The sequence below is a fragment of the Megascapheus bottae genome, chromosome 8 (genome assembly GCF_031878675.1).
Source record: "Megascapheus bottae isolate mThoBot1 chromosome 8, mThoBot2.hap1, whole genome shotgun sequence".
NCBI classification, from domain to species: domain Eukaryota; kingdom Metazoa; phylum Chordata; class Mammalia; order Rodentia; family Geomyidae; genus Megascapheus; species Megascapheus bottae.
The window spans coordinates 11,333,697-11,477,875 of NC_143516.1; the positions used below are offsets into that span (position 1 = coordinate 11,333,697).

Consider the following 144,179-nt stretch of genomic DNA (forward strand, 5'->3'; position numbering starts at 1 on the left):
ACAGATAATAACAACAATAAGATGTTGGCTGGGTCCCTCTCCTGAGCAGCTTCCTGGGTCGTTCCTGCAAGTGTGTCTGTGTGCCCATCTCTTGTTCTTGTAAGGATTCCAGGTGCAGGACGCAGGCCCGTTCAAATGGCCTCATTTTAAAAGCCCTGTCTCCAAATGTAGTGGAGCTTCTGGCACTAAGGGTGTCAGCATAGGAATTGGGTAGACACCATTAGAGCCTTAGAAATGTCCTTGACACATCGTAGGCACCAAGAGGCCAGCTCAGCCTCTGCCACACTGGGCTCAGGCAGACACGGAGGGAGGGGCCTCAGAGAAGGCACTGGCACACGCAGCCTGATCGAACACTGAGCAGCGGAAAATCCCCAAGGGGAGCAGGGGTAGCATGATTTCCTGGTGAAGCTGGGAGGAAGGCATGCGCACACAGTTGTCCTGTGTCACGCGTGGCTGCCAGGCTGCCTAGAAGATATCTGATGAATGCTTTCTCCACCCCCCCCCTTTTAAAGCTCATGTCTGTGGGGCTTTGCCAAGAAGAAGCTGGGGACAGAACCCATACCAGACACTGGCTGGCATACTATGGAGCGCAAGATGGAGTTCTTCCAGAAGCTGGGCTACAGCCGCGAGGATGTGGTCAGGGTTCTGGGCAAGCTGGGGGACACAGCCCTGGTCAACGATGTGCTGCAGGAGTTGATCCACACAGGCAGCCGCCCCGGGGCCCAGGAGGGGCTGCCCAGCAGCACAGAGCCCCGGCTGGTTCCCAGGGGCTCCTGCGGGACCCTGGACTCTGCCCCGCGAGCCCTTGGGCCAGCTCTGGAAGAGGATGATGGCGACCTGGCTAGTTCCCTGAGGCCCATAGTGATCGACGGCAGCAATGTGGCAATGAGGTAGCCTTCCTGCGGAGGCCGGGAGTGCAGCCTTCCGTGCTCCAAAGAGCGTCCAGGCCGTGGACTGGGAATCCATCTGCTGATTATTTCATGCTGGTCCTGGGGGCTTGAAGTCAGGGCCTGAGTGCTGTCTCAGAGCTCTACTACTTGAGCCACAGCTCCATGTCCTGCTTTTTTAGTGGTTAATTGGTCTTGAGAGTCTCATGGACTTTGAAACTTGATCCTCAGATCGCAGGCTCCTGAGTAGCTGGATTACAGGTGTGACCCACTGGCACCTGTGTGGGCTCTGGACACGGATCCACCTCTTAGTGGCTGTGTGAATTCAGTCTCCCTGAGCTTTTCCTTGTCTGGAGCTACCTGGGGGAGTGAGGAGAGGGCGTGGGCCACGTCATGGAAAATGACTTGAAAGGGCTTGGGACGGCTTCTGTGCCGGTGGATCCATCCCTCCTGCCTCAGGATTTCAGCATCTGATGGGAACTAGTTGCACCGTCTCTCCAGCCCTCGGCTGTGGGGCTGGTGGGGATGTGAGGTTGCTTGTTAGAATTGGGAGTGTTTGTTCCCCCATCCCCCCAAGCCACTGATGTGGCTGTGTGACATTTGTGGTTTGGCTTTGTGTGTTTGGGGAGTTGAACATGGTGACATTACCATGCCTGGTGTGGCTGAGCTGGGCTGGGACAGAATCCCCACAACTCCCCCAGGCTGAGGGCAGGGCCGGGTGGGCAGTGCCCAGAGCTGCATCCTCCTAATCCTGGGCTGAACTACAGCCAGGCAAAGGGCAGAGTCATCGGAAATCGTCCACTCAGAGCTGAAAACACACAGGCTTTCCTGTTTTAAAAAAGCAAGTTACGGGCAGGAATTCAGAAAAGTGGTTCTCAGCAACTCTCACTGTGTCAGCAGGCAGGCTGGGGTTCTCCTGGGCCCGGGGCTCACTTTGCAGAGCACAAGTTTGAAACAGTTCATTCAGGTATGGGGGGCTGTCCCCACACCTTCTGCATGTTGTGTCGAAGAGCATTTGCTCCATTTTGTGTGTGTGTGTGTGCGTGTGTGCGTGCACGTGTGTGTTCTTGGTTAGCTTTTGGGCTCATAGTTGGCACTCTACCACTTGAGCTGCATCTCCCCTTCTACCATTTTGCTGTTTAACTGGACATAGGAGTCTCTTGGATTTTCTACCTGAGATGGCTTTGAAACTTTGATCTTCCGAACGGAGCGTCCCAGGTAGCTAAGATCACAGATGTGAGCCTCTGGCAGTGGGCTCACTCCATTCATAGCCAGCCAGTCCCCTTGACATGGAAGAGGTCAGCTACAGAAGCCTTCTCGTCTCGCACCTTTTCTGTGTCCCTTTGGACTTACGGGTTTGTTGCATTCTTCCCCTAAATGGTAATGAGATCCCGCTGAATTTAAGACCTCTGGTTTGTTTTAAGAATTGAGTATTCTCTGAAAGGGATGTGAGATGGGGGATCTTTTCTCTGAATGATTCTCTTTTACCGATCAGAAAAGGACTTTGAACAGAAGAAAAGGACTTTGAACAGAAGGTGATTCTCATGTAAATCAAAGCCCAGCCTGCAATGATTGGAGTTCCTTAGTTCCAAATCAGAACATCAAAATGGCCATAGAATAAAAAAAAAAAAAGCCTACTTCAGGGTCTATAGGAACACCAGCTTTCTCTCTTCGGGGCCAGAGAACATCTTTAGGACTTTTGCTATGACAGACAGGCGTCTACTAGAGGCTATCTTTTTGTGGACGTCTCTGCTGCAGCCTGGTGTCATTGCTTGCTGTGTCCCTGTCCTCTGGGCCTGTGGGGCCATGGTCTTGCTTTCAGAGCAGCAGTTTGGCTTTACAGCAACTTTTCTTTCCTCTTTGTCTTTAGGAAGTTGTATTTCAGTGGATATTATTATTTTTTACTTCTCTCCCTCCCTCTCTGTCTCTCTCTCTCTCCCTCCCTCCCTCCCTTCCTCCCCCCCACCCCTCTCTGTCTCTCTGTCTCTCTGTCTCTCTGTCTCTCTCTCTCTCTCTCTCTCTCTCTCTCTCTCTCTCTCTCTCTCTCTCTCTCTCCTCTCTCCTCTCTCCTCTCTCCTCTCTCTCTCTCTCTCTCTCTCTCTCTCTCTCTCTCTCTCTCTCTCTCTCTCTCTCTCTCTCTCTCTCTCTCTCTCTCTCTCTCTCTCTCTCTCTCTCTCTCTCTCGGCTGGTCCTGGGGCTGGAACTCTGGGCCTATGCGCTGTCCCTGCGCTCCTTTTGCTCAAGGCTAGCACTCTACTACTTGAGTCATGGTGCTACTTCCAGCCTTTTCTGTGATTAATTGGAGATAAGAGTCTCACGGGCTTTCCTTCACTGAGGCCCTGCTGGTGCCAGGCCTTGCTCCTACCACTGCTGGTGCTTGGACCCTGCAGGTGCCACGTGTGCATGTGGTGGCCCTGAGGGGCTCACAGACCTTTCTCTAAGGACCATCCCTATATCTGCCACTTTGCAAAGAGAAGGCAGCTCTTGCTGAGAACCTGCCAGGGGTTGCCTGGCGGTGTGTGGGAAGACTGCAGGTTCTCAGGCCCTGAGAGGCCACATGTCTTTGTCGGGAACTTGTGGGCTCATGAGCCCCCAGCCTATTTTGCATTCTGTAGGCAAGTCAAGAAACAGCAGCCCCTGATGAGTTTACATCCTCTTCCTGCTCCAGAGTCCGGCTTCATTCAGTGTGCTTGGAGAACACTGGACTTTTTGTGTAGGCTCAATGTTTTCATTTTAGAACTTGACAGACTACTCCTCCTCCTGGAAGGAAGTTCAGAGGCAGGCATCCAGGCTGAAACTGTTCTTCCATTACATCGGATTTCTCACGGAGGTGGGAAAGAGATTTTTTGAGACAAAAATTGAAACAAAAGTTTTGAGACAGAGCTAGTATTTTGAGAGAGGGTTTTCCTGCATAGCTTCAGATCACAATCCCCCTGCCTGTCTTCTGAGTGCTGGGATTGGAGGCGCCTCTCTGCTATACCCGGCTCAGATGGGGACAGTCTGGTCCCTGAGCCTCTAGATCTGTTCTGATTGACTTTATCCTTGGGCCTCTACCTAAGTCTGCATCCATTTCTGCTCTTATCATTAGTCAGGGTGCCCAGAGCAACCCCTACTCTGCTTTTCTGAGTTGGGCAGAGATATCAGGTGAAGACCCAGAATGGTGACAATTAGAATGGAGTAGTTTCATTCGGCACCACCACCACCACCAACAAAAACACAGCGGAGGCCTGGGAGTTTAGCCTAGTGGTACAGTGTTTGCTTGGCATGCACGAAGACCTGGGTTTGATTCCTCGGTTCCACATACATAGAAAAAAGCTGGAAGTGGTGCTGTGACTAGAGAAAAAGTCCAAGGGCAGTGCTCAGGCCCTGAGTTCAAGCCTCATGAATGACCAAAAAAAAAAAAAACCCACCCAAAAACCAGCAGAAACAGCAATCCCTCAACAGCTCAGACCCCTGAGTGCATATCCACCATTCCTCCCATCTGTGACCATCGCCTTGCTTCCCACTGGCTGTTGTGTAAGCCCCTCACCACTTCAGGGCCTTCTTGGGACCTGGTCGAGGTCACAGTGGTATACACCAGACCGTGTCATTTCCCTGAATGACAGCACCCCCATAGTGGCTGCCAGCCACCGGCCTACTTCCCCTTTCCTCCCTCCCAATGTTCAAAATCTCAAGACGCTTCTTTCCTTTTCCCGTGGACTTCTAAGTTGGTTCCAGTGCACGTCACGAACTCCACCAAGGGTCCTAATCTGAGCAGGACTATTTAGTCAAAGGAGCTGCCCTGGGGGTCCCAGGAAGGGGCTTAAGGAGAAGGAGAGAGACGCACTGGGTACACCTCTTTGCTTCAGTTTCCTCAGGAAGGGGGTGGGGGGTGGGAATGGAGGTGAAGGTCTCGTTCTCAAAAGTTTGTGGTGATGATGACATGAGACTAAAATGTGCCTCGTGGCCTGGTGGGGCAAAAGTCCCTGCACATGGAGAAGGAGAGCACTCTTCTCGGGAGCAGGAAGGATGCCTCTCACTATGGAGCCTTAGAAACCAGTGCGGGGGCACGGTGTGGGCAGCCTGTGGGCTGTGCATTTCCCAGTAGGTGCTGCCATGGGTCCTGGCATGGCTGGGGTTACACGAGAACTCAGCTCCCCTCTCCTTTCCATCATGCGCCCCTATCCCTAGCACTCTGAGGCCTGCTGGAGGCCTCTGGACTCTGCTCCAAGTGCTCTCTCAGCCATGCAGAGCTAGAATTACACCGAGGCTCTCACCTTGCAGGCTGTACTGAAACCAGGGCTCATCCTCCCCACCATGCCACGTTTCTGCAGGGCTGCAGACCTCCAAGTCCTTTCTTCTTTCCTCCAGAGCTGGCAAGACCTTGTGTCCCAGTCCTCTTTCTTTTCCATAGCCCCTGCATTAAGGTATTTGCCCTGTGGTTTGTCGGAGCCTCCTAACTCGGCCTGGATGTCTCCTCTCAACCAGGAGAACCCCAGCCCTGGCGGCCATGCCAGGCTTCCCGCATCTTACCCCACACAGCCTGACTCCCAGTTGGACTGCTCAGTGCTTCCAGAGATAGCTTTCCTTGGTTTGAAAAGCCTATGTCTGTCTCAGACCCCTGAGAAAATGGCCAGAGTGGGTCACGGTAGGCTGACTCAGTGCTGGCCTGCCGCCTCGGGTCCCGCTGCTCAGGACTCTGCTTGGAGCCTGACCTGCCTTTGGCTCTCCTTTGTCCTCTCCCAGGGTGGCGGCCCTGCTGTTCTCTTGGCCCCTGGACCACCCATCTCCGGCCTCACTTGGGTCTTTCCAGATGACTGTCCCTTTTGCCTATGCTGCCCATTTTCTCAGCACACTTTTGCTGAGCCCTAACCAACAACCAGAAAGACACCAGGAACTCAATGCTGAACAAAGCAGTGGAGGGGTACAGTGAGAATAGTGGAGAATCTGAAGGAATCTAGGAAGTCAGGGACACTGTTCTCGAGGGAATGAAGACACAGCTGAGATTTGCAGGTGATGTAGGAGTGAATGAGGCCCAGAGGGAAGGAAGAACTGACGCAAAGGCCCTGTGGTGAGGGTTGAGATTGATAAAGGGCAGAAAGAAGCAAAACTATCTCAGATCTACCATCTGTCTCCCTTCCCTGCAAAGCACTCTTCACTCCTCACCCCATTCTCACTTCCTCCCTGACAATCAGTTATTTCTGTCCACATTGTGGCTTCTGCTGTTGCTTAAACCCTAAGGCCTCCTCCGGAAGCCTTGCCATAAACTTTGCATCCCTACCAGGCAGTCACAAAGCTCCCTCAACTCAGTGTGCCTTCAAGACCAAACTTGGCAATGACATTTCTCCTTTTAAACCGATCCCGATTTAGAATTCCACATCAAGCCATGCTAGAGAGCTGGAACAGCCTTGGCGCCTTCCTTCCATTGAATCAGAAATGGAGCTCTGGAGATTTACCTTCTAAATAGCTCTCAAGTTCACCCACTTTTCTCCCGTATCCACCCCTGGCCAGCTCAGTTCCAGTCACCGCAGCTTTTAAGCTGGCACCCCATGCCTGCTGTGAATTCTTACAATTCACTGTCCTCTGTGTTGTCAGATTGAGCTACGTGAGGCACACACAGATTCCGTTCATTGTCACTGTGTCTCAGGGCCAGAAAGGTTTGGGTCTTGTTTGAGAAAGAATTCAAGAGCAGACCCAGGGGAGACCAAAGCGGAAGCCTATCTATTAAAGCAAAGCAAAGTAGAAGCAAAGCAAACAGGTGAGTGGGCAAGCTCAAGAAGGACTGCTGCCCTGGGGGTTCGGAGATGTCAAGCCTTTATTGGGGTCTGCAGATACAGGGGTGGTGAGCCCTGCACTCTTGAAAGTCTGAGCCATGGTTCTCAGCATCCGGGTGTCCAAACTTCCTGCCAGCTCCTGCATCGTCACCAGCACACTACCATCTCTGCCTGCTTCTGCCAGACTCCACTGTTTGCTCAGGAAGGACTCAGCCCTGCAGGCTCTGTTAACTGAGCCATGCCCTCAGTCCTTTTTAATTTTTTGCCTTTTTTGTTTTTCAGATAGTGTCTTATGCTTTTGACTCAGAGTGGCCTCAAACCATAATCTCTCTACCTATGATTTTTATAACTGAGATTATAGATTCACATCACGTTGCCATGCTTGTATGTTAAATGGGGTTCTTGCTAACATTTTTGCCAGGCAGACCTCTAATCTTGGTCATCTTGATCTCTTGAATAGCTGGATTTGCACGCATGTGTCACTGAGCTCAGCCGAGAATGCCTGGGTCAGTCGTCTTGATCATCTTCTAGGATGGTGGTTAGGAACCTTTGTGATGTGTCTGCAAAGTTTTCTGTCTTTCTGTTGCAGCCATGGAAATAAAGAAGCCTTTTCTTGCCGAGGAATCCAGCTGGCTGTAGACTGGTTTCGGGACAGAGGACACACCTACATTAAGGTTTTTGTCCCATCGTGGAGAAAGGAGCCAGCACGTTCTGAAACCCCCATCAGAGGTATGCTGGGGCAGGCAGATGTACTTGTTCTTGTGATGATCCCCATAGCAGTGGCTGATTAGTCTGGGCTTAGTGGTAACCCTTCTCACTGCATTAAAGTTTCATGGGGGTCTTGACTGTGGGTGCTGGGGACCTTGGCTTAGCCTCTGGCGTAGGGAATACTTAGTAAATACTCTTGACCCAGTGAATGAATAGATTATTTTACTGTTGGTAATTAAGTTCCCAAAATAATTCTTATATTTTTTAATATTCTGAAAAAAGAGTGGTCTATATTCATCCTGTAATAGCAAATCAGATCTAAAAGAGACATTAATTTGGCCAGGAAAGGGTTACTGAGGCCCAAGAAATTCTTTTTTTTTTATTGTAATTAATAGAAGGGTTACATGATATTTGCCAGATAGAAGGTGCATTAATTCACATACATTGATACCCTTTCACATGTCTTGGTCCCCATCACCCTCCCCCCCACCCCCCCAAGAAATTCTTTTATCTTCCCCCCAGTACTGGGGGCCTTGTACATGCTAGACAAGGGGTCTTAACACTGAACTAGATCCTCTGTTTTAATTCTTAAACCCGTTATAAATAATCAACTCTGTGATTTAAATAGGTAAGCTGTTCTTTTTCTTCTCCCGATTCTCTTATGGCAGAGGAGGCCATTGCTGGCCCCAATTCAGCAAAGTGAGTCATGAGAGGATTGAAGTGGCGCCACACTGTGCTTCACATGTATTTGTTTGTTTGTTGTGCCAGCCCCGGGGCTTAAACTCAGGACCTGAGGGCTGTGCCTGAGCCTCCTTAGCTCAGGTTAGAGCTCGACCACTTGAGCCATAGCTCCACTTCCAGATTTTTGGTAGTTTATTGGGGATAAGGGTTTCACAGACTGCCTGTCTGGGCTGGCTTCAAACTACAATCCTCAGATCCCAGCCCCTAGGCATGAGCCACTGGTGCCTGGCTCCATTAGTATTTACTTATTTGTTTATTTATTTATTTTGCCAGTCCTAGGACTTGAACTCAGGGCCTGGGCACTGTCCTTGGATACTTTTTGCTCAAGGCTAGCACTCTGCCTTTTGAGCCACAGCACTACTTCTGCCTTTTTCTATGAATGTGGTTCTGAGGAATCGAACCCAGGGCTTTATGCATGCTAGGCAAGCAGTTTACCACTAAGCCAAACTCCCAGCCCTAGTTTTTGTTTTTGTTTTAAAGATTTTATGATTTTTACATCATATTTCAAATGTCATGTTTAACAAACAAGTATTCAAGAAGGGATTCTCTATATACAGTCAATGTAGTTTTTATTTTTAAATAAAGTAATATTATTGCCTTATGGATGCAATGCAATGTCTTCTTGGACATTTAAAAATGTTCTTTGTTTTGTTGTTGTTGGTCATGAGGCTTGAACTCGGCCTGGGCGCTGTCCCTGAGCATTTCAGCTCAAGGCTACCACCCTACCCTTGAGCCAAGCCCCACTTCCCATTTTCTAGAGGTTAATTGGAGATAAGAGTCTCAGGTCCTTTTGTGCCCAGGTTGGCTTTGAACCTTGATCCTCAGATCTCAGCTCCTGAGTAGCTAGGATTACAGCCCTGAGCCATCGTGCCTGGCTTAAATGCTTTCTATTTTCTCTGGGATCAGGTCTCTGTTCATCTTAGTCTATCTCTGTATCTGTGTCTCTCTCAGGTTTTTCTCCGGTAGTATGGTGATCTGTATTTGTCAGTTTTTATTGTGAATAAAGAGCCAAATTGGTTCAATATAAACCCAGACATGTGCCAGGGAGCAGGCAGGCAGCGAGTACCTCTGCCTGCTTCACATTCCAGTGCCAGAATGAGGAGGGTTGTGTTGGAGATCGACACAGTGGCAGCCGACCTCCTGGCTGGCTGGGTCTTCTCTTTCTTCATAGTGATTGGATAGGCCACGAGTAGAGGGTTGGTTCTCTCGGTGCAGTGTTGGCCCTCTGCTAGCAGCTCCTCTGCGGGGCTTACCCCATGGAGGGCTGTGCAGCCTGCTGCGAGTTTGGCTCTTGCCCCCCACCCAGCCTCTCAAGCATCACTGCAGGGTCACGGTGTCTTCTCTGCTTCCCGTCTTTCTGACTTTATTTTGCCCCAAGTCTTGAGTTTGCTGCTGTCCCCAAACCCACTTTTGATATGATTATGGGGCTCCTTTGTGTTTCTTCGCTGTCATGGCTACATGATTGGGGTGAGAAGGGATCTCCACAGCCTTCCTAATTCTGCAAGAATTCCCGCACCTCTGGGCTTATGCGTTCTACTCACAGTATTGCGGGATAGGTAAAGACGGTGATATTCTTCTCAGTTTATGACTGTAAAGCCTGATGTACAACTGGGTAAACACTTGACAACTGGTGCTCAAACCAGAATCTAGAGCATGCATTCTTCATCCTGGACTCAATATACTCCTTTTTTCTGTACTAAGCATTGAACGCAGGGCCTTGCACTTGCACCTCGGTCCTTTTGCCTTTAGTTTGTCTTCCAGATAGGGTTTCATGCATTCGCCCATGCTGTCCTCAGCTGACATCCTCCTACCTCTCCTTCCTAAGAAGCTGGGATTTCAGGTTTGCGCCTGAAGTCTCCCCCTTATTACCGCTCTCCCTTACGGTGGGTATCATCCTCTGGATTGTGTCATGAAAGGCACAGAACGGTCACCTAGAATCTCTGTGCTCAGCCTGCTGCAAATTCAGTAACATTTAGTGAAAGAAGTGAATGTTCAGGAGACTGGGTGGGGGGGGAGGATGGTTTTTGTTCTCTTTCCTGGAATCCTGCCTCCATCTCACTGATGCAGCAGGGTGGGATCTCAGGAATGGCTAAGGAGCTCCCTAGGCTGAAGTGGGTCTCTGTGTGTGACCCCAGAGCAGCACGTGCTGGAGGAGCTGGAGCGGCAGGAGGTGCTCGTGTACACCCCATCCCGCAAGGTGAACGGCAAGCGGGTGGTGTGTTACGACGACCGCTATATCATCAAGCTGGCCTACGAGAAGGACGGCGTCATCGTCTCCAACGACAACTACCGGGACCTGCAGAGCGAGAACCCCGAGTGGAGGTGGTTCATCGAGCAGAGGCTGCTCATGTTCTCCTTTGTCAACGACAGGTACTGACGGGGGCCTGGCGCAGAGGGCTGGGGTGGCAGAGCTGCAGAGCCGGCCTGTGCTCACCCCCATCCCCAGGACTTGTGCTCAGACTCCCACTCAAGGCTGGTGCTCTACCCCTTGAACCACACCCCTACTTCTGCTTTTTCGTCTCAAGGACTTTTCTGCAGGGTTTGGCTTTGAACTTTGATCTTCAGCTCTCAGCTATCCCGATAGGGAAGATACTGGTCCACTCCCTTCTCTTTACTTTCTCTTAAAGGTTTTCTTGTTGTTTCTAATGGCATATGGGAAATGGGCTGTAAAGGCCTTAACTTGCTGGAACGGAGTGCGCTCATGGCTCTTGGTTGAACTGGATAGACATGGCTGTTGGTTTGGCCCCTCAGATCGGGCCCCTGGGTCAGGTCAGTCCTGATGATGGCCGCATTGAAATCGTGGTTACCAGGCAGCAGGCACTTGGTGGGACCTCTTTGCCCAGATGAATGGGGGCAGTACTGGGGAGAGGCGGTGGCCCCCCAGTCTAGTGCTGCGTCTCTAGCACGGTGGTCTGCAGACTCCTCTAGTAAAGCTCACTGCAAGCTGGGGGTGTCCCCCACCCCTACTTCAGACATGGCTCCAGGCTGTGAAAGCTCAGCTTTCTTCTGGGCTCTCCTACTGGTTTGAGACAAGCCCCCCAATGCTGCCAGGCAGGCAGGGCTCTGTCTGGTCACCCACCCATGTGCTCTGCACATAACAAATGAACAGGGCTGAGCCAGTGAAGGGAAGACGGGGGAGAGGAGGAGGCACAGGGCTCTGGGCTGGGTGGTGCAGTGGGAAGGGATGGACCCCCACAGGAGAGGCTGCCAACATGGCGGCTCCCAGGCCAGACCTGGGCGGGATCCTCCCTCCACTCCCAGCTCTGCAGTGGAGAAGGGGAAATGTCTTCCTGAACCTCAGGGCAGATGTTGGGCAACAGTCACTATCACTGTCATTTCCAGAGACTTAGGGCTGGTGGCTCTCAGTGCCCAGCTTTGGCTTAGAAGGATCTGGCCGGCTGTAACTGGTAAATGGATTCTAGAAATCCTCATGGCAGCCTTCTGGATCAGGGCTGCTTTTAGCCTGGGGACAGCCAGGGACGCAGGCCAAATTCTGCTGCACTGGCCTTGGCTAAGGGTGGCCAGAACAGGGTCTGCATGCTGCCTGTGAGCGAGGGTATCTGCCCTGTGTCCGAGGCATGTCCCCGGGGCCCTCTTGGCACCAATCCTGCTCGTGGGAGACCAGGAGCCAAAGCCACTGGGACTTTTAATAACTGAAGACGGTGGCTCCTTAGATTGTTGGTCAAGGCCCAATTCAGAAGCCAGTGAGTGCAGCAGGAGCTGAGCCCTCGAGGCTGCAGGAGACAGCACCCCATGGAAACAGGCTTCCCCATGTGTAGAGCTCACAGCCTACCTACAGAACCTTTGGACTGCTTCAAAAGGTCTCCTGGCAACAAACATTTTTATGTATTTGTTTATCCACATCTCAGCCTTCTGCGTAACTAAGATTACAGGCATGAGCCACCAGTGCCCAGCCAAATATATTTATTTAAAATGATAGAGTTTTCCTTTTGAGCTCTGAGTATACATTCCAAGCCTGGTGGACAGGGGTCTGTGCCAAGGAGAAAGAGTTGCAGGGAGGGGCAGGCAGCCCTGAGTCCCCAGGTTTGCAGAGAAGGGGCTCTGCAGAATACCAGCTGAGGTGCTGTGTGCTAACAGCTCAAGCCTCTGCTTCTTGAAGGTGTTGTCAGCACTGACTCTATCCATGTCATGCCAGAGCCAAGTGTGGCACGGGGGTGGCCCACAGAAGAGAATGCCAAAACTTTGAAACTCTCCAGGAGGCACTGATGGCAAGAGGGTTTCCAATATGTTGTGGGAACACAGTTAGCTTCCCTGGAAGAAAATGACCCAGGCAGCTGGTAAAATGCCGAATCCTGAATTAATTAATTATTAATGTTTCTGATGGCCCTGGTGCTTGAACTCAGGGTGCTATCCCTGAGCTTTTGGACTCAAGGCTCTACCACTTGAATCACAGCTCCACTTCTGGGGTTTTGTGTGTGTGTGCGTACGTGTGCGTGTGTGTGTGTGTATGTGTGTTTAATTGGAGATAAGAGTCTCAGAATTTCCAGCCTGGATTGGTTTTGAACTGTGATCCTCAGATCTCAGTCTCCTGAAAAGCTAGGATTATAGGTGTAAGCCACAAGTGTCTGGCTATGTGGGTAAACTTTCAGGAGCTGCTGGAGCTTGGTCCACAGAAGAAACTGTGGAGTGCGGGTGCATTGTTGAGGGGTTCTTGGGCCCAGTGGGAAGAGAAGCGTGCTGTTTAACATGCTGTGGCAGCTCCCAGGTGGATGGCCTGTGCCAGCTGGGGCTCGGTGGGTGGCTTGGACCATCATCAGATGCCCTTGACCCACCTCTGGTTATATTTTAGGTTTATGCCTCCTGACGACCCCTTAGGCCGCCGAGGACCCACCCTGAGCAACTTTCTGAGCAGGAAGCCAAGGCCCCCGGAGCCATCCTGGAAGCACTGTCCCTATGGTAGGTGGGACTCAGACCTCACAGGCCCTGAGTTCTAACCCAAATTGTGTCCTTAAACAGCTGTGTGGGGCAGGAGTGTGGCCTAGGAGTGCTTGCTTAGCAGGTATGAGGGCCTGTGTACCACATCTACAGAAAAGGTGCAGTGGCTCAAATGGTAGAGCCTTGTAAAAACTCAATGGTAGTGCCCAGGCCCTGAGTTCAAGCCTCAGGACTGTCAAAAAGGAAAAAACCAAAACCAAAACCAAAACCAAAATAGCTGTGTGGTTCTGGAGAGGAACCTGAGCTCTTCCTGATAATGTTACTGGAAGGGTGAACTGACATCTGAGACAGTGTTGTGTGGCCTGGATGCAGAATGGCACAGAGAGCCAGGCTGGGTCTGAGAAGCAAGGAAGCTGTGTGCCCCTAGTTTCAGAGCTCAGCCTCTTTGCCTGAACTCCTTACACTTCATGTCTTTATGTATGCTGCCTCTCAATCCCTCAGCCTCCAGACCTGACTTTGGCAGGGGCTCTCCCTTGAGGGTTGAGGATTGGCTAGCTATGCCTGTATTCCCAGCTATTTAGGAGATAAAGCAGAGATTCACAGTTTGATTACAGCTTTGACAAAGGCCTGAGGCATGGCTCAAGTGCTAGAGCATCTGCCATTCAAGGTCCTGAGTTCAAACCCCAGGAATGAAAAAGGAAGGGGAAATAAAGAGTTAAGGCTTATAGCACAGCCAACCTTCTAGCCAAACATTTATCTAATCTACTTTGTTTGGCCAAAGGTCTTGCTTTTCATGGGTATATCAATTCAATGTGACCATGAGTAACTTTCAAAGTCACTTTGTTGGCATGAGGTTATTTTCAGGTTGACCTGCGTTGATTCTTCTGAACTCAAGTGCCTGGGTTCAGTGGATCCCTCACAGATCATCTCTGTTAGAACATGGCACGGGAAGAGAGGGACAGTTCACACGAGGAATGTGGCCAGGGGTGGAAACAGGCAGAGCTAGAGGCACAGTCCATAGGAAGTCTAGATCGCTGGTCATCAGATACAGAGATTTGGTCTCAGACCCTGGCCAAGGGGGGAAGCCTGGACAGCTTGCTGCCCTGCTGCCCGGGCGTGGTCCCTCCTGCCTGTGCCCTGGTCACCTGCCAGGTCCTGAGGCTTCTGTGGTGACAGTGGTAGTGGGGTGGGTGTCTGTGGGAAGCTCTGGAGGGAGGGACCCCCACCGAGATAGGCCAGGGCCCTGGCTGCCATCTCAGCCTCTCACCCAGAGTTCTCCCCGCCCCACGGCTCTTAGGCAAGAAATGTACCTACGGCATCAAGTGCAAGTTCTCCCATCCCGAGAGGCCGCGCCGCGCCCAGCTGTCTGTGGCCGATGAGCTTCGGGCCAAGACGCGGGCTTGGCCGCCCAGTGCCCGCGGGGGCCCCGCAGCCGCCCTGCCATCTCTCCGGGAGCCCCGCGCGCCCAGCCTCCCCCCGGCGCCCCCAGAGCCCTGGCCGGAGGACCTGGCCACCCTGCAGGGAAGCTTCTCCCGGCTGGCCTTCAGCGAGGACCCCGCCGGCAGCCGTGAGTCCCCGCCTCACGGTCCCCGCTGGCTGCCCCCGCCGGCCCTGCCAGCCGGCCCCGTGGCCACCCCCAACCCAGGGCCGCAGGGATCAGGCCCGCGGAGCGCCCCCGGCCCCCGCCACCTCCCATCCCCGCTGTGCCTGCAGGTCCAGCTGCCCAGGGCGCAGAGCGCCGAGGACGCGCCCTGGGACTCGCGTGCCCTGTGCGCGCCAGGCGGTGGGCGCCCTGTGAGCGGCTCCATCTGGGTGGGGCCCGCTTGGGGTGCTGGCGACATGGACGCGCCCCGCGTCTTTCCTCCAGATCCGGCGCACCGCCCGATGCCCTTCGACCCGGCCAGGCTCAGCCTGGGTCTGCAGAGATCCCCGAGGTCAGGGCTGGAAAACCTCTGAGGAACCAGTTTGCGCTGCCAGGAGTGGCCCCGTCCTGCCTTGTATCTGGGTCAGGCTCGGTGGCCTGGGGTGGCGGCCTGGGGTGGTCTTTTCCTTCCTTCTAAAGTTGCTCAGGGGACACTTCTTCTTTCTCAGCGGGGGACACCCATGTGGCTCCTGGTGACACTGAGTCAGGCTAATCCTTGGGGACATACCTGGAAGTCTGCAGCCTCCACCGCATGTCCCAAGCAAAGGTGTTTGTGTCCAACTGCAAGTGTAGCCTGCAAGTGGCCACAAATATGTAGAAGTAGAAATGTCAGCGCATGCCCGGTGCTGTTAGGTAGTTGCTTGGGAAGACATGGGGAAATTAAGTCAGCCCCTGGTCACTGGTTAGAAAAAGGCTAGAAAATAATCTTTGGGCCAGATAATGTGTAGTGTATCTTTTGGGGAGGAATTGGGGTCTGGAAGGTTTCTTTTCCTTCTTCCGTAGTTTTTGGTGGTTTGGGGGTCAGATGTATTTATTACCAGCTGAGCCTCCATCCTTTTCTTGCTTTCGTTATTTTTCAGATAGGGTCTTGTGTTTCTGCCCAGGGCCAGCCTTGCACCTCAGCTATTGATTGAGAGTTTTCCGCCCAGGCTGTCCTTCTGATTTCTGGCTCCAGAGCAGCTAGGATTATTATAGACATGAGCCTACTGGCTTGGTCGCTTCATTCTCAGCCATCTAGCTTGGTAGTTTATACAACACATCCTTTGAAAGCACACCTTACAATAAGGTGGGAATTGGAATCTTTTGTGTTTTTTGCCTAGAAAACTCCAGGTAGAGGTTTATTACCACTGCCATTTGTGCTGTTCATTTCTTTCCAGAGAGCGATTGCTCCAGGTATAAGGGAGAAGAGATAAGAAATGAGCAGGTCTGTCCTAGACGCCTGCACCTCAGGGCCTGGCGTCTCTGGGCGGTGCCCACTACTCTGTTAGATGGCTGTCCCATAGAGTGTGGCTTATTTGTTCCTTCTGGAGTGGGGGAGCTCAGCAGTGCAGAGTGCAGAGACACCTGCTGCAGAAAGTTTGGGCATTCTCCAGTCTCAAGACTTCAGCTAAGGACTTGAGCTCTGTCCTTTAGCTTTTTGCTCAAAGCTGGCATTCTACTGCTTGAGCCACAGCTCTACTTCTGGATTTCTGGTGGTTGATTTGAGATAAGAGTCTCACATACTTTCTTGCCTGGGCTGGCATCAGATCTCAGCCTCCTGAGTAGCTACAGACATGAGCCACCAGTGCCCACTTCCCTTCCCCTCTTCCTTTTTTTTCTTTCTTTCTTTCTTTTTTTCTTTCTTTCTTCCTTCCTTCCTTCCTTCCTTCCTTCTTTCTTTCTTTCTTCCTCTCTTTCTCTTTCTCTTTCTGCCAGTCCTGGGGCTTAAGCTCAGGGTCTGAGCACTACTGTTCTTGGGCTACTACTTGAGCCACATCACTACTTCTGGCTTTTTCGATGTATATGGTAACGGAGGAATCGAACCTGGGTCTTTGTGCAGGCTAGGCAAACACTCTACCACTAGGCCAAACTCCTGGCCCTCCCCTTCCTATTTTTTTTTTTTTTTTGGCCAGTTCTGGGCTTTTAGCTCAGGGCCTAAGCACTGTCCTTGGACTTTCTCAAGGCTAGAGCTTTACCTCTTGAGCCACAGCACCCCTTCAGGCTTTTCTATGTATGTGGTTCCGAGGAATGGAACCTGGGTCTTCATGCATGCTAGGCAAACACTCTACCACTAGGCCAAACTCCTGGCCCCTGCCCTTCCTGTTTTTAAACCAGATTTTTAGCCTGGCAGCAACCAGATCTATTCCTCACTTGCAGGATGCTGTCTCGTCATCTTGGGACCTCTATCTTGAAGAAGGCCCCTTCTCCCTAACAATCCAATTTTCCTGCAGGAGATGTGTTTCAGCTTGACAAGACAAGCTTGCTGCCATTCACTGCCTTTTGTTTCTTTGTGTCCTGTAGTGGAATGGTCACATAGCTAATTCAAGCCAGAAATGTTTAAACTGCTCCCTCTAGGGACACGTCTGAGTTTTAGTAAGCTGTAGAGCTATTTTACTTGGTTCATTGGGTTCTGACCAATACTCTCCAAAGTTATGGAGTGGCACTTATCAAGAATAAGCCCCTTTGGAAATTTTCCAAAGTCTTAGTATGTCTTTGTGACACAGAAACCAGGATGGGATGTTCTTAGTGTGTAATTGTTATTGTGCTCTAGAAATAAACAACTTTACCACACCTGGATGGACTCTACTGACAAACTGTGAATCTGTTCCTCCCACTGGCCCTTCCTCCGGTACTGACTGTCACATTTAGTGCTCTGGGAGAAGGCTGGAGAAACAGCTGTTCCACAGCTGGCAGCTAGAAATTTTCTTTCTTGGGTAGGAATGAGGGGCTGGGAATCATCTTTTCCCAAAGTCACCAGGACCACAACAAGCACGTACCTTTCCTGGCCAAGGACGCCTGTTTGCTAGCCTAGTAAATCCTCATTGCCAGTGATGGAAGAATCTCATAAACACAGCTTTTCTTGTCAGAACCTGCAGCAGAGTCCTGGCTGTTCCCAGGAACCCAGGCTCTTGTTTGCCTCCTGCTGCTTTCCCAAAGGCTCCTTCAGGAATGAGCCTTGAGGCCAAATCTCAGAATGTCAGAGGCTAAGTGGTAGAAGCAAGAGGGGTCACTTGCCTTGGCATTGTTCTAAATAAAATGCATCCTGGGCCAGGAGCATGGCCTAGTGGTAGAGTGCTTGCCTAGCATGCACAAAGACTCAGGTTTGATTCCTGGGTACCACATATACAGAAAGAGTGGTAGAGCGCTAGCCTTGAAGCATGCCCCACGATAGTGCACAGGCCCGGAGTCCAAGCCCTAGGACTGGTAAAAAAAAAAAAAAAATGCAGCCTGGATGGAGAGCAGTAAGTTGGCTTCAGGCCAGCGTGGGAACAGTTTGGACTGGCCACACAGCTGTAGCTGAGAGTCCTCCAGTTCTGAATGAGACCATGCCTGGGACTGACAGCAGGCTTGCTGGCTGTATTAGGCAAGTTTCTTTGGCCATAGCTATGGTTCACAAAACCACAGGAGGTCAGAGGTGGAGGTGACTGTGGAGTTGATTGGAATTGGGGGCTGGAAACCAAGTTAAGGCATGTCTTGTTTGTTTCCTCCAGTTTATTGTCTCTTCCTAAGCTCTCTCCTAAACAATCAGGGACTGCAGCACCACTTATCCTTCAATAGACAGCCTGAAGACAGTCCAGGGAAGGGTTCTGATTGGCCGTGCTGGGTGACATGCCCATCCCCGGACCAGTCACAGTGAGATAAGGAAATACTCCAGGTGAGAACACCTGGGCATCTCTCACACCCTGGCCAGGGTAACAATGTACATCAGAATGGTGAGCTGTGCAAACCCACAAGGCAGGTGGAGCTGGAAGGAGGGGAGACAAACACATGTTCACCTCAAAATTCAGCCCCTAGGGACTAGGCCCTAGCTTCCTCCACCCTGACCTCTGGTCCTGTTTGAGGAAGGAGCATTACGTTAGGAAAAGCCTTGCTTCTGCCCATGCCCAGGAGCAAGGACTTCTGGGAGAGGAAGGAGGGGCCTGCTGCTAGTCCTGGGGCTGGGCCAAGGAGCACTTTGTGGCACAGTACCAAAGACCCCTGCCCAGGGAGCAAGTCAGACTTTTCCAAGTCAGAAGCTGACCTTCCTTTAAGTCACTTCTGAACAGATACCCTCGGAGGCTTGGAAATCATGGCCGAGCCGGCTGGCAGGAAGTGGCCCAGCTGGAAACGAGGGGTTAGGGGCCTCATCCAACTTGGTCATTAATTTGTCCTGAGTCCTCGGGGAGGAAAACAGATGGATCCTAAACCGGAAACGTGCTGCTAAATCAACAAATAGACTCATGTGCACACAGTAGGTGGAAGCCATGCGAGTGGTATACTTTACCAATGGCTGACTGACAGACACTCATGGATGCAGGCCGACTGACAGACAGTTACTGACATACAGCTACTGACAACGGCTATCATTGACAGACTAACAACTGATGATGACTGACAGGGACAAACAGACTGACTGACACTGAGTCCCATTCAGTAGCCCACCGATACTGATTGACAATGACTGACTGACATGGACTGTCTGATGCTGCCTGACAAGTTCAACACTGTGGCTGTTGGAACAAGTCATTCACAGAGCCAAGGTATTTCTGACTTTCTCTGCAGTCAAACTGGTTCACTCATTTTTTTTGCTGGCTACTTTGTCGATGGAGTCCTGAAGACAGTTCCATCTGGCTGTTAGGCCAGGATCCTCAAATTTCAGCCTCCTGATAAGCTAGGATTATAAGCATATGCCTCCAACTCTTGGCTACGGTAACTCGGATGTCTCGAGCTGCCATCTGATAACTCTGATGTAAAGAAGCTTTCAGAAGATTTTCAATCTGCGCATGCTTATGTAGTTGAAAGGAAAGGCTCCTAGGTCTGTTCTTGGTCCCCTGGGCTCCTATCAGTCCAGAACCTGTGTGCTCTAGGTGAGCAGCAGGCCTGGTTAACTCCTAGGAAAGCTTTGTTGGCCCTGGTCCCTGAGGGTGCTTGATGATCCCAGAGACCTGTTCAGTGGCATGTTGTGTCAGTAAAGTGACTGCTAGGAAAGACCCATTGCCCTGTAATTCTCTAGGCCACAAACACAAGGCTGTGTCTTTGGATATGATTCAGCAAGAGCTGGAGGCAGCCCTTGAGAGCTCTCAGTCCTGGGGCTTCTGGGGATCTTTGGGGATAGGAGACAGAAGGTGGCATTCCCCTGTTCTCTATTTGTGTTCCTGAGTTGATTCAGCTCCAGGGAATTTTTTTTTGGGGGGGGGTGGGGCTGGTCAAAGTAGCTTCACCATCTGGTGCAAATGCACTGATTTATGGCGCTGCTGACCTTTGAGGCCTTGGCAAGGTCCTATCTTATGTCCCTGGGGAGGTTTGCCTCTGCTTATTTACTCAGAGTGATTTAGGAGCAGCAGTGTTAACAGGGCTCCCTATTTCTCCTACCCTGAGACCCAGCAGGCCGCCGTTGGGTTCACACGGGGCAGGGCTGGTTTCATACTTTATATGAAGTGGCAGTTACCTTTGGATGAACTGGGCCATGTCCCTTCTACTCTTTGGCCTGTGACTCTCCCAAGGATCATGCAGAGAAATTCCCCAGAGCTGTCTGTCCAGGGTGCTGTGCTGTGGCCCCTCTGTCGAGCTGTTTATCCACATGGATCAGCCTTGTTACAGAGTCCTTGTGCAGACCCCGAGGCCACAGTGCCCTGGACCCCTTTTCTGGTGGCGAAGTAGAAGGAATCATGGGTTCTGGCAAACTGAGCTCCAGCATCCTCCTTCTTTGGGCCTGTGATTTTCCTGAGCAAGTGGGTAGCAGCCAGCTCATGTGTGAGTCAGCGTGTATGCCATGATCTTCAGAGTGCGGCCATTTGGGGGCCCCCTGGGGGTTGTGTCCCCCAGCAGTGTTGCTAATACATCAAGGGTTGCAAAAGCAGAGAACCAGGGTAGCTGTGGACCACGCCATATCACAGAGGTGACACCTGGGTCTCAAGTTGCTGCTGGCCCAGCTGCAGTCGTTGGGTCATGTGGCCACTGGACACTTGTTGGATCCAGGACTGACCCAGAATGAAAATCAAGGGAGACAAAGAACCCAGAACCACCGAAGACCCGCGAGCTGGCAAGGCAGAGATCCTTACTGGCCAGCCATACCAGTGTGCTCAGGAATGTCCACTTTTTGGAGGCCTAGAAGTGGGGGAGACCCAGTTAACTTCCCTTGTGTACAGCACAGGCCAGTGAGGAGTCAGCTTTGTTGTTTGCATTTTGTGCTTGGGGACGTTTCGAGATACCCAAGTGCTCCAACCCTGACCATCCGTGATCTCCCAAACCACACTATGTATGTCGGCAGCATCACAATGGAAAAGTATGTGGTCCTACCCAGTGCAGACTTTTCCTCCCATCTGCAGAAAGTGTCTTCTCCTTCCACTCTCAAGTCAAATCTGCCTCTTGGCAAGGAAATAGGGGGAAGTTTAGGCCTTCTGTGGGGAGTGCATTGGTTGAGGCGGGGCAGATGTCCTGCAAACCGGTCCTTTCTTCTCTTGCACACAGACCCACTATAACATATACAGGACCCATAGTGTTGAGCCCTTCAGATCCCAGGGCTCATGTGACTCCCCACACTGACCATTAGGTGGCGCTGTGGTAGCACAACATACATTGATTTGGGAGGCAGATTTTTCCCCCCCCCTTTATAATTTCAAAGCTTCAGTCCACAGCTATGGGGTTCCATTATTGTGGTTCTGTGGCACAGGAAGCCAGAACAAATCCACTCTGCATTTGTTTAAAAACAAACAAACAAGGTAACTTGAAGTCAGCTGAGTGGGGTTGGGAGAGATGGGGAAGAAGCATGGAAGCAGTGACATGGGTTAAGATGTTGGTACTCACTGGCCTGTTGAGTTGAAATCCCGTTGCACAACTAAAGATCAAGTGAATGAATGAATGAATGAATGAACTCAATAGGGTGGGGGTGGGGGTGGTACAGTCAACTCCTGAGGCATGTCCGAGGAGGAAGAAGCATCTGTCTACAAGGATTTGGTATGGAGCAAGATAGCGGCAAGGGAGTCAGGTGAGAAAAGCCAGACAGAGCCTTGCGGAAAAAGGAGCCTGGGGGCTACTGGGTATCAACACTGACAAGTATTCAAAGGTGAGTCAGAGGCAAATGAGCACAGTAAATAAGAACAGATGAGAGATGACTGCTTCACAGGGAGTGTTCTTCTAATACATAAGCTCCAAGCTTTTGACAAACAAAGAGGTAAATAGTTAAATGGAAAGAAACATGTTTAAAGAAGGAAAATGTTCACCAAAGAAACGGAGTTTGAATTTCTTACCTACTAATCTGCTGCTGTGGGAGTCAGCTGATGATAGCGCTTCCAACCTGGCTTCCAACCCGAGGCTTGAGTGAGCCTCCTGCCTCAGCTTCCCAAGTAGTCTGAGACCACAGAGAGCAGAAATCTCTATCTGCTCGTGCCTGGTACCTTGCTGTAACTATGTTCTTCCAGCCTGAGCCATGCCTTTCTCCCACCTGCCACTCTCCCTTGGTTGCCTGTCTCCCTAAACGGCATCACCATCCATCTGGCTGCCCAGAAAGTGAGCTCTGGACCATCAGCTCCTCACCTTTGTCCCATCCCCTCTGTCTCCCTGTACATTTTCCTTTGGTTATCTTCTAAACGGTCCTCATAAAAATCCCTAAGTATATAAAAGCGAACATACATGATAACAGATAATGGACAAGACACTAAATATATCATTCTGTTAAAAGAAAATGAAATGTTCTCTAAGATGCTTTAAATCCTGCCCTCCACCCTCTCTCCTTAGGCTTGACGGCTGCTGTGTATCCTCCCATCGAGTTTTATGCTTTTGATACATACACATGAACCCCAGAATACATAGTATTTTACATTAAATGGCACCAAATGGCCTATTTCCTTCTGCCTGCAATTTATTTTTATTTAATATCATATATTGATATTTAGCCCCTTGGCTCTAATTTATTTTCATTACTGAATAGTTCCATAGTGTGAACTTATACCAGTTCACACATCTATTCACTGTTGGTGGACATTTAGGGAATTTCCTTACTTGGTACTGCAAGCCTTTTCTTGGGGGGAGGAGGGGGAGTCTCTTTCTAGGTAACCCACACTGATCTTGAACTTGCAATTGTCCTGCCATCTCTTGGGACCTCAGGCTTGCCTTGCCACATCCAACATAAGCCACATTTTATTTTTAATTTATTTTTATGGTATTGGGTGGTTAGAGCCCAGGTCTTTGTGCTTGCCAGGCAGGCACTTTACAAAGCACTTCAGCTTTCCTGCACTTTAATGAAGGCTTTGCACTCATGTACTTCGATAGGTCTATGAGTTTCTCCAGGATTCATCCTCAGAAGTAAACCGACTGCGTGAACGCATCCTAAATGGCTGGCCTCTGACAGCAGCCTGAGGAGAAGTGGTCCATAACAGCAGGCATGACCCCTGTGTCGTGATCATCACACACATTACATCCCTCTGGACCCAGATTGCAGTCAGTTGCTTGTCTTGCTGCTGTCCAGCCACATGTGTGTGAATACATCCCGGCCTCTGTCTGCTTTTCTTCATTCTCATGGCACCGTGGGGCTGGTTCTCAGATTCAGGGACCAAGCTGTTTCAGACACTGGGGACTGCTGTTTGCTCCCAGGGAGGGCACAGACGGGGGAGCTGCTCTCTGGACCTGAGGAGAAGAAAGACAAGAGAAGGTGAGGCTGGGGCAAAGTCTAGATAAACAGCCATGAGAACACCAGGATTCCTGCTGCTGGGCTTCTGGGTAGATGTATTGTCTCATCATTGTTTTCCTGAAGTGTTATGGAGGACTTCAATGTCATTCAGTGAAACCACAGCTCCCTGTTGACTTTTCACAGCCACTATTTTCAGTCAATGTTTTGTTGTTGTAAAATAATGATGGTTTCATTGCCAGCAAGGAGGAATCACCTGACAGGTGCACGCTCACCCTGCCCGGGCAGAATTGGGCAGTGGGCTGCCTTCCTAGAAGGGAGACTGCTGATCTCCTGGGGCGGAGGGCTGGGGGGACCACCTGCTCCACAAGGCATCTAGAAATGGATCAAAACCCCAATCCGCTCTAAAATCAACCCAATAAGAAAGTATTTCAGAAAAGAAAACTGAACAGCTTAAACGTTTTCCTCTACAGGTTTTTTCTAAAGAATTTATTAACATTGATTTTGCATCATGTTTCAAATGACGTGTTTAACAAACAAGTTCCTGTACAGTTTTAAAGGTTTTTATTTAAAATTTTTATAGTGAGCAAGTATTCCCCTGGGACTAGGCCAGGGCCATAGTTGTGCCCTTCCTCGCTTCCCCTCGGTTCTGTGTCCTGCCACACTGCTTAGACAGCAGGAACAAGGAGGCAGGGATGTGTGCCTCCCCCACCCAACACTTAATGTGGATAGGGACTGACATTCTGAGAGGCCTCATCATTCCCTCCTGTGGTAAAGGGGAGGAAGAGAAAGGAGAGGGGAAGGAAAGAACGGGGGGAGGGAGAAAATGAGTTCTGACTTAGGACTCCATCTGTTTTTAAAAGAAAATGAAATCTGGTGTAAGACTTTGTCTGGAGGGTCTGGAGCAGCCTTTCCCAGCCTCGGGGTGAAGCGGCAGGGACACCAGGGACCTGCCCTGGCCCTTCTCACCCCACCTTCACCTAGTAGCAAAGACCTGGAGGCAGATTTCATGGGACTGTAGCATCTTCTCTTGATGAGAATGTGTGTGTGTGTGTGTGTGTGTGTGTGTGTGTGTGGCCAGAAATGCTATGTTTTGTTTGTTTTGTTTTGTTTTTTGTTTTCTTTTGGTTAAAAGTAATGTTTGCTCCCATTTAGAATTATATTCTTTGGAATCTGAGTATTTGCCATTAAAGAGAGAACCTAGGGGCCAGGAGTTTGGCGGAGTGGCAGAGTGCTTACCTAGCATATACAAAGAGCCAGGTTCGAGTCCTTGGTACCACATACATAGAAAAAAAGCTGGAAGTGGTGCTGTGGCTCAAGTGGTAGAGGTCCAGCCTTGAGAAAGTCCAAGGACAGCCCTCTCACCCTGAGTTCAAGCCCCACAACTGGCAAAAAAAAAAAAAAAAGGAGAGAAAACCTAAATGAACATAACATGTGGCTTCTCTCACACCACGGGACAACACACACAGGGCCCAAGTGGCAGGTGGCCCAGGGCTCCCCAGAGGACCCAGACTGTGGACAAGTACAGGGTGTCTGTCTTGCTAGCATCTTAGCTCTGCAACCCAGATGAAATTTGGCCACATTTTGAGTGAATAAATAAGCAATGAAATTTCTAAATCAGGCTGTAGCTCTAGAAAGCAGAAACATCTGGTAGCTGTTTGGGACTTGTCAGGCACTATGAGATGCTACCTAGTGAGGGTAACCAGAGGCTTTTCCTCGGAAAGACAATTACTGCATACATATGCTCACAGGATGCTGTAGCATGGGTTGGGGGAGGGCTAGCCAACTCCTTGGAGAATGGGCCCAAGGCCCACCCACAGGAAGTCATGCCCCACACTGGTGACCCTTTAAGGACCATCTGATAGTGGCTAAGTGGGCCTCCTCGAGTGAGTTTGTGTCATGTGGACAGGTTCTATGCCATACTGGACTCCCTACAAAAACGATGGTTCCCATAGCCAGGCACAGTGGCTCACGCCTGTAATCCTACCCACTCAGGAGGCTGAGAGCTGAGGATTCCAGTTCAAAGCCAGCCCAGGCACTAAAGAATGTGAGACTCTTATCTCCAGTTTACTAGAAAACTGGAAGTGGCACTGTGGAAGGTAGGGCAGTAGCCTTGAGCTGAAGAGCTCAGGGACAATGCGCAGGCCCAGAGTTCAAGCCCCATGACAAAGGAAAAAAAAAAGAAAAAAGATCGTTCGGAATACAGGAAGACCCGTAGAAATCCTTTCTTAGCATCACCTAATTCAACAGTTCTTAGCTACAACACAAAGACAGAACTGGGAGATCCTCAAGCTGGGGGAGTCTGTTCTCTTCAACTTCTGACAGGCCACTATCTGCTAATTCCCATGAGGCCTCTCATTGGTCACTTGTCCTGTGCCTTTTTTTGGCTGGGGACACAGTGTTGAAACACAGTAAATACTTCTTGCTCTAAGCAACTTTACAATTTTAATTTATATATGGTAGGGTCTCAAAGTTTTGAGTCCTCACCGAAAGTTATATATTAAAACCTTGTCACCAAGGTAATAGCACTTGAAGCCATTGGAGGCTGATTAGGTCACAAGAACAGAGTCCTTTAAAAAGGAAGTCAAGTCTGTGCATGGTGAAGGATTGAGTTTGAAGTCAGCCTGGCTTGCATGTGAGACCTTATTTCAAAACAACAAGGCCCCAGATGAGCCCTGCTTCATCATAAGGTACCATTTAGAAATCTCACCAGACCTCCACGAAGCTGGCACCTAGATTCTGAGCTTCCCAGCTTCTAAACCTGTAGCAAATACATTTCTGTTGTGAGGAAGACATGCAGTCTATAGTATTTTGTGAGAGCAAATGGAATATACATCATCAGGGAGAGCCTACATGCAAGGAACCATGTAAAGCATTTTGACAAATGTGTAAGCCTATGTAAACACGTAGAACACTTTTATCACCCCTAAAGTCTCATGTGCTCTTTCTCATGGATTTCTAGCCCACTGCTCTCAGCCTTTGTCACTGCAGATTAGTTTGCCCTCTTCCGTAATTTTCTGCCAATGAGATCATACAGGACATTTCCGTTTCTGTATAGTGTGTGGGCACTCAACTAAGGTTTGTTATCAGCATCTGTTCCTATTACTGCTCAGTAATATTCCAGAGCGTGAATAACTCACCCTTTGTGCCACCTGTTGATGGGCGCTTGTGTTGCTTCTACTTTTTGGCTATTGTCAGTAAGGCTATTAATATTTAGGTTCAAGTCTGGATTTCAGAAATTATATTTTTTCTTAGATAAATCAGTATTTTATGGCTTTTTAAATTTTTTTGCCAATTGTCTGAAGCAGGCTCTCACGACTGGAGATGTCACTTAGGGGTGGAGTATATATTTACTATACACAAGACCCTGGGCTCAATTTAGAACACTCAACCCAAAAGTAAAGGTCTTAAAAAGTGTTGCTGTGGGCTTGTTTGGTTGTGGGGTTGAACTCAGGATCTTGGTGCTTCCCCTGAACTCTTAGCACTCTATGAATTTGGGCCCCAGCTCCACTTCTGATTTTTTTTTTTTTTTTGCCAGTCCTGGGCTTGGGCTCAGGGCCTGAGCACTGTCCTGGGACTTTTTCAAGGCTAGAGCTCTACCACTTGAGCCTCAGCACCACTTCCAGCTTTTTTCCATGTATATGGTACTGAGGAATCGAACCCGGGTCTTCCTGCATGCTAGGCAAGCACTCAACCACTAGGCCAAACTCCCGGCCCCCACTTCTGATTTTTGAGTGGTTAATCAGAGATGAGTCTCACAGGGATTTTTCTGCTGGGGCTGGCTTTGAACCACAACCGTCAGACCTCAGCTCCTGAGTAGCAAGGATTACAGGCATGAGCCACCAGCATCTGGTTAAGCACTCTTGATCATGCTCTCCAGAATGGTTCAAATGACCTTTCTAAGTTCTCCACCTTTCAATCGAGTAAGGAAGTTTCTAAGTTCCACAACTACAGTCTCCATCTGGAATGTTGTCCAGTGGCGTCAGCCACAGTCAGGCGGCATGAGGGAACTCAGCAGGTGCAAATGCAAGCCGACTGCCAGCTATGAAGAACTAATGATGGCACACATCTTTCCCTTCCATAAGCCCTCAGGTGGTCACTTTTCTCTTGTGACCAAGCCCACCGCCTGGCCCAGGGATGTGCAGGGAACTCCAGAAGCCAAGAGCAGCTGGCTTTCTAAAATGAACAGAAACAAAGGGCAATTCAGTTTCCAGCACCCTCACCTCAAACTTGAACTCAGGGATAGAGCACTGTCCTTGAGCTTTCTCAAGGCTAGCACTCTACCAAATTGAACCACAGCACCTCTGGCTTTTTCTATGTGCTACTGAGGAATCGAATCCGGGGCTTCATGTATGCTAGGCAAGCACTCTACCAACAGGCCACACTCCCAGTCTCCAGATGTTTCTAATATAGAGAAATGTACTGCAGATGTATTAGGGAAATGATGATTGTTTTTAGACTGGGTGCTGTTTCTTGAGATATGAAGCCAGTACATTCAACTACTCTCAATTAATGTCTGGAGAAGAAGGGTGTAGATAAGAGTACGAGAGACGGGACTTCAAAAGTGTTGCTGTAGGCTTTTGGTACTTGATATCCAGCGATTTGCATTCTGAGATGTCTCACCTATTATCCCCTGGGATGCAGTGCATATACTGCTTCTCATGAGCCAGCAGAGCTTGGCTGGGTGGTTAAGTAGATAGTACAGGCTGTTCCATTCTGAAAGGAATCTGGCACTTCAGCAAAAGAGCATGTGAAAGTTTTATTAAAAACCAAAAAGGCAGTAATTAAGACTTCAAGCCAAGTCATGTAATAAAATTTAGGCCCATTTCATGTCACTATACAGGCAGTCTTGGTTACATGGATCCAATTTACGAATACACGAACACTTCCTGTTCTCAGCTATGAATCCTTTATTCTGAGGCCTGCCTCTTCACTTTTCATGGGAAAGAGGAAGACTGAGTTATGACACTTTGCAAGTTTCTGTTTTCTTGTTCAGTGTTCTTTGGGAAAACATTCTCCCATGTCCCTCTCAGCTTCAGTTCTGAGTTAAAACAAAACAGCAACCCATATTATGTCCAAGGACGATAAGCTACTCAAACAAATGCATCTGAGAAAATAAGACTGATGGGGCTGTGAGTTTGGCCTAGTGGTAGAGTGCTTGCGTAGCATGCATGAAGACCTGGGTTCGATTCCTCGGTACCACATACATAGAAAAAAGCCGGAAGTGGTGCTGAGGCTCAAGTGGTAGAGCCCTAGCCTTGAGAAAATCCAGGGACAGTGCTCAGGCCCTGAGCCCAAGCCCAGGATTGGCAGGAAAAAAAAAAAATAAGACTGATGTAAAAGACCTAAGAGAATTAGAAACCTCAAATTCGAATGCTAATTTCTGGGCCTTCTAGAATCTCTCTCCACCAAGGGTATGGACTCCGTCCTCTTCTGGCACAACACCATGGGAAAGTACATGGGGCTGCATCTCCCGAGGCTGAGTCCCTCTCCCCCAGGTTTCACATGCTAGTGCTCTGTTAGGTACAAGTTTTTCCCATCTCACAAACCTTTTAAAAACAACCACAAGATCCACATTAGAATATAAGTTTTTTAATTTTTATAAATAACTTATCTGTTACAAAGATAGTTTACCCAGCTAAATCACAAAAACCATCAACTCAAGATATCCAAATTACATTTTATTAATAAAACAAGTAAAAACTGATTTATCAATCTTCACATAGAACTGCAGATGAAGCTGAAAAAAACAAGGCCTGCTTTAAAAATAAAGGCATCAAATGTGAGGGCTTTGGGTCTATTGTCTGTAACTTCCTTTCCATATTCGTGATGTAAAGCCTGGAAGACAAGGCTCTGCTCAGCAGAGAATCACCTGCGATCACCCTGCCTGCCGAGGACTAGCCACTTGTGTGCATTTTACAGTGGTGACAGTATTCGCGCTCTCCTTATGTTGCTGTATTTCAATGCTTCCTTTAGCTCCATTCTAAGCACTGGTATGTAATTTCATAATTCTTTAAAAAATGTATAGTTTTTTTCTTGATTTCATTTCGTTTATATACATTCCTGATTATCTAAATATTTTTCTTACAAAAATAGATCATCAAAATAAAGAGATGCTTGAGGTTGCTTCAGTGTTCAAGTTTTTTTTTTCTTTTTCCAGCTTTTCTTCAGTTGTCCTAAAAATAACTAGCCTTGTTTTCATAAATACATATGATACTGCCACCAAGTCAGGTTTAGAAATGGATTGTCCAACAGCAAAGCATTTAAACATCTTTCCAAAAAGGGGGGCGGGGCTGTTGGTTGCTGGTTTTGAAACTGTACTTTCTCAGTAATAACCACTGTGACAGTTCCCGGACACCAAGCAGGTGGAACACTCTGTGGGTTAAAAACACCTCACTTTATGCTTCCCTGTGGAAGACTAAACACTGTTTTGTCACCCTGACAGCGTCAGTACAAAGGGCAGCATCTCCTGACACAATTGTCCTGTTTTTTTGCAATGCACGGTGCAGCATCTGTCTGACATCACGGAACATGGCACCCATGAGGCAAAGTACAACATAAGTAGAGGACATTTATTCTGTGCATAGTTTCATTCATTAATGCTTTTTTATTTCATGGCATTGCTTTTCTCAGGGAAGGCTTTTAAAAGGGGACATGATCGTGCTTAACCACTAAAAAGAAAATTAGTTAACAAAAGGCTATTACACTATACATATAGAAGTATAAGAAAATAATAAAGAAGAAATCACTTAAAGCAGACGAGAACTCTGTACAGGAGGGAAAGCCTGGGGTATCTCACTGCATGTGTACAGACGACGCAAGCTGCTTTCCTTCTCATCCGAGACCCGCGATGCTGGCTTCACAGAGACGTTTTCAGGGAAGACGAAGACAAGGCCAGAGTACCACAGATCTGTGAAGTTCTTCCCCACCCACTGGCACTGTGCGGCAGCCAACAGTCTTGACATAGTTAAACCTTGTTCCTCTTCTTGTGTGTAGTGTTTCACTGAAGGCTTTAAAGACAGCCAAGAAGCCATCGTTCTTTCCTTCCTCCTGTCAAAATTCAGTAGTGACATGAGGGGAGAAAGCACTGGGAACACGTAGGCATAACAGAGTGAGAGCCATCCACAGTGGGAGACAGCAGGCGGCAGGCGAGCCGTCGATCAGCAGATCACCTTCCACGGGATGGCTCGTCACTGCCCGTGGCGTTCTACTGAGGTATTATTAGCTCTGTGGGCTGACATTTAATATTAGCACAACACCACCTTGTCGCACCTTCCATTTGACAAAAATCCCATGTAGCAGTGAAACTCAGGTTCTTGGATTTTAGACATGGCTGTGGAGAAGACACAGGGCCTTCTGGCTCAGAAATGTCGTGGCATCTCGCACTGTTCACAGCGAATTAAGGCTGGATGGTTCAAGAAAGTACAGGCAGTGCAGTTCCACTGAGCGCCCTCCTCATCTTCTGTGTCTTGAGTCTTTGGCGTTTTGATGGTGGACCTTTGATCTGGAAGGAAAAAGCAATCAGAAGTAAAGATCACCGACACGGATACGTGACTGACTGGCAACTCTACACCATGTGCAGTGCTAAGTGCTAAGCGCAAAGCGGCCTGTGAACCGAAGGAAGCAACCCGCTGAAATGGACGACACAGGACACCTGCAGCTTCCAACCAGCAGCAGCTTCCGCTCTGGGGAAGTGTAAAACGGACAAGGAGAAACCCACCCCCCCGCCCATGCTCATGCTCTCCGATTTGTAATACAACAGCCAACAGTGCTATAATGTCACTTAGGACTGTGAAAATGTTTCCCAGTTTCATTTCCCAGTGAACATTTCGTTGAACGTTTTTTTTTTTTTTAAGCTGTTGCAAATTTAAGTTATGAGTAACACAGAACTGCCAGGAATGACAGGCATGCCTGCAACCCCAGCTCTTAAGAGGTAGAGGCAGGAGGATCCTGACTTGAGGCCAGCCTAGAATACACAGTAAGTCCAAAGCCAGCCTACATTATACAACAACACTCCCTCTAAATAAGACAACACCTAAACACTTATTTACTTACATATCAATAACAGACCCTAACGTCAATGAGTAAACTTATTCCTAATTATTATTTTTGCAAATCCTGGAGCTTGAGCTCAGAGCCTGAGCACTGGGCCACAGCACCACTTCTGGTTGTTTCTATACATGCAGTTCCAAGGAATCCAACCCCTGGGTTCGTGCATGCCAGGCAAGCACTCTACCACTAGACCAAACTCCCGGCCTTTATTTTATTCTTTAGATCAGATGTACTATGGTAGGATATAAAGTCTGATTTTAAAAGAACATTAAATAGTCTTTTTACTCTGTGGCTTTTTTTTATTGTTGGTAATGGGGCTTGAATTCAGGGCCTGGGCACTGTCCTGGAGCTTCTTTTTGCTCAAGGTTAGTGTTCTACCACTCTTTGAGTCACAGCACCATTTCTAGTTTTCTGGTGGCTAATTGGAGATAAGAGACTCATGAGTTCCTTACATGGGCTGGCTTCAAACAGTGATCCTCAGATCTCAGCCTCCTGAGCAGGTAGGATTACAGGAGTGAGCCACTACACCCAGCTATTTATTCTTTTTTGATGCTACTGTGTATAGGATTGTTTTCTTGGTCTCCATTACCTTTTTTTTTTTTGGCCAGTCCTGGGGCTTGAAATCAGGGTCTGAGCATTGTCCTTGAGCTTTCTCAAGGCTAGCACTCTACCACTTGAGCCACAGCACCATTTTCAGCATTTTCTGTATATGAAGTACTGAGGAATTGAACTCAGGGCTTCATGCATGCTAGGATAACACTCTACTACTAGGCCAGACTCGAGTTTCATGTAAACAAAACAATACTCCTGAAAAAAAAAAAAAAACTTCCCAAAGGGGAAAAAACTTAAGGATACCAATTTTTGCACTTGATTTTTTTTCTTCTTAAGCCAAGACTTGCTTTTCTGGGAGTGCTCATGATCCTAACTAAAGTCACAAATATTACTCTTAAAAAAAGCTAAACACATTGCATCTTTGAATCTGCCCCAACGCCCAGCATGGAAATGAAAGTAAGCAAACATCTTCCTACAAATCTACCCCACGAATGAAAGACTGGCGAAAACAGCAACAACAACCACAACAAATACCAGAAAATCTTGTTTCTAAAATGTAACAGCTTTCATATTTAATGGATGCACTAACCTTTGGGTTTTGGTGGCACAGGACCTACAAATCCAATATTGTCATAAAAGTTATGAATAGCGCTGGGGTTAAAGTGTGGTCCTGAAATATATAAAAAGTAAATGTCATTGTTAATAGCTCAAAAATTTTTGGTTTTATTTTTTAAAGCAAGCACTTCTTTCTAAAAACACAACAATATAAACAGAAAAAATGCTTTTCAATCATTTTTACCAATAATCTCAAATTACATGTAAAATTTCACAAACAGGATTTCAGAATATAAGTATAATACAGTATTCATAAACAGAGGTAAGTGCCAAATTGAGAAAGAAGCCAAATTAAAAAGGAAGAATTAGGGGCCAGGAGTTTGGCCTAGTGGTAGAGTGCTTGCCCAGCATGCATGAAGACCTGGGTTCAATTCCTCAGTACCACATACATAGAAAAAAAGCCAGAAGTGGTGCTGAGGCTCAAGTGGTAGAGCTCTAGCCTCGAGAAAGCCCAAGGACAGGGTTCATGCCCTGAGCTCAAGCCCAGGACTGGCAAAAAAAAGATAAAAAAAAGGAAAGAATTAGAAACAGACTCTTGCTTTATGTGAGAAATTAAATAACTTCAAATGTAACAATCTAGAGATGACTAAACTGCAAGCACTTAAAAAAAAAAAACTACGATAAGCTCACTGCTTATTTCTACCAGCTCAAGTAATAAAAATCTATCATCTATTCTAAGAATGAACTTTTACTTTGTGCTCTGTTTACCACTCAGACAGAGGTACTGAGATGGGAGGTGCATAAATTACTGAAAAGTGGAAGAAAAAAAGGGAAAAAGTTATTTGGACACATCTGTATTAATGAACATTATTGTTCTAGGCTTCATATACATCTGACAGATGGATTGATTCAATGACTTCCAGCTGAGTTTGCATTGAACTTTACCTCGGGCTTGAAAAAGATCAATTTCTTTGGTTAAGCAGTCAATGTCAATCTGGAGTTGTCTATTACAACTTCTCAACTGCTGCATTTCTTCAAGCTGTAAAATAATTCCATGTAAGAAAGATTTGCATTCAATTCTCATACCATTTAGTTAGAAAGAATGGAATTTGGAGGGACAGGTAAGATAGAAAACCAAGTAAGAATTATAACCATTTGCAGAAAACTAGACAAAAACTTTTGGTATTATAGCAGTCTGTTCCTGTTTTCAAGCACTGGGGTCACAATGGTAGGTAAGACTTTAAAACTTACTGAAGGTATCTGGGATATGGAATTTGATCTTTTCAAGCGCCTTCGGGTTAGATTATTCTCCATTTCATTGACCTCAGATTTTAGTTTATCCAGCTTTTTCTTTTGAATCTCAAGTTCTCTTTGAAGCCGTTCCATTCTGGCTTTCTGATGTACCAATAAAGCTGCAATACACAGAAATAAACATGAGGGTCCACCATCTTAAGAACGAACCTCTAAGCAGACTTAGGAAAACAAAAAACAAAACAAAACAAAAGGACTATATCTGTGGCAAACCAGAATTGGCCAATAATCCCCAAACCAAGTTAAAACAACATTGTCAGCTTAAACACCATTTAAAAAACTTTAACTTAAAAACTATTTCAGCTGTATAAGAAAATAGCACATTTAAACTCTTTTCTAAAATAACTTTTCTAAAAGTTCTAGTCTTCTGTGATGTATGCAACAAATAACACATGAATATCATCATTAAATTGTCCAAACTGCAAAGGGAAAACAAAACTGTTTACAGAAATTCACTACTTAAAAAAAAATCTTATTATATAAATCTTGATTCTATTTTGTGAAAATATTTTCCCCAGGATTAAGAAAGAAAAGCAACCACCCTCACAGTATGAATGATTAGGCTACTTTGCAATCTCTGAGTTGTAAGAATTGGCTCATGTCCTTGTTATCCATCCTAGGACAAGGTGAGCCTCATCTTTTAGGTGACTGGATTAGAAGCGAGGGTATCTGAACCAGCTCTTAAAAAAGAAACAGCTTGGAACACATGCAGCAGTGGTACTCTAAACACGAGACACTACACTGAAAAATGAACTACACAACAGGGGATGGGAAGGAAAAACTGGGAGAGACTGAGGGAAGAAAGGACATTGTCCAAAAAGGAGCATACTCATAAGCTAACTTATGTAACTGTAACCCAGTCTCTGTATAGCAACTTTATAATAATAAAAAGAAGAAAGACAACATGAAGCCGGGTAGTAGCAGCTTACAATTATCATCCTAGCTACTCCGGGGGCTGAGATCTGAAGATTGTGGTTCAAAGCTAGCCTGGGTAGGCAAATCTCTTACCTCTGATTAACCAGTAAAAAGCTGGAACTCAAACCACTGAAGAAGTGGTAGGGAACCAGCTGTATCGACAAAAGTCGAGCAAGAGTGCGTGACTCTGATGAGTTCAAGTCCCAAAACTGGGAGAAAGGTGAACATACACACAGATACAGACAGCTGAAATCATATCAACCACATACACAAACTACACACATGCACAACCCATTAATACCCACTTAATCAGGAGGAGTGGACTTCCATGGAGAAAACTTCTCTATCCCCTTCTTTTATTTACATACAGATCAAATACTGATTTACAAAAGCGAATGGATAGAAATTCAATTATATAAGCTTGGGCTGAGATATATTGTCTTCTGAAATCCCATGAAGATGACAGAGGAATAAGTTTGTAAAATAAAGTTTGTACAATCAAACAGTAAATATCAAGAAATCAAATTAATGGACAACAGATTTCAACGAGTTTTTAGAACTCAGTAAAGCAGATGAAATGACAGAGACTAACAAAGGAGCGCAGAGGAGACTGCTGCAGGGCACCACGAGCAGGCAGCTAGCTTGTCCTATAGCCTTGCAAGAGAACGCAGGAGACAACTAGACAACTGGGCAGAAAAAAGCGTCTGAATGGCTGAGTGTGGAGTACTCTTTCCCACTGTGATGGCACATTTATTTTTAAGTCCTTTACTCCTATTTCCCACCCTAATGCAAAGATGTTAAGTCTCACTTCCACAACACAGGCTTTCATCTGCCTTTGTAACACTTTACTTTTTACTGAACCATCAGCTAAGAATCACTGCACACAAAAGAAGTGGATAAATGAAGAGAAAAACAGAACCTTAAAAAGTGAACACAGCCAGGGGGACAAACCGGTACTTCTAATTAATATTAAGTAATAAAACAGCTTGCTATTAAAAAAATCCAGAGAACTAGTTCTCAGAAATTGAAATCATCACTACTGAAATAAAAATTTCATGCAACAAAGACCAAGATAGTTTCCTACAACAGAAAGCAGAAAGACAAGAAGGTAGAACATATTAAAGACATATGGTCTGGGGACTGGAGGGACGGCTCAAGTGGAACAGAGCTTGCAAAACAAGTGAAACCCTGATTTCCAATTCCAGAATTTCTCCCACCCTTTAAAAGAGGAAACTGGAAAGTTGGTGCAGGATCCTGAATAGCTGGTGATAAAGTCTAAAAATGAGAATGTAAAACATAGTGGCTAAGATCAGAAGAAATTTTCTAGAGTCAAAAGTAGGATATGGAATAAGGAACAATGAGGACTAAAAAAAGACCTAAGGGCCGAGGGCGTGGCTAAGTGGTATACAGCTTCATCTTAGAGTCCCAAAATTCTTAGTTAAAATACCAGTACTACAGAAAACATAAATAAATAAAACAAACACTAACAGTCACACCATTGTAAGATTTATTATTTCCAGGAAAACAAGATCATGTACAAAGCCACAAGAAGTAAAATGACATTAAGATTTTCTTAGTGACATGTTCTGTGAAAAATAAACTTCAATTCTATACCAAGGTAAAAATATGAGGGTGCATTCAGACTTTAAGGATTTGCAGATATTTCAGGAGAATTCTAACATACTGACAGGATAAGCGAAGAAGGAAGAGAGTCAAGAAATGGTGACATCTATTTATAAAAGTGGTAAAAACAAATCCTTAGGTGATGGTTAGGTGGTAAATCTAGCAAACAACCAGTTAATATTTGTGAGGAGGCAGCAACGTCTCTTGGAAAAAGGAATAAATGGGGCCGGGAGTTTGGCCTAGTGGTTAAAGTGCTTGCCTAGCATGCATAAAGACCCAGGTTCGATTCCTCGGTACCACATACATAGAAAAAAGCCAGAAGTGGTGCTGAGGCTCAAGTGGTAGAGCTCTAGCCTTGAGAAAGTCCAAGGACAGTGCTCAGGCCCTGAGCTCAAGCCCAGGACTGGCAAAAAAAAAAAAAAAAAAAAAGAAAAAGAAAAAGAAAAAGGAATAAATGCTTTAGAGATGTTTAAAGAATATGATAAATGCAGAATGGGAAAAAAATCCTTCTAAAGTTCCAAGAAAAAGAGAAACCAGCATTAAAAACTATACTATAAATGACTTGGCTCTGTCATGAACTTTTACAGTAGGTTATGATTTTTTATTAAGTTTCAGTTTTACAATCAATTTATAGACCAAGCACAATCAATCTATAAATTGCTGTGGCTGAATGTTTGTGCTCTATGAGTCCATCTGGTGAAGCGCAGTCCACTCTGCCGCGGCAAGGCACGAGGCCTCTGGAGGCTGTTTTGATGGTGAAGGTGGTTTTTTTTTTTTTTTTTTTTGCCAGTCCTGGGCTTGAGCTCAGGGCCTGAGCACTGTCCTTGGGCTTTCTCAAGGCTAGAGCTCTACCACTTGAGTCACAGCTCCACTTCTGGCTTTTTTTTCTATGTATGTGGTACCAAGGAATAAAACCCGGGTCTTCGTGCATGCTAGGCAAGCACTCTACCACTAGGCCAAACTCCCCGCCCTGGGGTGCTGCTCTTATACATGGGATTAGTGTCCTTATCTAAGAGACTTGATGGTGTTTGCCCTTCCCTTCCCCCGCCACACACAAAAATGACCATCTAGGAGTTATGGGCCCTGCCAAGCATGGAATCTGCTGACATCTGCATCTTGAGCTTCCCAACTTCTAACAGTGACAGCAATAAATTTCTGCTGTTCATAAATTACTCAATTTTTTTTTTTTTGGTTAGTCCTGGGGCTTGAACTCAGGGTCTGAGCACTGTCCTTGGGCTTTCTCAGGGCGAGTGCTCTACTACTTGAACCACAGCACCACTTCTGCCTTTTTTTGTGTATTTGGTACTGAGGAATTGAACCTGGGTCTTTGTGCATGTTAGGCAAACACTCGATCACTAGGCCAAACTCCCAGCCCCCTAAAAGTATTTTCTTACAGGGGCTGGAATACACTAAAGAATCATAAATGAAGTGTAAACGTTAGCTATTATGAGTTTATGTTATATAAGCAAAAAATAAATAAGATACAAATTGGAAAGAGATGAAGAGAAAAGAAGAGCTGCTGGTGGCCTAAGAATGTAAGAGAAAACAGTTTAAGCAGTATAAACATATTTAAAAAAGTTACACTGAAATTTCATATGTACCTATATATAGTAATATATGGTTTATACATATATAATCCATACTATTCGACAAATAAAAATTATACTATACACACACATAAAATATATGTACATTGATAAAATATATTAAGTTTTCACCATTTAGGAATTCAGGCTTATTTAGATAGAAATGGAGATTAAATTATTTTTGTACTGCTTGCTTAAAAGGCATTAAATATATATCACAGGGAAGTGCAAGGGATAGAAACAAGCAAACAGTTTCAAGGGTTTATATGCTAATACCTTGGAACGGGGAGGCATTAAACATCTCTTGGATAGAAATAATGGTAACAATTTCACTTTTAATGAATAAGATTTAAATCTAATTTTAAGTCCAAGAAATATTGATAGAAAACAATGGTAAAATAACTGATATTATTAAAAAGTCTCTTTAAATGTTGAACTTTAAGGGGCCGGGAGTTTGGCCTAGTGGTAGAGTGCTTGCCTAGCATGCACGAAGACCCAGGTTCGATTCCTTGGTATCACATACATAGAAAAAAGCTGGAAGTGGTGCTGAGGCTTAAGTGGTAGAGTGCTAAGTCCAAGGACAGTGCTCAGGCCCTGAGCCCAAGCCTAGGACTGGCCAAAAAAAAAAAAAAGTTGAACCTTTTTCACTTAGCAAGATTTAATACATTGTGAAATATAGTATAAATTTTACTGACACTGAATATATGTGACCTTTTTATATGGTAGCTCTACTAAGGAAATTAAGTGGTATATTTAAGTTGTAAATTATCTTATTTAAATTTCCAAACAAATCACCTTGCTTTCCTAAACATATTAAAAAGGAAGGATTATAGGTTAAAAAAAAATCAGTATCTTCTGAATTCTTTTTCAGACAAAGTGAAATTAATGGAGAAAAGTAATTTAGTCATGTAACTACCTCCCTCTTGTGGATGTTAAGATAACTATTTATTTGTGAATTTAAACACACCTGTCCTGGTGTACCAGATGTGTACAGAAAACTTAATCCTCCCCAACATTTGGCAACTTCTGATGAACACTGGAGACAAATGTCAATTTTATTTGAAACCAGGAAAAACACACTTGAAATTCCATGAAATTCCATACGGTGTTTAATAATTTTAGGCACTCTATAATACAAGCAACATTAATTTACCCAGAGGCTAAAAAACGAAACTAAAACATGAAGACAGGATGAGCTTATTAAGAAAAATCCATGCTTCTATAAAGTGTACTAGGTCTTGTGATGGATATAAAGATTTCAGGCTTATTTCACAAAGAAAAAAAATGCAACTGAAAACATAATGGGTATGTATTTTTTACTCACATGTGCGTATGTATATATATATGATATATATGATTTAAGCATGTTTTATTTATATTTTTATGTTCTGTATATTATACTTTATAATATATTTATGTTTTATTTGTGTATGTATACACATATGCTTAAGTCATTCCTGTTATTATACTTATACAATGTCAGCTTCTAAGAAAGACTCAAAGTTTCCTATCTGGTGACTGAATCACAAAAGATTCAAAGGTGGGCAATTCTTTAAAATAAAGCACCCCGTTTTCATTATTTTGCTCCTTTTAGAGGCAAACTGAAATCCTCGCTTGCAATAGCGATACAGCTAGGCCTAACTTGGGAATAAATGCACCAACAGCATGATGAGGGATGATGCTTAATCTTTGTAACTATTTGTAGGACATTTAAAGTATTTATAGTTAATAGATGAGTGTTAATCATTTTACAGCACTGGTGGGGCCTTTTTTTTTTTTTTTTGTCAGTCCTGGGGCTTAGCCTGAGCACTGTCCTTGGGTTTTCTCAAGGCTAGTGGTCTACCACTTGAGCCACAGCACCACTTCTGGCTTTTTATTTGTATGTGGTACTAGGAATTGAACCTGGGTCTCTGTGCATGGTAGGTGAGCACTCTTCCACTAGGCCAAACTCCCAGGCCCTGGTGGGGCCTCTTGATAGACAATAACTTGTTCGATTCATTTGTACATAATTAAATTTTTTAAAGTTAAATCTTAAGAAGACATATGTATCCCTACCACTTGAGCCTCAGCACCACTTTTGGCTTTTTTTCCCCTACGTGTGTGGTACCGAGGAATTGAACCCAGGTCTTTGTGCGTGCTAGGCAAGAACTCTTAGTGCTAGGCAAGAACTCTTAGCACTAGGCAAAACTCCTGGCCCCGCAAATGGTCTTCATTTTAAGTATGCTCCTATACTACTTGTTTGGGGTCTGCTCCTCTTCTGCTTTGCCAAATCTTTCATGAAAGAGTATCAAGCTGGGCATAGGTGCCTCATTCCTACAATCCTAACTGCTCAAAAGGCTGATATCTGAGGATCGAAGCTCAAAGTTAGCCCAAGCAGGAAAGCCAGTGAGCCTTGAACTTCAATAACCAAAATTTGGAAGCAGAGCTGTGGCCTAAATGGGACAGAGCTAGAGTGCTAGCCTTGAGCACAAAACCTACGGTACAGTGCTAGAGTGCTAGCCTTGAGCACAAAACCTCAGAGTGCTCACACTTAGGCCTTGAGTTCAAGCCCAAGGTCAACATTCTAGCATTCAAACCACAACTCCAATTTGGCTTTTTTGGTGGTTAATTGGAGATAGGAGTGTCATGGACATTTTTTCCCAGATGGTTTTGAGCACCAATACTAAGGTCTCAGCCTTCCGAGTAGCTAGGATCACAGGTGTGCGCCATCAGCAACCAGAAATTTTTAAAGGAAAGCCAGCATTAATACGTACATAAGAAGAATTAAAGCATTCCGGGAATATTCGTATAATCTCAGCTACTGGGAGGCAGAGAGGCAGGAGGGTCAAGAGTTCTAGGCCAGTACAGGCAAAGAACAAAAAGGAAATCAAACACAATACCAACCACTACCCACAAAGCCCAGGGACATGAGTCAAGTGGTAGAATGCATGTCTAATAAGCACAAGGCCCTGGATTCAATCCCTTGGACGTGGAGGAAATGGGGGGGACAGATGACTGGAAAGTATAGAAAACCAAGGTTGATTAAAATAAGAATTAAGGACTGGGAGTTTGGCCTAGTGGTAGAGTGCTTGCCTAGCAAGCACAAAGACCCAGGTTTGATTCCTCGGTACCACATACACAAAAAAAGCTGGAGGTGGTTCAAGTGGTAGAGCTCTACCCTTGTGAAAGTGCTCAGGCCCTGAGTTCAAGCCCCAGGACTAGCAATTAAAAATAAATAAATAAATAAATAAATAAAACAAGAGTTAAAATTTGCATGAATGCTTTCAAATGTTAGTATTTGGGTAACATATGAAGATCATCTAATGCTCATGCCTCTTCCAGGATGAAATCAAATGTACAATGATAAAGCCCAGCACGGAAAGTTGCCCCTCCATCAGAATAAACATTACCTTGCGTATAGGCAGCATCGTCAGATCCCATACTCAGTTTCCGTGCTTCGCTTACTCTATCCACATGTGCTAAGGATGGGTCAGTGAGGTGCTGAATAGTCTCTGTTTCTACATAATGATCAGGATGATTGAGAAGATTTGTAAGTTCAAAGGTAGGGGAAACCACCCCTGGTGAAACTGCAGGGGGTTTATTGGGAGAAACTGTAATTTTGAAGGTGTACTTTGTGTTGGGCTGGGTGACCACCACCCGAGGAGAGGTTGCGGAGTTACTGCCTATTGCTCGACTTTTGGGAGGGTGGTGATGGATGAAAGCAGGGCCCATGCTCACTTGTCCAGACATATTCCTGGAGGCACCGGATGGCCCAGAGTTTGTGGATATGAAGACTGTGGGCTGATTGCGCAGCCCCTGCTCATCTCCTGTAGAGGCATTAGCTGAAATATAGACCTTAGGCTGACTCCGGGAGATCATCTCATCAGTGCTCGGAGGACTGGCAGCTATGTAAACAGTGGGCTGATTTCTAGTTAGGGTCTGGCTGTTGACTGAAGAGGGACTGTTGGAGGTTCGAGGTCCAGAAGAACGTAATTTTGAAGAACTGTTTCTTTGAGGGGGTTCAAGTTTGATTTCAATCTGGTTTTTTCGAGGTCCTGTGGAAATATTCTGAATGTTATATTGGCTATGGGCAGAAGACTGTGAGCTACCAGATGAATGAACTGTTGGCGGTTGTGGAGTAGTAGGTGAACTGATGGGCATGTAGACATGAGAGGTCTGGTGGCCTTGCTGATTTGGCTGCTGGGCTGAGGTATGTGGCAGAGGATTAGATGCAGGGTAAGTAGTCCAAGGACCAGGCTGTGAAGGTTGATAGACTTGTTGAGGGTTCATGGGATTAAACTGAGATACCCAGCCAGAATGCTGTTGTGTCTGTCGAGTTGTACCACTAGGAGCTGTAATATAAGGCCTAATGTAGATAGAATTTCCCTGTGGACTATTAAGTACAGGTGGAGGTACACCATGTATGTGCAAAGATGTAGGAGTATTACGACCAGTCTGGATATTTGGGGCTAAAGTTACCATAATTGGATTAAATCTGGGAGTTTGCTGAGAAAGGTTAGATGCTCCTTTGCTGCCTAGGTGAAATCCAAGATGTGGTGTTGAATTTGAAGTACCAGATGTACTGGACATTCCAAAAACATTAAAGCCTTGAGGAACTTGAGCTGGTGCTGTCTGTGGCTCCTGTTGAAATAGCTCATTGTTGGACTGACCACCTTGAAGCTGTCCATCACTAATGCTGTGTGTTAAAGTCCGACTTCCATTCATTCTACTTCCTTCCCTTCCATGGTGGTAAACATTCTGTGATTGCAAGTCCAAGTTGAGAGAAGTCATGTGATTACGTAGGCCAGAAATTCCCGAGTCATCCGAAAAATTCAGGTCTCCTTCACCATAAAGATACCTTGTACTCTCCTGAGAGAGAACAGCACAGCAAGCGTCCAGGTTATTATTATTCTATAAAACAAAACAAAAACAATTTCTATTAATAACCAGAAACTAAAACCCAGACTGTAACTATTACACAAAAATGTGTTTAATAAGTTAATGAATAAATAGTTAAATAAATAAATTAATGAATAATAGCAAGTGCATATGAAACTTTTTGAGAATAATTTTTATGCAAATGACTGAATTAAAAATCCTCACGACTAGTGTAATTGGTAATAGATAAAAATGAATACTATCACTGCTGTTTTAGAAGCTACTTAGCAAAGTGGATTCATAAAAAACAGTAAAATTATAACCTAAATGAAATAGAATTTTATTGTCATTTTTTTGGGAGGTCACGGGCTTCAACTCCGGGCATGGAACTGTCGTTGAGCTCTTCAGCTCGAGGCTAGTGTTCTACCACTTAAGCCACAGCGTCACTTCTAGTTTCCTGGTGGTTACTTGGAGACAAGAGACGCATGGACTTTCCTGCTTTCCCAGGCTGGCTTTGAACCACAATCCTCAGATCTCAGCCTCCCAAGTAGCTAGGATTACAGGTGTGAGCCACTGGTGCCTGGCTCTAAAATAGAATTTTAATGCTGAAAAAACTTAAGCATGTAACAGTTTATAATTAAATTTATTTCTAAGGTAAACAATATCATTAAGGGTGTCTCAAAGTGCTGGGAGAAAATATTCTATCAATATTTACACACTATGCATTCTATCAATAAATACTCTTTGAGTAGTTAGGATTACAGAAGTGAGATACTGACACCCAGCTAAGGTTTACATTTTTAGAAGTTCTACAATTCAAACCAAAGTCACCTAACTTCTTTACCTTCTTTTTCCTCTTAACCTGTGGAAAGTATCTCATCTTTCTAAGAAATACGTAAGTACAAAGAAGATTCCAGAGGAACTGAGTTCTTATCTCTGCCTTTAGAGAGTACCCTAAAAATCGACTTGAGAAACAAAAGAATAGCAAAAACAAACTTTAAGGAATCACCAGCAGGGATTGCCTAACCATCAGTCATAAAATCATCCATAAAATATTTGTTGAACATTTACCATATACACAACACAGTGGAAGACAGAATGACATATAAAACTGATCTTTTCCCCTAGAACTTTCAGTTCAGGAAGATTAACCACATGGGGTGGGTGATACAGATTTCAGTACTTAAGAGGCTAAGGAAGGGAGATCATGAGTTTGAGGCCAGCCAGTCTCTAAATACTGAGTCTGTTTCAAAATGAAACAAACACATGCTGTCATCAAACAAGTGATACTTAAATTTATAGGAGGCTAATTTGCCTTTAGTACTTCCCAAGTTTTGGGAGTCCTGCAAGGTAATTATATCCAGAGAAATCTTTGTCATTCTTTTCTTGTCCCATTTCTTTGTGAATCAGCTAAAAGCAAATTACTTGGATGCCCAGAATGTTATGAACTTTTTATTGGTGTGTGTGTGTGTGTGCATGGATGTGCGCATACGTTATGCTGGGGTTTGGACTTAGTGCTTTGTGCTTGCTAGGATGGCACTCAAACCACTTGAGCCATATTTCTAGCCTTGGTGGTTCCTGCCTGCAAGACATTCCCCACCCTTTTCCATTAGTAATGTCTTAGATAAGGTCTTGTATATTTTTCCTTGGGCTGGCCTCTGACTACAACTCTCCTACCTATGCCTCCTTTATAGCTGAAATTACAGGAACAGACACTACTAATCTAAGCTTACTGGTTGAGTCAGGGTCTTGTTTTTTGCTCAGGCTAGCACTGGATTGGAATTTTCCTGATCTCTACCATTTGAGTGTGTACCACCATGCCATGCCTGGTCCCTGAACTTTTTCTTTTCCTTCCCCTGTGCGTCACAGGGTTTGAACTCAGCCAGGGCGCTGTCCCTGAGCTCTTCAGCTCAAGGCTACCACCCTACCCTTGGGCTAAACCCCACTTTTTTAAGAGGTTAATTGGTGATAAACAGTCTCAGGTCCTTTTGTGCCCAGGCTGGCTTTGAACCTTGATCCTCAGATCTCAGCCTGAGTAGCTAGGATTACAGGTGTGAGCCACTGTTGGTTCTGACTTTTTTTTTTTTTGAGAGTCTCATTCAGCTCAGGTTAGACTTGATAGTATCTTTCTGCCTCAAGATTTCTAAGTGATAGGATTATATATGTATGCTACCATCATGTTTTCTTAATACATTTATATATTTAAGGTATTAAAGTTACACATATACACACACTGTAACATATACTTGTTTTCTCAAAGTATTCTATCTGGGCTTGGGGTGTGGCTCAAGTGGTAGAGCAGTTGCATAGGACGCCCTGGGTCCTAACTCCTGAATTGGAGAAAGGGAAAGAGTAAACACTGAAGCAGACTCTTCGATTTCTGGCTATTCTAAAATATCAATTACTAAGGTATGGGGAAATGTTCTGCAGAGGTTTTTCTTCCTATAGAATTTTGTTACAGAACTTACAGTATTTTCCTACTAGTTTTTCAATAACTATACACCTTCAATATAGTTTTAGTCTACTTGAAAATTTAAGGAATGAATGCTAGGGGAGACTAGCTTTCCTCACCATTTCTCCACCTTTTCCATACCTTCTTTAACTTCTGAGTATATTCTTACTAGTTTTCCCCATCACATTACTTTCATTTCACATTCTATAGGTAAATGGGGACTGTTATTTATTCCCTGGATATTCATTAGTCTTCTATTATTATTTCATTATTTTTTTCTATTGTAATGTATAGAGGGGTCACAGTTACATTCACCAGATAGTAGGTGCATTACTTCTTACACATTAATACCCCTTCTCATGTTTTTGTCCCCCTTTCCCTCCCGCCCTCCCAATCATCTTGTTTTCCCCCCTCCCTTTCTTATTTCAAATAATCAAATAAACATGTATATACAATACCTCAGGCAACAAAGCCAGATACAGTAACAATATGAGATTAACCAAAAGGCAACAAAAAGAGAAGAGAAATAACAGTACATTAAGAACAATAATCACACAAGATAAAGTTCTTGTTTCCATATCCTGGAGATCGTTTCATTTAGCCTCATCTTATATGACCTTAAGTATCTAGGTTTTATCCTCTTGTAATCCTCTGCTAGGAGAGTCCTAGATGTGTACTAATTATGACAAATGAGGGAAACCATTGAGCCTATTTGGGTCTGGCTTCACTTAATATGACTTTTTCCAAGTTTTTCCATTTCCTTATGAATGGGGTGATATTCTTTCTGATGGCAGCATAGGATTCCATTGTGTATAAATACCACATCTTCTTGATCCAACCATCTACTGAGGGGCATCTGGGTTGGTTCCATATCTTCACTATGGTAAACAGTGCTGCAATGAACATTATTGTGCTAGTGGCTTTAGTATGTCTTTGTTTCTGGACGTTTGGGTAAATGCCAAGGACTGGAATTGCTGGGTCATAGGGGAGCTCTATGTTTAGTCTTTTGAGGAATCGCCATTGTGTTCCATAGAGGTTGAATGAGTTTATAGTCCCACTAACAGTGTACTAGCGCTTCTTTTCGAGCCTTCTATTATTATTATCTCTTTATTTCCTTCTAAATTTGTTTCATATAACCAGGTAAATACAAATTAATGAACAAAAACTTAAGCAAGATACATATAAACAAGATATATATAAACAATTTAATAGAACCCGATAAAAATTCCCTCATTTTTTTTTTCCAAACTCATACTTTCTCAAGGCTAGAGCTCTACCACTTGAGCCTCAGCACCACTTCCAGCTTTTTTTCTCTGTATGTGGTACCAAGGAATTGAACCTGGTCTTCATGCATGCTAGGCAAGCACTCTACCACTAAGCTAAACTCCCGGCCCCCTACACTCATTTTTAAGTCTTTCCATCATGGGGCTCAAAAGGAAATTAACATATGGACATTACTGTTGAATGTCAAGGTAAGTAATTATGACACACTAAATTCTTCTCTATCATGAAGACCCTTTATGCTGCTTTGTTTCTGTGTATGTGCCTGGTCCTAGGATTTGAACTTGGGGCTTGGGTGCTGCGCCCGAGTCTTCTTTTGATTAAGGGTGGTATCTTACACAGTGAAGCCACAGTTTCACTTTGGATTTTATATAACTTATTGAAGATAACGAGTCTCATAGACTTTCCTGCCCTGGCTTTGAACCTAGATCTCCAGATTTCAGCCCCCTAATAGCTAGGCCTACAGGTGCCCAGCTGAAATTGTGTTTTGTATGTAGAAAAGTATTAGAACCACATATTCAACTTAAAATAATAAATACTTGAATTCTTTGTTATCTAGAGATTGCCTTTCCTTTTGATAGTTAATTATTTTTTATTATAATACCACTGAATGGAACAAGTAAGTCACCTTAAAGAAAACAGAAAGTAGCGCTGTGGCTCAAGGAGTAAGGTAGTAGCCTTGAGCTGAAGAGTCAATGACCAGGCCCAGAGTGGAAGCTCCACAACTGACAAAAACAAAGCAACCCCCCCCCAAAAAAAAACCAAACTTGAATGCAGGCCTACTTATTAAGAAAACAACCATCTTAACCATGGTCTATGTACAGCGAGAAGTATGGAGAACTGGATGTAGCTCAGAGGATAACAACAGAAGAGGGTATGGGGAGGAAGAACCAGATAAGTCACTCAGTTTTGGAAAAGCAAAGTTCCACATCAAAAAAACTAGTATGCCTTAGTAAAGACACATGAAATTCATTTGGCAAATACAGGGGCTGGGAGGATGTCCAAGTGGTAGAGTGCTCGCCTAGCATGCATGAAGACCTAGGTTTAATTCCTCAGTACCACATACAAAGAAAAAAAGGCAGACTGGGCGCAGTGACGCACACCTGTAATCCTAGCTACTCAGAAGGCTGAGATCTGAGGATGGAGGTTCAAAGCCAGCCCAGGCACTAAAGTCTGTGAGACTCTTATCTCCAATTAACTACCAGAAAACTGGAAGTGGCACTGTGGCTTAAGGTATAGGGACAGCACACACAAGTCGAGTTCAAACCCCACCCTCCCCCCCAAAAAAAGAGCTGGAAATGGTGCTGTAGCTCAAGTTGGTGGAGTTCTAGCTTTGAGAAAGCCCAAGACCCAGGACTGGCCAAAAAAAAAAAAAAAAAAAAAAAAAAAAGAGCTGAAGAACAAAGGGATGGTGCCCAGGCCCAGAGTTCAAGCCCCACAACTAACCAACACACACACACACACACACACACACACACACACACAAACACACACCCCAAAAAAAACAAAAAGAAAAAAAAGAAAGTCACTGACAGGTAGATTAGAGACCAGGGCTGAAGACAGGCAATTAATTAAAAGAATAAAAAGTCAATTAAGGAATAGATAAAAGACAATAAGTACTTTCCAAAATTATGTAATCACTTGTTATCAAATATAGTTCTAAGAGTTCTAAGAAAATTTACATACAATTGCAAACTCTGAAAGTTATTTGTTAAAACCATGTTTTATTAGCCCAGAAAAAATATGCATACAAGTATATGTGTGTATATACACACATATTTATTTATTTAAGTTTACTGCAGTTCATAATTATATGGTTGTCCAATCTGTACTTCCTGCTTACGAGGCAGGCTACCACTTGCTCATCACCTCTAGATCTGTAGAATACGTTCCAGTTTAACCAAATAGGAAGACTCTACTATCACCAAATGCTACAAATTATAAACCCCTAGAATTGTATATGCTAAGAACAATGAAGAAATTGTGATATATTAACTGGCAAATTTACAAGTTAAATTTAAAACTATAAAACCTAACTTTCCTTCAGAACTTGAAAATACTCTCAAATGCCTCCATTTTAGAGAAATAAAATACAAAGAAGACCTTTTAAAGAAATATCCTTGAAGTGCTGAAATAGGATTATAATCCAAGTTTCTGCTCTTTAATGACTTTTCCCCTCCACTTCCATACAAAGAGGAATTTTTAAAATTTCTGCCTAAAGGGAAAAATAAAGTGAATTCATAGCCAATACATATAAAACCACAAATCACTGATTTAAATAATTTAATCTATAAGATCGATATCTTGCAGACTTGACAAAAGCAACGTGATTATCAACAGCAAAGTTCTCTTCTTTTCACCATAGTATACTAATGCCAACAGGAAAATAAAACACCAGATTTATGTTGATAGATTAAGAAATAATTGAACACTGACCTGTAGCATGCACCTGGATACAACAACTTCAGGTACTTCAGGGAATTTTTGCCGCAGGTCATGTAAAACCTGAAAATCAATTTGGTGGCTTCCTTGGGCCATTCGTATACTGCCTGCTCAGGACTATCTGTACAGTAGGCAATTTTAGGCCTTAGTGGAATTAGTACTCATCTCTTCTGGCCAAGCATTTTCTGTGAAAGAAAAAGAAATTTAATGAGAACTGATTATTTAATGAATATAGTTGTGGCCTTCAAGTTACAGAAAAGGCAGTATATCTTTGCACTTAAGAATATCCACAATTAAAATATGATTGAGGGGGCCGGGAGTTTGGCCTAGTGGTAGAGTGCTTGCCTAGCATGCACGAAGACCGGGTTCGATTCCTCGGTACCCCACATACATAGCAAAAAGCCGGAAGTGGTGCTGAGGCTCAAGTGGTAGAGTGCTAGTCTTGAGAAAGTCCAAGGACAGTGCTCAAACCCTGAGCTCCCACCACTAGGCTAAATTCTCGGGCCCAACATTCTTTTATTTTCCTTAATTCCCTATTGTTTCATGCAGGCACTACAGTGGTGGTGTCAAGAGGCATTCAAATAAGAAGTTATTACCAAGAGTGTCTTTCCTCTTTCTTTTAAAAGAGGAACAACTTTAATGATTTTTTACTTAATGATCACAGGAGATGCCTGGAGGTATAACATTTTATTTGTTCTATTTAAAATTCTTAGTTATAAACTGAAAATAATATGGTTCTAAAAATGACTGTATGCTTTAGCTTTTAAAACTTATTAACTATAATCTATTTTATTTAATACATATTGGATCTATAATCCAATATAGCTTATATTTTGCCTTGAGATATATTTAACCTTAAATGCACAATTAATTCATTTTCAGGGGGTTAGTATTTTATTCTTGTGCCTCCCCCTTTTTTATTGCCAGTTCTGGGGCTTGAACATAGGGCTCTGCCCTTGGGCCAGGGCTCTACCATTTGAACCACAGCACTACTTCCAAGCTTTTTTTGGGGGGTGGGTCATGGGGCTTGAACTAGGCCTGGTGTTATCCCTGAGCTCTTCAGCTCAAGACTATCCCCCAACCCTTGAGCCACGCCCCACTTCCCATTTTCTAGAGGTTAATTGGAGATAAGAGTCTCAGGTCCTTTTGTACCCAGACTGGCTTTGAACCTTGATCTTTAGCTCTCAGCCTCCAGAGTAGTTAGTATTACTGGCCTGAGCTACTGAGCCTAGCTTTTTTATATTCTTAATATTCCTAATGTAAGTCACATCTAATTCTTAAAACTTCTTTGAGATACAAGTATGATTTAAGAGTATTAAACCTAAACAAAATATTAAGCTATTTTAAACATACTATTGGATTAACAATTTAAAAATATTACATTTTAAGATACATATTTAATAATATGTATCTCTTTCAACACAATCTCTTTCAATGTGTGTGTGTGTGTGTGTGTGTGTGTGTTGGTCCTAGAGCTTGAACTCATGGCCTGTGCGTTGTCCCTGAGCTTATTTCGGTCAAGGTCTACCACCTGAGCCATCGTTCCATATCCAGCTTTTTGATGGTTAATTGTAGGTCTGCCTAGGCTGACTCTGAATCATGAACCTCAGACCTCAACCTTCTGAGTTGTGGGCCATCAATGCCTGGCAACAAATTTTGTATCTGTGGTCTAAAGCATAATAAAACTTAAATATAAAGTCTGTAATCTGTATGGATGTAAGAATCATTATTGTATAACTAGCATGTTATAAAATATGATAAAGCATTTCTCATTAGATGTGGTTATAATTCGTCAGTCATCAGTAGAATAAAAGCTCACTCATGTAGTAAACCTTTTTCTCAATCATTTAAGTTTTACTTATTTTGCTGTTGTAACTTCAGCTTCATTGTTTCATAGATGAAATAGCTATTTACATTATAGATTTCCCAAAAGCATTTCTATAAAAACTCTCCCCATTTGAATATATAATTTTAGCACCAAAGAGTAGTTTTTACGAATGGGTTGCAGGAATAAAACCAGAAATATTTTAAATAGTAAATCATATTTAAAACTAATAAAAAGAGTGACAAGCACACTACACAATTACTCATCTTAAGAAAAGTCTCCTTTGGTCTCTCTCCAATCTTTCATTTCTCTGCCTTCCTTATCTGAGGTAAAATCCTTTCTTCCTTGTCAGTTTTAAATTGACTCAATCTATTTTTCACTGAGAGAACACTTAACAAAGCTGTCAAACACCATCAGACTGTAAAACCTGATGGCACGTTCTCAGGCTTCATTCTAACAGACTGGTACTGGGGACTGAACTCAGAGCTTTGAGTTTGCTAGGCAGGCACTCTACAACTTGGACTCACTCTTCCACCCCTTTTTGTGTTGGTGATCTTCAAGAAATGGTCTAACTTTATGCCCAGGCAACCCTGCATGCAGTCCTCCTTGTGCGTCTCTTTATATGCTGGGAAGGCAGGTATATGCTTATCTTTCTGTGTTTAGCCACTGATTGAGATGCATTCTCATCTTCCCCAAAGGCTGGCCTAAAACCTTGACCAATCCCTGACTGCTAATTCTTATGTAGCTTGCCTTCTTTTGTCACTGTAATTTCAATCAAATAGACTGCTTCAAATAGCATGTATATGCTTAGCTTTGTGAAAAATAATCATCCATAACTTCAATCTCTTGCATTCCAAAATAATATATCCAATCTCTTGGTTGACATTTCCTATTGGGTATATAAAACTCATTTCAATTTTAACATGCCCAAATTGAACTTGTAATTTCAAAACAACTGTGAGTTTTTCTTTCCATTCAGGTTTTCATTCAGTCAGTTGGTTCTTCTCTCATCCCATATTCAATCTATTGTCAAGTCTTGTTGACTTTACCTACAAAATGTATTTTAAATTTTGCCAACTATTTTATATTTGGTTCAAGCCACCAAAATCCAACTAGATTACTACCACAATAATCTCTGAAATGGTTTTTATCTTCATTCTTTGGTCATCACCACCCCTTCCACATTCCCAGTCTTTCCTCTTGCAGCAAGCATCTTTGTGAAAAGTAAAATCAGCGCAATCATCCTTTTTGCTCAAATTAGACATTATAAACCCTCTTTGTTAGTTATCACCTTTCATTTTCTAAGCTACTCCTTGTTCCTTGGTGACTTTTTAGTTCCTCTCATAAAGTTTTGGACTTTGACCAGTTTTCTAAGTAAAATAATGCCACATCCACTTTCCCCCTACCATCACATATTCTCCCTCCCCTCCCCTCTCTTGCCAGTCCTGGGCTTGAACTCAGGGCCTAAGCACTGTCCTTGGGCTTTCTCAAAGCTAGAGCTTTACCACAACACCACTTCTGGCTTTTTCTATGTATGTGGTACCGAGGAATTGAACCCCGGTCTTCATGCATGCTAGGCAAGCATTCTTACCACTAGGCCAAACTCCTGGCCCAAACATTCTTTTTCTTTTCTCCCCCCGCCCCCTGCCCCCAGTAGGTCCTAGGACTTGAACTCTGGACCTAGACACTGTCCCCAGCTCTTCAGCTTAAGGCTACCACCTTGCCCCTTGTGCCATAGCACCACTTACCATCACTTTCTCATATGGCTTTTGCTTCATAGCATTCATCAATCCTGGACCTGTATTTCACTTCTTATCTATTTATCCCCCAAACTTAACAAAGCACTGGCTACTGAAATATAACAAGGATGTAAGATCACTCTTATCTTGGAAAAGATGTAACATTTATTGAATGAGATAAAAGTTTTACTGTACAATTCCTTCGTATCACAGTTTGTAAACTACATCTTAAATGATCAATATTTGAAAAAAATATACACAATTTTAGGAAGAGACAAATCATTGGTCTAAATGAGAGCCCATTATTTAAAAGATGAATTATGAAAACAAATTGAACTTGCTTTTTTGAAACAAGGAGAAAACAATGAGGAAATTATTCAAACGTATAAGTAATTTTTTTTTCTGTGCTGGGGATCAAATGAAAATTCTCTGCATACTAAGCAAATGCTCTATCAGCCCCTGAAACTATATTTCATGTACACTTATGGTAAAGACTAAGTACTGGCCCAATGCTACATGAACAACATCTATAAATATAAGATAAAAAGAACAAGGAGGCAGTATTTGGAAGAATGTCCCTGAAAGGTTTATGTGTGGAAGCCTTGGTTCTGAGCAGGTGGTGGGGTGGTGCCTGGTTTATGAAAGTAGGCCACTGGGTATGGGTGGGGGTGCCCTAGAAGGGTATACATCTTGTTTCTAATACTTCCCTACTCTCCATTTCCCAGGCTGTCACAAGGTAAGTAGCTTTGCTTTACTACATATTCCTTTCTTCATGATGTTCTGCCAAGTGACCAAAGACTGAAACAATGGGTCTAAGTAAAAACTTTCTTTTAATAAATTTTGTCTCAGGTATTTTGTTGAACAAAAAGGTTTAGGATGACAGGGTGGGGGAGGGAAATGGGAACAAAACCATGAGAAGGGGTAGCAATGATTGTTAAGGAAGTACCTTCTATCCAGCGAATATAATGTAACCTTTCTATTAGTTACAATACTTTTTAAAAAAAGGACCAAAACTTATAATGCTCAATTGTAACAATTCTAGGAGAGAGTACTTATTCACTCCTTTTCTAAAGTTTTAAATTTCCAGTTGAATTGTGAACCATTTCAGTGTATTCCAGAATTTTTAGAGATTGAGAAGACTTTGCTCATCAGCTCTTTCTTCACTGTTATCTTGTGTCTATCCTCTAAGAGAGGATAGACAGGTTCCATTATGGGAGACAATGAACAAGCTATAAGCACTGGAAGCCACCTCTTAGATTCTACTCAGTCCTAATAAGCAAAATTTGGCCAGAATATTATAAAACCCAAACATATCCTTGTTTCTAGCATCTCCCTTTTTTCATTCCTCCCTGCTCTCATTCACTCTACCCAGTCAAGGAAAATAAAAAGCATCTTATAAAAAAGGGTTTAGGATGAACACAAATGTTGGAACCCTAGTAAGCAAATCATGAAAAGGATAAAACCACAGAGAAGCAGTCTAAATTTCATGTCTACACTCTGTAAACTACTTCTGACTTACATATGTAAGACAAGATCCCAAACAGTCAGGCTAAAGTTAAAATAACTGATTTGAGAAAACAGAATTCAAATTTACTGGCCACTAAAACAAACCACATATCAATATCCACAAAGAACATAATAGAATCCACAACAACTGTATGTCATATATGGACTAAACACTGTCCAAAATTATTATCTGTAAGGAACAGGGAAAACTATCCATACCCAAGAGAAAAGACAACCAATATAGAACAAGGCCAAGATGACTGAGCAGCTAGAATTAGCACTATTTGAAAGCAACTATTTTAACTATGCTTGTGAATCTAAGGGCAAGTATCCTTGGTCTTCCCTGGGGCTGAGAGTTTAGCCTAGTGGTAGAGTGCTTGCCTAGCATGCAAGACCCGGGTTCGATTCCTCGGTACCACATACATAGAAAAAAGCTAGAAGTGGTGCTGAGGCTCAAGTGGTAGAGCTCTAGCCTTGAGAAAGTCCAAGGACAGTGCTCAGACACTGAACTCAAGCCCAGACTGGCAAAAAAAAAAAAAAAAAGAAATAGTAATTATACAAACTACACACACATGTACACACACACACACACACACACACACGCACACACAAACTCAGGAGCTAAGAAACTAAATGACTGAAGCAAAAAAAAAATTCACTGGACAGATTTAACTATAGATTGGAATTTATTACAGAAAATTTAGTGAACCTGAAGACAAAGCAATCATGAACTAGAGTACAAAACAATCATATAATGCAAACTGCTAACCAGTTTAGCCTCGTGGTAGAGTGCTTGCCTGTATGCATGAAGCTCTGGGTTCAATTCTCTGGTACCACATATACAGAAAAAGCCAGAAGTGCTGTGGCTCAAGTGGTAGAGTGCTAGCCTTAAGAAAGCTTAAGGACAGTGCTCAAGCCCTGAGTTCAAGCCCTAGGACTGGAAAAAAAAAATGGAACTATCATGTATCTACTACTATCCACAAGTTGAAGTAATGTCTAGTAGCTAGTGCATATTATGGTGGAGCCACAAGCTTTAGACACTGTGTCCTGCACAGTAGGTTACAGAAATTTAATCTAACTTTGTAACTTTTTAAACTTCCTGCCATTCTATCTCCTGTTCTTTTCTTTTAGCTGCTGAATCTGCCATCCTTCATCCTTCTTGGTGCTATCCTGTGATTCTCATCTTTTGTTCCATTTAAAAAGAAGGGAGCACAGCACAGCAAAGAGCAGGTAGGGCCAAATCATAAAATGCCTTGAGACCATTAAAATTTGATCATTTTATTTTAAGATGAATGGGAAATTACAGAAAAATTTTAAGCTAAGAGGTAAGGGAACAACATGGAGTGCAATGTAAATAAATGTGACTAATTAGAAAAATACTGTCCGTTAGCCAGGAAAAGAAAGTAGCTTATACTGAAAAGATGGCAATGTAGGGCCGGGAGTTTGGCCTAGTGGTTAAAGTGCTTGCCTAGCATGCATGAAGACCCGGGGTTCGATTCCTCGGTACCACATATAGAAAAAAAAGCTGGAAGTGGTGCTGAGGCTCAAGTGGTAGAGCTCTAGCCTTGAGAAAAGTCCAAGGACAGTGCTCAGGCCCTGAGCTCAAGCCCAGGACTGGCAAAAAAAAAAAAAAAAAAAAAAAAAAAAAAAAAAAAAAAGATGGCAATGTAAAAGACTGGGTAGAAAAAAGCTAAAAAATGTAAGGGATACTCCAGAAGTAAAACTCTATAGGACTGGGAATATAGCTCAGTGGTAGAGTACAAGTTATCAAAGACTTGGGTCTGATCCCCAATACTGAAAAAAAAAAGACAGAATTTCATGATGGATTAGATATTAAGGGGAAGGAGGGGAAATGTCAAGGTGTTTCTGATAAGACTCACAAAATGAAAAAGTACAAAGATACAAAGACAGGTGTAGTTCTTAAAATGTGGCAGTCTTTGCTACCTTTAAAACATCCAAACAGATATCTCACAAGGTATTAGAAATGTAGGTTTGGAGCTCAGAAGGAGTTTGAACTACAGATAGAAATGGAGAGGCATTTTGGATGCTGTCATTAGTGAAAACCTGAATGCAAATGAGATAACCCTATTATGTAACTTAAGAATACCTGAAAAAATTCTCATTTATCTTACGGTTAAAGCATAAAGTTTCACTTAATTTTTCCCCTAAAGGCCAGCAGTAATATACATATGGCAATCAAAAAAGTTAAGCCAGGCATCAATAGCTCATGACAGTAATCCTCGCTACTGAGGAGACTGATATCTAAGGATCACCATTTGAAGCCAACGGGCAGGAAAGGCCATGAAACTCTTATCTCCAATTAACTACCAGAAGTTGGAATGTAGCTATGGCTCAAGTGGTACAATGCTGGCCTTGAGGACAGTACATAGGCCCTGAGTTCAAGCTCCAGCACGAATATCACAACAAAAGGTGATTTTTTTTTGGGGGGGGGAGGCCAGTTCAGCGACTCTACCACTTGAGCCACAGGGCCACTGTTGCTTTTTCTGTGATTAAATGGAGATAAGAGTCTTACAGCCTTTCTTGTCCAGGCTGGCTTCCAACTGCAATCCTCAGATGTTAGCCTTCTAAGCCACCAGTGCTTTTTTTTTTAAAAAAAACAAAAAACAAAAAACAAACTTAGAAACTCCTAAAGAAAGAATTCATTAAGTTTAAAATACATGTACAAGGTAGTTCAAGTTACGGCTTTCAAACAACATATACCGCACAAAAGTAAATCAAAATGAGTTGCTCTGCAAATTGTAACCTATCAACATTTGACTATTATGCAGACATTAAAACTTATTTGTTAAAAAACAACAACAACAACAACAAAACAATGCTTGGGGCCCTGAGTGTGGCCTAGTGGTAGCGTGTTCGCCCAGCATGCATGAAGCCCTGGGTTCAATTCCCAGGAACCACATACACAGAAAAAGCCAGAAGTGGCGCTGTGGTTCAAGTAGCAGAGTGCTAGCCTATAGCAAAAGGTGTCCAAGGACAGTGCCCAGGCCCCGAGTTCAAGGCCCAGGACTGGCCAAAAAAACCCCAAACCCAAAACAAAACAAAGAATAAAAACTCTCAAAAATGAGCTGGGCATGGTGGCTCACAGCTATCAGCCTAGGTGATTTATGAGGATTGTGGTTTGAGGCTAGCTCTGGCAAAGTTAGCAAGACCCCACCTACTGGGAGAAATAAGTAGGAAAATGGAAGTCCTGGCTGCCTAGGGAAAACATGAGTACCTATCTGAAAAATATCTAAAATAAAAAAAGGAAGAAGGTGGGATTGGGGGAAATGGAAGAGAATGATGGAAAGACCTCATTGCAACAGAAAAAGCTAGGCATAGTAGCACGTACCTATCTTTCCAGCTACAGTAGAAAGTATTAATAGGATCCTATCCCAAGCCAGCCTAGAGAAAAACATGAGACTCTATTTCAAAAATAATTAGAGCTTGGGCTGGGAATGTGGCTTAGTTGTAGAGTGCTTGCCTAGCATTCCTCAGTATCACATGAACAGAAAAAGCTAGAAGTGGTGCTGTGGCTCAAGTGGTAAAGTGCTAACCTTGAGCAAAAGCAGCTCAGGGACAGTGCCCAGGCCCTGAGCTGAAGCCCCATGACTGGCTGGCATCATTATCATCAATAGAGGAAAAGAAGTGGGGACACCTAAGGGTCTTAAAGACCCTGAGTTAAAACTCCAGGAGTGCCAAAAACACCGTGCTAAGTAGCTTGATTACCTAAAATTCTTGGGACTGAATTCTGATTCTCACTCCGATAGATTTTATGACATCAGCATGATAAAATATTAAGTATTTAATCAACAGAAGTTTTGAGGTATACACAATATAAAATTAGCTTCTAAAGGGTCTTGTTTACTTAATTTCCTTTACCAAATATTAAACAGATATATTCATTAAGGCAACTAGATATTGTACTTATAGAACTAGACATACCAGCTGGGTGTAGTGGCTCATGCCTGTAATCCTAGCTACTCAGGAGGCTGAGATCTGAGGACTGTAGTTCAAAGCCAGCCTGGGCACCAAAGAAACTGAGACTTTTATTTATGTATTTGTAATTAATAGAAGGGTTACATTATATTCACCACATAGAAGGTGCATTACTTCACAAACATTGATATCCTTTCTCATGACATGGTCCCTGTCCCCCCCTCCCCCAGCTCATCTTGATTTCCCCCCTTTCCTATCCATTTTCAAATAACCAATTAAGCACATATAAAATATATCAGATAATAAGGTGAAATATTGTAACAATATAAGATAACCAAGGGATAGCAAAAGAGATGAGAGATAACATAGTACATTAAGGAAAACAATCACTCATTATATGGCTTTTGAGAAACTGAGACTTTTATCTCCATTTAATCACTAGAAAAAATGGGAAGTAGGGCTATGGCTCTAGAAGTAGGTGGTAGCCTTGAGCCGAAGAGCTACGGGACAACACCCAGGTACAGAGTTCAAGCCTCATGACTGACAAAAACAAACAAAAAAAACCTAGACATACCAGGGTTATGACTTCATTTTGTATAACTGAAGCTGGAGGTAATTACTGATTTTTTTTTTTGTCAGTTGTGGGGCTTGAACTCAGGGCTGGGTGCTGTAACTTGAATCTTTTGTGCACAAGGCTAACATGATATGACTTGAGCCAGGGTCACTTCTCATTTTTGAGTGGTTTATTAGAGATAAAGAGTCTCATGGGGACTTTTCTGCCCAGGTTGGCTTTGAAAGATGATCCTGAGATCTCAGTCTACTGAGCAGCTAGGATTTATAGGTATGAGCCACTGGCACCTGGCTATATATTGAAATTTTAAAGCATGTTATAAAGAAATAAATGTCCACCTGATTGTAGTGACTTATGCCTATTATTTTAGCTACTTGGAATGCAGATAATGGGAAGGATAAAACCAATCAGAGTCCAGGTGCAAGCCTTGGTAAAACATGAGACTATCTAAAAAACATAGTGCCAAAAATAGGACTACAGGTGTGGCTCAGAGGTAGAGTGCCTACCTAGCAAGTTTGACGTTCTGAGTTCAAACTGCAGTACAGTCACACAAGAGTCAATGTCTAATATAAAATACTGGGAAATATTCAGATACATTTTACTTAGACATCTATTGATACAGAAAAAAAGAACCAGTAAAAACATGAGATTTAACTTTTATGCATAATTTGAAATCTAAAGTTTTATTTGAGACTCCTGTGGATATTAAGGAAAAATAAAATATATGTTCTACACTGAGATAGGAAAAATAAAATTTAACATGGAACCACAAATGATCCCCAAATTGCAGAATCAATTTTGAGTAAATAAAAGTAGTGCTGGATGCAATGAAATTCTATGCTGCTATCAGAAGAATGACATTGCCCCATTTGTAAGGAAATGGAAAGACTTGGAAAAAATCATGTTAAGTGAAGCCAGACCCAAAGGAACATAGGCTCAATGGTTTCCTTCATTTGAAGTCATTGGTACACATCTAGGACTTTCCTAGCAGAGGATTACAATAGCTCAAAACCTAGATACATAAGGTCTTATAGGATGAGACTAAATGAAAGGAACTCTAGAATATGGAAACAAGAGCTTTATCTTGTGTGATTATTGTTCTTAATATAGTATGTTATTTCTCTTCTCTTGTTGCTTTTTGGTTAATCTCGTATTGTTACTGTATCTGGCTTTGTTACCTGGTACATTGTATATACATTTATTTATTTGAAATAGGAAAGAGAAAACAAGATGTTTGGGAGGGGGTGGGGGGAAAGGGGGACAAAAACATGAGAAGGGGTATCAATGTGTGAGAAGTAATGTACCTACTACCTGATGAATGTAATTGTAATCTCTCTATACATTAGCCTGACAATTGAAAAAAAAAAGTAGTGCTGGATGTATCACAAGTCCAGACTAGAGCAAAAATAAGTTTAGTACTGGCACAAAAATATAGAACAGTCTAGAAGACCTACAAATAAAACCATATACCTCGATTTCACCAATATCTGACAAGAAGCCAAAAATATATGTTGGAGAAAAGATAGTTTCTTCAATAAACAGTGTTGAGAAAACTGGACACCTGTATCTGGAAGCATGAAACTGGATCCGTCTGTTATCTTGTATTTATAGTATCAATTCAAAATAAATCAAAGATCTCAATGAAAGACCTGAAATGTTTAAACTACTACATGAAGGAGAAGAAACATTAGAACTTAATGGCACAGGCAATTAGTGGCATAGGCAGCTTTCTGAGCAGAGTTGTAAAGGCTCAACAAATTAGAAAGAATTGACAAAAGAATTGTATCAAGCTAAAAAGTTTCTGCACAGCAAAGGACAAAGTTACTAAACTAAAAATGCTCAACGTCTCTGTCCATAAATGCATTGTGAATCAAAACAACCGAGATTCCATCTCCTTCTAGAAAGAACAGCTATCACCAAGAATATCAACAACAGATGCTGGCCAGGTTGGAAGGGAAGAAGAACCCAATTACACTGTTGATGAGAATGGTAATTGGTGCAACCATTGTGAAAGGTGCTTGGAGAGTCCTCAAAACACCAAATATACAACTCTCCTATGATCCAGGAATACCATTTTTGGCCATTTTATCCAAAAGATTACAAGTCAGGATATAGTAAAGACACTTGCACACCCATGTTCACTTCTGCACTATTCATAACTAATATATACAAACAGCCCAGGTGTCCTTCAATGTACGAATGGATCCAGAAAATGTGATATACATATATGTATATATATCGTACATACACCTAAATACAATGGAATTTTACTCATTTATCAGAATATGTCATGTGTAGGGAACTATTTGGACCTGGAAAAAATTATGTCAAATGAAGCTGGGTTCAGGGAGACAAAGAATGCAAGTTTTCTATCACATACAAAAGTCATATCTAAATTACAAATATAAGACATATACAGGGTCATATACATATATATGGATATAAACATGTTAACTACAGTATATGCAGGCAGGATTACAATCACCTAACTCTTTTGAACAACCCAGTGTTTAACAAAATAAAAATCATGAAGCCAGAACATGTTTTTTTTATTTGTTTGTTTGTGGGTCATGGGGCTTGAAGTAGGCCTGGGCTCAGTCCCTGAGCTCTTCAGCCCTTCAGCTCAAGGCTACCATCCTACCCCTGGGCCTGGGCACTGTCCCTGAACTCTTGAGCTCAAGGTTTCCACCCTACCCTTGAGCCAAGTCCCACTTCCCATTTTCTAGAGGTTAATTGGAGATAAGAGTCTTAGGCTCTTTTGTGCCCAGGCTGGCTTTGAACCTTAATCCTCAGATCTCAGCCTCTCGAGTAGCTAGGATTATAGGCGTGAGCTACCATGCCTGGCTCAGAACATGTTTTTTGAGGGGAGGGGTCAAGGAGTTTGAAGGCAGATGAATAGAAAGGTGGCAAATGCAATCAATCTTAACATTCAATGTATGTACGTGAAAACGGAACTAGATATTATTGAGGGCACAGGTGGGGTTGGAGAGAAAAGAATGATGAAAGGGGCGACACTGACTTAGATGCGTTGGTACTCACAAACTGATATATTGAACTGAATGGAGTCCCTTTGTAAAACTACTTAAGGACAATAAAAATACCAAATACATACATCTTTACATATATTCTACTTTCTTTCTCTTTTCTTTTTTTTTTTTTTTGCCAGTCCTGGGCTTGAACTCCGGGCCTGAGCACTGTCCCTGAGCTTCTTTTATTAAAAGCTAGCACTCTACCACTTGAGCCAGTGTCACTTCCAGCCTTTTCTGTTTATGTGGTACTGAAGAATTGAACCCAAGGCTTCATGGGTGTTAGACAAGTGCTCTACCACTAAGCCACATTTACTGCCCCTTATATTCTACTTTCTATTAAACATACGTAACATATATACAGAAGCACATATATGTATACATACACATTTTCTAAATATAACAGGAGTCTGAAGTATGAACATGTATGTATACATACAACTATATAAAGAGAAAACAAATAAATACACATGTAAAGAAAAATAAGCATTTTTAAAAATAATGATAGAACAGTCCTTAGGTACATATGCAACATTGATTTACTGTGAAACTATAATACTGATTCATGTCATATGATGAAGTCTTTTCAAAAATAACAGAAACATCATGCCAACCATTTAAGTGCTGCTATGTACTTTTAAGTTATCATGTTCAAGTTTATTGTTATTTAAAAGGTTGAAGGGAGCAAAGAATTGTTACTAAAAAGGCAGTTATCTCAACTTTCTAAGTGTAAAATAACTTATTTCCCAAAGAAAGCAATCAACTTCAATAGCTATTATAATCTATACGCTACACCTATTAAAAAAAAGTCCTAATTTTTTCATTTACTGCATCGCCTCAAGGCCACAAATGCTAACCAATTCTTATAACTAGTTCTATGTTCTTCTAAAAGGAATGTGCAAGTCAGCCACACTAGGCAATTTATGTATTGTGGTTTTGTGGTGGGTGCTACCATTTTTTAAGCATTAAGAAAAGTGCAATAAATTTGAAACAATCCATGTTATATATAATTGACTACCTTGTATAAAATTTCCACTTCATATCTCATGATTACTTTCCAATCCAGATGAGAATAATGTTTCCTTTCAGTATCCTCCCCTTTCACAGTATTTTTTGGATAATTATCTCGGGTATAGATGTCATCTTTAAAAGACAGTAGAAGCTAGGTGTATTAATGAGTGTGTACTTACAGATAAAAAAGGGAAAGAGGAGAATGGAAAATAAAAGTGCTTCAAAAATTGTTTCATCTTAACACCAACCATAAACATTTATAACAAACCAATTAACTCAATAAAAGTATGTGAAACTTACAATAATCTAGTTAACTATTAAAGCAGAACTTTAGTGTGAGTATTCAAGAAAAGTTAGGTTTACCAAACAATCCCTATGCAGAGGTAAATCCCTTGCTTGGTCCCATGTAAGGGTCCTGTTCATTTCCTATAAGTTCCTCCTAGGGCTTGTCTAACTTTTTACTTTTTCTCATAGTAAAGTACTGGCCAGCTGTGGAAAGGTGTGTGTATGTGTACTGGAGTACACATGGTACTGGAGTATGATGATTACATTTACAAGTAGAAATAGCAAAAATGAGTTTGTTACTAATAATAAGGTATAGAATACTATCCATATATTTATCTGTATATTAAACATCTAATCTAGAAGAAAAACATACTTTTATAAAGAAGGTGCACAAAAGGACGATTACCTCAGTGTACAATATTACAACAATCTTTATGTCCATTAAAGAGAAATAAATAATATTGCATGGCTACCCCTCCTCCCCATTTTCTTGATAATACTGAGGTTCTGAACTCACAATCTTCCACTTGCTAGACAGGTTCTCTATCATGGAAAGCACCATTCCATCCCCTTTCTGGTTTAGTTATCTACCAGAGTCTTGACCTTTTTCCCTGGGGCCAGCCTCAAACTGAAATATTTCTACCTGGTATCTTTCTCCTATCTGGAACACAGGGATGCAGAACCATGCTTAATTTGAAATGGGAAGTTTCACTAACTCTGGTCCAAGCTCTTACTATGGATTTAGAGTTCCATGCTAAATGCTTACTCCATATAATTTTGGTTACTTCTTACAATTTTCCTGCAGTGGGGATTAAAGAGAAATTACAGCTAATACTCTCTATATGCTTGATAAAAAGAAAAAGGAAACTCTTTCATTAGAAATGACTAGTTTCTAACATTATCTCAATTTTACAGTCAACTTTTCAAGAATTCATTCACTTACATGCACATTGCTAAAATTTTCAACAGACTGACACTGCATTACCAATGTCCTTAATTTGACATTGAAAATGTATACATCATAGGGCCCAATTACATGAAGTCCCAAGTATTTTCTAAACATTCTGTACTGCTTATAATTTAGAATAGGAGTATGTAGAAATACTCTTGCCATTTCACTGCAATATATAATATAATGAATTCCATATTTCAGGGTTCAGTAGACACATTATCTTTTGTATGAAACTATTCTCTCTGGTGCTATCAAAAGTATATTCTTTCTCTAGTGTGATACTCCTTTCATATTAAAGCTGACTTCTAGTATCCAAGAGGGATCGGTTTCAGGAACTCTTGAGAACATTGGTATAAGCAAACAATGATGCTTTTGCATATAACCTATATACAGTCTCCCTTATACTTTAAATCATCTCTAGATTACTTATAATACTATAACACAATGTAAATTCTTCATAAATGGCAGCTACACTGTATTTCTTTTGTTTTATTTTTTTGCCAGTCCTAGAGCTTGAACTCAGGGCCTAAGCACTGTCCTTGGGCTTTTTTTTTTTTTTTTTTTTTTTTTTTTTTTTGCCAGTCCTGGGCTTGAGCTCAGGGCCTGAGCACTGTCCTTGGGTTTTCTCAAGGCTAGAGCTCTACCACTTGAGCCTTAGCACCACTTCCAGCTTTTTTTTTTTTCTTTCTATGTATGTGGTACCGAGGAATCGAACCCGGGTCTTCATGCATGCTAGGCAAGCACTTTAACCACTAGGCCAAACTCCCGGCCCTGTCCTTGGGCTTTCTCAAGGCTAGAGCTCTACCACTTGAGCCATACCACCACCTCTGGCTTTTTCTATGTATGCGGTACTGAGGAATGGAACCTGGGACTTCATGCATGCTAGGCAAGCACTCTACCACCAGGCCAAATTCCCAGCCCCAGACACTGCATGCTTTAGGGAATAATTCTTTTTCTTTCTTTCTTTCTTTTTTTTTTTTGCCAGAACTGAGGCTTGAATTCAGGGCCTGGGTACTGTCCCCAAGCTGCTTTTGCTCAAGGCTAGTGTTCTACCATTTGTGCCACAGCGTCACTTCCAGCTTTCTCTGTTCATGTGGTGTTGAGGAATTGAACCCAGGGTCTCATGCATGTAAGACAAGCGCTCTACAAGTAAGCCCCATTCCCAGTCTTAGGAAATAACTTTTTGAAGTCTATATATTCAATATAAATGCAGCTATGGTAGGCATAATCAACTTTCCACCTGCATTTGAAGCAGAACCATGGCTAAGGAGGCAAAGTATAATTGTCTATAAGCAACATGTATTCATTTCTATAATCCCTAATGAACTTAGCTTAGTGTTTTGCGTACTATTTACATTCAATAGTACAGAAAATTCCATTATTAGTAGCACCTCGGAAAATAACACTGGATTGATTGTATAAATCCTTCAATTTCTTCTTTCCTTCACTTAACAACTGACCCTGTAATAAAACTCTACTAGTTGCTCCTTTTCTAGGTTCTAATTTAACATCAATGAGATATATTTCTTTCACTTCCAAACAAACAATAATCAATGACCTAATGTTAACAAACTGCCTGACATTAAACACATTATGCATTTGCACTGGAAGGGGTTAGATAGGTGCTAGAATATTAAGATCAACTGTTAACATACACAGTTAGGATCAACCTGTTAAAAATGTCTAATTCATAAAATTCCTCTGTTCAAATTTAGGTGAGTTAAATTTTAAAATGAAAAGATATACATAGCTATCTACTCAGTAAGTTACCTTTTACAGATTTTTTTTCTAAACGTATACAAATTGGTAAAAGTAATTAACAACCATAAAAGCTAACTGTAACCATTTATGAGTAGTTTGTCTTGGTTAAAACCTATAGCATTAGCAAACCCCAGCTTTTAGTTTTGTTACATTTCAGGACAATTCCAATACTTACATGTTGTTCCTATCTGGCTTCTCTTAAGAACCAAGTTTAAAAATTAGCAAATATTAGCTATATACTTACATTACCTATGATTTCCAATTATTGAGAAATGCATTAACTCTTTATGTGAAGGTATCAGTAATTGCAAATGGGTGAGTGTATTAGGGGAGAACTTGTTCTATTTATTTCCCGATATTAACTTGCCTCATGTGAACCTATTAAAGGAGTTTACTGTTGTCAATGTTTACTTTTCAATGAGGATCACAGTGCTTGTAGCACATTTTTACAGGGCTTAACAAGAGCATTTCAAATTTATTTTTCTTAAGAAAGATTTTTTGCATTAGTTTGCTACTACTAGCAAACAAGTTAAATTAAAAAATACACAGGCAAGTTATGTTAAAGTCAATACTAGCTGCATGTTACCTCGATGTTAGGGATGTTACTGTATTTTAAAGCACAGGGACTGTAAGTTTTGAAAGTAAAGTCACGGTTGTTATAGAATTCATAGTAAGGCAGTTACACAGGCTAAGCTTGACTGGTGCCTTGGACTTTACCATACCTGGAAATAGAAAAATTCAAATTGTAGCTGTTCTTGTTGGCCCATTGCCATTTTTGCAGCTTACAAATTTTTAATTAAGTAACTGCAGTGAGCTCATCTCTACTGGATACTTCTTTTCCAGGGCAGGTCCAGGAACTGGGTCTGGAGCCTTGAAAGCAGAAGAGAAACTAGAGTAAACTAAAGGTAGGCAGAATAAGAAAACTGACCAGATAACATTATGAAATCTAATAGCAGTGAGGTAGTTCCTAAAGTCTCCAACATAAAATATTTTGAAGTGGGAAAAGAGCTTCTTAAAATACAAGTTACCAGAGGAAGTTTTGTAGTAAGGCATTCTCTTAATTTATCCAACTGCAGTTGGGACTCTCAATTCTAGATACTAAAAGGAGTATCTTTCATCTAAGGGCTCTTACCTTTCAGTATTTCGTATCAACTTTTACCTGCTCCCCTAATTTCCTATGATCAGTTCTAGGGGGTTTCTTGAGAAATGCTTTAGAAACATCTAGGGTATGAACTAAAATTGCAATTTCCAATTTCTAAAAACAACTGGTCCTGAACTTTGTTGGCGATTACCTTTTTCTATTATCAAGAGACAATTAATTTTTTTATATAGAAAAACAAAAACTAAATATGTAAAGGCAAAAATGACAAAGATTACAAAAGTCACAGGATATTAAAAGTAGACTATTAATACTAAGAATTGTATTTCTAGGATCTGGAAATTATGTCCTTATAGTGGGTAGGCTGGCATACTTTGGAGTTTTTCTAAGAAACAGATCTCATAGCAATCAAAATAAATTCAATTTCTGCAGCTGTTGAATGTGAGAATTCTAACAGGACAAAAAAATAGTGAAGACAAAGCTGCAGAGAACTTGACTCTCTGTATTTCTAGTAAGTTGACATAACAACAAAAAGTAAAAATAGTTTTGTGTACTTTTCATTTTTTTTTCTTGATGGCCAGTTTCATGGAAAAGAATTCTGGAAAAGACTTAGGTTCAAATCTGGTTTTAATATGGTCTTGACTTTAAACTTTCTGCATAAGATTCCTTTCTATTGAGTGGCAAACTATCATTCATGTCACTAGACTGTAATGACATGTAGCTGTAGTACAGAAAGCACGTAAAGATGGCACATATTATATCAACACAAATCTCACTTAAAAAAGTTACAAATTTGTAATACAGAGCTTTCTTAAAAACGTAATCTAATTTGGTTTTTTAAGTCAGGAAAGTCTTAGAAGGAAAAGAAAAGCCTTAAATATAGGCAATAATTTTCCTCTTACTGATGATAGAACAGTGAGTTCCACACAAAATTATTATTTACCAAATATGGCTCAAAGATCAGATTACACCTTCTCTGGCATTACCAAGTAATAGACCAAGCATCACAAGCCACAAGGCATTTTTTAAAAATGATTTCCTTAGTCACTTTAAATGTATTCACTACCACATTGTATTTCAAAATAGTTTCTTCAAAATGGAGAGATGGTAAGATTAAATTGGTCCATTTTTCAGATAGAAAAAATATCAGGAGGATTTCCCTTTACTACCTCATAGGCTTTTATTTAAGGACCATTGCAAGGGAACACACACACACACACACACACACACACACACACACACACACACACACACATAAGTGCAGCAAGGTAATAAAGTTAAAATCTTCTTGGATCCTATATATATATCCCTGAATTAGTTATCTAGATTTCAGCTTTTGTTACAAAATAGCACCAGTATTCATGATATTTGTTACCTAAGTTGATGTCTTTTGACCTCATCTACAAGGCAGAAGCAGCTGCTCCAGCATTCAGAACATGAAACTCACCCTAGCTTGCATAAATTTACTATGTTCTGGTCCTACTTACCAAGTCTGCTAAAACCCATCAGTGTGATTTTCTCCCCCCCCCCTCCCTCCTCCGCCTCTCTCTCTGCCAGTCCCGGTGCTTGAACTTAGGGTCTGAGCACTGTCCTTGAGATTTCTCAAGGCTAGCGCTCTACCACTTGAGCCACAGCACCACTGGCTTTTTCGATGTATGTGGTACCAAGAAATGAAACCTAGGGCTTCATGCATGCTAGGCAAGCACTCTACCACTAAGCCACATTCCCAGTCTAACTAATTACTTTTCATTACTAACAAAGACACAAACCAGACACTAGTGGCTCATACCTATAATCCTATCTATCAGGAGGCTGAGATCTGAGGATCACAGTTTGAAGCCAGTCCTGGTAGGAAAGTCCCTGAGACTCTTATCTCCCCCCAATTGTCCAAAACAAACAAACAAACAAACAAAAAGCCACAAGTGAAGCGGTGGCTCATGTGGTCATTGGTGGCACACTAGCGTTAAGCAAAAAAAAAAAAAAAAAAGCTCAGGGAGAATGCCCAGGCCCTGAGATCAAACCTCAGGACCAGAAATAAAAGCACGTGTGTGCATATATGTGTATACACATGCGCACATATATATACATACAAACGCACATGCACGCGCGCACACACACACACACACACACATACTACATTGTGGTCTGTTGCTTAAAACTGTAACAGAGAAAAATGCTCAAGTTCAGTGAAGTTAACAAAATAATTTCTTTTTTTCATCCAAACACATGTAACTCTCTGAATTCTCTCCTCATATCTCTTTAGGGTCATGTAGTCTGGATTAAAACCCTTCTATTAATATTAAGCACACCTTATTTTATTTCCCATTAGTCCATATACCCTTAGGAATTCGGTCAGGCTTGTTTCAACACATTGGCCTCTGTTCTTTGCCATATTTTACTGTCCTTACTTAGGAGTGAAAGCTGTAACTGTTCTTTAAGACCAGCTCCACTTTCAATTCCTTCTTGAACCTTAGCCTCCAGTTTCAGTCCACATGGACTCTATCCTTACAACTACTAATTACTAATGTTCCTATGAATCAACACTTTATGGTTCAACATTTAATATATTCTCTTAAAGTTTCACTTCTTTGGGGACATGGATTAGGTGATTAGATACAGAATTTTGACAGCGCATAACACAGCACATAAAGCGCACAGTGAGTAAAGTGCTCTCAATAAACATTAGAAGATCACTTATTTGGCAACTTCAAATACCTGAAAATGTATGAGGAAAGCCAAAAATCCCAATTAGCAGCTAAAACAGACATCATAAATTAAGCTTATAAAGTTCACCTCTAAGAACATATATCCCTTTACGTATCAAAAACCTAGGAACCTACTTATGGGGCAGCAATGAATCTTGAGTAATAAACAGGGAAGGAGTACTAAAGAATAAGGGCAAGGAGTTTGGCCTAGTGGCAGAGTACTTGCCTAGCATGCACAAAGACCCAGGTTCAATTCCTCGGTACTACATACGTAGAAAAAAAGCCAGAAATGGTGCTGTGGGCTCAAGTGGTAGAGCTTTAGCCTTGAGAAAGTTCAAGGACAGTGCCCAGGCCCAGAATTCAAGGCAAAAAAAAGGTATGAAAATATGAAAAGGATTCATTCATTCCTAAACTGGTAAGTATATACACCTTGGGCCAGACAGTGTTCTAGAATATAAGGATTCATTTCTCACACAACTAACTGAATGCCAGGCTTTGGACTAGAACCTAGGGTTCCTGATTCACTTGGAAGCTCTGACACAGAAAGCTATTTCTGTCTTCCAGAAAAGATTTAGTACACAAAGTAGAGATTTGTGTGTGTAAGAGTCCCTATTGAAATATTATAAAGAAATCAATTTGGAGCTAAAAATATCTATGTAATGTGTATATTTTAAAGCAGCCAAACAAGATTTCTCTATAAATGCAGATTGGAGGGAATTTTCCATTGTATTAGGGAAGTAGTTGGTACTTTACCCCATGATTAACATTTGAATCATAAAAACTCAATTACTTGTGTTTCTAACAGAGCTTTCTACAAAAGCTGTCCCACTAATTTCACAGTCAAGTTTATCTATTGAAATACTGATGACAGCAGGGTGAGGCAACAATGACAGTGACATGCTTATTCGAAGGAGATCAAAACATGGTTATGTGAGCTAAAAACAAGGAACTGTACTCTGCATACATCAAGCCCTATAGTTGTTCATGGTTTTTTCATGGCTTAATGTGGGAAATGATTTTTTCCTAAAGAGAATTTCTTAGACTAATAGCAAGGAATTTAGAGGGGGGGGAAAAGACAAAGTTGAATTGGAATAAATATAGTAACATTCTGACAATACTCTGCCACCAACCTAAGTTGTTTAACACTAAATTGCCTCCCACCTAATTATGTAATTCTCTTAATTACCAATGGCATGGTTATGAAACTAGAAATATCAGAGCCATGTCTCCAGTGGTTTACTTTCCATATTTAACCAATGGCAAAGTTCACTAGTCAATCTCAGAAGTCTCTTGTATGCATCCCTTTTTTTTTTAAAAAAATTCTTTTATTGTAATTAATAGAAGGGTTACATTGTATTAGCTAGATAGAAGGTGCATTACTTCACAAACATTGATACCTCTTCTCATGTTTTTGTCCCCATTTCCCTCCACCGACTCCCTTCCCACATCCTCAATTTTCTATTTCCACCTAATATTCTAGTTCAGGTTGTTACCTGAATCATCACAATGACAGCAACCTTACTGGTTGGCTTTTATTAGTATTTTGAAGCGGTATTTCCAATGATAACAAACTCACTAGCTGTCTGGATGGATTATCTATTTTCCTCCACAAGAGAGATAAGAAATTTTTATGAAATTATAATGGATATTGAATTTCAATAGAAGTTGCTGACAATGACCTAGGAAATAATGGGAAAAAGGACAGGTTAGAAGTTACTTGAGGATAAAACACTTACAATAGTTAAAAAAAAAAGTTAAAGTGTAAGAAAGAATGGCATCAAAAAAGCCAAATGAAGATGTGGTTATAAAGTTTGTTTGGCACACAGTATGCCTAACTGATTTAAGCTTAGTGATGCTATTATACAGGTGTGCTTTCTTTAACACTGACATGCTTATTTGAAACCAAGAGGTCGACTGAGGTGGCTCATGCCTGTAATCCTAGCTACTCAGGAGGCTGAGATCTGAGGATTCCAGTTCAAAGCCAGTTTGGGCACTAAAGAATGTGAGATTCTTATCTCCAATTCATCAGCAGAAAAAAGGAAGTGGGGCTGTAGCTCAAGGAGTAGGGTGGTAGCCTTGAGCTGAAGAGCTCAGGAACAATGCCCAGGCCCATAGTTCAAGCCCCATGACCAACAAAAAAAAGGGGGGGGGAAAGAGGGGGGTCTCCAAGGGATACTCAACCAAACCTGTACTCTGTAATCTCAAACTCATTTACTTTAAAGCCAAGCAAGTCTATTAGCTTTAAACTGTGGTAGTCTGTGCTCATTCACTTACAAATATCTAATAAAACCTCATATGCTAAGGCACTGTACCAACTTACATTTATTAAAAAAAATCATTGAAAAGTAAAAGAGATTAATTATAATGTGGTAAGTTTTACAATAGGGTTAAATATAACTGTTAGAAATATACAAGTATATCATATCAAATATGTATGATTAAAGAATAACATATTTCCAGAATCTGTCCCTCAAATTACTGTGTCCTTAATATCAGATACTCAATAGTCTGAGGACATATAAAACCAATTCAAATTTTTATCAAGTTCTCAACATACTAAGTAATCCAAGTTTTTGCTAACAAATCCTTAAGTAAAGAAAAAAGAGCTATGTGTATAGTTTTCAATAAATACTATGACTTCTTGGTACTCAAAACTGAATAATTAAAAGTTTCTATTTCAATTTGATTATCTTGCCTAAACTCCATTTCATGTATGAAATCCCCTACTTGATATCACCAGTTATGCATCTAAATGGCACTTCAGAGTTAATGTGTCAAGCCAGGAGTGGTGGCTCATGCCTGTAATCCTAGCTACCCAGGAGGCTGAGATCTGAGGATCGTGGTTCAAAGCCAGCTCGGGCACTAAAGTCAGTAAGACTCTTATCTCCAAGTAGCCACCAGAAAACCGGAAGTGGCACTGTGGCTAAAGGAGTAGGGCAGTAGCCTTGACCTGAAAAGCTCAGGGAAGTCCCACAACTGACGAAACTAATGTGTCTAAAAACAAGCTACTGATTGCTTAGCACAGTCAAAGCTTGCTACTTTACCACTCTTCCCTCCCCACTCCCCACCTCATCCAACAGCAACTCCATACTTACAACTGCTTAGGAGTCATCCTTAAATTCTTTATGTCTTACATCCAAATCAACCAGCAATTTCTGCTCACACAGGTTTTGAACAGGTTCAAAATCCATCCCATTGAACCCTTTCCTGTTACTACCAGATGCCAACCACTACTACCTCTCCTTATGATTATTACAGTAATTTCTAAAACGGTCTCTCTGCTCACATCTTTTGTTTCATTCCCTGGGTATAATGCTCATACAGTAAATATTTAAAAAGGGAAGTTAATGAAGCACTGGTGGCTTTCCTAGCTACTCAAAAGGCTAAGATCTGAGGGTGGTAGTTCAAAGACAGTCAAATTCCCAAGACCCTTACCTCCCAATCACCTGCCAAAAAGCCAGAGTGAGTGCTTGAGGCCCTGATAAGCTGAAGCACTGGTGTGTATGCGAGCACATGTGTGTGTACACAAGAGAGAGAAGGGGAGAAGTGGGGGGGGGAGGGGAGGAAACAGTTCCTAGTAACCTGACATGCAGCATTTATACAAACTCTGCAGTCAACAAATATTTAATGATGAAAGATTGAATGCTTTCCCTTAAAATCAAGCTTGTTTGCTCTAATCATTTCTACTAAACATAATCCTGAAAGTGCTGGTCAGAGTAGGCTAATGAAAAAAAAGGAAATAAAATGTTTAGAAAAAGAGAATTAAAACTGCCTATACTTAGACACAGTAGAAAACGGAACCTGTATTAAAGCTGAGTGCTGGTGGCTCACACCTGTAATTCTAGCTACTCAGGAGGCTGAGCTCTGAGGATCGAGGTTCAAAGCCAGCCCAGGAAGGAAGTCTGTGAGACTCTTATCTCCAGCTAACCACCAGGAAACTGGAAGGGGTGCTGTGGCTTAAGTTGAAGAGCACTAGTCTTGAGCTGAAGAGTTCAGGAACAGCACTCAGGTTCAGAGTTCAAGCCCCACAACCGGCAAAAAAAAAAAAAAAAAAAAATCGCAAAGTCTCAGAATATAAGGCCCAACCACAGAAATCAACTATGTTGACATATGCTAACAGGGAACAATGTGTAATTAAAATCAAGACTATAACAGCCACTTAAAATAATTTAGGTATGAATCTAACATAGGAGTTGTATGCTGTAAACCAAAACTTGCTCATGAAAGAAATGAAAAATGTAAACAAAATGGAGAAACACATCATGTTCATGGACTGAAAGATTTGATAAAATAAAAATTTTTCCCAAAATGAATTGCAGATCTAATGAATTCTTACCAAAAATTCATATATATATATAAAACTTCATATATATATAATAGATTCTAAATGGCCCTACAGAAAGGAACTAGAATAGCAAAAACAATTCTGTAAAAGAATAAAGTCAGAGAAATTTCACCATATTTTAAGACTTAGTCTAGTTACAGCATTTGAAATAGTAAGGCATTAGTGGAGGGACAGACACAAAGATGAATAAAGAACACAGAATTCAGAAATAGACCCTAAAATTATGGTCTTTAGGATTTTTGACAAAACTGCAAAAGCAATTTAACGAAGTGCTGTCTTTTCAATAAGTGATGCTGGAACAAAGACTATCCATAGGCACAAAGCCTCCTCAACATTACATAAAAATTAAGTTAAAATAGATCACTGATCTATATACACAAGCTATAGACATTTAAGGAAAATGTTAGGAGAAAAATCTCTGGCACCTAAAGTGAGGTGAAGTGTTGTAAGAATTGACAAGAAAGGCACAATCTTTGTGTGTGTAGGGGGGAGAGGGGGTGTGTCATGGGGCTTGAATTCGGCCTGGGTGCTGTCCCTGAGCAGTTTAGCTCAAGGCTATCACCCTATCCCAGAGCCTGGGTGTTGTCCCTGAGCTCTTCAGCTCAAGGCTACCACTCTACTCTTGAGCTAAGCCCTACTTCCCCGTTTTCTAGAGGTTAATTGGAGATAAGATTCTCAGGTTCTTTTGTGCCTGGGCTGGCTTTGAACCTTGTTCCTCAGATCTCAGCCTTCTGAGTAGCTAGGATTACTGAGTAGTAGGATTACTACTGTGCAGTTGCAAGGCACAATCTTAAAAGAATAACTAAAATAAATGGTAACCAGATTTTTTAAAAAAGCAAATTTCATTGAAATTAAAATTTTTGTTCAGCCAAAGATACAGTTTAGAGGATACAGAAAGAGGAGCAGGATGCTAGGAGAAACTATTTGTAACTCAACATACACAATAAGGGATTTGGATCTATAACGCATAAAGAACTCACTAAACTCAACAAAAGAAAACAATGCAATTAAAATACAGTCAAAGGACTTGAACAGACCTGAAGGAAAGACAGAAAAGGGGGCAAACATGTGTTTAGCATCATTAGACATCATTAGGGAAATAAAAACTAATCTTAATAGATGACATTCACCGGTTACTGACAGTACCAAGTGTGGTGTGGATGAAGACACTGGAATTCTCATATTTTTCACATATTGCTGCTGGAATATAAAATAGTATGGCTTCTAGGGCAGTCTGGCCATTTGTCATACAGTCTAACTATACTTCTCACCACTTATCCTGTAGAGATCATATATTTTCACAGGTAAAACTGTTCAGCAGCTTTTATTTTGTAGCCCCAAAATAGAGACCACAAAGTCTTTCAAATTATTGAACTGCATTCAATAATATACTTCTCAATATTAACCAGTTATAAACTACTGACATATGCAACAATTTGACTAAATAAAGTGCATTATGTAGGGCAAATAAAAAGTGAATTACAAAAACAACATAATGCCACGGGTGGTGGCTCATGCCTGTAATCCTAGCCACTCAGGAGGCTGAGATCTGAGGATCACAGTTCAAAGCCAGCCCATGAGACTTTTATGTCTAATTAATCACTAGAAAGCTGGAAGTGGCACTATGGCTCAAAAGGGTTAGGGTGATAGTCTTGAGCTGAAGAGCCCAGGCCCAGAGTTCAAGGCCCAAGACCCACAACAAAACCATAATGTAGAAATTCATGTATATAACATTCTCAAGGTGATAAAATTGTAGTAACAAGGTGGGCTTGGTGGCTCACATCTATAATCCTAACTTACTCAGGAAGCTGAGAACCGAGGACTGCAGCTCAACACCAGCCTTGGCAGAAAAGTCCCTGAGACTCCAAACTCCAACTAACCACCAAAAAGATGGAAATAGAGCTGTAGCTCAAGTGCTAGAGCCTTGAATAAAAAAAGCTAAGTGACAACAGAAAAGATAAAATAATGGCATTCACTGGGAAGTAGGTGAAATTAGAGTGAATCACGTTAAGTAAGTCAAGACCAAAGGAATAAAAGGCACATGATATCCTTAATAAGTGGATATTAGGTCCAAATAGTACAAGAGCAATGACTCAATATTTGGGTACCCAAGGTTATGGACATGGTCTTGGAGATATAAACATAACTACACAGACATAAAAATATATGATGGGATATATACGCTATAGACATAATATGCTATATTTATAGATTGATATCTATGACATACAAACCCTCAGCTTAATTTTAATTATGTTCTAAAATCTATGTGCCAGTGATTGTATATAATCAATTCTTGAATACTTGTCTGTTAAACATGACATTTGAAATATGATGTAAAAATCAATGTCAATAAAATCTTTAAAAAAAAAAAAAGCTAAGTGAAAACTCAAGTCCCCGAAGGTCAAGTCCAGTACCTGCTGTACATACAAAAAATTACAGTAACAGAGAACAGATTGGAGCTTGCCAGGGGTTTTTAAGGCTATGGGGAACAGTAAGATTACAAAAGGATAAGACAAAGGAATTTCTTTGTGATGAGAAAACAATTCTACAGCCTGACTGTAGAAACCGGTGACAATGCTAAACACAAACACCAATAAGTATGTTAAGTTCTAAGAAACAAGGAGAAGTGTAATCTGTTATATCTTAGAACACTTCTTAACTTCCTGTCTCATGCTGAATAAAATCTCAACTCCTACCGAAAAGTAAAATCCCTATATGAGATTTTACACATTCCCTTGTATCTCATCTGTCTTCTTCCCTCTCTCTCTCAATTATGCTGAACTGCCTCCTTGTTCCCAGAAAATGGCAAGCAGGCTCCCATCTAGAAGTCTGTGTGTTCTGCTCTTCTATTTGTAAAGTTCCTTTTACAACTTCATTGAGGCACTTATTCAAATGCCACTTAATCAGAAAACAGGCCCTTGTGGGGCTCATTCCTGTAATGCTAGGCTCTCAGGATGGTGATATCTGAGGACTGTTGTTCAAAGCTAGCCTGGGGAAGGAAAGTCCGTAAAATTCTATTTCCGATTAATTAGCAAAAAAGCCACGTGATAGTGCCAGGTCCTGAGTGCAAGCTCCAGTATCAGCAGGAAGAAAAAAAATAGAAAAAGCTTTCCCATCTCCTTCCATTTAAAGACCTTACCTGAACAAAATAACTATAAAGGAACTGGTGCTTTGGTTCAAGTGGTAAATCACTAGCCTTGAGCACAAAAAGGCTAAGAGACAGCATGCCTAGGCCAAGTTTAAGCCCCACAAGGCTTAAAGTTTAAGCACCAAAAGGCTGATGGCTCAAGTGGCAGAGAACTGCCTAGGAAAGCCCAAGGATCTAAACTGAAAGACCAGTACTACTGAAAAACAAAACAAACTTAATAAAATTCAAATGGCTTCCTCATTTGTTATTCGTTTGGTCTGTTTTGGATTGGTGAATATCACACTCTATTCCTTTCTCAACTCCCTCACCTACTCATCTTATTTATCCCATTATAAGCTTTAATTCAGATTCTTTTCAACTCTCCAAAAAATGGTCATAATCTGATTTCCTTACTGCAGCTGGAGTCTTTCTAGAATGCTGATCTAAGTATTTGCTTTCCATCACTGATAGGATGAAGTAAAACTTTAAGAGTATATAAGCACCTTCATGCTCTCTCTAATTTTCCTCTCACTTCCTACTAATAAGGAGCCTAATGCATATACCATGGAACTCCTCACAATTACTGAACTTTTGGCTGCTGTCTTTTCTTGTCCAAAATGACCTCTCTACCTATCCATCTATCCCACAACCAGATTTCTTCTTTGCCTAACATAAACTCAGACTGTTGTCTCTCCTCCTCCTCCTCCTCTTCCTCCTTTCTTCTTTTTTTGACCAGTCCTGGGCTTGGGCTCAGGGCCTGATCAATGTCCCTGGGCTTTCTCAAGGTTAGAGCTCTACCACTTGAGCACCACTTCCAGCTTTTTTTCTATATATGTGGTACCAAGGAATAGAACCAGAATCTTTGTGCATGCTAGGCGAACACTTTACCTCTAGGCCAAACTCCCAGTCCAGATCGTTATCTTTCTTAGTATGATTTTCCTGTTTTATCTCTAAAAATAAAATCTCTTACTGAATCAGATAATCCCTTCCATGGACCCTACTTTAATTGTCACAGTATTTATTATAGTATATCATTCATTTCTAAACATGAATCCAGAACGACAACTGTGTCTTATTAATCTGTTCGACTTCCTTTTTTATCAAGTACCTGGCACATTCTATGAATTCAAGACTACTAAATTAGTTTGAATAATAAGATTTAAGACATGAGAAAAAAAAAAAGTAATGGAGAGTTTCTTGGGTGGGCAGCTATTCTACACAGAGGTGCCAGGAAACTTTTTGGAGTGTCTTTTTATTTTTTTATTTTTGGTCCTGAGCTTGAGCTCTGGACCTGAGCACTGTTCTTGGGCTTTTTCAAGGCTAGTGCTACTACCACTTGAGCCACAATACCATTTCCATTTCCAGCTTTTTTCTGTGTATGTGGTACTGAGAAATCAAACCTGGATCTTTGTGCATGCTAGGCAAGCACTCTGCCACTAGGCCAATCTCCCAGTCCATTTTTATTCTTTCAATTATGCCATATTTTATATAAAAGTTGAAGAGCTGATTAGAAAGCTTGCTTTGGCTAATATCACCAGTTCAATTCCCATGAACTAGCTATTTTCCCCCAAAAGGTTCCACTTTCAGAACCATAGCAATGTCACTGGACAGTCATCCTTCAGAAACATGTCATTATTCTTGAGAGGAAAATCTCATGAAGAGAATAAAGATGTCTCACTTCAAGTCAACCAATCACTCTAGTTAGGAATTCTCAACCTAACCAGCATGTGTCAGTGCTTTTTCTTTTTTTAATATATAAAAGCAGAATTGCCATATGTAGAAGTAAAAATTTTCTTTTGAAATCCCCCCTTCCATTTGCTTATTTTTCCACTTCCTAGGAAGTCATCATTAAAATGGCAAACAGTATGTTAATCAAATACAATTCTGCTACATGCTCATTACAAGAGTAAATAGCAAGTTACCCTCAATTCAAATATACAATACCTATATTACCAGACACTATTATTTGACCTTGATCTTTTAGACATTCATTTGAGCACATTTTTTTCACTTCTAGTACCTATGTAACTGTGGTTGATTACATATCTGTTTAAGTGAAGAAGAGCAGATGCCCATTTACCAAGTTACAAACTGTTTTTTAGCATGCATGAAATCCTAGGGTTGATTCCTCAGTACCACATATACAGAAAAAGCCAGAAGTGGTGCTGTGGCTCAAATGGTAGAGTGCTAGCCTTGAGCAAAAGCAGGTCAGGGACAGTGCCCAGACACTAAATTCAAGCCCCAGAAATGGCAATAAACAAAACAAAACTGGACATAGGATTAAAGAGTTATCAATCTCTAAGATAAGAGATGACACACACACATATATATATATATAAACTACAGAATACTGTAAATATTTTTAAGAAAATGTAGTCTGTTTTTAACTATTTCAAAAGGAATTTAATTTCTATTTCAACAGAAATAATGTTATTCATAGTCAAATCAGAAAGAGTTCTGAAATTCAGTAATTAATAGAATTATATGATTAATATTAAATATTAATCTCCGCAAGCTGCATTTAATACTAGTAGAGTAGATCACTGTACAATAATCAAACCAGCTCACTCAACAGATTAAGACAAAAATCCAAGTGATAGACACAGTTAATCCAGTAAAAACCACACACACATACACACACACAGAAGTATAAATGAGCAGTTTCCCTTATAAATGTGAAATATATACACAGAAAGTTCTATTGAAATAACTAAAAAAAAGGCTAGCAATTTAAATCTTTAAATGGATAAAGTGGCATAAATTTTATATTACTACATTTAACTTCATATTTGAGGGGTTTTCAAATTCTTGCCAATCATCAAATGCCTTTTTGACATAAGTACAGATTATAGATCCATTGCTTTGTCCACAAGAAGAGGTAAGAAAATGCAAAACATTAATATCCTGTATGCTTATTTTATGATACTAAAAAATGCTATTTTGCACCAGGTACTATTCAGAAGCAGGAAATCAAGATCAAAGTTCTATTCCAGTGAGACTTCATCTTTAAAAGAACCAGCAAAGGAAAGTATTTACTTTACCCCCGCGCTTAGGCATCACAATAGGCAAAACAATATAGAGATTATTCCTTTCATTCTATTTGTAAAACCAAGAAAGCAGAGACGCTGAAGAAAAAAACCTAGTAAAGCAAAATTTCACTATGAAATTATTTCCTATCATTAAAGCTATAGAATTGTCAATTAATTATGTAATGAATACAACTACAACAAGAATTCACCTTGCTTTATTTTAAAGGAAGCCAATATGAAAAAGATAGATGTAAAGAACACTGTCCCCCAAAGCACAGGATGGGCTGTGAGTATGGCTCAGAGGAAGACCCTAGCATACATAAAGTACTGCATTCCGCCCCTGGCCCCACAAAGCTAGCACAAAATCTCTTTTACATTTTGAGTGCTACTTAATTAGTGCCACTAGATTCTAGGTAAATACTGTGCTACATCTAACACAAGCAATGAAGAAAATGTGGTTAAAACTCTACCACATAAAGTAGATATTACCATACTCATTAGCTAAAGTTTGCGTGACATATCCACATGAATACAGTTAGCAATTAAACTCACACTTGAATGTACACTAATCTGAGTTTTTCTTCTGATACCAAATTGGCCTCCAAATAAGATTAAGATATTTAATTGTTGGAGAGTGACAATCTGACAAGCTAAGATACCAACTAAAAATCCAAAGTAATATTCCTTCAGTTGCTAAGAATTAAAAATCTATCTCTAAATTCATGTTAGAGTTATTGTTTTTGGTGATTTCTTTGCCTAGTCAAAATGTACCTGGTGGGGAATCAATGGGTTGCAAGGTCAAGTTGCTGAGTTGAAATTTTTATTTGTATTAGCAAGTATTCTCTACTTGATGAAAGTAGAAAAACCACTCCAGGGAACTGGCATTGTCTCGACAGCTGCATCAGGCAGCATCTTTGGATGTGTGGCCAATAATCTGACAGCAAGTAAGCTTATGAGACTCCTAATTTTGTTGATGCTAAAAGGTTAACATCAAGGTATGAAAGGCTAGATGTAATTTTCTTAATGTAAATAAATCTAGAGTCAAACCTTAAAGACTCAATAGTATTATTTAATAATTCAGATCAAAGTAATTAACATACTAGATATAAGAATTTTCAATTCTATAAATAATTAATATTCATAGATTTCTACCAAAATCTCTAACTTTTTTTTTTTACTCTTGCTTCCTCCTCTCTCTTTACAGGGCCTTTCTAGACACCAGTTAATCATTTGGCTTCTGTGATTTCTAGTAGAAGCACTGGCATTACTAGATTTGCTCTTACTTGTAAATGAAACAAAAGTATTATTTTCTGTAAGGAAGCAATTGAATGACCACAACTTCTTACTTTATTCTGCTTTCCTCTGCTGTACCTGTCTGTATGTAAATCAGACTTTTGTTTCTGAAGCCACTCAAACTACCATCTTGCAGTAGTACTTATTTCCAGTGGTATATAAATTATTGATGAGGTAAAGAAAAACTTGCAGCAGAAAAGGAAAAAGCTAACTAGTGCTAAAATTTCAACTTCTGAGGAATAGTTACTGTTAAAGTGGGTAGGACAGTAGGTGGGATGATTTTCCACATTATAGGAATGGAAGTAAACATCTGAGCCAGTTTATTATACATAAAATGGATCCAGCAAAAATCGATGTTTCACAGAAACTGCCTTAAAGGGATAAAAGAAACGTGATTAGTAAGTTAGTTAAGAGCACATAATTATGCACGACTGATCATTTTTCTACTCTTCTTTTAAAAAGGACTGTATTCTGTTGAACATGGTGATGCATGCCTTTAATCCTAGCTACTAGGAGGCTGCAGCAGGAAGATCACAAGTTGAAGATTAGTCAGAGACCCTATCTCAAACTAAGGACTGAGGATGTAGCTTAGAGGCAGAGTGTTCGCCCTGCACCATTCAGGACCTTGGGTCTGATCCCTAGCACCAGTGGGTTGGGTAGAGAGTGACTAATCCTTTCCATGTAAGTCAACAGCATCTTAAGAACAGCTTAATGAACAGTACTAGCTTCAAACAACTGACATTTTTTTTCAGTTTTTAGGACTTTTTTTTTTCTTTCTTTCTTTTTTTTTTTTTTTTTTGCCAGTCCTGGGCTTGAGCTCAGGGCCTGAGCACTGTCCTTGGGATTTCCTCAAGGCTAGCGCTCTACCTGAGCCACCGCACCAATTCTGTTTTTTCTATGTATGGTGGTACCGAGGAATCGAACCCGGGTCTTCATGCATGCTAGGCAGGCACTCTACCACTATGCCAAACTCCTTGCTCCTGGCTAGATTTTTTTAAAATAGCAATCAGAAAACAGCATTATCATTTGTTTTAAAGCTAGAGATTCAGTGCAGTCCCTACCCTTTCATGCTGAATACACTTCCAAACAGGGTGATATGCCCAAAACAACAACAAAAAAAAAACCCCTACAACTACATATTATTTAACACTTAAGACATACAACACTTCAGACTACAACTGAAGCACCTAGTAAACTGGATAAAAACTATCAGGAAAAGAAAACAGGATCCATTCTTGATAAGGTTAATTCAGAAATCATGATTTAAAAATTAAAATTATTTAGCCTGAATAGCTATTGTGATCTTGCATCAAAAGCTCATTCATTTTTTTTCATCCTTGTAAATTTTTCCTTAATACTTGTAAATTCTCTGAAATACCTTATGTACAGCAAATGGGAAAAATATGACAACTGAGAACATTTCCTAAATACTACGCGCCAGACACTACATTAAATGTTTTGTAAGTATTTACCTGAATTAGAATTTTATATTATATTTGTTTTCCTGTCAAAATGCTTAGAATCAGTTTATCAACCTATTTGAAGCCACAGTGTTCCTTCACCAGAACAGGCTGAACTGATATTACATTAACTATATAACACACACAAACTGCAGAAAGTTCCAGTGACTCTAAGTTAAGAGTTGTACATTAATCTTGTGCTATCAGGCAAGATAGTTTTAGGAGGCAAGATGAAACACACATTAAACAATGTCCATAAAGTGTTATAAGAGCTTCTTGGATCATCAACAACCATGCTTATTTTATAAAATTTCAGACAGGCAATAAACAAAAACGTTGCAACTTGTTGAGCTGCTACTATATATAATGTAATCTGCATTAAATGAATAGTTGAGTTGCCCAACAATTTTTACAGACATTATGAAATGCATTTTACAGATTAGAAAACAATTCAGAAAAGCTGAGAGAATGTAACTGGCCCCAAATATAGTTGTAAACCTAGTAAGTGGCAAAACAAGGATTTAAACTAGCTCAGTAAATTCCAAAATTTTCTGAGTCCAAAAAAGCTTTCCGAACTATTAATAGGATATCCTTATTAACTGAAACTCTGCCATCTGAATTATAAATATCTTGGTCCCAGGTTATCAAGTGTTTTCCTAGTCAAAGAAAAAATTACATTGAATCAATATCTTGCTTTAGTGGTGTATGTGTGTGCCAGTCCTGGGGCTTGAACTCAGGGCCTGAGCACTGTCCTTGGGTTTTTCCTCAAGGTTAGTGCTCTGCCACTTGAGCCACAGCACCACTTTGGGCTTTTCTATGTATGTGGTCTTGAGGAATCGAACCTGGGTCTCTATCCATGCTAGGTAAACCCTTTATTGCTAGGCCAAACTCTTGGCCCCTCAATATTTTGCTTTTGAAATCAAGAATAACAACTCATGGGACTCTACCCTTTATGGGAGGGGTAGCTCAAATGGCACAGCACCTGCCTTGCAAGCTCCAAGCAGGGTTCAATCTCCAGCACCAAAACAATACAATAACAAAAAAAGAATAGTATTCATTATGTAGTTTTAAAAAGCTGAACAATATTCATTTACCAAACACCCCTCTTCTGCTTTATTTTTTTCCATTTTTTCTCTTGTTATACTACATTTTACTCATTAGTATGTCTTCTACATTAAAATACAAAGGATAACAGAAATATTTTGTTTTATTCAATACCACATCTCTGACATCTGAGACAGTCTCCAGCACACAGTGATTCCTTAATATTTGTGAAATGAATGAAAGCTTTACACAGTAGGAATCCAATATTTATCAATTGCTTTCTCTTTATGCAGGATACTATTAACAATAAATACTGAACTAGATGATAAGAAAGACAACAGAATTTCCTATTAAAGTTTTATATTAAAATTAATGAAACCCAGGCACTAGTGGTAGCTCACATCTGTAATCCTAGCTACTCAGGAGGCTGAGATCAGAAGAGTGAGGTTTGAAGCCAGCAAGAAAGTCCATGAAACTTACCTTCACTAACCAAACAAAAAAGCTAGAAGTTGAGCTGTGGCTCAAGTGGTAGAGCATTAGACTTGAGCAAAAGCTTAGAGACAGAACCCAGGACCTAAGGTTCAAGCCCCAAGACAGGCAAAAGAAGAGAAAAAAAGGAATCAAGGTTTTTTTTAAAAAAAAAAAAAAAAAAAAAGAATTTAGGGGCTGGGAGTGTGGCCTAGTGATAGAGTGCTTGCCTAACATGCACAAAGCCTTGGGTTCAATACCTGGGCACCACATCCACAGAAAAAGCCGAAAGTGGCACTGTGGCTCAAGTGGCAGAGCACTAGCCTTGAGAAAGCCTAAGGATGGTGCCCAGGGTTTGAGTTCAGACCCCAGGACTGGCAAAAAAAAAAAAAGAAAAAAAGAAAAAAAAAGAACTGAGGTAGTTAGAAAAGTTGGTATATGCCTTAATCTCAACACTTAAGAGACTGAGACTTATCATCCCGAGTACAAGATCAGGCTGGGCTAGATATCAAGACTGGCTCTGTCAAAACGAACATATAAAAATGAATGAGGTAAATCAAAAGGCCACATCTGGCAAAGCCTCATTTACCATCATCAGTAGGTACAGAGGTTTCGGTAAATTCATTTTTGAACAAATATATTTTAAGTGTCAGAACCTTAAAAATTTCCAAAAAGATCTTGTACTGATATTAACATCTATGTTTGTTGAAACTTTAGCAATTCTAATCTGGCTATTCTTCTGAAACATCCACTTGTTGATGGCACTTCTCACTGTGTTCACTTCTTTTAAAAGAATTAGAAAATGAGAAAGTATATTCTGTAAAATGAGTCAGAGAAAGTAAGTATATTCTGTAAAATGAGTCAATAAATATCTGAAAGTCACCAGTTCACCCTAGGAGTTTATGACCATTATTTTGGCACTCTCTCTCTCTCTTCTTTTTTTTTTTAACTAGAAGGCAGAATGTATACTACAACTTAACTACAAAACAGGCTGTTTTAGGAAACAAAAGACAGCCCTTCCTCCTTAATCTAAGACTCTAGTTATCAAAATGAGTCAAGTTTAGTGAGTAACCACAGTCTAGAAGGTACCATACCTGAAAGCTTCAGTAGGAATTGTAACTTACTAAGAAATTCTAACTTTCTATGTAAGCCAGTAACTTTTTAAGGATCAGAATCATTAGGAAAAAAATGTTTAAGGTCTAAGTATTCTGGAAATAAACCAGAGGCAAATGAATATGAACATACATACATTTAATTTTCATAATTGCAATGGCTCCAAATTTGTTACCATCTTAATACAGAGGATTTTAAATAAAATGACCTATATAGTCAAAGAATATCAAAAGGTTCAGAATGTACCTCCTTGTATAGTTCAGCATGGTCATAAATGCTTGGCAGCCACCACTCCCTACATATCTACATTTCTAGCTGGCTAAAAATGTTCACCAAAGCCTCTACTAGCATCTTATTCCTTACCTCTTCATTACTGTGTTGCTCAATCTTCACACTCGCTTCTATTGTTTTATAATCCATTAAAAAGTCTTAATTTAAGATTCAGATGGAATAAAAGAAACAAAAGTGCTACTACTGTCCTATGGGTCATGGCAACCCAGCCAAGGAGTGATATAATGGAATTAAGTATTTTAAAATTATTTTAATCTATAAACTTATATGATATAAAGATTATCAAAACTACAGGAACTTTAATTTAAAAAATCTACAGTCAAAAATTATGTATATTGATTTTCATTTAATCTGTGTATGTAGTTATAAAAAATTCAGACATTTTCAAGGACTCTTCTGGCTGTCATAGAACCTACAATTTATTCGTGTTTTTCAAAATGCACTAGGGTTTACGGATAAATGCATTTCATTCTAAACAGTACTTTGGGATAAGAATTTTCCTTACAGACCAAGTTAGAGTAGTAGGACAGAGTTTTATTTCTGTAAAGACACTGACCAATCAATTAAGATATTCATCCAAGTGTAATGTATTACTAACAAAATGAACTAATACTTGACACTGACATAGTTACAGTTCAAGGTAACTATACAGAGTTTAGACAGTTTTCATTTTTTTTTTTTTTTGGCCAGTCCTAGGCTTGAACTCAGGAACTGAGCACTATCCTTGGGCTTTCTCAAGGCCAGAGCTCTATCATTTGAGCCTCAGCACCACTTGTGGCTTTTTTTCTATGTATGTGGTACTGAGAAATCAAACCTGGGTCTTCCTGCATGCTAGGCAAGCACCCTACCACTAGGCCAAACTCCCATCCCAGTTTTCTTCATTTGGATGTAATAACTGAAGCCAAGGCTTAACAATATTCTTAACCAAAGGCAAGCACTTCTTTCCACTAAAGAAAAAAAAAATCAAGAGAGAGGCACTGGTCTGATTCTAAGTTCCAATTTGTTTTTCAGGACCCATGTGTCATTTGAACTTCTGGTCACCTCATCCACTAATTAATGAGTTACAAAAGCAGTTTCTACTTTAAAGAGTTCACTAAGGTCTGAACTGTGGTATTGTATGTGCTCTTTGGAGCATACTTTTAAACTCAAGAAAAGTTACTTCATGAAGCCAAGAGAAAAATGAAATGCAGCACATTTAGTGAAAATGCTATTGATAGAATTGGCATATTCATCTTTCAGTTTTAGATTTAAAACTTAAAGCAACGTTTATCAGACACTAGTTAGACTTAAGGGGGGAACATAAGTTCTGAATCACTGGAATTTTTGTTCTATTTCCTGTTAACACAGGGAGGGTGCCACCATTCAACATATTAATTCCACATACATTTTCTTAAGATCCCTACTAAACTGGACACTAATTTAGTCTGTAGCTCACATCTGGACAATTCACACTGTGGTTTCTAAGTAAAGGGACGAGTTAAAAGCATACAATCAAATGAAAAGCTAAATCTTCCTTTATGACAAACTACTACGCTTTCGAAATTGAAAGTTCCCAAATCAAGCTAAAAAGTCAATAGTGAGGTTCATGAATTTAAGAGTATTTTGAGAAGGTATTAAATCTCTGCTACTGTACCAAGAGTGTGGCAAGCAGTAAATAAAAACTGAAAGCAGAAATTTCATTGCATGCCCACCAACTCTGAAACTGCAGTGTTTCCTTTGCGTACGTGAAGAGAGACCTGAATTCCCTTCATGAAGTGTCAATCAACCTGGCGCTACCACTGAGCACTTGACAAATTTCACTGAAACAGGACAAAATGGATGCAAAACCTCCGCTTCGCTGCCGCCGTGGAGAGGACCTCGGTGCTCAGGACCTGGCTGAGGCGTCGAGGCACGGAAGGCACGGGGGCTGCGCCTCAGCCTCGAGCACCTCAATTTCACCAGGCACGACGGCGAGTCTGGGGAAGGGACAACTGAACCCCCCACCCACACCCGCAGGCGCACGCCCCACGCTCCTGGAAACCCCTCTTCTTATCGGAAACATTTGAAGAATTTCTCCAGCGCCGTGAAGCGGGCTTGGGAGGGGAAACCTCCCATCTCAAATATACTATATATGGAATGAAACGTGGCCAAACACATAAATAAATACACACGCACACGGCCGCCGCCGCCGCCGCTCCCGAGCATCGGCCCCACGCGGGGAGATCCACCTGTCACCTGTCAGCAGGCCGCGGGGGAGCGCCGGGGGAGGGGGGCCCGGTCCGCGAACCCCGCGGGGCCGCCTCGCCGCAGCGGGGGCTTGCTCCTCATTTTTCAAGCACGGGTGCAGAGAACCCCCAAATCGGACCCCTGAAGACACTTTCCACTGTCTTCTCCCCACTGAGTCGTCGGCGTGCCCACCCCGGCTCCCCAATTTTCCGCCCCCCTCTCCCCCTCCCCCCCGCCAGCCCCGCTCCCACGCGGGGGTGGGGGCGGGTCGGGAGCCAGGGGCGCGCACCGCCCCCCCGGCACCCCCTCCCCCAGCGCAGGACGCCCCGGGGCCCAGGCCAGGCCCGGTGCTCCCCACCCCCACCCGGTCGGGAGGACTTGGGGGGCCTCCTTCGGCCTCGCCGCCGCGGGCAGGGCAGGGGCGAAAACGAGGGGGGAGGCGGGGAGAGGGCGAGGAAGGCGCGGACGCCCCCACTGGGGGGCCCCGCGACTCGGCAGAGTCCGTCCCCCGACCCCGAGGGGAGGTGCGGGGGGCGGAGGGGAGAGCCGGGCTGGGGACCCCGCCGAGGCCCGGCACGCCGTCCGCTTACCCTTCGCTGCCGCCGCCGCTTCCCCCTCCTCCTCCTCCTCCTCCTCCTCCTCCTCGGCCGCCGCCGCCTCTCCCTCTAGGGCAGCCGTCTCCACCGTCGTCGCCGCCGCCGCCTCCGCCACCACGGCCGCCGCCAGCGCCGTTGCCGCCTTCGATTCCACCCGGCAGGGGGGACACCTCAGCCCGCCCTCCCTCCCCGCTCCGCGCGCTCCGATCGGCCGCCGCCAACTCCCTCCGGCCGCCGCCGCCGCCGCCGCTCGTGGCCGAGGGGGAGGGGAGGGGGTCGGGCTGGGTCGCCCCGCCGGCGGCCGCTGCTGGATCAAACGCGACGGCTGGGCGGCGTCGTCGCGGCCCCGACTCCCGGGCTCCGGCTCGCACGGCCTCCCGGCCTCCTCTGCCCCCACCCCCTCGCGCTCGGCCGCCCTCCCCCCACCCCCCCGGCTCTCGCTCGCTCCCTCGGATCGCTCGCTCGCTCTCGCCCCGGCTCCGCCAGCCCAGTCCAAATCAAAATACTGTCACACAATATGGCGGCGCGGCGCCCGGCAAACATCGCGAGATGTGTGGCCGCGGCTGAGGCGGCGGCTGGGACGGCGCCTCCTCCTCCTCCTCCTCCCTCCGCCCCCCCCCCCTGCAGCCGGGCGGCGGCGGCGGCCGCGGCGTGGACGGCGGAGGGATGCTCGCTCCCTGCCTCCGACTCGCGCAGTTTCCAACGCCGGTCGGGAGCAGGCTGTGGGGCGCGCGGCCCTGGGGCTCGGGCGGGCGGCCGGCCGCTTGCACCGGGGCTGCCCGGGCGCGAGGGGGTGCGGGTCACCCGACAGTTAGGGCCGCTGGGGGTTCGGGCCGACGGGAGGAAGGAACTCCGGCTCGCCGGTTCGTCGCTCGGGGGTCCGGAAGCGGGCGGCGGGCTCCTGAGGGGCCTGGGGCCCGGGGTGGGGAGGGGTGGGGACGGGACGGGCCCGCGGCGGGCGGCGGGAGCAGGTGGGCCGCGACGGAGGCGGCTGCCGGGCCCCGCGAGCCGGACACACCCCCTCGGCGGCGCCGGGGCCGGGGCGCCCTGGTGACCGGCCGGCCGCGGCTCCCAGCGCCGGGGCTCGGAAGGACGGGGTCGGCTGGGACTCTTGAGTTTCCTCCGGGCGGAGGGGAGGAAACGAGTGAAAAACCAAAGATGAGAGGCTGCAGGGGCTTCGCTGTTTCGATTTAATTCTAATTGCGTGTTCCTAGAAGTCCCAGAAAGGGAGCCAAAGACACTTCAGTTTTGAGGGGAGAGGGAGAGAGACTTCAAGTGTCTGTCTTCTTAAAGGAATATTGGTGTCATTTTCTCCTAGAGGGGAAAAAGAGGTCGAACCCCGAATGTTTCTTACCATGTAAAATGGTGATTAAAAACCAGCGTGGTGTTAAAAAAAATGGAAAAAAGACAACGTTTTCTTGTCCCTGTCCAAGATACTCCTTTCTTGAAACAATTGTTACTCCTGAGAAAAAGTCCTTCAGGATCGTTGTTATTCTTGTTTCTAATACCGGATGTATTGCTACAATGAAACTTTATTTTTAATTAAAGAGTTTATTAACGTTGATTTTTACATCATATTTTAAATGACAAGTTTAACATGTAAGTGTTCAAGGAGGGACTCTATTTACAGTCACTGGGACTTAGTATTTAGAACTTAATCACAATGAGGCTAAGGGTTTGTATGCCATAGAACCATATTAATTGATGAAATAAAACATTATGTCTATAGAGGCATAGGTTTTTATGTCTATATAGTTATGTTTATATTTCCATTACCATGTCCATAGCATTGGGTATGCAGATATTGAGTCCTCGCTCTTGTACTTACGGTGAAACTTTTTTTTTTTAAGCATCTTTTAATAAGTGGCTTTCCACCCACTTTCTTTTCCCTTGCTCACTTTTTAAAGACACTTAAAATATTGGGGTATGGCACCAGTTCAAAACCTTTACCACTGGAAAAGCCCAAACTGCTAATGATATCCTGGAATTTATCATAAACAGAAGCTAAAGTGGCAGTAAGTCATTGAATTTTAGTACTTCCCAGCAGTTCTCTCAGAGGAATTACTTCCATAGCCAGTATCAGTATAGTTGATGCAGTAATTTAGATAAATTGAATCCATTATTAAGTAAGTATCACTTGTCTTTGAATCTGTACACACAAGTAAACAAGTGCTTTTGAATTGTTTTAAGTAAAATATTTTTTGTTTTAAGTAAAATATTGTTTTTATGAAATATTTATGTACATATTTTATTAGAAGTACAGTGCTTCCTAAACTTATGAGTACATTAGGTGTGAGTAGATCCAGTCAAGACTCAAGAATGGGTGGTGGGGTGGATATGTGTGAATATATCCTCCTACCAACTTCAGAGCTTAAACCTAGGTCTAATTTTGTAGTATTAGACAAACTCTGGCCAGGAGTTTGGCCTAGTGGTAGAGTGCTTGCCTAGCATGCATGAAGACCCGGGTTCAATTCCTCGGTACCACATACATAGAAAAATCCTGGAAGTGGTGCTGAGGCTCAAGTGGTAGAGGTCTAGCCTTGAGAAAGTCCAAGGACAGTGCTCAGGCCCTGAGCTCAAGCCCAGGACTGGCAAAAAATAAAAATCAAATTAAATAAAAATAAAATTTTTAAAAAAGTAGACAAACCCAAGCAGAAGAAAATTCTATTGAAGAACAAGCATTATTATGTGTTCAAAATGCTGTTAATGTAATTTAAAGAAAAAGACTTAATAAGAATAAAGGAATAAAGGAAATAAAAGATGTGATATTTAAATGGAATATCAACTGGATTTCAGAGGAGAAAAATGATATAACAAATACTATGAGTGAAACTGAACATGGACTGTAGCTTCGATGTGTTAAGATTTGTGTATATATATTATGCAAAAATATCCATGTTTATAAGGGAACATGGAAGTATTAAGTGGTACAAAGACATGTTAAAAAGACATGTTAATATGTCTTTTTCTTCCAAATGATTAGAAAAATTTGCATATTACACATATTTGCATAATATGCATTACAAATACTTGCATGTATGTGTGTGTATATATGCACATGTGTATATACATTCATATGTATACATACAGAGATAAGTGTTTTAAACTTGGTGAACCAGCGTTATTTTTTAATTTAAAAATTCGATTTTGGAGCTGGTCTGCTGGCTGACTCCTGTAATCCTAGCTGCTTGGGAGGCTGAGCTCTGAGCATGGTTCAAAGCCAGCCAGGCACTACAGACCATTAAACTCTTATCTTCAGTTAACCACTGGAAAATCGGAAGTGGTGCTGTGCCTCTAGGGGTAGGGAGGTAGCTGGGGGGGGGGGGGGGGATGAATGGGGACAATGTTGCTTTTTTTTTTTTTTTCTTTTGGCAGCCCTGGGGCTTAACTCAGGGCCTGAGGACTGCCCTTTGACACTTTTGGCCCAAGGCTAGCACTCTGCCACTTGAGCCACAGCACCACTTCTGGCTTTTCCTACGTGTGGTACCAAGGAATTGAACCCAGGTCTTCGTGAATGCTAGGCAAGCACTCTACCATTAGGCCAAATTCCTGGCCCCCAATGCTGTATTCTTGACATCTTTTGAAAAGTTTCAAATAATCACCAAATAGATACTTTTATAAACAGAGTTTGGACTGAGTACATAGCTCAGCTGTAGAGCATTTGTCTACCCCACACAAGGCCCTGAGTTTGAGCCCTAGAACATCGATAATGAAAAGGGGATAAAGCAAGGACTTTTTTTTTTTTTTTTTTTTCTCAGTCCTGGGGCTTGAGCTCAGGGCCTGAGCATTGTCCTTGGGCTTTCTCAAAGTTAGAGCTCTACCACTTGAGCCACAGCACCAATTCTGGCTTTTTCTATGTATGTGGTATCAATGAAACAAACCCAGGTCTTTGTGCATGCTAGGCACGCGCTCTTACCACTAGGCCAAACTCCTGGCCTAAAATAAGGACTTTTTTTTTGTATAAAACAATCGTTTTATTAAAAAACTAAATTTCTTAATGTGTCTTAAGTATTTTATATTTTATTGTTGGGGTGAGGTGTAGAGAGGTTACAGTTACTTTTGTTAGGTAATGAGTACATTACTTCTTGAACATTGCTACCCCTTCCCATGTTTTTCTCCCACTTTCCCTCCCTCCACCCCCTTGCAATCATCTTGTTTTTCCCTTTCCCTTCTCTATTTCAAATAAACAAATAAACATATATACAATATATCAGGTACCAAGGTCAGATATAGTAATCACATGAGATAAACCATAAAGAGAAACAAAAAAGAAAAATAACTTCACATAGTATATTAAGAACAATAATCATAAAGCTAAATCTCTTGTTTCCATATCCTGGAACCTCGTCCCACTTAGCTTCATCCTGTATGGCCATATGCACATAGCTTTTGAGCTATTGTGATCCTCTGCTAGGAGAATCTTAAATGTGTACAAATGAGGGAAACCATAGAGCCTATGTTCCCTTGGGTGTGGCTTACTTCACTTCATATGATTTTTTCCCCAAGGCTTTCCATTTCCTTAAGAATGGGGTCATGTCATTCTTTCTGATGACAGCTTAGAATTTCATTGTGTATAAGCACTACATCTTTTTTCTTATTCCTAAAATAAGGACTTTTAAACAAGGACTTTTAACCTAAAAGTAGTTCTTTTTATCTTATCCAGAGAAAGAACAGTATGAACTAGAGAAACATAGATGATATGATAGTAATTAGATATTTGTTCCTCTGTAATAGACTGAAATTTTGGTCATCTAGAGATTTCTTCTTAATGAAGAAATTTTGTTCTAAATTCCACTAGTATTTAGAAATTCTCATGGAATTTAGAACAAAAATACTAAGAATCTTTATTGTATTTTGTAAATGTGATATCCATTGAATATTCAGTGCCTGTTATCCATGAGACTGGAGGAAAGGAACAGAATAGATTGTTACTTATAGGTAGTGTCTGAAGTGGTCACAAGAAATGCTTGTAATATATATATATTATATAATGTGCTTTATAAAATAGTACATATTAAAATGTATCATAATGTATATATGTGTGCATATTATATGTATATCATTATGCTAGATGTATTACTATGTATTCCATATTTGAGAGCCCTTTAGTCCTTTAGTGTTCTTTCTGATAATGTAACCATGAACTACCTATTTAAATTTGAATGAAATTAAAATTCAGGTTCTTAATTACACTGCCCCCCCCTCTCAAGTGCTCTAAACCATGTATTCCATCTTCACGGAAAATTCTATCTAATAGCATTGGTAATAGAAGAGATTGCAGTAAACTAGCACAGATGCAGGGCAGATGGTGATAAATACTGTACAAGCTTGGGAGAGGGGAGACTGCTATGCAGAATGTGGACAAGGGAGAAATAGGGAAAGTTTCAAGAAGTTTGCATGTGGGTAGGTGGAAGTGAAGCTCAAGTATCCCAGGCAGAGATAACATGAAAAGAGCAATAAAAGGGGGGGAACTTATAATATAACATAACTTATAATAAAAGTGAGGATGGCACTTAATTCTGTGTGTATGTAATAGTTTTAAAAGGGAAGATGGCAGTCTAACAACCACAAATGCCAGACAAAGATTATTCTCTGCAATAGGAAATTACTAAAAGTCTTTGTACAAGACATAACACAGGGTTTTTTTTACAGTGGATAATTTGATAGTTAGAAATGAGTTAAATTGGGAGCTGTAATGAGAACATTGCAAAGCCAGGTGCTGGTGGCTCACACCTGTAATCCTAGCTACTCTGGAGGCGGGGATCTGAGGATTGTGGTTCAGAGCCAGCCCAGGCATGGAAGTCTATAAGACTCTTATCTCCATTAAGCACCAGAAAACCAGAAATGGCTATGGCTCAAGTGGTAGAGGGATAGCCTTGATCTGAAGAGCTCAGAGACAGTGCCTAGGCTTGAATTCAAACCCCAATCACCAATATTAAAATAAAAAAAAAAAAGAGCAACTCAAAAACTGAAAGTGGCGCTGTGACTCAAGTGGTAGAGTGCTAGCCTTGATCATAAAGTGGCCCAGGGACAGTGCCTAGACCCTTAGTTCAAGTCCCACAATCAATAATAAATAAATAAATAATAAAGAAATGTATATTTCAGAAATCTGGAAACTCTAAAGTAGCTAGACCAGGTCTGAAAGAATTAGCTCAATATTTAAGGACCAGGTATTTCAAATTTCTTCTCTACTATCATGGATGTTGGAATTCTTCTGTGACCAACAGCATAATGGCAATTTTAGTTCAGGGTATCCTGAATGATAGTGTTTAGAGGAAGCAGAAAAGAGAAGTTGTCTTAAGGGAAAGAAAATGTTTCAGAGCTGCTTCCCCCTACTCCTCCTGACTAATTTCCTTTCCCATTTCTTAAGGCCTAGTTGAATCACATGCCCAACATGACCCAGTCCCGGTCTACGTGATGGAACAAGTGTTGAGGTAAGTGATGGAAAGGTAAGACTCAAAGATGACTCAAAGTTGAAGCCACATGACTTGGAAACACAGAGGAGCAGGTATGAGAGGGAAGAAGAGTTCTCTGAGTGTGAAATACCAGAGATGCCCAGCTGATGCTGTGAAGGGCAATGCCTGGGGATGAAATAAATGGTGACTCTTAGACATCTATAAGAAGCATATGAGCTGGGTGCCATGGTTCACGTTTGTAATTCCAGCTACTCAGGAGGCTGAGATCTGAGAATTGAGGTTCAAAGCCGGCCAGGCACTACAGAACGTGTGACTCTTATCTCCAATTAACCTCTAGAAAATGGGAAGTGGGGCTGTGGCTCCAGGGTAGGGCAGTAGCCTTGAGCTGAGGAGCTCAGGAACAGCTTCCAGGCCCAGAGTTCAAGCTCCATGACGGACCAAAAAAAAAAAAAAAAAAAAAAAGCATATGAGAATCACTTTGAAAGCCCAAATTGAAAGTTCAGAGAAGGGACATTTTCTGAGACAAAATAGAAAAGAAAGGAGGAAAATCACAAAATGTGTGTACATGTGTGAACTTAAAGCTGATTCTAAGATTTATTTGGCAATGTAAAGTCCAAGAAAGTTTTGAAGATGAACAAAGCTGAAATACTTAGCCTACTGAGTTTCAAAACTTACTATAAAGCTTAGTAATTAAGACAGTGTGGCAGAATGATAGATGAATGCATCAAAAGAGTAAAATAGAGACTCTAGAAATAGAACTTGAGAACTTGATTTATGACAAAATCACTGCTGCAGTTTAGTGAGGAAAGGACAATATTTTGAACAAATGGTGCTGGAACCATTGACTACTCATCTGGTGAAAAAAGTATATTTGATCCCAACCTCATGCCATATACAATAATTAATTGAAGATGGACCATAGACCTAAGTGGACAAAAAAATTAAATAAGCTTCTATTGCAAGAGTATATTTGGTGATGGACTCAAATCCACAGCATATATAAAAGTATTAAATCAATATGATTAAACAACAGGAGTTTTAAAATGGGGAACACTCAGGCCATGGGTTCAATATCTAATACCATAAAAAATGTGTGAGGGAGACTCTTAAATACTTCACAAAGATGATATCCAAACAGCCAATTAGTTCATGGTAAAATGTTCATCATTATTCTAGATTGAGAAAAGGCAAATTACAAAATGGTCCATTACTTCCTTCTATCAGAATGCCTAAAGTTAAAAAGTCTGACAATGCCAGCCATTAGCAATGAAATATGTAAAACGATCTAAACTCAGCACTACACCATCTTCAAAAGCCAAATTATGACTACTCTGTGTCTCAGTTGTGATGGTTGATTTTTGATGCTAATTTGATTGGGCCACTATGCCCAGTTATATGTTATAAGTATTCAAGGTATTGTTTGTTTTGAAATCCATGGAATTTGAATAGAGTGTGCTCCATATGTGGGTGGTCTCATCCAATCCATTGAAGTCCTAAGGTGAATGAACAGACAGACTCTCCTCTAAGTGGGAAGACTGAATATACATAGTATTTGCAATGATTCCTGAATGTTATATGTTGTATAAATATTAATTTTTGCTGGGTACCTAGATTCTTAGGAGGCTGAGATCTGAGGATTGTGATTCAATGCCAACCCTGGCAGAAAAGTCCATGAGACTCTTATCTCCAATTAACCACCAGAAAACCGGAAGTGGTGCAGTGGCTCAAGTGGCAGAGCACTAGCCTTAAGCTGAAGAACTCAGGGACAGCCCTAGGCCCAGAGAGCAAGCCCCAGGACCAACAAAAACAAATGGTTAATTTTAATTTTATAATTGATATGGAAGCCGCATGCTTTTATATTGGTGAAGAAATACATAGTAGATTTTTTTAACCATACAAAGTCCAAAAACTTTTGAATGGGAAATATTAGAAAGTATAACATAAAATACAGGGAAATCATGCATGTTCATGATGAAAATTAAGCCAGGGTACAAATATTTTTGAATATCTTTTCTGTATGAAGTATTACACTAGAGGATAACTATATTGTGATAAAGAGGATAGTTTTTGTCATCACAAATTATATAGATTATATAGACTAAAAATTATATACCAAATGTATCAATTGTTATTAAAACTTATATGTGGAAAAGCTCACAGGTCAACAGAAGAAGAGCAAGAGAGAGATTACAAAAGTATTGCTAATGGTCCATACAGGAAAAGAAATTTAGTCTCTGTAGTAGGCAATTTCACTCAAACAAACCAGTGAGATTTATTTGTTTGTTAATGGCTTAATTAAAACTCCAGTGTGGGTATGGTGGACACACTGGCACTCTTACATCCGGGAGTGGGAGTATAATTGGTGTAAGCTTCCTGCAAGGCAGTTTAACAACATGTATTGGAATTTAAAACATGCAAACTGTTAGACCCAGAGATTCCACTCCTAAAAAAATAATTGGACATGTATTTTAGGATATATACCCTTAACATCCCTTATGATAGATGGTTAAAATCTCGGTAACTCAAGGGAATATTATTCAGTGACCTAAAATGATCATATGGCTCTCTCTATACAGTACCACAAAATGATGTCACAATATTAAGTGAAAAACTAAGGTAGATTTCATCACATCTTGTAAAAACTACCCTAATCATCTTTAAAGAAGTGAGTATATATTTGAATGCGGGTATGTGTTAGAAAAAGTCTAAAAAGAGATTATCTTTGAGTAGTGTTATTCAGGATGACCTTTGTTTAATTTAAAAAAAATACATTTTATTTTGACATTTTCTAAATTTTTGCTGATAATTATTGCATCTATGTCAATAAACAGAAGTATTAAAAATTGTTCCCTAAATATTCATTTTCCCCAAATCCTTTGGGAATGACCTGGTAACAAATTTTTCTTATTAAGACTCAAGTTTTACCCATTCACTTTTTTCTGTCCTAAGTGAGGAGAGAAATCTTTGCAAAAAATAAAATATTTCAAGAATTTGCAGCAAAATGACAATCACAGAGTACTGACCTCATTTCCATGATAGTTAAAAGAACTGAAGGAACTTAAGTCCTGACAGCCATCAGACCAGAAATCTGAGCAGCTTTGTCAACCTCTTTGAAGTAGGTTCCTTGACAGGGGGCTGGACCATCGAATGGCAGAGAACTAAGGACTTTGGTTCTTCCTTGGTTTGCCATTAGCTTATTCCCAAAATTTCACAGATGTCCACATATACTAGCTTACAGGGTATAAGAGAACGATTTCCAATATCCCTGCTATTCTCTCATTCTTGTTGAATATTATTCACTGTCTTTTCTTGCTATCGAGTCACCTTGTCTTAACAGCCACTATTGTGCTAACATGGCCGAAAACTTCGCCAGTTCAATCCAGTCTTTGATGGGACTATGGGGTATAAAGCTTATCATATTTTAGAAAGAATTGTACTGTGACTCATAATGCTACCCATCCACAAACAGAAAATGATTATGTCCCATCCTCAGATCTTGAGGCCAGAGGAGGCAGATTTCCGGGACTATGAGTTATTGTAAAGCCTATGATTTCATTTAAGTCTCTAGTATGGTCTGGAAACTAAATAGACAAAAGTACAATTACTGTTGTGTAGGGGCCCACATTTTAAAACAGATTAAAAAGGAGTTCTCATTCTCAAAAAAGTTTACAAACTGCAAAATTAAGGCAATAAACTTCGTATAGTCTTTCATGCCTTCGTGTCTGTGCATGCACAATTTCATCTTCCCATCTCCACCAGCACTTTCTTGCCCTGGTGAACCCAGCAAGGGCACAATGCCCAGCACACAGTGCATTTTCAGTAAGAGTTTAGTCCAAAACTTGTAAGTGTCTAGGACAGCCCCCTACTCCCTGCGTACTTCTTTCTCTTTCTCTTACTCCTCTCATAACAATGTACCCATTTAAATTTTAAAAATTGAAAACAAACTTTGTTGTGATGCTTGGAGGTAGGGATAAGGAGAAGCATTGGATAATTTTCATGTTTCTAGACTTAATTATTGCTTTGCTCACTAGAAAAATTTTAAACATCTTTTTTTAACCAAAATAAATGTTGAAATGTTTTCTATTGTAAAAGAGAAAATCTTATGAATTCTAAAGGAGGAAAAAAAGGACATGTTATAAAATACTTGTAGACTCTAGTTTTAGCTACTATAGCATTTCTTTACATAAAATTTAAAAGAATTCTACCCCAGATTTATGAATAACTGCTCTGTCTATCGTATACTAAGAGTCAGCCTTTGCATTTCCAGGGAACTTTGTGTTATATTTTTTTCTTCTTCTTTGAACACTTTTCTTCCCACTTGATAATGTCAGAGTTTTAGTTTCTCACAACTCATCTATTAACAGTAAAAAAAAAATAACAAAAAAATAGGCAGGAGGATTGAGATAAGGAAAAGATTAGGGAGTGTTTTTATACATTTACTGACTTGTGAGATTGGACAGGGTCCTTAGAAAAAGGAAATGTATTCAAAGTGACAAGCTAGGGCAGTGTTTGAATTTTAGGCTCTTGGCGAGCCAAGTAATATCATGAGCTCTTATAGCAGAACTTGACATTAGATTATGTTAATAATGCACATTCATACCCCAAGTCTACCTCACTTATAGTCAACATTTTAGAGAGACATGTGACTAGCAAGGCATTCTATTTTGGACAAAAGAGATTTCAACATTTTCCAAGATGGGATTCTAGAACCCAGACTTCAGTGTGAAGCCACCTTTAAACAACGTATCTAGTCCTTTAGGTAAGATGAAGGGATCCTGTGGGATCCTGTGGAATCCTGATCATGGTGAACATCTGTGCGATTTCCCATAGATAGTATATTGTTCATGTGCAGAAATTATCCTATCATTCTCTTGGTAACTCTCTGTTGACTTCATTTTAGGAAATTTTTTGTGTGTTCAAAAAAGAAATCTATACAGCACAAGCTTCAACTGTCTTGATGTACACACAGATTCCAATGACCTTACTATTCCAAGTTATAATGGCCCCAAGACTGTCAACATACTAGTGAGGAGAAAAAAACTCAAATGTCACTTGAAGCAGCTCTGTAACTGCTGGTTTCTTGCCATGCTTTCATATTTTAGAGTTGCATCAAGTACCATTTGTCAGTGATAAGGTTCTATGGTTCCAAGTGTGAGTGAAGATGACCTCTTGTCTCAATGAATGCTATTTTCTATTAACCAACAGGGAAATGCTTAACCACTATATACTATAGCACCTGATATACAATTTCATTTTGTACATGGTTTACATTTTTGCCAAGTTAGTCAATGAATTTGGGTAACCTAATCAGAACCTTCCATTTCCATGTAGTGTGTTATAGAGTATGGGATACTCCAGGATTTAGGCCTTTAAAGATAAAGATTTGTGGAACTGATGGCTCCTATTCTCTCCCAGCCTTCAGCTCATGCTTCCCTGGCATTGTCTCCTTAAGATGAATTCCCTCAGTCTTTGCCTGTCTTCCTTTTTTATTTTTTATTTTTTGTGGGTCACTGGGCTTGAACTCTGGGCCTGGGCACTGTCTCTGAGCTCTTCAGCTCAAGGCTACCACCCTACCCCTTGAGCCACAGTGCCACTTCCGGTTTTTCTGGTGGTTAGTTGGAGATAAGAATCTCACAGTCTTTTGTGCTTGCGCTGGCTTTGAACTACTATCCTCAGATTTCAGCTTCCTGAGTAATTAGGATTACAGGCTTAAGCCACCGCGCTCAGCTTCTTTGCCTGTCTTCTAATCTCAGTGGGGAAAAATCTGTTTCTGGACCTATGCCTGACAGTAAGTTCCATTGTATACCACTAAACTAGCTTCAAGGTTTAATATTCATTCAGGACAAGGTTGAAAGAAAGTTCAACCTTGAAGCATTCTCAGGGCCATACTTCATTTTAAATTAGCACACAGAACTGCAGAATCTTGCAACTAGAAGTGATTTGAAAGATTATTTAATCCAGCTGCCTTACTCTTGTAAAAATCTATTTGATTTGCAAAAGGTCAGGGTTATTGGCAGAACCTGTTCTATGAAGATTAGTGTCAAATATTGCCACCCTTCACCAAAGATTCAGCAGGCATAGCTTGTACATCAAAAACATTCTGCTTATTCTTTTCTTTTCTATGAGGGAAATAGAACCTTTAGCCTCTAGAATCAACTATGTAAGACATTTAAATATTTTTAACCAGAGTGAATAGTAACAACATATAAGTGGATTATAGTGTCTAACCTCAGTTCAATATCCCTCATCTCCTATAAAAGATACCATTCTTCTTTTCTCTTATGTTTTATTAAAGAATTTATTAACATTGATTTTTACATCATATTTAAAATGACATGTTTAACAAACAAGTATTCAAGAAGGGAATTTCTATATACAATCACTAGCACTTAGATTTTAGAACATAATTAAAATTAGGCTGAGGGTTTGTATGTCATAGATACATATTAATCTATGTAATAAAACATTATATCTATAGAGTCATACATTTTTATGTCTATGTAGCTGTGTTTATATTTCCAATATCATATCCATAGCATTGGGTACGCAAATATTGAGTCCTCACTCTTGTACTGTTTGGATCTAATAGCCATATATTAAGGATATCATGCACCTTTTGTCCCTTTGGTCTTGACTTATCTCACTCAACATGATTTGCTCTAGATTCATCCACTTCCCTGCGAATGCCATTATTTTATCTTGTCTGTTGGCTATGTAGAATTCCATTGTGTATATATATCACATTTTCTGTATCCATTCATCTGCAGTAGGGCATCTGGATTGTTTCCATTGCCTGGCTATTGTAAATAGTGCAGAGATGAACATAGCTGAGAAGGTGTCCTTATCATATCCTGGGTTATGATGTTCAGGATGGATGCCCAGGAGTGGTATGGTGGTATTGTAGGGAAGGTCAATTTTCAGTTCTTTAAGAAACCTCCACACTGCTTTCCAGAGTGGCTGAACTTGTTTACAATCCCAACAGCAGCGCAGTAGGGTTCCTTTTTCTCCACAACCCCACCAGCATCTGTCATTGTCTGAGTTCAGAATCTTGGCCATTCTAATTGGGGTAAGGTGTTAAAAGATACCATTCTTATTATTAATGCTTAGAAACAAAAGTTCTTTAGAAGTCAGGAAAAATTTTTGTCTTCATCTTGAAACTTCATCTTTACCTAATTTAGCCAGCATCATTCAGTTTTAATTTGATCTAATAAAAACTTGGGTATAGGATAGAATAGTTTACCTTATTTTTTCCCACACTATTAGGCAGGCTGGAATAGTTGATTTTTATTTTTACTACACTACGAGGCTTATTAACTTTATCTCCTTTGTGAATTCTATCTGCTGGAAAGACCAGCTTACCCATAGACACTAACACAATTACTAGAGTCTCTTGACTGAAGTTGATATTTCAAACCAGTATTACTTATATTCATAGATAAAAATTTTCTATTAAAATCAGATTCTTAATGTACTTTTCTCTCCCACTGTAATGCTTCCCATTTTCTTTAACAGATACATAAAACATTAATAGTTGCACAGCCAAGGAATAAAAACAAATCCTATATTCCATTTAGTCCCATAAAGACTCTATAATCAAATCCCCAGTGAAAAGGAATGATTGATAGCAATAAGAGTGATAGACTGTCTAGGCAGAAGGAATGCACTTAGCCTTCTAGCTGAGATTATCTTCAAAATTCTTAAACAGGTTCTGTCAAGTGAGAAAATATGATAATGTATAGTATTTTCAAGTCATATAAGAAAAATTAACATTTCTCTATGTGTTTTGTGCATCCTTGACTTCATAATATTACTCAATATTTAAATCCTTTCTTAGAATAACTTTAAGGATTAAATCTAGCTCCCAATTCTTTTTTTTTTTTTTTTGACAGTTCTGGGCTTGAGCTCAGGCCTGAGCACTGTCCTTGGACTTTCTCAAAGCTACAGCTCTACTACTTGAGCCTCAGCACTAGTTCCAGCTTTTTCTATCTATGTGCTACCGAGGCATCAAACCCAGGCCTTCATGCATGCTAGGCAAGCAGGAGAAAACTGAAGAATATCTGAAGAATATCAGAATATTCAAAGAATATCAATGACTAGTTTAAGGCTATACATGTAGTAAGTACATGATTTTTATTTGAGATTATCTTTTACGGTACATGGTATATATATATATATATATATAGTATACAGCATATATACTTTGTATATATATAATATATATGTGTAGCTATATACATATGTATATAGATATGTATATATCTCTATATGTGTATATATGTATACATGTGTATATATATAGATATGGATATATACATGTAAATGTGCATGTATATATGTGCACATATACATAGACAGTTGTATCTCTATATATAGCTGTGTAGATATGTGTATAGATGAGTACATGTATATATGTATATCTGTATGTGTGTATATATATATATAGAGAGAGAGACATCAATGAAAAGCATATTTGCATGTGCTAGGCAAATATCTACCACTGAGCTTCACCCAAAACCATGTCCTCTGATTTAAAAATTGTGCTTTACCCCCAAGAAATTTTGTAAAGTATGGTGATACATGTATTTATATATATGTGTATGTATGTTTGCAGTGGTCACATTATTGAAAAATGTTATGTTAACAAAAATGTAGCCCTGGCTATAGTTTGGAGGTGGTTTCTTCCCCAGGGTTTACATGTTAAGAGTTTGATCCTTGTGGCAGTGTTGAGCAGGAAGTGCTTAGGTCATGGGGCAGATTAATATAGATTTTGTGAAACTCAATTGGTTCCCACAATAGTGAGTTATTATGAAAAATTAAAACTGGCTTCTCCACACTCTCTGGCTTCCTTTCTTGTCAAGTGATCCCTCTCACATGTGCTTCTGTTATGATGCCATCTATCACAAGGCCTTCATTAAAGGCTAAACAAGGAGACCATCCAACTTGGACTTTCCATCTCCTAACCTATAAGCTAATAAAACCTCTATTTGAAATAATACTCAGCTTCTGCTGTTTTTGTGTGGCAATTTAAAATGATTGACAGTCTTCAAAAATTCTCTAGCACGCTTAATTCTTTCCTCATATTAATTTTTTTGTAACATTGGCTTCTTCAGTTGTTTTAAACTTTCCTACATTTTAGGTATAATAAAGTAAACTAACAACCACTGTAAAACGTGAAGTGATTATTTTCGTAAGTCAGTGTATTGCTACTTAAAACTAGTTTCTTCCTTCTCCCTCTTCTATCGGTCTTTTTTTCATATATTTTTTATTGTAATTAATAAAAGGGTTACATTATATTCGCCAGATAGAAGGTGCATTAATTCACATACATTGATACCCTTTCTCATGTCTTGGTCCCCATTTCCCTCCCCCCCACACCCACCCCTCATCTTGTTTTCCCCCCCTTCCCTATCCAATTTCAAATAACCAAATACAAATATATCCTCTATAAGTCTTTGAGCTCAGGGCCTTGTGCTTGTCAAATAAATGCTCTACTCTGTGAGCCACAGCTATTGTAAATTCAAATATTTTTAGCAAATAGAAAGCTAGCGGTATATTAAGAAAAAATACTAAACAGGGGCCGGGAGTTTGGCCTAGTGGTTGAGTGCTTGCCTAGCATGCACGAAGACCCAGGTTCGATTCCTCTGTACCACATACATAGAAAAAAGCCGGAAGTGGTGCTGAGGCTCAAGTGGTAGAGCTCTAGCCTTGAGAAAGTCCAAGGACAGTGCTCCAGCCCTGAGCCCAAGCCCAGGACTGGCAAAAAAAAATAATAATAAACAGAAATATTCCTAGTTTTTGAAAATCATAATTATCTTCTAATACAATGCTAAACTAAAATATATTAATTAAAAACTTACATAATTGTACACACTCATTGAAAAAGTATTTTAAAACAATATAGCAGGGTATAACTAAGAAGTTTAAACTTCTCTTCTCACCCCAAACATTATTTGTGTATGTGTTTCTTCTTTTTTTTTTTTTTGGCCAATCCTGGGCTTGGGCTTAGGGCCTGAGCACTGTCCTTGGACTTTCTCAAGACTTAGCACTCCACCACTTGAGCCTCAGCACCACTTCCAGCTTTTTTTTTCTATGTATGTGGTACCGAGGAATCAAACCTGGGTCTTCGTGCATGCTAGGCAAGCACTCTACCACTAGACCAAACTCCCGGCCCCTTATGTGTTTCTTCTTAAATAATCTTTGTATTTTCCCTTTTCTAATCTGTCATTTTGAAAATAGTAAGTCAGAGGTGAGGAGGTAGCTCAGTGGTAGAGTTTTACCTAGCATATGTGAAGCTTTAGATGAAATCCTTAACACTGTAAAAACAAATAAACAAATGTATAAATAAATGAAAACAATTCATGGACCTGAAAACTGAGTAAAATACATGATTTTATAATTTTGGATGAGAAAAAAGATTGTACCTATGAAGAATTTTTCTTGGGACAGTTGGAAAGTTAAAATTGATTTTAGATTTGCTAACGGCATTAAAATAATATTTACTCTTTTTAATGATAATTGCATTGTGGGTGTGGAAGAATACCTAATTTTTAGGAGATGTGATGAAATGTTAGGGTCTGCATGTAAAAAGTAACTGTTAAATGGTAGAAGAAAAAGAAGGAAAAATAGAGCAAAAGAAGGAAGGAGAAGGAAAAGGGGGGAAGGGAGAGACAAAGCAAGAGATAACAGAGGAGGAGCAGATGCAACTGGGGAAATTATATGAATTGATGAATCTGAAGCTAAGAGAAGGATTGTAAATGTTTATTATATTATAATTTCTGTGACACTTTGTAACTTTTCAAAATAAAAAAATCAAAGGGTGAAAACAGAAGATATAATAACATACTATAAATGACAGTAGCCATTTGGTATCATACGTGACTGTGCTCAAAGTAAGGTGACTTTGGTCTGGTGACATAACTTTTTAGAGATTCAAACGTATTTCCTTCGAATAAAGACACTGTCTACCTTAAATACTTCTTGTAGGAATTACGTCACAGAAACTAAACTAACATTGTTTCCTTTAATAATAGTGTATATGAGACTTTCCTATGTACAATAATGATAAATTATTCAACTTGGCCTCCCTCCACAGCTGAAAACAATTTTAAAAAAGGATAGATATGGGGCCAGGAGTTTGGCCTAGTGGTTAAAGTGCTTGCCTAGCATGCATGAAGACCCAGGTTCGATTCCTCGGTACCACATACATAGAAAAAAAGCCGGAAGTGGTGCTGAGGCTCAAGTGGTAGAGCTCTAGCCTTGAGAAAGTCCAAGGACAGTGCTCAGGCCCTGAGGTCAAGCCCAGGACTGGCAAAAAAAAAAAAAAAAGGATAGAAGTAACATTTTTATGAGTCTTGAAACACTGAAAGACAAGTAGGCAATACAAAAATGTCAAGACAGCTGGGTGCGGTAGCTTACGCCTGTAATGCTAGCTACTCAGAAGGCTGAGATCTGAGGATCGAGGTTCAAAGCCAGCCCAGGCACTAAAGTCTGTGAGACTCTTATCTCCAGTTAACCTCTAAAAAATGCTAAGTGGGGCTTGGCTCAAGGGATAGGGTGGTAGCCTTGAACTGAAGAGTGTCCAGGTCCAGAGTTCAAGCCCCATGACTGAAAAAAAAATGTCAGGCCAAATATGAATGAAATATTAAATCCCAGATGGAAAAACAAGCAAGAAATCACTTGAATTTATTTTATGAACTTGGGCAGTTTGAATCTTCATTTTGTTAAGTTTGAGAATCTTGGTGATAAAACCTAAAATTCAGAACTTGCTTGAGTTGTAGCATCAAACTGGTGATACCTGTCACAAGAAGCTGAGATTTCACAAGGCCACAACTTAAGCACAAACCATAAGCAGTACACCAAGTCTGTTCAAATCTCCTAGCAAACCAGGTACAATGACATACTTCTATGGTGCTTGTATGTTATCAGGTAATCAAATAAAATCAAATTGAAATGACTTGACTGACATTTTGAAAGATATCACGAATTTCTCTTCAACAGAACACATTATGCTTATACATAGGCAGTGGTGATTTTGAAGAGTTGACATGAACACTCATTAAGTATTTGAAAAGGCTCTAAAGTTCTGTTGTGTTTGTCCTTCTCTACTCAGGCTGAATGTACCTGAAACATCTGGTCTTTCATTCATTAAATTTAACATTCCAGTGGAAAATGCTATTGGAATGTGCAAAGATCCAAGCTACAAGCCAGGACAGCTGCATCTGAAACCAGTTTTATTTTGAAACCAGAGAACCTGTGGAAGTAAACAACAGCAATGCACATAAGACATGAGTTAATGACAGCTTACTGGAGATGAGTCAAAAAGAAAGAAAACACTCAACTACAGTTCCCAGACTTCTATCTAAAATTAAAAGATGTGGATTACTAATCCTGACTGAGATTATAGATTTTTTTTGTCAGACCTGGGCTTGGGCTTAGGGCCTGACCACTGTCCTTGGGTTTTTTTCAAGGCTAGAGCTCTACCACTTGAGCCACAGCACCAGTGCTGGCTTTTTTTTTTCTATGTATGTGGTACGGAAGAATCAAACCTGGGTCTTCGTGCATGCGAGGCAAGCACTCTACCACTAGGCCAAACTCCAGGCCCCGAGATTATAGATTTTTATAAAAAACATTTATATTACAAGGAAGAAAAAATTTCAAGACATATTGTATATAAAATGACAGGATTTCTTACATTTTAAATGATTCAATAGTTTTTTTATATTATGCAAGGGTATACCATCTATATTTCTGATTCCAGAGTATATTGCCTTTCATCATTAGCTTTGCTATCTTGAGGTGAATGCTTAAGATCTCTTTATAAATAACATAGCCAATGCATAGGCCTTTATTTTGTAACCTTCTTTAGAAATGTTATTAACCTGTATTTTCCTAAATTTCTCTCTATAGGGACTAGTATTACATGGCAGTCTAAGTGTGCACAATATCTTTATGTTTAGCACACATAAAAAATAAAGCTAGACACAGTATCACATTGAAAACAAGTTTAGTGGCATGCTGATTTCCAGTGACTCTATATTTTGTTTCTGGCTAGGAAGTTAATATATACATCAGGAGTCTGCATTGAAAGAGATGCCCTCAAGACTTAAAAGCACAATCCATTGATTATTTAGAAGAGTCAAAATTTCCAACAATTTTCTTTTAAAAAGCCAGAAAACAAAGTTTTCTGGTTAGATTTTCTTGCAAGTTGCTATGTAAGAGAAAGCTATTATTTCTATCCATTTAATATTTTGGGTTGTATTCTAGTTTGGGCATGCCTTTATGCATTTTTAGCATCTTCTTTAGCTTCAATTATTTGTTTTTAAAACTACTTATTTTTTCTATTATAATGGTAATGTAGGGTCAGTGTGAGAAAATGTAAAGAAGAAAAGAAAATTTACCTACAATATGTCGATAACTCATGAAGGTGTTCTGTGGTTTGTTTCCAATCTTTTATATAATCACACAGTGGGAGTTAAGCAATATTTTTTAAAAATGAGGTCAGTTATGATGTTGCATACCTAAAATATCCGCTGCTTCAGGAGGCAGAGGTAGGAGGATTGAGAGCTGAAGTCCTGTCTGTGAAAAAGATTGTAAAATTTTGTGTAAAAAACCAAAAGCAAATACTCAAGTACTCAGTGTTTGCTAATTTTTCATGAGGCCCTGGATTTAGCCTTCAGTACTGTACATTTCATTTATTTATTCAATATCATAGCCTCAGCATTTCTCATGAGTTTTTTTTTTTTTTTGTTAGTCATAGTACTTGAACTCAGACTGGGCTGAGTTCCTGTCCCTGAGCTCTTCAGGTCAAGGCTACCGTTGAGCCACAGCACCACTTCTGGTGTCTCACGTTCTTTAGTGTCTGGGCTGGATTTGAACTGCAATCCTCAGATCTCAGCCTCCTGAGTACGTAGGATTCCAAGTGTGAGGCACCGTGCCCTTTTTTTTCTCGTGATTTCTAGCTAGTAATTTTGGGTAGTTTTTCATATGGATAAGATATTATTAATTTCCCAGTAACTTTTGAAATTATAGCCTTCAACTAATGGTCCATCCTGCTCATGAATTAGGACAGATGTTTTATATGCTTTACATTGTATATGAGTATATGTATATTTGTGTGCACATGTATGTGTATGCATGCAAATGTGTTTCAATCTATGTATGAATATATATGTATGATGTATATGCATTTGCATATTTAAAGAGATCTTTCTGGGACAGAAGTGGTTTTACTTACAGTAAAAGTTAGATCTAATTTCTTGTTAGATGCCACCTTCTCTTAGTCCTAGTTGCCTAATGATCATGTTCAGAACTAACTGAGCAAGTATAGAACATTTAACATTTTCTCCTCAAAAGGCATTAGAAATGAAGCATGGGGATTGAAAGCTTACTCCAAGAAACCCACCGTGTAGTCAAGATTCTAGAGTAATGTTCTGTGTAATGTTGGGACAGAGATGGAGATATCCACAGGGAAGTGTATTTAAGATAGGTAAGGCACCCACTCAGCTTGAAGAAGTTCTAGGAAGGATTTCTTAGTCAAGAAGAATGAGCACAAAATCAGTGTGCAGAGTGGCTAGAAGTGCTAAGGTAGACAGGAAGAGAGAAAGCACCCTGGTGTCACATTGTGAGGCCAGAGTAGTATGCAATTTTACAAAAGTAGGAAGTGCTCAAACACTTCAGAGTGTAGACTGTCTGCTGAGGGCCATGGAGGCTACTATTTTTTTTTTTAAATTAAGCAATAAAATCTTTATAAAAGGCATTCTCTTCTCTTTTCCCTCCTCTCTTCCTCCTACTTCTCCCTCCCTCTTTTCTTCCCCTTCCTCCTTTTTTCTTTCCCTCCCTCCATCCTCCTTTGCCTTTCTCTCCTGTCACTCCCCCTCTTTTACCTTCCTTTCTCTGTGTCTCATTATCCCTCTCTCCCTGCTTTCCTCTTGTACCCCTTTCTTCTTTTTTACTTAACTAATCCCTTAAATGGCCTCAAACAATTTCAATTTATATTCTGTCCTAGCAGTTAAGAAAGCTTTCCTGGTGTGGGGAGTTTTGCCTAGTGGTAGAGTGCTTGCCTAGCATGCACAAAGACCCAGGGTTTGACTCCTGGCTACCATATACATAGAAAAAGCCAGAAGTGGTGCTGTGGCTCAAGTGGTAGAGCTCTAGTCTTGAGAAAGCCCAAGAACAGTGTTCAGGCTCTGAGTTCAAGCCAAGACTGGCAAAAAAAAAAAAAAAGGTGAAAGAAAGAAAAAAATAGAAAGCTTTTCTATGGTGTAGATAGGACTTTTTTTTTTTTTTTTTTTTTTTGTCTATATAGCAAGCTGCACCCCCCCAAGAGTAGTGGCAGCCAGCATTCCTCCAGTATGGGACTAATCCACATGTCAATCATAGTCTTAGACTTTGTTCTGAAAAAGAGAAATTCTTGGCAATACTTGCCAAGTTTATATTTCTTCTGATCATTGCCCTAAAATATGGTCTGAAAATTCAGTCCATGGTACTTTTATTCACACATATCTTTCTTTGATTATTTTTACCACATTCCCTTAATTTCTAATTTAATGCCAGTAAAGTTAGGAAAGATTACTTTTTTTGACCTGAACCCTTTAAATTTTTTCAGTTGTTTTTCTTTTGTGAAGTGCTGGAAAGCAAATCCAGTGCTTTACACATGCTAAGCAAATTCTCTGCCACTGATCTGCCTCTTCAGCCTGGGTTTTCCTTCCCAGCTTCCTCCCCTTCCTCCCTCCCATTTCTCCTCTTCTTCCTCTTCCTCCTCCCCATCCTCCTTTCTTGAAACAATTTTATTATGTAACCCAGACTAGCAACAGACACAGATCCTCTTATTTTAACCTAGAGAGTATTGGGATGACAAGTGTGGGTCACCACCCTTGTCCTGAAATATTTTTATACTTTCAGATTACCATCAGACTTTGTAAACATTGCCTGCATACCTGAAAAGAATGTCTATTCTGTTGTTATTGAAAGAGAATGATCTTTAAATGCCACTTTTACCATATTCCAAATATATTTGCATTTTATAAATACATATTATATATTTTATCTGAGTCTTCTAAATTCTTACTGATATTGTTTATTCTATTAATTATTGGGGGTTTCTATATATTTTTTTATTTTTATTTTTGTTGCCAGTCCTGGGCTTGAGCTAAGGGCCTGAGCACTGTCCTTGGACTTTCTCAAGACTAGAACTTGAGTCTCAGCACCACTTTCGGCTTTTTTCTATGTATATAGTACCGAGGAATCGACCTGGGTCTTTGTGCATGCAAGCACTCTACCACTAGGCCAAACTCCCGGCCCCAGGTTTCTATATTTTGATTGGTGTTTGAATGCTCTATTTCCCCGTTTCCTTTGTCTTTTAATGTTTTATTAAGCACGGTCCCGCTCTGTACATTATTTATATGTACTGGATCATTTAATACTCACAAACAACGAATTTAATAGATACTGATAACACCAAAGAAGAGAAACTGAAGTTTATAGATTATAGGAAACTTGCCCAAGAAAGAAGCAAGAATGATACGCAAACCAAAGGGGATTCCAACTCATGTTAAATTCAGAGCCCGTGCTCTTACTCTTACACTGAACTGACAGATAACTAGAAGCAGATTTTAATTTAGAAAGTGTGGCAGAGTTTTGAGACATGCAGTGATAAAGAAGGGGAAGAAATAGGTCTGAAAGGTCTTTAAAAGAAAGAATTGATGATAGGATGTGCAGTAGTAAACAAAGGAAAAGTAAGCAGGAAGCCAATATGATTCCTGAATCTGAACAACTTGAATGACTGGTTGTATTATCAATTGAGATAAAGGAAAATAGGTGTTTTTGTTTTTGTTTTGGTCAGTCATAGGTTTTGAGTTTGGGGCACTGTCCTTGAGTTTTTCCACCCAAGGCTACTGTGCTACTACTTTGAATCAACAGCACCACTTCCAGTTTTCTGGTGGTTAATTGGAGATAAGAGCCTGGCTTTGAACCGTGATCCTCAGATATCAGCTTCTTGAATAGTTATTATTATAGGTGTAAGCTACCAGCACCTGGAGGAAAATGGGTTTTGATAAAAAAGACAAGTTTAGCTTTTGATAAACAAATTAAAATGCTTGGGAACCTTGGGGGAGTTGTTTAATATGTGATAGATAAGAAATTTAATCCTAGGGCCAGGAGTTTGGCCTAGTGGTTAAAGTGCTTGCCTAGCATACATGAAGACCCAGGTTCGAATCCTCGGTACCACATGCATAGAAAAAAGCTGGAAGTGGTGCTGAGGCTCAAGTGGTAGAGCTCTAGCCTTGAGAAAAACCCAAGGACAGTGCTCAGGCCCTGAGCTCAAACCCAGGACTGGCAAAAAAAAAAAAAAAAAGAAATTTAATCCTAGACTTCAGGAGTTTGACGACAGATATGTTAATTTGAGATTCATTAGCAAATGTAAGGGGCTTTTAACTCACTTTCTCTTGCTCTTACAAATGCCAACACTGGGTTCATTATGATTGAAAGTCCAAGATCAGATGACTGCACTTGTGGAGGTTGAAAGCCCAAGATCAGATGGTCAGATAACTTCAATGTTCAGCTTCTGGTGAGATTGGCTGGATTACAATATGGTAGAGAGTTAACTGAACCATTGCAGACATAGCTTGGAGTGCTTCCTGGGAAAGCTGGACACAGAACTGAGACAGCCCTGGGCAGTGAGTCTTTGGAGAATGACAAAGGCCATTTTCTGAAAACATTCAATCTTGATGGCCATCGGCCCTGTGATGGGAAAGAAAGTGCTGAAAATTTTTGAAATGCTTTCAGGGTCTCTTTCTCATTTCCTGAATGTTAGCACTTATCTATCTTCTATCTCTTTAGTGAATAGTCACCTGTATATTCTCCTTTTGTTCTCCTGATCACAGTTTGCTTTTATGTCAATTGCAAAATTTCCAAGTATTTCCCCTCTGCTGCTCATGCACATAATCTACTACTGAGCTAAGCCCCAGACCCTGCTTCCCTTCTAAATCCCTGTTTGCCTTAAGCTCCTGATATTATTCCTGATTCCTACTCCATGCAGTGAAAGTGACCAAGCAGCAGCCTGCGTGTTTTGCTGTTCGGAAATTTCTTGTGCCAATTTTTAATAACTCTTAGATTCAGCCTTCCAGAAAGCCCTAGGGCATGGGCACAGTTCAGCCAAGTTCTTTGCTACTTTGTAACAAGCATGGCCTTTGCTCTAGTTTCTAATAGGATCCTCTTCCATACACAGTAGTTTCCAATTTTCCTTGTCTTCTGAGTCTTCAGGAATTACCCAGAGTTCTGTGCTTATAGCATTTCTGGTGTTAAACCTGTTTCTCCACATTTGTCCAGCTTTTCCTATTACCCAGTCAAAGCATTTTTTACATTTTCAGGGATTGTTATGGCAACAATCTCACTACTATTCTAATTTTCGTATTTTAGTCCATTGCTATCACTGTAACAAAACTCACAGTCTTAAGAACTTTTTAAAGAAGATATATTGAAAGTGGCGCTATGGCCCAAGGGGTAGGGTGGTAGCCTTGAACTGAAGAGCTCAAGGACAGCGCCCAGGCATACAGTTCCCATGACCAACAAAAAAACCAAAAGTATATTTATTTGGCTCATGGGATTTTGAAGTTGGAGGTCCAAGAGTGATCTCATATGTTCATCCTCTTGTCAAGAACCCCCTTGACTGGGACAGAGTTGCTTTATAATTATCCACTCCCAAGACAACTGTCCTAATTCCTCCAATAGCGGTACCCCCTGTGATTTAACCACGTCCCATTGGGCCCCACTTCTACAAGTTTACATTGTGGGGCCCAAACTTTAAATACATGAACTATTGGGGCATACATTAAAATCATGATCAAAACATAGCACCATATCTCTTAACTTTGGCACATTTGAGAATTTGAGCCAGGTTATTTTTGGGGGTGAGAGATTGTCTCGTCAATTGTAAGGATGTTTGGCATGATCCAAAGTTTTTCCTCACAAGATCCACTATTATCTCTTCTACGTCTCATTGAGACAGCTCAAACTGTGTCTGATCTTAGCATGTGCATTTAGGAAGAGATTAACTGTAGGCAATATTTCAAGCTATGAGAGAGGACACAAGATGAATAACACAAAATGGTCTAGTAAGATAAAAGGATCCAGTAGATTTCACAATTAGAATGTGAATGACCTTAAGTTTAAGTGAGGTGGTAGGGACAGCACCTACTTAACAAAGAATGAGAAATGTCAAACAAGAAATAGATATTTGTTTTGAACTTGATTCCAAATAGAATGAATGAGGTTCACTGTAGGTGGAAAGAGTTTCAGAGCCTAGGGGAGATTTCTTTCCTCATTTGTTCCTTCTTTCCTTTTATCATTCATCAATTACCTTCTTCTCCAATTCTTCAAAATTGCCTTCAGCCATATTCCCCTTCCATTAATCAATTAATTAGTGCAAGTACTGAGGCTTGAACTTGGGACCTCATGCTCTTGCTTGACATTTTCACTCATAGCACTCTACTACTAGAGCCATACTTCCACTTTTTGCTGGTTAATTGGAAGTAAAAATCTTGGGGATTTTTCTGCCTAGACATGCTTCAAACCATGATTCTCAGATCTCAGTTTTCTGAAGTGCTTAGAATTATAGGCATGAGTCACTTGTGCCTAGCTCTCTTCTCCTTTTCTCTCTTTCTGTTGAGATTGAGTTTCTGAAGTTGGAGGGAATGGTGTTCTATTTCTTTCTTTTTCCTTTATTTTTCAGGTGACATTTTCATTTATTCTGTTTGCAGACACCATGTGGTTACACTCTTTCAGCTGATCTGGTTAGCCACAGGGTGTTCTATTTCTTTAAATAAATGTTCAGTTTTTGTAAGTGTTCCTTTGACCTTGATACCTCCCCTGTCTAGCTTATCAGTATCTTCTTGATTCTTCAGTCATCTACTCAGTTGATGCCTCTGTTGTCTTATGTTTTCCTTGATCCCTCTCAACTGCATGAGATTTCTTCATCCTCTGAATTCTTCTGAAACATTGTCCTACTCGTATGAATAGGCATTTTTTTTTTTGCACACAGGAATGGCATATTATACATATTGGTACTTTTCATCTTAAAACCCTTAGCTTGTAGTAAGTGATTCAACACTTATTTTAAAATTTTGAATTACATCTAAACAGTATTGTTGGAGAACAAAGACTATGCTCCTTTGCATTCCCATGCACACATTACATGGAAGAAAAATTTATTTTTTTCTCTTGTGAAATTGTGCATATTATTATAGTAGGCATAAATAATATGTTGAATTCGATAGCTATTATAATAACCTAGTTGTGAAAATGAAAGTAAAAGATCTTAGCTATAGTCTTGTAAATAAGAGATTTTGTACATTGAAAGAAAAATCTAATTGTTAGAAGGACTCAGACTTAAAACTCAAAATTTACTTTTCGGTATGTCTCTATGAGATACATGTTAGCTTTTGTGGTAAGAATGGCATCTGGACTTTTTCAGTTCTCTTGTTTCATTGTACTTTATTAAAATGGTTTTGAAAAGCATTGTAATTAGGATTAAATACACACAAAACAGTGTCTTTAAAACATTAGTTTTTGTCGTTACCAACATCAGAATTTGATAAAATTAAAATATTGGATAATATACCTGTAATTCTAGTATTTCTATTTTGACTCATGGGAATGTTGTAATTAGACCACCTGTAAAGTTAACATACTCTAAAGGCTGTTTAATTTAAAAGGAGAGATGTGAGGTATAAATCCCTAAAGTCAGAATCTATATAATATTTAAACAGTATTACATGATGATTGGGAGGGGGAAGGGGCAGGGAGAGGGGGACAAAAACATGAGAAGGGATATCAAGTTTTGAGAAGTAATGTACCCATTACATGATGAATATAACTATAACCCCTCTATACATTTTCTCCAAAATAAAATACAATTAAAAAAAAACAACAGAACAGCAGCCAAAAAAAAAAAAAAAGATAGCTACAAGCGGGGCGCTAGTAGCTCATACCTGTAATCCTAGCTACACAGGAGGTTTAAAGCCCACCCAGGCATTAAAGTCCATGAGACTCTTATCTCCAATTAACTATCAGAAAACTGGAAGTGGTGCTGTGGTTCAAGTGGTAAAGCAATATCCTTGAGCTGAAGAGCTCAGGGACACTGCCCAGGCCCAGATAAACAAACAAACAAAAAAAGCTACAAAGTAGGGCCAAGAGTTTGGCCTAGTGGTAGAGTGCTTGCCTACCATGCATGAAGACCCGGGTTCGAGTCCTCGGTACCATATACACAGAAAAAAGCTGGAAGTGGTGCTAAGGTTCAAGTGGTAGAGCTCTAACCTTGAGAAAGTCCAAGGACAGTGCTCGGGCCCTGAGCTTAAGTCCAGAACTGGCCAAAAAAAAAAAAACAACAACAAAAAAAAAACAATTAAAAAAAAAAAGCTACAAAGTAGTCCACCGTGGGAGTCCATCTTAATTTAAGCAGATTCTTCATAGGCATTTCTAGTCTTTTGCTATTATACACAAAGCTGCAATGAATAAATTTATGTCCATCTTACTTGCATTTGTGTGAGCATATCTATAGTATAAATTCCCAGGAATTGAATTGCTGGACCTAAGATGTATTCATTTGAAATTCTGTTATTTCTAGGTATCTTCTGTTGTGCTTTTACCAGTTTACATTCTCATTAGCTATGTATGAAAGTGCCTATACTTTATGAATCTGATAAAACTGGTATTTTACTTTTAGTTTACACATTTCTTATTACGAAGAAGATTGAACAACTTCCCTAGCGTTTAAAAGCTGAGGGTAAGATTTATAAATTTTTCAGTTAAGAGTTATGAGGGAAAGGAAACATTTTTTCTAAACTTAAGGTTACAGAGTGTATGATTGAACCAATGAGAGCAAATGCTCAGGTTATTTTGATGTAATTTAGCACTGTATCATCCCTTAACAGCTCACTAACTCCTGAGTATAGTGAAGACAAGTACACAGCCAAAACAATAGTTCTGTATTGCTACTTATGTTCCATGGAAGATTGTTGATTTTGGTCTATAGATTGCAAGATTCCTTCACATTTTTAAGTTTTGGACTGAGGCACTTTTAAATTTCCAAAGATACTAGCCAGTGGGAATATTATATTCGAAGACTTGAGAAGTGTAAGAACAGAATTTTAGTTTTCTCTTTGCTTACTAGTTAACATCATGTTTATAAAACATCTTGTGTTAGGCCTGAGCTAGAGAGGGGGCCTAGCCGGGCCGGAGCGAGCAGGGCCGGAGCGAGCGGGGCCGGAGCGAGCGGGGCCAGAAAGAGAAAGGGGCCAAAAAAACAAAAACAAAAACAAAAAAAACATCTTGTGTTAATCTTCTTCCTTTTCTTCCTTTTTTTTTGGATGGTTGTGGGGCTTGGACACTGGGCCTGAGGTCTTTAGCTCAAGTCTACTGCCCTACCTCTTGAGCCACAGCACCACTTCTGCTTTTCTAGTAGTTAAATGGAGATGAAAGTTTCTCGATCTTTAGTGCCCAGGCTGTCCAAGAACTGCAATCCTCAGGTCTCAGCCTCCTAAGTAGCTAGAATTACAGGCATGAGCCACCATGCCTGGTGATCTTCTTACTTTCTAGTCACTTCTAATTTCTTAAAACTTCACCCCTTTTCTCCTTAATCATGTAGCTTATTCAGAATTTTTCTTTACCTCCATCACAAGCTGACTTGTGGCACAAGGACACTGACCACAGAAGGTGTGTTCTGCTTTCTTGCCCTTTGTCTTTGTTTCATTTTGAGGAACAGAAGATAAAGTAATTACAATTACAATCTCTTTCTGATTGCTGCTGCTTTTCTTTGCTGAAAGTGATGGCTGAGGATGTTTTTGCAATGACAGGTGTACACAGGCGGATTCTCCCATGGAATATGTGAATCATTTCTTAGGCCACATGAGGCCTTCCACTGCCGGATTCCCTTTTTGGAAGGTTTGGCTCAGTACCAACCTCTTCTAACCTCCTTCCTCAGCACAGTCCTTGGCAGTCTGCCTTTGCTACTGGAGTTTGCCATTTGGTGGGCAGATCTTTAGAGTGTGGTCTGGCAGGGCAGCTTCCTCCTTGCACCCATCCCCCAGAGCCATTCAATCCACCAGTAATACAAGTGCCTATTCCATACCAAGAATGGAAACTCATGGTTCTCATGTTCTTTCTCTAAGATATGCTATTTTCTTTTATGTCTTTTTCCCCTCCTCAGGTAATCAGAGAGAAAAGCATCTGTTACTACCTAAAAATACTATTCTTGATTTTTGTAAGAGCTTCTAATACTGAGTGAGTCAATCTTGGCACTATTGACATTTTGGGCTAGGCATTTTTTTGTTGTGAAGTACCTTCCTGTGCACGATAGAATTTTTAGCAGCATCTTTGTCCTCTACACACTAGATGAAAATCATGACTACCAAAAATATTTCAGATATTGCTAAGAGCATCCTGGTGATAGATAAGGTCACCAACTTTCCTGATGCTGGGTTCCAAGGTCCCATGGCCTACAGTGGTATTCAGAGTAGTATCTCACTGGTTGTTCACATAAAATTCCCCAAAGCCTGTGGATACTACTTTTTATGGCAAAAAGGACTTTTTAGAGATGAGTAAGTACTTTGAGACAGGACAGTCACCCTGGATGATTTGTGTAGGCCTACTGTAATCACAAGAAGGAAGAGATACAAGGGTCAGAGCCAGAGAAGGAGATGCGAGAATAGGAGCGATGTTGGAGTGTGTAATTGCTGGTGTTGAAGAGGGAAGAGGGGGCCACCAGTCCACAGGCAGTCTCTAGAAGTTGGAAAAGAAAAGAAATGGATTCTTCCATGGAGCTTCCAGAAGGAATACAATCCTGTCACACACTGATTTTAATTTAATGAGACTTTTGACCTCCAGAATGGTAACAGAATGAGTTTAAATTGTTTAAGCAGCAAGTTTCTGTTAATTGATGATAATGGTAATAGAAAATCAAAGGCATCTGGGAAACTCAGAGCAGAGCAAATCAGAGAGTTGTTGGTCATTCTAGCTGGCGGGGTGCGGTGGGAGGGATATTGTTTCTTTATAGAAACACTTTTAGTCTTTAGGGTGATTTTCTGATCCTTGTTCATTCGGCTCTGGGAAAAGACATACCCTTTCTCCTCTCACCCAAAGTTATATTCTTCCCAGGGGTGGTTATTCAACTCAACTTCCTCTTAATGACTCCACTAACCTCAGTCTTGGGGAGATTAGGGGTGGGCTAGAGGTTGGATAGCATTGGTCCTATGAGGATATCTGATACAACTAATACTAGCTTCCTTTAGAGTTGGAGCCCTGTACCACTGTTTTCCCTTGGTTTTTGCCAATTCCTTTCGCTAATTCCAAGGCAAAGGAAAAATCTCATCCAACCCACTTAACCTTAGAAGTAGGTGTGGGGAAAGCCTTTTGTAGAGTGCAAAAAGCAACTACTTTCTGGTTGTCTATAAGTAGGAAGACCTGATTTTAATTATGCCATCTCCTTTTTCTATCTATAGTGGACTGCTACTTGTCTACCAATATATGCAGTATGCAACAATAAGCACTTAAGCAGAGTACATGATTGGCCAAACAGTACATTTTCAAGCCTTTCTGTTTGCTAGCTGCCTGAGGATATATGACAAACTTCTAGCCAAAAAGATGTTAGTAATGCATGGGTTATATTCTAAAAGAAGAAGTGGCTTATACTTTATTTCTTTTTTCCTTGGCTAAGAATACAGATAAAGTAACAATGAATTAGCTTTAATCAACTGGATGTAGTCAATATGCCAATAGTACAGCCACAAGATAGGAAGGGCCTGCATCTCTGGATGCCTTTGTGGAAGTGAGAGAGAGCTGCTTCCTTACCCTTACCCCACCCTTAAGGAAAGTAAGTAATACACACGTTTTAGGCTGTTTTCATGAATTTCAAAATTATTCATCACTATTTTTCTTTTTCCCTAACATCTTCCCATTCTCCTTTGAAATAGTCCCTTAATCAGATTTATGTTCTCTCTCTATATATGCACACAGATATGTACATGCTCACGAATATATTTAACTTCTACATAGGAGTGAAAGTACGATATTTTGTTTGAGCATGGCTTGTTTTGTTCAATATGCTGTCTTCCAATTGCATTCATTTTTCTGATGTAGTTCCATTTACCAATTCTGTTCTCAGCCCCTGGGCAACTCAAGTGCTATTCATAAAAAATTTACCTGTGCCTTTCACTTCCAGAGTTTTTCTATGTCTTGTTGTAGTATATTTGAAGTTCTAGGTATTGGGCTGGGAGTTTGGCCTAGTGATAGAGTGCTTGTCTGGCATGCATGAAGACCCAGGTTTGATTCCTTGGTACCACACACATAGAAAAAAGCCTTAAGTGGTGCTGAGGCTCAAGTGGAAGAGCTCTAGCCTTGAGAAAAGCCCAAGGAGAGTGCTCAGGCCCTGAGCTCAAGCCCAAGACTGGCAAAAAAAAAAAAAAAAGTTCTCGGTATTTTACTTTGAGCTCTTTGATCCAATTGATTATCTTTGTATGTATAGGGTGAGAGATTGGAGAGTCCAGTTCCAGTCTTCTGTTCAAGGCTATCTATTTTTTTCCAGCATTATTTACTGAAGAGAATTTTTTTTTCATTTCAGGGTTTTGGCTCTTTTTGTCAAAAAAGTAGTTAACCATAGTTGTGTGGTTTTATTCCTGGGTCTTCTATACTGTTCTGTAGGTCTTTGGATCTAGTTAATATAGCACCGTAGAATAATTTGAAGCCTGATATTGTGATTTCTCCAGAGTTTCTCTTTTTACTTAGAAGTGTTTTTGCTATTTAGGGTCTATCTGAATTTTTGTATCAATATTGTAGGAATGACATTGGGATTTTTATGGGTATTGCACTGAATTTGTGGATTGCTTTGTAGTATGTAGATTGTAGTATGATCATTTTTTATGATAGTAGATTTGCTAAGATCCATTAGTGTGGATTAGTTTCAATCTTCTGATGTTTCTTCAGTTTATTTTTTCAAGGTTCAAGGTTTTTATAGCTTTATAGTTTTAATTACAGGATAGCATCCTTATTTAAGTGAATACCTTATACCTTAAGTTAATATTTTATTATTTTGAGGTTTCTGTAAATTTTGGCATGTAGAAAAAGCCACTGATTTTGTGTTCTGCCATTATTTTACTGACTATGTTCTCAGGGCCTTTAGTTTTTATTTCTCTTTCCTCAGCTATCCTCATAATTCATAGGTTTGACTTTTAGACAGAGTCTGAGAGATGTAAGTCCTCTTAATATATCCAATGTCTTTGATTTAATTCTTCTGCTTTTGTCTTCAACTTCTGATGACCTGTTTTTAAATGATTATGTTAATTTACCTAGGCTTTCAAATAAGTTTTGGGCAATTGAGCTCTCTTCATTTCCAGGATTTCAGTCTAAGTTTTTTCCCCAAGGTTTCCTTCTCTATGAATAGGTTTTTTTTCTACATGAATAGGTATTTCATGTTCTGCATTAATTCCTTGAGTTCATTTAGCTTTTGTTGTTGTTGGTAGTAGGGCTTGAGCTCAGGGCCTGGACACTCCTAGAGCTCTTTTGCTGAAGGCTAGCAGTCTACCACTTTGAGCCACAGCACTATTTCTGTTTTTCTGGTGGTTAATTTGCATGGGCTGGCTTTGAACTCGATCCTCACATCTCAACCTCCTGAATAGCTAGGATTAAAGACAAAAGCCACCACCATCTGTCCTGCTACTTTTTTGTTTTGTTTTGTTTTGTTTTTTGAGGTCAATTTGTTTTATTTAACTCTGTGTACATTCCATTTTATTCTGAGAATCAGTGCCAAACCATGGAAGAAAAATTTCATGGTATCTCTAAAACCTTAAGGAAAGACAAACTTCTTATAAGCCAGGGAACAACTAATATAGGGACACAAAATGCAAAGGTAAAGACCAGCTATTTATTTATTTCATCCATTTGTTTATTTCATCTCCTGGTACTGCATCCACTGGCTTTTGCAGTCTTTGGCTTCCTGATTTCAATGTGGCTTTCTGTAGCTTAAATGTTTTTGCTGTTTTCTGGTAGCCACTTTGCTCTCCCTTCACCTGCTCTTAGGACTGACTGATTGATACCCAAGTTCTATGGCATGGCATCCTTGGAGTTGTTATGCTGTTACTGGTTCTTGACTCTGGACTCCAGAGAATATTTCTCAAGATTATGACTCTGTCCCTGTCTGAAATATAAGCAGAAACAGAATGCCTTCTTTTCTATAATACAACCTTTTACCAAAGATTAGTTCCTGTTTCCCCAGTTCCTACACTGGAGATAGGTGTTGTGGTTTGTGTGTTTTTCATGCAACTTAATCTGGCAATCCTTTGGTGGGACAGTTGGATCTTGCCTGTGGTGTTGCTATCTTTAGTTTCTCTGCCCTTAGCCAGGAGAGCCATGAATTAGCTCCAAACCCCTGTCACTTTTCTTCTGCTATGATTTGCTACTCTCTAATTTCTTAGGTCCCCTCTAGCTTCTTGTAGTTTCTCTTTTCTCCTCCTTTTTTATTTTCTTCTTAAAATGTGGTCACTTTTGTACAGCCAGATTCTTCTCTTTCACAAAGTATTAAAATGGTAGATGCTGTCAATCCACCTTTATCTTGCCCTCCCTCTCCATTTCTTGAATTAAAGAAAACAAGAATAATGTAGTAAAGAAAATGAAAAGAAATCCACAAACTGGGAAACAGCATCTGTAGAGAGCATATCTGATAAATGACGTGTACATGGACTATATATAAAACTCAAAACTCAATAATAGGAAAACCAAAGGACCCAATTAAATATGTGCAAAACAATGACACTGAATTTGTGTGTGTGTGTCGGGGAGGGGGTCATGGAGCTTGAACTCCGCCTGGGAGCTGTCCCTGAGCTCTTCAGCTCAAGGCTACTACTCTACCCCTAGGCCTGGGCATTGTCCCTGTGCTGTTCAGCTCAAGGCTATTACCCTACCCTTGCGCCAAGCCCTACTTCCTGTTTTCTAGGGGTTAAGTGGAGATAAGAGTCTCAGGTCCTTTTGTGCCCAGTCTGGCTTTGAACCTTGATCCCCAGATCTCAGCTTCCTGAGTAGCTAGGATTACATGTGTGAGCTACCGCGCCCAGCTGACACTGAAAAAAAATTTTTTTAGTCAAAAAGATAAGTGAAAGCCTGGTGCAGTGGCTCATGCCTGTATCCGAGCTACTCAGGAGGCAGAGATCAGAGGATCACAGTTCAAAGCCAGCCTGGTCACAAAAGTCTGTGCGACTTTTATCTCCAATTAACCACTAGAAAACTGGAAGTGGCGCTGTGGCTCAAGTGGTAGAGAACTAGCCTTGATCTAAAGAACTAAGGGTCCACACCCAGGACCAGATTTCAAGCCCCATGAACGACAAGAGAAAAAAAAAGAAAAAAGATAGATGGATGGCAAAAAAACCCCATAAAAGATGTTTAACATCATCAATCAATACAGAATTGAACATTAAAATCATAAATACCATCAGACACTTTTTAGAATATCTAAAAAAAACCCAAATGACATTATCAAATGTTAACTAAGATATGGAACAGTCAGAATTGTCATCTACCACTGATGTGAGTGAAAAATGTTACACTCCAAAGGTGCGGTCTCTTGGAAAACAGTTTGACAGCTTCATGTGAGATATATATATATATATATATATATATATATTACCTATACAGCCCAGTTAATTCCTCTCCTAAGTATTTACCCAAGTGAAATAGAAAGCTATGAAAACCTTGATACATAAGGCCATATAGTATGAAGCTAATTGAAAGGACCTCCAGGATATTGAAACAAAAGCCATATAACGAATGATTGTTGTCCTTAATGTACTATGTTATCTCTCATCTCCTTTGCTGTCCCTTGGGTATCTCATATTGTTACAGTACCTCACTTTGTTATCTGATATATTGAATTTATTTGTATTTGATTATTTGAAATTTGATAGGGAAGGGGGAAAACCAGGATGGGGGTGGGGTGGGGGTGGGGGGAGGGTAAAGGGTACCAAGACATGTGAAAGGGTATCAATGTATGTGAATTAATGCACCTTCTGTATGGCAAATATCATGTAACCCTTTTATTAATTACAATAAAAAAAAGAAAAAAAAGAAATAGAAAGCTATGTTCTCACAGAAACCTGTGTCTTATTGTCTATAGAGGCTTTATTCATAGTCACTCCAAACTGGTAACAATCCAAATGTCTTTCAACTGAATAATGGATAAACAAAATATGATTCATTTATGTAGTATAATCCTACTTTGCAATAAAAAGAATGTTATTGATATTTGAAACAACAAGGCCAAATCTCAAACATATTATATTAAAGAAAGGAAATAAGAGTTTATGTACTGTGGTGATTTCATTTTGTGGAATGAATGATGTATCATAATCTTCTAAAGATTAAATTACGGGGACAAAAAGTGATTAGTAGTTGCCAGGAGCTGAAGGTAGGGAAAGACGTAAATCACAAAGACACACCCATTTTAGTGATGAAATAATTTTATTTAATATAATTTACTTATTCCATTGTGATGATGGTTTCACAACTCTGTTTTTGTTGGGACTTGAACTGTGTAATAAAGAAGGCAAAATTTACTATATATGAATTGTATCTTAATGTAAAAATGAAAAAATGGGCAATGTGGTAATATTTTTATTGTAATGTATAGAGGGGTTACAGTTACATTTGCCAGCTAGTAGGTGCATTACTTCTCACACATTGATACCCCTTCTCACGTATTTGTCCCATTTCCCTCCCCACCCCCTCCCAATCATCTTGTTTTCCCTCCTTCCCTTTCCTATTTCAAATAATTAAATAAATATATATACATATACAATATATAGTGATATTTTAAAACTAAAAGTAGTTACTGTTTTATACATACACAATAATTTGTGGTACTATGCTGATTATTCGATAATGATATAATGTATCTTTTCAATAAATTCCAAGATTGTGAGCTATGGAATTGCAATGCTTACAATAGGGTTTAAGAGTGTGTATCATTGTTTTCACAGTACAGAGTAATGAAAATAGATTTTATTTAAGTACTGTTACTCAAGTGGACAGGTTACTGTGTTCACATGTGAGAATTATCTCTGCCATACACACAACAAGGCACAATCTGGAGCTTTCTCAGTCCCTTTTCTAGACTTCTTGTGTTACTGTTTACCTCACCATCTCCTCCTCCTCCTCCTCCTCCTCCTCCTCCTCCTCCTCCTCCTCCTCCTCCTCCTCCTCCTCCTCCACCTCCTTCTTCTCTTCTACTCCTGGAGCTTGAACTCAGGGCTTGAGCACTGTCCCTGAGCTTCTTTTGCTAGCACTCTACCACTTGGTGCCTCTTTTGGCTTTTGCTGTTTATGTTGTACTGAGGAATTGAACCTGGGGCTTCATATATGCTAGGCAAGCACTCTACCACTGAGCCACATACATTCCCAGCACACCACCTCCTCTTTTTTTTTTTGTTCCAGGGTTTGAACTCAGAGTCTTGTGCTTGCTAGGTTTGCACTCTACCATGTAATCCATGCCTCCAGCCCAAATTAGTTTTTTTTCCAGTCTTGGGGCTTGAACTCAGGGCCTGAATGCTGCCCTTGAGCTTTCTCAAGGCTAGCTCTCTACCACTTGAGCCACAGAACCATTTCCAGCTTTTTTTTTCTATGTATGTGGTATCAAGGAATTGAACCTGGGCCATCATGCATGCTAGGCAAACACTCTACCACTAGGCCAAACTTCCAGCCCCAGACTAAATCTTTGAACGAAGATTTGACTGCTATCTTTTACATTCAATGAATAACAGATTCTTTTTGTTTGTTTTATTCTTTTGCTGAAAGCTATTGTCACTTAATACATGCCACTTGTTTTGTGTTTTTGTATTGCTATATAGCAATTGAACACACAATCTTCCTGTCTCTGCCTCCTGAACGCTGAAATTATAGGTATATAGCACCCCATTGGACTATCACTATCACTTTTAACTGAGGTCATAACTTTATAACCTAATTTCTGATAGTGAGTATAATAACTCATAGAAATGTCTGGGGACCAGAGTCAGTAGGGCTTTGGAGGAAAGGATGTGGATCTGAACTATAGTTGAATGGGACTTAGAGGCAAAGAACAGGATAAGCATGCCTTGCTCAGGGGCAACCTCCCAGTTGGCTAGAGAAGGGAATTTATGTGGGACCTGTGGTGAGTGACTGATGCAGGTCAGGGTCAGATTGTGGAAAACTTGAATTCCAGGCTAAAGAGTTTGTACCTTATATAGACATTGGGGAAGTACAGCAGACTATCATGTGTGGCTGTGGGGCAGTGGGGTGGGGGTGACACTGAATCTTGGCCTTATCATACTAAGTTCAGGGCTCTGTGGAGAACCAGCCTCTAGGCATAGTTCTAGTTATATTCTGTTTCTTCCATTCTTCATAAAAGTTTGCTTTTAGTAAAGATGCTGGGTAGAACAGTGCTTGAAAGGATGAGTGGTTGGGGAAGAGGCAGAGGAAGAAGTAGAGGGAGCTTAAAGAAGCAGAGAAAAAACACAAACATAGACCACAGAAGAGGAAAGTGAGCTATTGGTTATTATTTCCATTCCTGTGGATATGAAATTCTATCCCAATTGTGGGAAGCTGAGAAAGGCCACAGCAAAATAAAAGAGAAGCAGTCACATTAACAGTGATGTTCAGATGCTGGAAAAGAACTAAGGTGTAGACTTACGTTATGGAAATATCCCTAACCTCAACCAAATTCCAAGAACATTCTGAGAGAGTGCTGGCAAAGCTGGGTTTGCTTTGTAGGGTCTTTGCCATTAGAGACCCACAAAATTGTAAACCTTGGAAACTGCTGTGCTTTAAAAAAAGGTTTCTGAACCCTTGTCATTTAAAATGTATTTTTCCAGCATAATTTCAAATGAGTCAACACTGTTCCCCCTGACTTTTTTTTAAAAGACTCCGACTCACTACGTTTGTCTAAATCAGATTTAGAAGTGATATAATTCTAAAGATGAACATGTCTAAAATGTAGGGTAAACACAACAAAATGTAACCAAGTGGGCTCTGCTGTCTCTTTTCCTCAGTCATCATTGGAGGTGTAGTTGTATGGTCTTTCCTGGTATTTTTTTTTGTCAGTAACCATCTTCTCTGAAGATATCTAATTTACTTCCTTAGACATCTTGTTTTCTGTGACCTGCCTTACTGGGCCATAGGGACTGTGGTTGCACTGGAATGTAGTTGTTTTCATTATCTGTGCAAGCATGGATGCCTCTTGGTTTCTTTGCATTGGGAAGATACCACAGTGGGGTACAATAGCAACTCCTCTGATGGAGGGCTTGCTCCTGATATTAGTCACACATAGTCTTCATGGCTTATTTTCAAACAATCACTGCACACCTTTTGTTAGGAAGCTGTTGTCCTTTACAGTAGAGCCTGTTTCTAAGCATGGTTAATAGGAGTTTTGTCTCACAATGAGGCCAAAGTGACTTCCCAGATTTCTATGCCCTGCCAAGAGGCCAAAGTGTGGCCTTGGTGCTTCTTCTTTCTTCTGAAGACTCAGACCAGGTGCCATCTGCCCATTCTGCTGAGGCCTAGCGCTCACATATTTCACACTGCCTTTGCATTTCTGAATTTCCCTGATGTGTGTGAGAGTAAGCATGCCCCGAGAAATGTTCTCCCAGAGCCTCATAAAGCTGAAAGGAAGTGGGTTATCCTAGGAAGAAGATGTGACTAGAAAGATGAGAGCAACTCTGCGAGGCTCTTCAGTTTCCAAAGTCAAGAAAAGATTTGGTGCCCTAGTATGGCTTACCTGCTAACAGCCTTCAGAAAGTGCTGCTTGTAGAAGATGGGCCCACTGCAGAAGGCTTGGCAGATCTCTTGGGAGGCAATTCTGACACTGTAATACCCTTTAGCAATTCATTTTATGTAAATTGAGAATTGAAGGAACCTATTAAGTTAGTCTATTTACAGGGGACAGTAGGGACTGTTTTTTTTTTTTTTTAAACATTTGGGGAAACTTTGCCCATGCCATTTATTTAGGATATTCTGTCCATCTCATATGTTGACTTGCTACCAGTTCTTTATGGTTTGCTTGACATGGCACTTTTTCTTCAAAGCCTTTGCCAGTTCTTCCCAGCTTCCCTCTTATGTACATCTTTCATGTTGAAAATTCCTACAGAGTGGTGACTGGTCAAGCTTGGCTTCTACCCAGTGTCAACATAACATTTTGTGCATAGTAAGCTGCCAAATTAAATTGAGGTTTGTGTGTCTGGAGAGCAATAGGAATTTGTTAAATTTAGGTAAAAAATTGTTTTGATATGGATAACTACTGATTTATTTCTAATGAAAAATATCTGGTTTTCTGTAGCAACTATGAAATGACTCATTGTTCCTAATAAGTAACATTTTTTTAACAGCCCCCAAAATGAGATGCCATTAAAAAACTCAATATTTATGCTTTGTCAACATCCTGAAGAAAAACACACTTTCAAGATGTGATTGGTTGAATAATTTTTACAAAAGAAAAAAATGAAGGGACCAATATTAATTTTTAAATTTTAAGCTCATTTTTTTCTCCTGGAGATAATTTTTCCATTGAGGACAAATTCATGACAGACTTGATGTTGAAGATAATAAGGAACAACATAGATTAGATCTGCTGTTTTTGTTGTTGTTCTGTTTCTAGATCTTGAACTCATTCTTGTGCAGCTTTCTTGCTTGTCTGGTGTTCTATTACTTGAACCATGCTTCTGCATAGCATTTTGCTGATTATTTAGGGATAGAGTCCCAAAGACTTTTCTCCCTGGGCTGGCATTGAATTGCAACCCCACTTTTAGCTTCCCCTATAGCTAAGATCACAGGTGTGAGGCGCTGGTGCCTGGCAGATTTGAAGCTTCTTGATGTCTGCCATTTAGGAATGGCAAGGAACAGCCAAGGAACACAGCCTTCTCAAGGATCCCTCCATGAGACTTAGAGTTTATTTTTCCAGGTGACAGCTCAAGCATTTAGCATTTTAAAGAAAAAAAGGTCTTGTTCTTGTTGACTTTGATGTTTGTACTCCAAGAAGGCTACCATTTGAGAACCTAATAATCTTTGCTTATAATTCTCTGCCCAAAATTCAGATGCCGTGGAAAGTCCACATGCTCACAATTTCTAGATGAGAATGACACTTCTCCAAGAAACCATGGTTACATTTAATAACTGTTGACAAGTAAAGTTGCACCTGTTTAGATACCAGAGTCCTGACCTGAGCTGTGGTTTCTGGAATGTGGATCTAGTGCTACTGTTGGGGGTGTTAAGTTTATTGCCTACAAACAGGTAAAGCAACTGTGGTATACATGAGACGGAGGGTTGGCCTTGGTTCATATAGTTCACTAAAGTGAAGCTACTTTCCTCTGGAAGCTACTGTGGCTCAGCTGGATCAGTTTAGCTTTGCTGTTCTCTAGAAGAGACACAATCCCTCATTTCTCTTTCTTTTTTGTCAGCAGTCAGACATCCATCGGCTGTCATACCCCCAGACATTAGTTAGCTATCATTAAATATAATTTGGAACTTTAACAATGCTGTCAATGTGCCCTGGTATTTTGTCATCACTTTGCCATTGGTTAAAATCCCTTTCACTTCAGGAGACTTTCCCCAGTTTCATCTTTGTGGTTGCCAAACTTGTAATTTGTTTTTCTGTTTAATAGAAACCTTAGAATCATTGGTATAAAGTAAAGCATGCTATGAAAAACACATGCTTTTAAAAATAGCTATTTTTGTCTTTAAAAATAAAAAAATCTTGCTTTCATCTGTTTCAGTACTAGTGAATACATTATTTTATAGTGTATCCTCTAAAATCTTCAACAAGATCATCAAAATATTTCTTGGTACCACAGACAAATCCTGGACCACTTTTATATGCTCCTTTGTACAGAGAAGCTATAGTCATGCAATCTAGCAGCAGAAGAGATACTGCAAAATTCCAGATGCTGGCAAAGATTTTGAATTTTGATAGCTAAAGATGTGGAAGGAGCAGATGTGGTAACTCTGCTAAAGCATCTTATTCTTCATGTCTTTCCTTTCCTCAAGCTAAAAAAGGAACCCCTTTAAGGATTCCAATGATATAGAACCTTTCTATTGAGCTTTCCAATTAGAAAAACTATTGAAGTTCAGAACTGTTGAAACGTGAAACATGAGTTAAATACATCTTTTTCAACCTAATTGAGACCAAATAGAGTTTCTAAATTTCTTATTATGTATTTCAAAGTTCTCAAAGCTATTTGGGAAATTCGCATTTTGTTTGGGAATTGGTGTGTGTGTGTGTGTGTGTGTGTGTGTGTGTGTGTGTGTGTGTGTAGTGTGCACGCACTGCTACTAGAGCTTGTTTGTGTTCATGGCCTGGTCACTGTCCTTTGGCTTTTCCATTCAAGATCCTATTGTTTGAGATACAGGTTCACTTGTGTTTTTTTGCGGTTAATTGGAGATATACACAGTAAGTTTGAAATTCTTAGTTATAGATAGATAAGTGTTTTCCACCAGCATACACCTGTGCAGCTACCATACCAATCCAAACAGAGCACATATCCTCTGCAGAACATTCCCTGTACTTCTCAGTCTCTATTACTTCATCAACCCTTTCAAAGCTATCCATTGTTCTGACATCTATCACCACATACCCCTTTCGTCTGTTCATGGTCTTGATATACATGGGAATGTATTGCATGTGCTCTTTGGTGTCTGAAATTTTCAATCAACATAGTGTTTATAGAATAATTAGCCCATGTGTTCAGGAATTGCTCATTCTTTTCCCCTTGGTTTTCTGAAAGATGAATTTGTACCCCATATCACGTCATAAGAGGAGAAGGGAGCAAGTCATGTAAGGAGAAATAACAAAATCAGCTTTACATTTTTATGAGCTGGGTAAGTATCCAATGGCACACCATATCCCATAGGCCTACTGAAAGCAGAGCTGTGAGACATCTGAGCTGGAGCACATGACTAGTCAGACTTCTGACTTACCTTTTTCCTCCCATTTTAAACCCTTGTCCTGGAATTTGTATCACCTCCTTAGCTACATGGTACTGTGACTGGAATGCTTGTGTAAAGCAGAGTGACACTAAGACCTGCCCTGAGAAGGTGGTATCCAGTTTCCTCTCCCTTCATGATATGAAAACACTCTACAGGGTTACTTAGTTTGATGTTTTAAAATACAGTAATGTCTCTCCAGGACACATGTGGCCTACTGAATGTTTACATTTGAAAGATATCTTAATGTTTCTTCTTGGTGAGGACTGCAAAGAGGAAGATGATTTTTGTGTGTTGTCATCCAAAATGCTGATAAGTAGAGGCTTATTTAGCTCATGGTTCTAAAGACTGAGAAGTCCAAGAGCAGAATGCCACATCTGCTGAGGGCCACCTTCCTACAGTGTCATAGAGTGGGCATGTCTCACGGTATGGTGGAGCAAGCTGGCCAGAGAGAGCTCCTTTTCTAACAAGGCTACTCTGCAACTACCTTTCCATCCACCCATAACCTGTGAGTCTATGCATGGTGACTCTTTCACCTGCCAAAGCTCCCACTTCTCTGTGTGGCTTCATTGAATGAACTTTTGGGGGACACATTCAAACCACTGCAGGAACTAAGAAGGTCTATCTTATACAATCTTTTTTTCTCCAAAATTTATTTTCAAAACAGCATATTCTTCTATTCTTGACTGTAGAGTTGAGCCTTTTCTCTTTCACAGAATTAACATTATGGGCTGTAGTTGGAAAAGCAGGGGCTGAGTATAGGAAATAGGCTCTAGTCTTGATTCTGTCACCAGTGAACAGAAGAGGCCACTTGACCACCTATTTCCTCTTTTATTCTTCATTTATAAAATGGAGACATTGACTAATGGTCCTTCAAACACTGTGAAGAAGTTTTAAAGACAGGAAATTACAGACTCTACCAGACAGTATATTTTATATCTCAAGGCTTTCCCCACCCTTTTATTAATAAGCATCTGTAAGACCAGCTGTCTAATTCTTCTGGAGATTGCCTAATATCCTGTCTTTGCTCAGTTGAGGCAGGTCTGATGGTTGGGGTTGGTATTACCTTCACATTAGGCATCATGTTTTAAGTTACTCAAATGAGGTAATGTGGAACTGAAATGTTGAGAGAGGAGTTAAGAAAAAGTGGCAGGTTTAAGCCTCCTAACTTCTTGTATATTCTTTGGAGAGTCAGACTGCTTTCTTAGGTTTAGCAGAGCCCTGACCATGGTGTGTGTGTGTGTGTGTGTGTGTGTGTGTGTTTACATTTATGTATGTGTGTGGTTCTGTTTCTCTGTATATGTCTATGTCCAGTTGTGTATATGTGTAGCACCATGGACAGACTTCCTCTGTCTGCACTATGAGAAAATGGCACGATAGAGAGCTCCTCTTACAATGAATCCATTCCTACCTGTATATCCACTAATCATGAGTGGATGGCTCTCTTCATCTCTTGAAGATCCCATTTGTCAATGCTGCTTCATTGTAGACTAAGTTTCCCACACATGAACTTTCCAACACAGCACTTCTAGGCTCATTTATGGTGTTCTAGTCATGTATTTTCTTTTGTTCTGCCACTTTCCTGAAAAACAGGCTGTATCAGTTTTCTGTTGCTCCTGTCAAGAATTACCACAAACTTAGTGGCTTAAGACTGCAGGACCTACTTATTATCCTGGAGTTCTGAAAGTCAGAAGTCCAAAGTGGGCTAAAATCAATGTGTCCACAGGGTTATGTTCTTTTCTGGCAGCTCTAAGGGAGGGAGAGTCTTTTTTTCTTGTCTTCCTGGTTCTAGTGGCTGCCTGCATTCTTGGCCTTGGCTCTTCCTCTATCCTCACGTTGGCCAGGGGTCTTATATCACATCAGCCTGGCACAGCTTTTCTGCCTCCCTCTTTTACATTTAAGCACTTTGTGAGTGATCACATTGGACCTGCCCACATAATCCAAGATAATCTCCCTATTATAAAGCTTGATGATAAGCAGCCTTACTTTCATTTGAAACTTTAATCCTCTCCTTTCATGTCACATAATATATTCACATGTTCTGGGGATTAGGATGTAGACATCTATCAGGTATGTGGGGGAGAGCAATTAATCCGAACACATGCAGCCTAAGCATGTAGTAATTTCATTATCAAATGGAAAAGATAAGATAGCCTGATTTACATTTCTTGGTGGAAACCTATTTATTTTTGTTTGTTCATTTTGCTGCTAGGGGAGTTTTAACTCAGACTTCTCACTTGTGCTTGCTTGCTTAGCTGGTTCCCTGCCATTCTTGGTTTTTATTTTTTAATGCTGATTATTTTGCAGTTGGAATCTCATAGACTTTTCTGCCTGGGCTGGCTCTGAAGCACAGTCCTTGGGATCTCAGCCTCCTGAGTAGCTAGGATTAGAAATGTGAGCTGACTTTTAAATTTTATTAGGGAAAGTATCTTTTGAATAAAATATGCCTCTAAAATAATGAATGATTAGTAAAAACAAAGTTTAATTATAGTACCTGTTTAATTATAGTACAGTTGGGACATAGTCTCTAGATATGGGCATATAAGGACAAAAATAATGTGCTACTCTTATTGTATGTACTAGTCTGTGAACAATGTCAATAAAAGAGAGCAAGCAGGTGGGTGGTGGGGTTGAGGTAGCATTCAGTGCACAAAAAAGAAATGAAGTGAGCCAGCATTTGTTCATTTAAAAATGGTGTTTTGCAGAAAACATTGCAGATTTTAATGTATTTAATAAATGCAACATGCAGATTAAGTGCAGTGTATACTGAGTATTTAAATTTAAAATGTACATTTCATAAATACAGTTTCAAGAGAAAGCATCATTTTGTGTATGCTAACACATTAAGTATATATCAGAAATTGATGTATATTTTAGCATACTTTCTGAAATTAAACTGCAGTTTTGTTGACATATTTGACTCTATATATGGTCAAAATGACTAGATTTGTATTTTCACAGTTCAAAATATTCCTCAAATGAAAACCCATGTTATTAATGATTGAATGATAGTTCTTAAAATTTTGAAGTAAAATAATTAAAAAAAATAATGTGCTGCATATTATTGTGAGAAGGTGTGTGTGTGTGTGTGTGTTGTTTAGGTAGTAGTATGTTGGATCTGATTGTGAGTGCCATGTGTGCCTCTTAATTGTCTACATCTATATTCTCAGTCATGTTATGTTTGATTAAATTAGCATAATGGCAGTATTTATACCACAGATATTAGCAACCCAAGGTTTTATTTTCCCTGGAAAGCCTGTTGTTTAATATAAGGTAGAGACTCCCAGCAGCACTGTATGACACTAGTGTACCTGAGGAATTAGCTCCTCTTGTAGCTGGGGAAGTAGCAAATTCCAGGACTCTGCAGGACCAGTTGTTTACCACAATCATGACTATCTTAGTACCCCAGTGCTACCAAGATTGCCACAATTGCCGCAAGAGTATTGGGCTGGATGGAGAGCTGGAACTTTCTCTTAGGTAGACAAAAGTGTGTTTTTTTGTTCTCATCACTATTGATCTCCTTCTGAGTCTAGGGTTTCCTGTGACTTGTCATAGCTTCATTTGTTGATACTCACCTATCCCCTCTAGCATTACCTTGGTTTTGCTTAGGCTCATTTTTTTTTTAATCTTGCTGCTTCAGTATCTGTGAGATCAGTGTTACAAAAACTTCAGGGAAGTCATTGGGTAGCTGTTAAAATATAGACTCCAAGGCTCTTTTCCAAAGGATTTGGACTGAGAAGACCTGGGGTGAGTCCCAGAATCTGTATTATTGACAAGCATGCTATTATTAGCATTAATTACACATTTGCTGCATGGCTGGCGTCTGAAATGTCCTTTAAAACTCAGTTGATAAAGGCTGGGTTTCCAAGGAAGCTGTATTCAGAGGTGGGACCTTTAGAAGGTAGTTGGATCCTGAGTTGTTATTGGGACTTTAACTCAGAATCTGAGCACTGTCTCTGAGCTATTATGCACAAGACTAGTGCTCTACCACTTGAGCCACAGGTCGACTTCTGGCATTTTGGTGGTTAATTGAAGATAAGAGTCTCATGGAATTTCCTACCTGGGTGGTTTTGAACTGGGAATCTTGAATCTCAACCTCTTAAGTAGCTGGGATTAGGGGCATGAATTCTGGCACCTGGTAAAGATCACAAAGGTTATTTTTATATTATTAATGGATCAATCCCCTGTAGGATTCATAACTTAATTGGCTCTGAGGAGGTAATGATAACCTGAAGAGGGGGATGTAGATGAAGGAAGTAAATCATTGGAGTTGGGCCTTAAAAGATATTTTGCTCGGCTTCTTCCTCTCTATATCTCTTTTTGCTACATGGTTATCATGGGGTAGGCAGCTGATTATAGACCGAAACCTCTGAAATCATATGGGGCAAAATGTACTTTTCTCCTTCAAGTTGGCTTTACTAAGGTATTTTGTGACAGCTATGGAAAGCTGACCAACACAATTATTATTAGCATTAGGGACCCAGCATTATTAAAAGACTCTAAGGTAGAGGTTCATGGATCACACTGACTGGCCCATCCTAGAAGCTTCTTGAAGGCCCAGCAGGCCTTTGTACTGTCCATATTCTGTGGGTTCACACTGGAGAAAAGAGAAAAAGCAGAGCCATATTAAAGAATGTAAGAGCATTTCCCAGCTGTTAGAGAAACTTGATGATGTTTATGCACACCGGTGGATACATGTTCCCAGCTTCCTAGAGAACTTTATCAGGTAGAAATGTGAAAAATTCATGCAACTGCCAAGACAGTAGATCCACATGGGCTCAAATTTCCTGTGTTTGATACCATCTGAATGACTTCTTGAACTTTCTTCTCACCGTGGTCATGCTTCCTGGTTGTTATACAGACTGAAACCTCATAGCCACAGACAATATCTGCTGAGAGGAGGATTTGGTCTTTACAAACCCAACCCAACTTGTTTTTCAGCAGCAAACCACTTGAACTGTGGCAATTTTCTTAGCAGGAAAATTTTTAGATGGTCATGTGGTTTCTACTTTTACTCTATTTTCATTTTACACGGGAAATATTTGGGATCAGATTGATTTTCCTTAAAACTATGGTCAAAATTAATTTATACTGACTTGATTAAAAAGACAGAAATTGCTATCTTTAAAAGAATTTGACCTCAAATCCTCTGATATTTGAGAAGAATAGTTTATCCCCCAGGATGCAAACTTTCAGTAGCATGTAGGCAAGTTTCAAGTAAAGGGAAGAGTAATGAAAAATCTAATATAAAACCCATAATTTTCTAAAGATGTCTGTTCCCTATTAAGATCAAGTACATGTCAGTCATCTTATATTTTTGGAACACCCACTGATTGTGGGAAATATACTAGGTACTTTTGCATATGTGGAAACTTATTTAGTATTAAAGATTTTTATTTTCTTTCTAGTTTAAAGAATATATATGGAAAAGGAGATGTTTTCCGTATCTCATTAACATAGTTGGTATGTGAGTTGTTTAGTAAGAAAAGACCCCTGATCACAAAGCCTTGTATCTTCCTACAAACAGTGAGGAAAGTATCTGTCTCATATTGATTGTAACAGGACATCATGGGAGTCAAACACAATGATTTTAGAGTTTCATCAAACAGTAAGAACAAAATTAGCAATTAAAAAAATAATACATATGTTAAACATGATTTATAAATATTACATCTCCATGTAGGTAGGGAATTCCAGGATTTAGAATTCCAATATAGTCCTTATTCCAATTTCACTTAGTAATATAGTAAAATAATTATGTTATCCTTTTGAGATCTCATTACTGTATTGTATGTGGAGATAAAATTATAGCATTATTATTTTGAAATGAGAAGGAAATGTTTCTCTTCCTTTACTTCTTACTGTTTCTAGAAGTATCTCCATACAATGTGAGTTTTCACAGATGGGCTGGTCAGAGAAGGTACAGTCAGCTCCCAGCTCCCCTGGGGAGATGGAGAGTGTTAGTCACACTCACACTTAAACAGTCATAGAATGGAGAGTCATGATATTCTTTTTTCCTTCCTGTTTTGCTTTTGCCCAGATTTAAAATTTATTTGTGTGTGTGTGTGTGTGTGTGTGTGTGTGTGTGTGTGTGTATGTGTTAGCATTAAATGCAGTCTAAAGCACCATGCCTTTTCCAGATTCCAAATATTACATGAAAGAAATATTTTTCAGGGGCCTGGAGTTTGGCTTAGTGGTTAAAGTGCTTGCCTAGCATGCACAAAGACCCGGGTTCGACTCCACGGTACCACATACATAGAAAAAAGCCGGAAGTGGTGCTGAGGCTCAAGTGGTAGAGCTCTAGCCTTGAGAGAGTCCAAGGACAGAGCTCAGGCCCTGAGATCAAGCCCAGGACCGGCAAAAAAAAAAAAAAAGAAATATTTTTCAATATAAGTATGACTTATTGATTACTTAAAGATACTATTTTATTCTCTTTTTACCTCATACATACAACAATTTTGTATATAGTAAAATCAAGGTCCATTGAAAAATTATATAATTATGCTTATATAATTATATGATATAATTATATGAATCTAGATTATAAACACTTCAAGATTTGCCAATGATATTGCATAGTTTTCTTCCTTGAGTAATTTTCCTGTTTACAGAAGTAATAAAGGTTATGTGCAAAATACATTCATTCCTTCTCAATAGACTATAAAATCTTGACTCATTCTAGCATCAAACTTTAAAGTCTGAAGTCCAAAGTTCATCTAAGTGCTCTTATCTACATTAGATATTGCAATGATGTTTTATAGAATGTTTCTTATAAGGCCTGCATTCTACAGTATTGTCTCCAGGAAAGAGCATGTGTTCAGTAAATATTTATGAATTAGTAAATTGTGTTTATGGATATATAATGTTTCATAATATACTAGGCATGGTGGTATATGATTGAAATCAAGGGGCCAAGGCAGAAGAGTTGTGATTTAACAGCAAGCTTGGATAAAGTTGTCAAGAAAGTTATGGGCATAGTTCAAGAAGTAGAGCACTTAACTAATCAGTACAAGGTTCTAGGATCAATTCCTAATACTGAAAAAAAAACCCCAAATACCTAACAGCTATAACTGAATTTTAACAATTCCTGTTCATTCATTTAAAGTGGGGAAAATGAGATATTACTTATGTTAACTATGGCCACATTAGAGAAGAACGAAGACCAGATGCCATAGGAAAGAAACCAGGAGGAAAGGAAAGGAGGGAGACCAAAGGAAAGGAAGATGGAACTTTCATAGTGATCACATCACTCAAACACTCACCCATTCAACTTCAGTAATGTGAAGAAAGGTCCTAAAGTGAGTTTTCACATGTTTTTATGTATTGAGTCTACTCGTAAGAATGATTCAACAGCAAGAAACTGAGTCTATCTCAAACTGGACTTAGCAGTAAAGATATGTAGTGAATCTCACAAATGAAAATCTAGAAGTTGGCCAGTCAGGCATGTTTTGATAAAGGCCTTGCCTTATGTTCCTGTGAGTGCATAACAGCTTTGCTTGCTGTTCTCATGTTAGTTTGGTCATCAGAACTACATGCCTTTTGGTTCACCAGGATGTGAAAAAGAGAATGAGAAAAGACTTGACATTCTTTAAGAACAAGAAAAGAATAATTTCTGCTGAAGACTTCCCTATCTGGCTATCCTTAATGGGACCAGAGGTCTCTATCCCTTGGCCAATTGCTGACAGACAAGGTGAGTGGAGATGGGATTACCATGGTTAATGCAAATGAACTAGCTAGGAAGAAGAACTCATGATCGGTATGTGTAATATATTTCAGTTTAACAAATAACCAAATCTCAACAATAAGCATGTGTTCAGCTTGTATGCCTGTGTTTTGGCTGAGGTGCCTCTGCTCTATGAACCTCTCCTCCTCTGCTCCACACAGCTTCTCCTCCCAGGACTGAAGCCAGCTCTTTGACAGAGTTTCACAAGGCTTATAGATTTAAAATACACTATCCCTCCTTTCTTTTTTTCATATATTTTATTGTAATTAATAGAAGGGTTACATTATATTCACCAGATAGAAGGTGCATTACTTCACATACATTGATACCCTTTCACATGTCTTGGTCCCCATTTCCCTCCCCCCCCATCCCTCATCTTAATTTCCCCCCTTCCCTATCCAATTTCAAATAACCAAATACGCATATATCCAATATATCAGATAACAAAGTGAAATACTGTAACAATATGAGATAACCAAGGGACAGCATAAGAGATGAGAGATAACATAATACATTAAGGACAACAATAACTCATTATTTGGCTTTTGTTTCTATATCCTAGAGGTCCTTTCATTTAGTGTCATACTGTATGGCCTTGTGTATCTAGGTTTTGCTCTATTGCAAATCTCTGCTAGGAGAGCCCAAGGTTTCTACTGATTATGACAAATGACCATCCCTCCTTTCTTATGTTATTGGTACCAGCAAGTCATGTGGCTATTATTACAGTCAAGAAGAGGAAAAATACATTTTGTCTACGAAGGAAACTTCAAAAACACATGGCAAAGGTGTAGCTGGTCATAAAGCAAGGCTGAGTGAAAAGTTCAGAGTGCCAAGAAATTTAATAAAGATAAATACCATTTTAATGTAAATTGTAAAAATGAAAATTAATGAAAAAAATTATGAAGAGTAAAATACCAAAATTTCAAATCGATGGAACTGCTATAAGGAGGAATAAAATAGTCAATAACTCAGTCTAAATAGAGAACCAATCACAGTGCCCTCTTTTTTTATCTGCCTTGCTCAACCTCAGGAAATAAACAGGTAACTCTGATCTCTTGAGTTTGCTGTTTGTTTCCTCTTAGATCTGTACCTCAAGTATTTGGCTGTCGGGAAATTTAATAGGAAAAATATGAAGTAACTGCCCAAAAGAATAAACGTTTTCTTAAGTTTTTTTTTTTTTTGGCTAAAGCAAACATAACAGACCAAAAAAAACAAGAGAAAGAAGAAAGGAAAGTAAAACAAAACAAGGAAATTGAGTTCCATTCAATGATTTTTGTATGTGAACCCATTTCTTGTTTGTAGTTCCAGAATTGGTATAATTTCCTGGAAAATGATCATTTGTAATGTAGTACAATCATTCTTACAACACTGAGAGACCAGGTTTCATAATGCTTGTAGATTTTTAATACAGTTCTTGTTTTGACAAAGTACAGTGAAAGCCTTTTTGGATCCATCACAAGTTATGGCATGGGTGCTTAACTTTTTATAAATGAGATTGGCTTAGGAATTCAAGAGCACACGTTTGTGTGGGGAGACCATTCTCTGGTCTTATTTGGTGAGTGATATGCTAATCCCAGCACTGAGAATGTTGGCAGAAAGAAAGACTTCGAAGTTCACAGGGCTCAATGTGTGTGGAACTGCCATAGCTGCCACAGAACTATGCAGGAAATAATTCTCAAAGAAACAAAGAAGGAAAGCATTGCAGGGTCCAAAGTTCTGTCATTGTTTTATTTTGAGAGCAGATCTCTTGTCTAGATTGAAATGCTAGAGCTACAACCTAATTTTTCTTCTACTGGGAATCATCATCTGGCTCGGGTAGAATGACAACTGCCTTCTACCTCAGGTGATGCTTCACCCCAACCACTGCTCCCTAGAACTTATGTGATGGGGGGCTGGGAAGTTGACATTAAACCAAGAAAAAGAACAGAGTGACTGATATCTACCAACACATCTACTGAACTGTTAGCCTCCTAATTGTTCCTGTGTGTGGAGTCTCCAGTGTCCCCATTTATAGCTATAATGTACTGTGTCTCCATTCCCCCTCCTCCACACTCTAAAAGGCCAGTGTACCAACAGGAAGAGTTAGCTTAGGAGGGGCTGACTCACAGTGACAAGACTGTTTAGCTGGTGGGTCTTAAAGTGGGAACCAAGAGGAAGGAGTATAAGCCTTAGAAGAGCTGTTGACAGCTGGGTAGTGTGGAGACATAAGTGTGAGAATGAGTGAACTTTGTGGGGGAAGTTGTTAGGAGACGCAGAAGTGAAACCAAAGACTTCAGAGGCCTCCATAGAGATAGACTATGCATACCATCACTGCAAAGTGATATTTACACTGCAAGTGGGATGGGAAGGGGTAAATATAATCTCTTAGGCTAATCAAGATCAGGAGAAAATACAGCAAAAGAATATGTTAGATCAAAATCCAACAAACAATAAAAATAGTTAATAGGATGCTCAATGTCCTTCTAAATTTCTCGTTTGAAATCTATTGTTACATTCGAGAATTATTCTCTAACCCAAGTGTAATTGTCCCATTTCCTTGATTTAAACAAGTCCGATGGGTTCTCATTAAACTAAAATTTAGACTTTTCTGCATGGCATAAAATTCTCTTTAAAATTGGACTTCAGGACCTAGAGTGCAATTCAGCTTTACCAAACTTGTGTCACATGAGGAAACCTTGGGTTCAATACAGGTACAGAAAAAAAAACAACAACCAAGCAAACAAGCAAGGGAACAGATAAACATGTCTAGCTGTAAGCTATTTCATTCAACATTCAAAATAAGTATTTACTCATCATCTGTTTTATTCTGTTCCAGGTCCAAATGCGTAGGTAAGCCAAAGTTACTTCAACCATGGCTCCCATACTGTCACCATGCAGTAGTCCGGATGCCACCCTCTCCCATTGTGCTGCATTTATGCAGTCTTCTGTGCCCTCCCTGTCCTTTACCGGGGAACTCTTACTCCTTCAAGACCTCTTCTTCATAGCCCTCTCTCCCTGACCAAATTGAATTAATAGTTCCCCTTTCTGTTTTCAAATAGATCAGACTTTGTATTCCAAGGGATAGGGCATAGAATTTTATTATCGTTCTTAGTTATTTATGTCTGGAATTGGTTTGTAAGAGCAGTGAAGGAGTGAGGGTCCATAAGAGTCGGCCACTACTGACTCTAAGTAAAAGAAGGGAGAAATGAGTGAAGCAGTCAAATCTGCACAGGAAGCTCAGGCACCAGGTAAACGTGGGGGCAAGGAGCAAAAGATTGTTTGTGTATGGTGTGTGTGTGTGTGTGTGTGTGTGTGTGAGAGAGAGAGAGAGAGAGAAAGAGAGAGAGAGAGACAGAGACAGAGAGAGAGAGACAGAGAGAGAGAGAGACAGAGAGAGAGAGAGACAGAGACAGAGACAGAGACAGAGAGAGACAGAGAGAGAGAGAGAGCGAGAGCACATCAGGAACAGACCAACTGACTCATCATTTGGTTAGATATATGAAAGGCAGATTCCAGACTGTAGGACCTGCTGGCCTGGTTTGGAGGGGCCCCATGCTCAAGATAGGCATGTGGGGAATGGAGCCAGTACTGCAGCGTTGGGAGCAAAGTTCAGGTTGGTACTATATTCAAACCCTAGGCTCTATGCTTGACTGTGGGAGACGTGATCTAAACTTGCTTCTAGAAAGGTAAGTGCCTACATATGTGAGGGCATGTGAGTGTGGGTTCATGTGTGCATGTATCTGTGTGTGTGTACACGTGTACATGTGTGTGTGTGTGTGTGTTTGAGAGAGAGAGAGAGAAAGGGAGAGAGAGAGAGAGAGAGAGAAGAGAGAGAGAGAGAGAGAGAGAGAGAGAGAGAGAGAGAGAGAGAGAGAGAGAGAGTGAGTGGGGGAGAAGAGAGGAGGGTTGCCACATGCCTTTGAAAGGGCAGAACTACAATAGATGAGTAAAATGGTAGAGGCTGAGGGTGGGGAGAGCAGGAGAGGCATTGCTATTTCTTCCATAAGAAGAAAAGATGGTAGATGCTCATAACACAGGCACAAAACCAAGTTACTGGTCCTGTTGAACCTCTCATTAACACCTTATTTCTTTAACAGAAGGCTGAAAAAAATGGACTTAGCTTGTTGACAATTTCATTGCCCAGGAGACATAGGAAGAATGGAAGTAGGTAAGTGCTACCTGTGATCAATGCTAATGACAAGCCACAGGGCTCCTCTTGGGCACCTTGAGAGGAAGTGGGTATGCAAAGGAGACTCGGACATATGTTATTGAACTCTAAATGTGTAGAATGCCAGGGGGTAAGTAAACATGGTAACAAAGCCAGGCCTTGGGAAGAAGCTGCCCCCCAAATGCCGGGGTACTTATAAATTACAACAATTCTGATTGAACATAGGAGAGGCACCTCGTTCTTTCCCTCCCTCCCTCCCTCCCTCCCTCCCTCCCTCCCTCCCTTCCTTTCTTCCCTCTTTCCTTCTTGCCTCACCTCTCCCCCCTCAACAGAGTGGTGGCCCTGATGCTCTCTAATGAGCTCCACATCTGAAGGGCAGCTATAAAACCACTAGGAAGAATATATGACCAAGATTAAGGCATAAGGATTATGTCAGAGAGCCCACCTTACAATGAGTTGAAGCTGTAAGTATAGTGAAGAACAGAGAAGATTTTTACAGTCCCATTAAAACAAGAAGATGAAGGGCCCTGGTGAGTGACGAGGGCCCAGTGGTTAGAAGCATGGATTTTGCCTCTCAGGTTCTATAAAAGGAACCTTACAATTGTTCCGAGAAATCAACAAAAATAAGACAGAAAGAGAATGGGTATGGAGTGACAGAATGGAGGAGCTGAAAGTTGACAGTGACTGCCGGTCCAGGAAAGCTAGAACAGGCAGTGGAGAAAGCACAAAACTCTCATGCTTTCTCTTTGTAATTTTCTATGCCCATCAGAATCAGTTTGTGGCTGTGTGAAAGAGAAAGAAACTCAGAAGAGCACCTCATTCTTCCAAATCAGAGCTGGTCTCTCAACCTGGGCCACATCATCTGCCACCACTTACAGGCCCAATCTAGAAGCCCTGGCTGTGAGTTTACATTTCATTCTAAAAAGTCATGATCAAGGTTAGGCATAGTAGTTCATGCCTGTAATCTCAACTACTCTGGAGGTAGAGTTCCAGAGGATAGTGCTTTGAGGCAAGACAAAAAGTCAGAAGGATGGGTGGATGGGTAAATCCATCTCTGCTATCCTTTACTTAGGCTACTTTAAAATAGACTAGGAAGCTTCAGTGTCTGTAATCCAGGATATGTATTAGCATTGATACCTTACTGATATTTTGTATTTAATTTTTCCTTATTTTGGTTCTTGTTTATGTACTTTATTAATTCATGGGTTGTATTTACTTGCTTTGTTGTGGGCTTTTTTGTTTTGTTTTGTTTTTTGGTCCACCAAGAAATCTAAGCCAGACTGGGAGAAAATGCTCTTTCTTTCTTTCTTTTTTTGCAAAAGCATCCAACTTTTGATTGATTATGAAGCAATGAAGGCACCTAGTATGTTAAAACTGGCTTGTTCTGTTACACACAGGGTCATCAAGGATGAGATTACTGTGATGTGCATCTGCTGTCCGAATTTCCCTCTAAAAAAAAATTTAAGGGAGCCTGGCTACTGCTGACCTCTTAGGGAACATGATGGAGAAACCATCTGCAGATGCCTCACGTTGCTACACATGGGCTTAAAAAAATCAAGCCTCGTAGGTATTGTTGCTGCTTGTTCTTGAGAGGGTATCCCCATTTTAGGATGTTTGGATATGTTCTTCCTGCTGGATAGTTTCCTTTGAGGGAAGAGTGTTTTTTTCCTCAGTATTAGTTTACTTCA

At 40.7% G+C, this 144,179-nt stretch overlaps 2 protein-coding genes, 2 long non-coding RNA genes and 1 pseudogene across 6 annotated transcripts in view; 3 read left to right on the top strand and 2 right to left on the bottom strand.

Moving 5' to 3' along the window:
- Window positions 1-519: 519 nt before the first annotated feature.
- Zc3h12d (zinc finger CCCH-type containing 12D) lies at window positions 520-16,217 on the top strand. Its single transcript, XM_090337626.1, has 5 exons — window positions 520-890; window positions 7,230-7,369; window positions 10,225-10,459; window positions 12,900-13,006; window positions 14,283-16,217. Exons 1-5 carry the CDS (start codon window positions 583-585, stop codon window positions 14,939-14,941), a joined length of 1,449 nt encoding a protein of 482 aa, XP_090193752.1. The 5' UTR covers window positions 520-582; the 3' UTR covers window positions 14,942-16,217.
- A 12,662-nt stretch (window positions 16,218-28,879) lies between these two features.
- On the bottom strand, window positions 28,880-88,308 carry Tab2 (TGF-beta activated kinase 1 (MAP3K7) binding protein 2). Of its 3 annotated transcripts, XM_090337980.1 has the most exons (8): window positions 88,222-88,236; window positions 66,172-66,319; window positions 48,832-49,022; window positions 41,195-42,695; window positions 33,622-33,782; window positions 33,316-33,409; window positions 32,405-32,485; window positions 28,880-30,715 (listed from the first exon to the last, which is right to left on the bottom strand). In XM_090337980.1, the coding sequence occupies exons 3-8, from the start codon at window positions 48,931-48,933 to the stop codon at window positions 30,573-30,575; spliced, it is 2,082 nt and encodes a 693-aa protein (XP_090194106.1). In that variant the 5' UTR covers window positions 48,934-49,022; window positions 66,172-66,319; window positions 88,222-88,236; the 3' UTR covers window positions 28,880-30,572. The 3 variants fall into 3 exon arrangements, with proteins under 3 accessions (XP_090194106.1, XP_090194109.1, XP_090194107.1); XM_090337983.1 differs by lacking the exon at window positions 66,172-66,319 and having other exon boundaries at window positions 88,222-88,308; XM_090337981.1 differs by lacking the exon at window positions 88,222-88,236 and having other exon boundaries at window positions 66,172-66,337.
- A 568-nt stretch (window positions 88,309-88,876) lies between these two features.
- LOC150059545 (uncharacterized) lies at window positions 88,877-108,367 on the top strand. Its single transcript, XR_016536460.1, has 3 exons — window positions 88,877-88,935; window positions 94,598-94,661; window positions 106,753-108,367. It is a non-coding gene; the product is annotated as an uncharacterized LOC150059545 (long non-coding RNA).
- A 33,408-nt stretch (window positions 108,368-141,775) lies between these two features.
- LOC150059546 (uncharacterized) overlaps window positions 141,776-144,179 on the top strand; it is a 2,652-nt gene continuing 248 nt past the window's right edge. Inside the window, exons 1-3 of the long non-coding RNA XR_016536386.1 lie at window positions 141,776-141,936; window positions 142,421-142,491; window positions 143,261-143,391. This is a non-coding gene — a long non-coding RNA (uncharacterized LOC150059546). The remainder of the gene's footprint in view (window positions 141,937-142,420; window positions 142,492-143,260; window positions 143,392-144,179) is intronic.
- The window catches only part of LOC150059547 (thymosin beta-15A pseudogene), a 135-nt pseudogene continuing 52 nt past the window's right edge, over window positions 144,097-144,179 (bottom strand).

Coding starts and splice junctions, on each gene's coding strand:
- Zc3h12d (XM_090337626.1), top strand. CDS start 583: ATGGAGCGCAAGATGGAGTTCTTCCAGAAGCTGGGCTACAGCCGCGAG. Junction 891..7,229: donor GGCAGCAATGTGGCAATGAG/GTAGCCTTCCTG, acceptor TTTCTGTTGCAG/CCATGGAAATAAAGAAGCCT. Junction 13,007..14,282: donor CTGGAAGCACTGTCCCTATG/GTAGGTGGGACT, acceptor CACGGCTCTTAG/GCAAGAAATGTACCTACGGC.
- Tab2 (XM_090337983.1), bottom strand. CDS start 48,933: ATGGCCCAAGGAAGCCACCAAATTGATTTTCAGGTTTTACATGACCTG. Junction 33,783..41,194: donor CGATGCTGCCTATACGCAAG/GTAATGTTTATT, acceptor TGTGTATTGCAG/CTTTATTGGTACATCAGAAA. Junction 33,410..33,621: donor CCATATCCCAGATACCTTCA/GTAAGTTTTAAA, acceptor ATTATTTTACAG/CTTGAAGAAATGCAGCAGTT.